Source organism: Ptychodera flava, chromosome 8 (genome assembly GCF_041260155.1).
Source record: "Ptychodera flava strain L36383 chromosome 8, AS_Pfla_20210202, whole genome shotgun sequence".
In the NCBI taxonomy this organism is placed as follows: domain Eukaryota; kingdom Metazoa; phylum Hemichordata; class Enteropneusta; family Ptychoderidae; genus Ptychodera; species Ptychodera flava.
Window position 1 is genome coordinate 41,299,735 of NC_091935.1, and position 143,997 is coordinate 41,443,731.

The 143,997-nt window shown below is 38.4% G+C and overlaps 3 protein-coding genes across 6 annotated transcripts; 2 read left to right on the forward strand and 1 right to left on the reverse strand.

Moving 5' to 3' along the window:
• Positions 1–16,288: 16,288 nt before the first annotated feature.
• Positions 16,289–65,309, forward strand: LOC139139363 (inhibitor of Bruton tyrosine kinase-like). 2 transcript variants are annotated; one of them, XM_070708259.1, is made up of 22 exons: positions 16,289–16,428; positions 20,534–21,283; positions 21,767–21,988; positions 22,870–23,066; positions 23,976–24,178; positions 29,174–29,345; positions 38,943–39,066; positions 43,076–43,265; positions 43,595–43,784; positions 43,959–44,064; positions 44,717–45,228; positions 46,633–46,837; positions 47,225–47,423; positions 48,294–48,411; positions 50,793–50,853; positions 51,849–52,142; positions 52,675–52,745; positions 53,507–53,740; positions 54,160–54,309; positions 55,127–55,222; positions 61,833–61,965; positions 62,400–65,309. In XM_070708259.1, the coding sequence occupies exons 2-22, from the start codon at positions 20,960–20,962 to the stop codon at positions 62,526–62,528; spliced, it is 3,930 nt and encodes a 1,309-aa protein (XP_070564360.1). In that variant the 5' UTR covers positions 16,289–16,428; positions 20,534–20,959; the 3' UTR covers positions 62,529–65,309. The 2 variants fall into 2 exon arrangements, with proteins under 2 accessions (XP_070564360.1, XP_070564361.1); XM_070708260.1 differs by lacking the exon at positions 16,289–16,428 and adding an exon at positions 16,539–16,679.
• Positions 65,310–66,765: 1,456 nt separating this feature from the next.
• On the reverse strand, positions 66,766–85,350 carry LOC139139365 (RAB7A-interacting MON1-CCZ1 complex subunit 1-like). Of its 3 annotated transcripts, XM_070708263.1 has the most exons (7): positions 85,226–85,331; positions 84,898–85,100; positions 74,818–74,866; positions 71,491–71,584; positions 69,245–69,432; positions 68,588–68,693; positions 66,766–68,320 (listed from the first exon to the last, which is right to left on the reverse strand). In XM_070708263.1, exons 2-7 carry the CDS (start codon positions 85,071–85,073, stop codon positions 68,079–68,081), a joined length of 855 nt encoding a protein of 284 aa, XP_070564364.1. In that variant the 5' UTR covers positions 85,074–85,100; positions 85,226–85,331; the 3' UTR covers positions 66,766–68,078. The 3 variants fall into 3 exon arrangements, with proteins under 3 accessions (XP_070564364.1, XP_070564362.1, XP_070564363.1); XM_070708261.1 differs by having other exon boundaries at positions 84,898–85,350; XM_070708262.1 differs by lacking the exon at positions 84,898–85,100.
• Positions 85,351–99,463: 14,113 nt separating this feature from the next.
• On the forward strand, positions 99,464–132,946 carry LOC139139366 (mediator of RNA polymerase II transcription subunit 26-like). The gene is made up of 3 exons (XM_070708265.1): positions 99,464–99,671; positions 126,665–126,739; positions 127,843–132,946. The coding sequence occupies exons 1-3, from the start codon at positions 99,609–99,611 to the stop codon at positions 128,881–128,883; spliced, it is 1,179 nt and encodes a 392-aa protein (XP_070564366.1). The 5' UTR covers positions 99,464–99,608; the 3' UTR covers positions 128,884–132,946.
• The last annotated feature ends 11,051 nt before the right edge of the window (positions 132,947–143,997 follow it).

Below are 143,997 nucleotides of genomic sequence, written 5' to 3' on the forward strand. Positions count from 1 at the left end.
TGTGATCAAAGACACAAGACTATGTGTATTTGGCGTTTTACCTCAATATTTGCAGTGACTTTGGTAGTCAAGTCAATCATTCAATTATTGCATTCAAATAATCTGTTCACTGGACATGCATATGCCGTCCGTCTGAAGTTTAATCGAAGACTACTTTTCACATTGTTAGTGCGGTTAGATCAGATCACTTAACATCAGCTGTAACTGTAGGAGATACACTGTAGGTTCAAATCGACAAATTTGCTTCAACTATGTAAAGGATATCTTAAACTCTGACAATTAAACTCTGACAATTTCATTCATATTAAGCTTATCCGTTTATATTTCGTCTGCTTGGTTCACAAATTGATGTAAACTTCATGAACACGTGTACTGTTCGCTTGTGAATGAACTCAGCATTTGACGTATGTTGGATAACGTTCAAGCTAAAAGTTCTTCACCGCACAGGAGATAACATTGACACGTCCAACAGAATGACGGTGCGGCTGCATTTGTACCTGTTGGTACACTCTCTCACGTGTAAGGAAATCTTGTAAACGCTGTATGAAGATGAATTTTAGCAAATGTTTCTTTGGTGAGAACATTCCAGACGCCTGTCGGTCGTGTCATCTCGTAAGATTATTTCTATAATTATGAAGAATACAGAGAATAATTTTATAATTTTACTGTAACTATTGTTCTTTGATGACATGACTGTTAGCACGCTGCCAACAGCATTCTTCAGCAAAGAATAGTCTTTAAGTTATTTTTCATGGTGACTCAACTCTGAAAAACGTAAGGGCGTCACGAGAGTTGAATTCATTTGTATGATAATTTCCTGACACACAATGAACAAGTACGTATAGAAAACCCATGCAACATAGATATACACGTATATCATAATGAAATTTCACTTATTAGAAGATAATTCGTAACATTAATGAATAAAAAATATCTCCTATATAGACGAACTGTTCCGCAACACGTTTATTAGAATACGTCAATTTTAAACAAAGTATTGTGCAAAGTACAAGCCTTTACCAGAAACATTGCTTCCCAAAATCTCAAAAACATCAATACATTTTATTATATCATAGACAATGGGAGCGAGACTCGCTTCTGCTGTCTGTGTTAGTCCATATATTTAAAGGGATATATGACAAAATTTAATTAGACTTGTCACTAGAGGGCTCCCTTTGCACGGACATATAGAGACAATTTACGAGACAGGAGATGTGAACAAGAATTCATTTCATCGTGTCTTTAGTTGCTTTAGCCTAACATTTTCATGTTCTACTCCCTAAAGGCTCCCTAAAAGCTGTACGGAAGCTTGCCATGGGTAGATCCAGTGAGCCGGAAATTGATACATCAAGCGGATTTCTATGGGTAGATCCAGTGAGCCGAAAATTGATACATCAAACAGATTTCTATGGGTAGATCCAGTGAGCCGAAAATTGATACATCAAGCAGATTTTACTGAAACTGTGGACAAAGAGACACACTAACTCAATCATTTATCGATATACTGTGATGCCATATGCGAGCCTTTAACTGTGATGAAGGGTAGGAAATTTTCAAGAAATATTGACAGACATGTTGAATTTCAAGCACCTTGCATATATACATAAAACTTCTTCGTGGATTTTCTGACTGAAGCCCTGCAGCTCTATTACGTAATTGTATCTGAGGTACGGCCACGCTGCTGCTATGTGTATTGTTGTTTTCCCTCTGAGTACTTGCCGATTCTAGAAAACAAGTTGAGAAGATTCACAACCACAGCGCCTGATACATACCACTGATATGATAATATATTATAAAAAGTCATAATCAAATTTCTGCTGACCATGGCTGTAGGCATGAATAAAGAGAAAAATCGCCCTCTTTTTGTCTGATTTTAATAAGATTGCTATCGGTCAAATGTCTTCAGTAAAGATTTAATTTGTTAAAGAAAAATATTTTGAACGCAACTGAATGTAGGAATACTTAAGAATATCTTTACCAAACATTCATGCGGTCACGGTTGAAGCAGCAGTTCTTGAGTTTTAGATAATTGATCACTTATTCCGTGTAACCTCCTTACGCTAAAAACTTATAAGATGATTCATAAAGTGGCCCTCAATTATTTCAAACGTTGACCACGCAACGGCTGATCCCAATAGCTCCCCGTCCGATACGTACGTACATAGCAAACTGTATAACCGATATTACCAGAATACTGTAAAACATATTGTCCTACTAAAAAAGCAACCTCAGCAGTAACTTATGATACATTTTCAATTATTTTTATTTTGTATGTGAAATACATATTTTGTCCTGCCTTCAAAATCATTTCAAAATGCGCAATGATCATCTTGTCAACATGCACCACCGTTGACAATGGTCAACGAGGAAGAAGACCACTGACAAATGATCAGTCACATCTTTCACACGCTGTATTTTCTTTCAGGTCTGAGAAAGCGCTAGTATTTTATGCAGTAAAAAGTTATGTATTACAGATCGTAAAGGTTGGAAAGTACCGTTTCTCTGTGAGAAAGTAATCGTGACACTTGCCCTCAATAACGCCCGATTCTACGGTACCATGGACCTAATCCGTGAAAGCAAGATTGCCGAATACGGAAAGTTTTCCCTGCATCATATCAGGTGAGAAATGGTGTTACATTCCAGGGAGAAGTCGTACAGAAAGGATATGACTTGGATGGTATCTTTGGAGCTCTCTTCCGTGCTGCACATCACTGTATTACAGAGGCAATTCACTTTAACGTCAAATCTGCATAAAGTGAATGATCAGGTTCAGAATTGTTAATATGTGCAATGGCGATACATACTGTGTGAAATCTAACAAGAACATAATTGTTCTGGTGGTTACTCTTGGCCGTTGATATAAGCCTTGGCGACAAATACGTCATTACTGTGGAGGGGCACTAATGATAAGTTTGCATTTCAACCGTACTGATTGTATATAGTAGGTGTCTTTACAAACACAAGCATTCAAGAGAAGGGACAACACCTGGAAGGATGTAACATCTCTGTACAAGAAATAAACGGTGTTAACTTTGAAGACTTTAAGCCTCTACAGTGTTTCTGTATCCCGAAGGGAGACGGTGAACTGTAATAACTGCTTAAACAAAGCAGTTTTAAACGCTCAACAAACAGACGATTACTGGAAGATGGAAAAGATTCAAGACAGTTCGTTTCCATTGGTGATGATTGTGTAAAACCTAAGCATTGCTGAGAAGAGACATTCCACCAAAGCCAATTAAGCCATAGAGGTTGTCTCTGGACATTTTGACTGGCAACCTTCAGTTTATCATGAACACTTCTACAAATGTACCAACGACACATTTTACTTTACTCTTCCCACCAGTCAGACGAGTGTCGAAGAACGAAGGTGGAGAGATATACATCTACTGACACACAATGGGGAATCGGAACCAATCGAATTTGTGATTTCGGGCCTCAGGGAAGACTATATCAATCTTTCCGCAACTCTCTTCTTTCATAAGCAAGATCAAGATTACTGATTGTGATGGCGCTAACGTCAGTGCAGATGCAGCGGTTGGACCAGTGAAACTCTGCCTCCAGTATTTAGCAAAGCGGACTTACACCTCAATGGAAAAAGTATGGGTTTCTTCGAAAGTTTGACGGAGATAAACCAATCCGAACGGGACAAAATTACCAAAACGGACCCAAAATATCCAATTAAAGTAAAAAATGAACCCAAATGTACCCATCTAGACTTTCTCGGCCAAAAGCCATACATTACAGAGTCAAATTGACTCCAGAAGCCGCGCGGAATGCGTTCGCTCAGAAAGCCGTCCTTATTTACGTCGGGGTGGGGGGGGGGGGGAAGGGTCCAGACAACTTGAGGAGGCAGAATATTTTAGTAGTGCCCTCCTCTGCCTCAGGTCTAAAATGTCAACGCATGTCAATGTATGTATGTTTGTATGTATGTATGTATGTATGTATGTATGTATGTATGTATGTATGTATGTATGTATGTATGTATGCTGCATGTATGTGTCATGTATGTATTTTTATTAATCAAAGGGCTAGACTTGACAGTTGGCGCAAATCAGTCTGGCGGTAAACGTAAGCCTGTTCAAATTTTAAACTAATATTTACATCAGATTTTTGTGGTATAATAAATTCACTAATTCAATATATATATATATATATATATATATATATATATATATATTATATATATATATATATATATATATATATATATAATATATATATATATATATATATATATATATACATATAGTCTCCTGGATCAACTGTTTTTAGGAGCTGTTGATCACTGTTGCTGATGACTTGGTCACAGTTTTTTTACAGGACATGCAGGAATTTGAAAAATGCACAGACCTGAAGATGTAATTGCTTAGAGGCCATGACAGATTATATTGTAACACACCTCATCCGCAGTCTGTGTTCTAATTCGCCAATTGACAGTCACGTGGGATGCGTTCTTTTTGTGCTGATCCACGTAAACGACGTCATCAGGCATCATTTGTCGGAACTGTTGCCTGCCAGGCATCAGTTCCGAAAAATGATGCCCGCTGACGTCAAAAAAACATTGGCGCATGCGCGAACTGGAATGTAAACAAAGATGCCGTCTGCGGACGAGCGAAACGATAGTCGAGAAATTTCTCGGTTTATCCTACTTTCTGAAGAAGAACTGAATGCTCTGGTTTCAAACAAGGACTCGAAAAGAACGAAGACGATAATCAAAGGTGCATTGAACGTTTTGCAGAAGTATTGCGACCCTGTCGGCAAAAACTTTTTCTTGCTGAACCACTCCAACATATCATATAGCTTACATGCGACAACTTTTGTGTATGGTACGTTCTTATGTATGACTACGGATGAGGTGTGTTACAAAACACATATTGACTGGCCATTAGGGCAACAGCATACGTCTTTAACCCCTCGGGCCTGTGAGTCACCCCCAAAAACAGACTGTTTCCCTCGGCCTACGGCCTCGGGAAACAGTCTGTTTTTGGGGGTGACTCACAGTCCCTCGGGGTACAGACGTATGCTGTTGCCCTCATGGCCAGTCAATATGTGTATACTGTGTCACAAGTTGACATAGTTACATACATCATACTACACTGATTATGTAGAAAGTTTTAAGGGGATCTGTCAATTCATATCCCAGTAATGGTTCCGATTGTCAGAAAAGTAATGACAAAATGGTTGCCTGGTGGAAGTGGTTGCCGTACTATCGCAGGAATATAATACTGTAAGTGATTGCAGTGTTGTGTTCAATAGGCGTAAATTGTTTCCGCAGTTAATAGTTTGGGTCTTCGCACAAACTTTGCTCTTGTTTTTATTAGCTCACATAGAGAGCTTATATGGTAAGTGGGGGAGTATGTATGTATGGATGGATGGATTGATGAATGGATGGATGGATAGATGGATAACCAGAAATCGCAGCACCTACCATATTTTTTTTTTATTTAAGTTGTTTTATTGGTAACATTTTCTTTAGTAACAGTAACTTAAATTAAAATGAAGTACAGTGCTTAGTTATCTACAATTTTGTGTAAAATTGAAATCCATTTGCTGCAATGTCTCTCTAATTTGTCTTTTTCCAGAGCTATTTCGTACTCTAGATGGTAGTTGAATTTCACTTGCAACATAAAAGCTGCAAAGTGTGGTTTACTCTGTTTCATTTTCATGGTATAGATGTGTAGCAAGTGATTGTGAATGTCAGAGTAACCGTCAACACCAAAGAGCACCTCATTTAAGTTATGTCTCGTGAATAAACTGAGAGATTCCTCGAAAAATGTGTGAAACTCGTTCCAGAAGGTCTCAGTGAATTTACAGGCTGTAGAAAAGATGATCTAGTGTCTCGTTGCTGTTTTGGCAGAATGAACAGAGCGGTGATTGGTCCATGCCTCTTCTGGATAGATCGTAGTTTGTGTACAGAATATGATGAAGAAGTTTGAACTGGAATTCACTTGTTTTTGTGTCTATGGCTACCTTAAATGGTAGGCTATATATGGGAGACCATGGTCCAGTACAGTCATATTCTCTTTCATAATAGCGTTCATTAATTTGACTAAATTCCTCTTTACTGTAAATGGCGTTTCTGATGCTCTCCCTGGTAACTTTGTGGGAGGGTCGAAAGTTACAATTAAAAAACATAATCGTATTCATCTTTAAACATCGGCTCAACCAGCAATGGTTTTGGCCACGTAACTCTGAGACATTTAATTGCTCCATAAAGAAGGAGAACTTCGTTCCCTTGGAGGTTTTTGTTGGCTAGCTTTTTCCATGACAGATACGTTAAGTAAATCAAATATCAATTCAAACCCTTTCTGTCTTAGCTTTTGATTATAGACAGAATTCCCTCCAATTAGAACATTTCTGTTGTTCCAAATTGTTTGACAAGTAATGTCAATCTCAGAGTCATTGACCGCGACATTGCAGGTCGACCAGGATTCAAGCATTTTTTGGTAGAATCTCGGTAGGGGCAGGCTGAGTGAGTTAATATCGAAATTACACTGTCTTGAATAGGTACTTTCCACCCACAGATTTTAGGCGATGGTCTAGAAAGAGTTTCCAGGGGTGCTCTATGTTTTCATCTATATACCTTTTAATAAGGTTTATACGCATAAGCTTGTGTGTAGTTTTCACATCGGGGGCTTTTAAGCCCCCCTCGGAAACCCCTCTGACCATTACCTTTCTGGTTATTCTATCCTTCCCATTCTAGAGGAAATTGAAAATAAGCTGTTCAAATATCTTAAGAATTTCAGGTGTCATTGTGGTCATTCTCATGACGTAATTAAGTTGTGACAGGGCGAAGGTTTTCAAAATCTGAACTTTGCCCATGAGTGTCAGGGATCTCTTTTTCCATGTTCCCAGAGTTCCTTCGATCTGCTTGAGTGGTGTTGCATAATTGAGAGTGGTGTGTAACTCTTGGTTATACGAAATGTAAATTCCTGCAATTTTGATCGGTGATGTCGGCCATTTGATGCCAAATGGTTTTATCTTACGTCTTTTCCTCTTACTAAGCCAAATAGCTTCCGTTTTGGTGGGGTTGACCATCAAGCCTGAAAGTGAGTGGAACTCGTGCAACATTTCAAATATTCTCTCACATGACTGTTCATCTGTTACAAAGGTCGTCAGGTCATCCGCAAATGCGGCATATTTGCATTCACCCACCTATTCCTGACCTGATACCCTTGATCATTCAAGTTAATTAAGAATATTTCTAGCGCTAGGATGAACAAATAGGGTGACAATGGATCTCCTTGTCTCACCCCCCTTTCAATGTTAAAATATCAGGTGCTGAAACCATTGTTCATAACGCAACTGCTCAAGTCTGTGTAAAATGTAGTGAACCATTGTTTAAAGAGTGAGGCAAACCCGTATGTATTTAAACATTCCATAATGTAATCCCATTCTAAACTGTCGAAGGGTTTCTCAAAGTCTATGGCAAGCAGTATTCCCGGGAGGTCGTTTTCGTCTGTATGCTAGAGAATTCCCTCTATCAGCCTGATGTAGTCACTTATATCTGTCTGCTGACAGTTAATGAGGCTAGGCAAAACATTTTTTAGACGATTGGCGAGACATTTTGCAGCTACTTTAGCGTCGGCGTTGATGAGAGAGATCGGGTCGCCAATTTTTGATGTATTTGGTGTCTCTCCCTTTCTTTTCTATTAGTGTGATCACACTTTGTCTCTGGGAGTTGGAAAGACTCCCGTTTTCAAACCCATAGTTGAGAGAATCATCTACTGTTGGCCCTATCGTCGGCCAAAATGTTGTGTAGAATTCTGCTGGCAATCCATCATTGCCAGGGGTCTTATTTCTTGGCATCATGGTGAGGGCACAGTAAATTTCATTGTGGGTTATTGGTGACTCACAATTTTTCATTAGCTGGTGCCCCAGTTTGGGGATGTTGTCATTTTTCAGGAAACGGTGGTCAGTAATATCCCTTTCTGGGTTGGTTGGGGAGTAGAGAGTACTATAAAAAGTCTTCAGCTCAGAAAGAATGTCTTTCTGCGATGTTTTCAGTTCATTGTTTGCGCCAATGATTCTTTTGATATGCCCTTTTCTCCCCCTCCTCTTCTCCAGCCCTAGAAAATACTTATTGTTTTTCTCCCCTTTTTCATGCCATCTGACTCTTGAACGAATAATTGAACCTTCAGTTAGGTAGTCATATTCCTTCTCGAGCTGTGCTTTTGCATTTTGGAGTCTGAGGATGTCGTCCTCTGACGCATTTGGCCTGAGGGAGGTCTCTAGATCGGAAACTGCTCCCTCAAGTTCATTGATACGTTTCTTTTTGAGTTTCGCAATTTGTTTTGAGTATGAGATCGAAAAATTTTTAATCTCATATTTCAGGAGGTCCCATTTGAGGCCTTTGTCCTCTATTCCGTCGTAATCTTGGAGCCATAGGGTAAACTTTTGGGAAAGTTCGTCAATGTAAACACTGTCCCGTAATAAGCTGGTATTTAGTTTCCAATATGACGGACCAAATGGGGTGGTGACAGGGTCAAAGGTCAGAGTCACTGCTGAATGATCTGTGCTATTAAATAGAAGGGATAATCTCGGTGGAGCTGATATCTTGTTGCAGTGAATCGCTGATAAGGAAGTAGTCTAAACGACTTTGTGTAATGGAGGCCTGTGTCTACGCCAGTGAACTGAGTGGCCCCGGTATTACATACTCGCCATATATCAATCAAAGTGTGATGTTCTAACAGTTGCAATATGCTCTCCTTGGCTTTTTGCCAATTAGGACCACTGGAGCCCGATTTGTCAATTTCGTTATAAAATGTAAAATTAAAGAGCACCTACCATATTAATATTTGGTGTACAGGTGCAGCCAGGGGTGGAGATGTTCCTTTGTTCAAATGAACATGTCTGTGTCAAAAATATGCAAATTAGGCAAAAGAGGGAAAATCCTGCAAATTGCTAAAAATCTGTAACCACGGGGCCTGATTTTGTTGAAACTTGGTAGCCTATGCTGGTTCTTTATGGTGACTTTAGTAAGATTTGTTCAAATTGTGCTGAAATTTTTAAAGTTGTATTTTTGTGGCAAGTTTTCCCGATTTTGCTCAAAAAATCATCTTCTCTGAAAGCGCTTGTCCCATTGCCTTGAAACTCTCAGATTTGTTCAAATCATGATGAAATTTTCATATTTGTATTTTTGAGGCAATATTTCCTATTTTTGGTCAAGAAATAATTTTCTCCCAAAGTACTTTTTGAATTGCTTTGAAAGTTGAAAGGTTTTCCTCTATCGAATCTGTCAAAATTGTGGTGAAATTTATATATTTGTATTTTGGGGGGAACTTTTCGCATTTTTGGTCAAAAAATTATTCTCTCTTAATCTACTATTCTGATTGCTTTGAAACTTGGTATGTACGTACCCAGAGGCAATCTTAGTTGAGTGTCTTCAAATTATTGTGAAATTTTCATATTTGAAATTTGAGGGCAATTTTTCCCATTTTGGTTAAGAAATATTTTCTCTGAAATAGCCCGTCCAATTGCTTTGAAACTTGGTATGCATGTTCTCGGAGGTAAACTTAGTTAAGTATACTCACTGTGGCCTGACACATCGAACCAAATGTGAGCCCATTGTCATTGACACTCTGGTTGAGATTTCGGAACATGAGCGAAAGCCAAAAATCTCCGAAGGCAATACTTCCTTGAGAGACTAGGCTAATGATTTCTGAGAGTTGTCTTGTTCGGTGTCAGTTGCGGAATCATCTTCCCGCCTTGAGACTGGATGCCTGCTTTGATATAAACAACTACAGATTTAATTACATGTACATCCCTGCTACGTTAGCCTATATAAATGTAGTCAGCTGCTCATATCAATTATAATAAAACTACGTCTCAACCTACAGTGTTGTAGGAAGGTCGAATTTTAGAGTATGTTCTTTTAATAGCAAAAGAGCAATGTTGTCAGGCTATAAAGTTCTTAAATTTCGATTTTGCTTATACTGAATTTCATAACTTTATAGAATTTCAGTCGTACAACCCCTTCCGTTTCACAATGAGAATAGATAATGCTGAACAAAATTGTCTTTTATTACAACATACTCGTTCTAAATGAGATACGGAATTTCATGAAGTAGTCTCAAGATGTTGATGTGAATCATTTTAATCATTTAAAATCAAAATTGATGTTTTTTATTCCAAATATGCTGGCACAGGCAACAACACCATGGACTTCATAAAAAAGGTTAATTTCTTCACTCGAATACTTCAACGACGTTATAGAAAGACAGAAACCAATCAGTAGTGCTCATTTTCCTTTATATTTATACACAAGTGATTTTTTGAGTGATTTGGTCTCGTACATTCAATGACCATTGTCTGTTCACAAATGAATGCTTATTCATGTATATTATTATTTTCTTGTCCTTTCAGGAAAATGTAACCAGATTCAGAAAACAAGTTGTTATGATATGCTACAAGGAACGATTTTTGACTAATTGTTCAGTCTAAAAGTATTGAAGGTTATGATGAGTATTCTTGCATGAACATTATCAACTGCTTTCCTGTCAAAGGCTGAGACTTTGTAGTCTTAGAATATTCAGTGGCTAAAAGTATATTACCTTTGGCTTACAGAAAGTTTGTAAATGTAACAGCACCATTCTGTCATTGTATTTAAGTCTAGCAGAAAAAAAGCAAACTGATAAGCTCTGGTTATTGGCTTTGGTCCAACATCCATGCAGACTTCTGCTTTCAACTTTCAACCTATATGGAGACAATCACATCTCAAACTCAACTGAATGCATTCTCCTTCCTTAGCGCAGTAGGGAATCAGAACTTCGAAGCAGTTGTTGTTAAAGCCTCTTTGCTAATCAGTAAAAATAAAACTCAGTGCATACGTACAAATGAGACGTCGCTGTAGATATGAAGCGGGGACCAGCAAAGTGCCCTTTACAAATATATGTATTCAACGACCAACATATATATTGAAACTTGGAATACTCATAATTCTTGGACGGTTACTCAAACTTATTTATAATGAATTGTCTATCATGTTTGATGGACACTGCTACTTTTAACCACCCCTTCAAGAAGAATTTCTTCAACTTAAAACATTATGGTATGACATCACTTGAAGAAAAACAGTTTACCTGGCATGTAAAAGGGCAAGAGGCCAATCTTACACCATGGCATACAACACACACACACACACACACACACACACACACACACACACTCTCTCTCTCTCTCTCTCTCTCTCTCTCTCTCTCTCTCTCTCTCTCTCTACTTGTGCAAATGAAATTGTAAGTCTTGATGAAAGGAAAATCTAATTTACGTTTTGATTATGCCTTTGATGTTTCTCTAGAATTTTGTATGTAGACGGAGCACATTTGTATGTGAACAAAGAGGATGAGCTGGGCCAAGAAAACTCAAATTCAGAAAAGCTCTGTCAAATACTGTGAATTTATTGATGTATAGTGCATTGGAGAACGTCATAAATTAACAGAAATCGCAACTAACTATTTGACTTTTCAACCCTTGTCCCTCAACAAGACAGGAAAATAGGATCGATATTTTTGTGAAGAGACATCTTGAAACACAAACAAGTACACACCGTCATCCTCCATTGGAGTACGAGCTTTGGACCAGTTACCAATAACCAAACTACCGACCTAACAAGAGTATGAGCTTTGTACCAGTTAGCCAATACCAAACTGCGGACCTACCGAGAGTACGAGCTTTGGACCAGTTACCCATTACCAAACTGCGGACCTACCGAGAGTACGAGCTTTGTACCAGTTAGCCAATACCAAACTGCGGACCTACCGAGAGTACGAGCTTTGGACCAGTTACCCATTACCAAACTGCGGACCTACCGAGAGTACGAGCTTTGGACCAGTTACCCATTACCAAACTGCGGACCTACCGAGAGTACGAGCTTTGGACCAGTTACCCATTACCAAACTACCGACCTAACAAGAGTACGAGCTTTGGACCAGTTAGCCAATACCAAACTGCCGACCTGCCCCTACCGAGATTCTACCAAGAAATGCTTGAATCCTGATCGGCCTGCAATGTCGCGGTCAATGATTCTGAGATTGACATTACTTGTCAGACAATTTGGAACAACAGAAATGTTCTAATTGGAGGGAATTCTCTCTATAATCCAAAGCTGAGACAGAAAGAGTTTGAATTAATATTTGATTTGCTTACCGAGGAGGGGTATTGTCATGGGAAAAGTTAGCCAACAAAAACCTCCAAGGGAACGAAGTTCTCCTTCTTTACGGAGCAATTAAATGTCTCAGAGTTAAGTGGCCAAAACCATTGCTGGTTGAGCCGATGTTTAAAGATGAATACGAATATGTGTTTTCTAATTGTAACGTTCGACCCTCCCACAAAGTTACCAGGGAGAGCATCAGAAACGCCATTTACAGTAAAGATGAATTAAGTCCACTTAATGAACGCTATTACGAAAGAGAATATGACTTTACTGGACCATGGTCTCCCACATACCGGATAGCTTTATTTGATGCTGTTGATAATATTTGTAGAAACTTTGAAGATTACTCAGATGTTCAGAAATTCGATTTTTTAATTAATAACGCCAGTGGGCGTACAATCAAATTTATTTGTAAAGCTTACAAAAGACAACAATCGCTAACATATATAACGCGTTAATTTTCAGCCGTTGATCTTGGTTTTCAAATGACTTACCTGATTTGTACTGTGAAAATGTAACTGTTTGTATTTAGATTTTCTAGGAACAGCTTTCCTCACATATATTTAACTTTATTTTAAAGTGACTAATAAGCCCGTTGTGGCCTGGTGTTTATCACTAGTCACTATAATAAATTACTACTACTACTACTACTACTACTATAGCCCACCATTTAAGGTAGACGTAGACACAAAAACAAGTGAATTCCAGTTCAAACTGCTTCATACTATTCTGTACACAAACTACGAACTATCCAGAAGAGGCATGGACCAATCACCGCTCTGTTCATTCTGCCAAAACAGCAACGAGACACTAGATCATCTTTTCTACAGCCTGTAAATTCACTGAGACCTTCTGGAACGAGTTTCACACATTTTTCGAGGAATCTCTCAGTTTGTTCACGAGACATAACTTAAATGAAGTGCTCTTTGGTGTTGAAGGTTACTCTGACATTCATATTCACTTACTACTGTTAGCCAAAAGACACATCTATGCCGTGAAAATGAAAGAGTAAACCACACTTTATAGCTTTTATGTTGCAAGTGAAATTCAACTACCATCTAGAGTACGAAATAGCTCTGGAAAAAGAGACACTGCAGCAAATGGATTTCAATTTTACACACGATTGTAGATAACTAAGCACTGTACTTCATTTTAACTTAAGTTACTGTTACGAATTCCAAAGAAAATGTTATCAATAAAACTACTTAAATAAAGAAACCAAAAAAACTGCCGACCTACTCAGAGTAGGAGCTTTGGACCAGTTACCCAATACCAATACCATCAGGACACCTTCCAAGACATTTCTTGACAGAAACTTAACTGGATCCATACCAGACAGATACTACAAGGATCCCTTTCTGCAGTGTGTCCTCTAGTATATTTGTTGCGTGCTTATCGAGGATGGACTATGTACAATGTTGTCAAGCAGTTTACCTACAACATGAAATAGACTACTTTCTTGCTGATGATTGTATCAAGAAACAGGCAGGAGTTGATTTTGATGTCGGGTGTGATTTTGAATTATACTAACTGGTTTCAATTAGCAGTCAGGTTTCAGTGTTATTGTTAATCACCGTTGTGATTTGCAAATGATGGTCTCCTATTTTTTCATCGTCATAGCATAGATAAATCGGTTTACAATAAGTCTGATGTAATTATAAACAATTGTAGCACTATTGTCTTCAAAAAGTACATTATGACGGCTAAATCTCACAAGACAAAAGATACTTTTTCATTTCTTTGTTTTGTTATTGATTTTTCTGTTTGTTTGTTTGTTTGTTTGTTTGTTTGTTTGTTTGTTTGTTTGTTTGTTTGTTTGTTGATTTATTTGTTTTTGTTTTTTCTTTGTTTATCCTGATGTGGATAACTAACTATCTACACCTGTGAAAATGGTGTACAGCAACACTGTACTCAGTCAATCAAGACATGAACAAACACCATGGATTTCATACTTGATTATTTGACACACTACTGCAGTAAAACAAAGATACTTCATTGCTACATCAACATTATTTCACTATTTCCACAAGAATAGTATGGGACATGTCTGTTCTTACATGTACTTGGCAATTTCAAGTTTTAGAGCTCATGGTTATCAGAGATGTCTGTTTACATGTAACTATTCATAAACATAGCTTGCAGGAGAGTTTTGTCAAAAATAGGCCTGAAAAAATACTTGAATTTTTCCAGTAATAAAATGAGAACATAAAGATGGACTGATAACATGTAGAACAAGTTAAGAACAGCAAGCAAAGATGAGTGCTCCTGATTACACAATTCATATGTTTGTGCCCATTTAATTTACACTTTGCAAGAATTTGTTTTACATTGAAAATAGCAATTAATCACATTGTGCAAAATATTAAGAATAATAATATTATGGACATCACAGAAAACTTTAAGATTGTTCTAGTTGGAAACATGAAAACGTGTCGAATTTTCCTCTATTTGTGCATTGCGTGGATTTTTGCAAAGCTGTCTTTGACGCCGTTTAATAACCTTTTCTATTCAAATAAGATAAATATCATATTTATGCTAGCTGCGTTCTTTTTATGCCCGCGGTCAGGGTTCATTCAGTCATGGTCTAATATACACTTGAGCAAGCATATGACAAACAATAACTGTTTCTTTGTCATATGCTTGCCGAATATGCCCCATTTTACGTGACAATGCAAGCTGCCCACATTATAGAATTCTTGTTTATTATTTATAATGTCAAGGACTGATACTGACGTATCGTCTACCTGGGGGAATTTGTGCGATGAGGTACTGAACGATCAACAAAGCAGAGGCTCACAAGGAGTTAGACTGGTATGAAGAGGGTTTATTGGTTTGATTTCACCATACAATAACGTGCCCAGCAGGATCGTGTTCCGTTCTTTCTCTTAAAATTCTCACTTAAATGAGCGAAACTACAATCTAATCATACTGATTTACTAAAATGGTCGTCCATTGGGCACAGATTGAAATATATTTCCATACAATGTTAAGGTCTCAAATTTACATCGAGTGATTGGTTCGCACTTAATTAAAGCCGGTTTTGTAACAGTCCTTGATTGTTCCTTAAGATATACTTTCTATTTAAAGCAAGATGTCTCCAGCAAGATAAAAGTTTTGCTGAATCACTGATACTCCTTGAACTTTGTTCATTTTGAAGTCCGTTAAAGTGCAAGGTGATTGACCTATAACAATGACTAATACAATTCCGTAGTCATTCGATACATAAGAGTAAATAAATATGAATATATCGATACATAAGAGTAAATAAGTATGAATATATTAACTACATAATTCTTGCCTTGTAACAGGACTACAGTATACTTGTTAACAATCACAGATGTGATATGCTTATATTATCTCATGTTAACATCCTAAATTACTTCGTAATGTCGAACTTCAGTGGGAAGAAACAAACTGACAAACTGAACGAAAAGTTATGAAAGCAAAAAGTTACTACATTTACTGGTCACATTAGGCCTACACCCTTCGAATTCAGCTATAGAAGGACAGTGTACTCTGAATATTATCGCTCCCCCCAACCACCCATTTGGCCAAAGAACTATAGTATATGCTGATGACGCAGCCTAAAATTTGCGCCTGAAGGGCGCCCTGAAAATAAAAAATGTGTTCACAAAGTAACTTTTGGTGGATTTTTTTTTCTTTCTAAAGTGCGTCATCTTTTTTGTCAAGCCTTCTCTGGCTGATTTTTTCCCTTTGACATTGGCTGGGAATTTCGAAAACCTTCCAGACCCCCCCCCCAAAAAAAAGGATATCAAATGGTCCACCCCTAAAGCACACCATGCTCAAACCATGGTATGTGTTCAGCAGCCCTGCGTACCAGGCTAGGCTGTGCGTTCCTGGCGTTATACGACCTGTGGTGGGAAAACGCCGGGAACTCACAGCGCGGTACGCAGGGCTATGTAATATGTTCAAAATGCCCCCTTGCCCTCCTACATTTTACGATTAGCATTTCAGGTCGTGGGTGTGATCCCTTATTATTTGCTATCTTAAGAAATTGTCTTGATTATGAAATGAATACCTATTCGTGAGATTTTTTTGCTGATGAAGTCGCGATCGAACGAACTACAATCACGGGTGATAGAGGGCCTAGCCTCTGCAACATTTCCCCAACGTAGCCGCACGCGGCGTACCTTTAGCGCAGTAAATATGGCGTCTGCATTGAGCGTGTGTACTTTGAAGTCTTTATTTAATATCCGCAAGTTTAGTGCTGTTTTCCGTATTTCTTCCTTCTTCACCGTTTCCAACCACTAGACATGGTAAGCTTTTATAATACAGTAAGAATTAATTTCCTTCTGTCGGTGAATGTACACATTGCATCACTCACTATGCGCCGTTTCAGGCTCCCCAGCAGTTTGGGTCGAAGGTCATGTGTAGCTCGACTAGATTAAGATTGGACGTGGCATGGCATATACCGGTAGCATTTTTTGAGAATTCGCGAATGCTTGTGTCAAGAATAGCCATAATGTGCAGCTGTTGTTTGTCAATCACTGACACTCTTTAACGGAAGGTAGGACAGACCGTAAAACAGAGTTTATCAGTCGTTTTCATGATGTTGCGTAATCTATCGAAAATGACGAGCAACAAGCATATGGCTGGAAGAAATGTATATCCGTCGGCGTCAGTCTTGCTATATCATATCAGGGCTCGAAATTAACTTTTTCCCCTGGTAGTCCACATGGACTACCATTTTCTGAAGTTGGTAGTCCCGTGATAATAGCTGGTAGCCCATGCATATTTTAGTTCAGGGATATCTTTTTTCGTTAATCAGGCAAGAAAAGGCTATTTTTCAAAATTCTGCCCATGTGAATACTGCACACCTTTAATACCCAAGAAAACAGGTTTGGTGACCTATTTGACAACCCGATTTACTCCAAGAGTTGTATGCAAATTTTGATAGTTGTCATGACAACAACAAGACCTTCTCAGCACTGAGACATACTGTAGCAGGGATAAAAATTGACCATATTGCAATATTTCTGTGCAATATATCAACTACAGTTTTTTGCTGTTTCCTTACAGCATCCTCAAACACACGATCTTCAGTTTGTCAACAAAGCCTGCATATACAAATACGTATTAAGTGATAATTTAATTAGAGTCCAGACTGACAGGCAGTTGTCAGTGATACAAATGCATGCCTGGTCTACATACACAGGCAGTGATAGCAAGCTGAATACTGGACAGTTCAACATGCTGTAGGGAGTAGAACAAGAACACAGTTGTATAAACTGAACAAAAGTATTGTCAAAATTGTCAAAGTTAATACAGCTACTCCCTGCGGGCAGTGTCACTATCAGGTACCGTCCTGCCACTGCAGTGTCACTGTCACTGCATCCCTGAGCAGTGATAGAGCTAGCTCTGACTCTGCTCTGACTCTGATGTATATGGTAGTTGAAGAAGAGTTCGGGTCGAATGACGCTCATGACTGTAAAACATACTACTACACTAGAAAAGACCAGAGAGCAACACATGGAAGACTATAGGAGACTTTAAAAGTTATCGGGGATTTTTAAATTACGGCATATGAGAATAATCAAATATTAAAGAAAAAAGATAGGGTCACCATGCTTGATTTTCTAGATTTTCACATTCTCATCATAAAATCATACCAAAGCAAAACTTTGAACAGTGAAGAATAATTGAAAAAATAAGTGACTTAATGGAATTAGATATTTTTTAACCAAATTTAGCATTATTACAACCAAAATTTTAGAGATGAAAACGTTTATTTGATGGAATATTTTAACCTTCCAGTATAATCAATTTTGAGTAGCATCTCATTCATATATGTCTTATAGTTTTGAACCAAATTTTGGTTTGTCACTGTGCTCAGTGTTTTTACAATATGACAATTAGCCAGAATTCACGATTTGCCCACTCTCTCATGATCATCATTTTGTGTGCTCTTCGGCAGGAGCAATTGAGTTGGATTAACTCAAGTTGGCTTAGACTGATAAATCCAAAAAGTTCACTGATGCGCTTAAAAATGAATCAATTTAAGAACTTGCCGTAGGAATATGACATTACAAACAGCTAATAACAGGTAGTGTCAAACATCTGCCAGCGGAACGGCGCGATACGTGTTTATTTTTTTTCTGCGCGCACATTCTTTACTGATATACTGGCTTGTGATAGTTGGGGGAACTTGAAAAATGTTGATCATATAGAGGGGGATTTGAAATTTTGTTAGGGTATTGAGGGGGCGCGATCTGAAGAAAATACGATTTCAATCGCGAATCCTCCAACCCCCCTCCCCCAATTGTCATTTGTGAACGCAGCCTTAGCTTGTCAAAAAGTGACGGACACGACATGGTTTGCCAAATACTGACTGAATTTCAGGTTCCAAGCTTTGGTAGTCCGTGTGGGCTACCATTTCATGAATTTTGGTAGCCCAAGAGAAAAGTTTGTAGTCTGTGGACGCGGGACTACCGCTAATTTTGAGCCCTGCATATGTGTATTTTTTCGAACAAATTGTCAAGCAATGTCATGTGAAATATATAGGATGGCTAAGTGTGCGTTGCATTCTGTTCTAAGGTCAATGGACCAAGAAACTGCCAAAGTTAGGATTACTACCGCTGCACTATCGCTGACCTCAGTCCTACAACCGCAACCCAATTTACGAGGAACTCTAGCTCTGCATGCAGGGCAGTGTGATGTCAATTGCTCTGATTGAAGGCATCACCCTTTATACAAGTCACAGGCAGTGTACCCTCTAACAAATGTGTCTTTCTGAAAATTTTGTGTCAATTTAGCATATTGTTCAAAATTCTTTGGATCAGCCCTATATCTTTACATCCGGTATGTATACTTAAAAACTATCTACTGTTGATTGACCAATCAGAGTGCTCAATTCAGGGTGTTTTATTTACTCGTAAAGCCTTGGTCACCAAATTCCAGAAACGAATGACAGCGCAGTAGTAAAGTACTGTCCAATCAAAAGTGAACATGTCATATTCTGTAGACATCTGGTACGTTTTTTCCCTAATATTCAAATTTGGTAACACAGCGGAAACCAGCTGCAACACAAAATCTGCGGTGGTACAAACATAAACTAATGTGCCCTAGGGCATTTATAGGATGTTCCATTACATTGGAAGGCTATTTCTCAAATAAAAGTTTTAATTCATATCCTAAACATGTTACAAAGGGGACGGTTGACGTGAACACTTTGAAAACAAAAATATATCAGTTAGGGGCGATAGTTTTTAAGTCGGATAAAACCCTCGTACTCGGGCTCTTCTGGTACATGAAGTCCAACCCTACGATAAAATGTCTCGGCCTGCGGCCTCGACATTTTATCGTTGGGTTGGACTTTATATACCAGAAGAGCCCTCATACTCGGGCTTTATCCTATACTGAAAAGGCCCGTCGGACATAAACTGGGACTCCCAGTTTACCAAAAATGCACCCTGGGACCAGTCCCAGATTGTGTTTTTTGACAATCTGAGAGTGAGACTGGTGCCAGATAGCCAAAAAATCACAATCTGCAACTGGTCCTAGATTGTATTTTTTGGTAAACTAGGAGTCTCAGTTTGCAGTCCCACATTGCATTTTTGGAAACTGTACCTCTGTAAACTTAAAAATGTGCTTGTGTCACAGGCAGTATTTGTTTGCATCGTGGCACGTCATATTGGCTTACATTACAGGGCACACTTGTCACAGGCCTGTATGCAGAGCCTGCTACATAAATCCTGTAAGTTAGTGAATGATATGTGACAACTGAGATCTGATGATGGAGTCTGTTATTCATTCCAACAGCTATCTAACTGTGTTACCTAACAAAGTGAAATGCCTATCTACCAATATAGCCATGGTAATTTATGCTGACCAGCAGTTATGTGATGAGTTTAGCAGTAACAATGTCCAATTTTATCTGTTTGAATCAAATTCACTGTATTAGCTAGATCTCTTTTCTTTCGGCAACATTCAAGAAATGGTATAGGACAGCAACAAACGGAGGCCAATGGTTCTACCGTTTCCATTCATAAGCAATCACTCATGTTGGCGGCTATCAAGTTTTGGCCATGCCCCACTTATTGAATGGTGCCTTCCCTTCCCTACAGAAGTCATTTCAATAGGGGCCCAAAGCAATTCCAACCTTTAATTGGTGATTTGATGGATACGATTGTTGTTGTTATTACATCAATGATCCTTTGTTGGTCTGTTTTGCTAACTTCAACTATGAACAGTAACTGTTTTGTTTATCAACAATGAACAGTAACCATTTAGCACCTTGTCGCACATCAAATATGAACAGTCACTTGGTATGTTGTTGCACATCAACTTCACATCAACTGTGAAAAGTAACTGTTTAACATGTTGTGGCACAAAGTCAACTATGAATACCCTGTCTCTTTACAGGCGTTGTAATACTATTATGGAGACTGAGAGTTTGTTGTAGGGGCCTGGAGGAGACTGGCAAAGTCTAGCTCCTTCCTGGAAGAAACCCCCAAGGCAGAGGTTTTTACAGCCAGCAATGCCAAGAGCGAAATGGAGTTAGCTTCCAGAGTGTGAACTCACAAGTAAGAGTTTCTTTAGTGAGACTGATAGCAGACTGCCGTTTGGTCTGTGACAGTGACTTTCTGAAATACAGTTACAGATATAAATTTTGTATCAAATACCTATTTACAAATTACTCAAGAGAATTGTTTTCATAAGACATATCTTAGATGTAGCAATATGTAAGAAATAATGTGACCAAGGAAAGGGAAGAACAAGTTTTGGATGATCAAGGTGCTTATTTATGCAAAAGTACAATATTTAATTTGGTGAGAAGACCTATGCAAAATGGAGAATGTATTAGAGTGTGACTGTACACCATCGTGTACATCAAAGCAACATGCAGAGGATTTACTAGCAGTTGTCACTAGAGGGTGCCTGGCTGAAGTTCAGGCCTACTACAGACATTGTCATAACTCTGACAGCATCACAGATCAGTTTGGAAGGAATGTCCTTCATATTGCTGCTTCTTGCAAAAGATGGCAGATTGTAGCTTGGTTACTGACTGAAAGAAAAATTGATGTGAATGTGAGAGATTTAGAGTCTTACTGGACAGCCCTTCACAGAAGTGTTTTCTATGGACAGATCACTAGTGCTGTACATCTTATACATGTAAGTATGTGTTCTGTTTTTTTTATTTTAACAGATGGGATTTGTGTTTATTTACAGTAGTTTTTTCTCAGTGTACATCTCTAAATATTGTGTGAAGTGTAATTGTTGTAGCAAGTAAAATTTACTACTGCATACTGCCCAGTGGAGGCTGTCTTCATATATTATTATACACCTGCATCTGTAACCTATGGAGTTTTGCTGTACAGTAAGTTTCGGTATCAGAGGACGTGGAGTCCAATAACTTTCAGGAAACAGAAAAAGTTAATACATTTAAAATCTCTGATTCTGAAGAAAGTAAAAAAGGATTGCCCAGACATTTTTCTGTCCTAGATAATTAAAACAGAAAGTTTTCCAGAGAAATGCAAGTTGTTAGATTGATGACTTATCGTGTCGATACTCAGATTAAAATTAGTTTATAATGATAGCCTTATCTTGATATAACACATGCAATCTCATTTGAAGTCTGTACTTGTTTGTCTATAGCATGGTGCTAGTCTGACTGCTCAAGACAAGGAAGCACTGACACCATTGGATATCATCAGAAAGGACAGACCAGAATATGTGATCTTCTCCTCTGCTAATCCAACAGATGTCTATACTTGTGGAACAAATACCAATTTCACTTTGGCTCACAGCAGTCAACAAAGTAGAAAACACCCAGATCTTGTGGAGGAGTTTTCAAAGAAGAAAATTAGTGTTAAAGAGGTAAACTGTTTAATGAAAATGAATCAAAATTTTAGTTTCTTACATTGTGAGTGAATGCTGAATGTTTAATATTCGAAGCCATGAATAATCATAGTACAGGTATGATTAAAGAAAACTAAATTAGTGGAAGTGTTGCTCATTCTTTTTTGTTTTAAAGCTTAGATGAGTTAATCCTACCACCTAAGCACTTTTAAAGGAGTTTTAGAAACAGTTTCAAGATAAAATTTTAGTTTGCTGTAGATCATCAAATCATTACTTGTCATGTGCCATAGAGAAAAAGACATTTCAGGTACTTCATTAAGCTGTATTTGTAACAATGCATCTGATTGGACAAAGTACAAAGGTAGAATTCAAGAAAAGATCACCACTCATTGCAAAAAAAGCAAATCCAACAAGAAAATATTATGCAGCACACAGAGGAAAGGATGTCTAATTAGAAATGTTGTTGACAAATTAAGTCTTATGGAATGCCTGAAGAATTTTTAATTCGTCTTGAATTGTGGAAAGCCAGGCTGAACCCAGTAATGGACATTACCTTGATATCAATCAATCAATCAATCAATCAATCAATCAATCAATCAATCAATCAATCAAATTATTTATAAAGCACCAGTATCCTATGTATCCATAGTTCAGAGGCACTATACAGTTATGAAGCATACGCTTCAGTAAATAAGTAAGTTTAAGATTCCTTCTAAAGCTAGTGGCTAGGGCTTTTTTCTAAGTTCAAGAGGAAATTTATTCTGGGACACAATCCAGGCGCGGTGCATGAGAATCCTGGACCAGCGTATGATTGAAGATTGTAGTACTTATCTTAAAACCAAAACCATCATGGTCTTTAATTGTCTTTAGTATGTGAACTTTGACATTTTGACTTGCAGGTAGTTGTTTGCAAGTATCATTCTGTATTTCTGACGCACAATGGTCAAGTGTACACTTGTGGTCACGGTCAAGGTGGAAGATTAGGTCATGGAAATGAACAAACCTATCTGATACCTCATTTAGTAGAAGCACTTGTTGAAATCAAATGTACACAGATAGCAGCTGCCAGAGATCACACAGTCTTCCTAGCTGAAGGGTAAGTTGAAACATGCAAACATCTCTTTTAAAGTTATTGCCTTTATCAAACATTGTATTCCCTCATCAATACAATGCTATGCTAATCAACAAGCTTAGATATTGGGTAACTCTCATGCATGGGTCATATTACAGTGAAATCAAGGAAACTTCAACAATCAGGATTCATTGGGATATATTTGTATGACTATATCTGCTCACTAGCAATCTTTTCTGTGATGTCCATAATATTATTATTCTTAATATTTTGCACAATGTGATTAATTGCTATTTTCAATGTAAAACAAATTCTTGCAAAGTGTAAATTAAATGGGCACAAACATGAATTGTGTAATCAGGAGCACTCATCTTTGCTTGCTGTTCTTAACTTGTTCTATATGTTATCAGTCCATCTTATGTTCTCGTTTTATTACTGGAAAAATTCAAGTATTTTTTCAGGCCTATTTCTGACAAAACTCTCCTGCAAGCTATGTTTATGAATAGTTACATGTAAACAGACATCTCTGATAACCATGAGCTCTAAAACTTGAAATTGCCAAGTACATGTAAGAACAGACATGTCCCATACTATTCTTGTGGAAATAGTGAAATAATGTTGATGTAGCAATGAAGTATCTTTGTTTTACTGCAGTAGTGTGTCAAATAATCAAGTATGAAATCCATGGTGTTTGTTCATGTCTTGATTGACTGAGTACAGTGTTGCTGTACACCATTTTCACAGGTGTAGATAGTTAGTTATCTACATCATAGCACATACAGTGTTGCTGTACACCATTTTCACAGGTGTAGATAGTTAGTTATCCATATCATAGCACATACAGTGTTGCTGTACACCATTTTCACAGGTGTAGATAGTTAGTTATCCACATCATGGCACATACATTGTGATTGATATCAATCATTCCAACAGAGGAATGCTGTATTCATGTGGCTTCAATAGCTGTCATCAACTTGGACATTCTAATGTCGGATGCAAGTGTGTAACACCTAAACCAATTCTCGCCAAGATTCTCAAAGGCAAAGTCATTACTGGTGTCAAGGCTTGCAGATTTCACACTGTTCTGTACTGTGCAGACTCTGTGTTCACATTTGGACTTAATGCAGGACAATTAGGTAAGTGTACAGTTTAGACTATTGTGTTTCATAGTCTCAGAACATCAACATTCTCATTGCAGTGCTCTCATGGTGAAAGATGACAAATGTGTTCGGTAGCAATTAAGGTGGTTGGAAAGGCTAGAGCGTCAGTTATAAATTTCAACAAAACTATTAAAATATGAAAATAGTCAACATTCTCTGTGGAATAAAAAAAACTAGACATTTGGGCACAAAGGCATTGCAGAGTTATAGCCTGTTGAAACTTCTGAAAAACTGACCAAATAAGAAGAAGTTGGGGAGTCCTTAGTGTATTAACTATGGTAGAGGTCCCTTAGCTTTTAATAAAATGTTTGAAAAGGGAAAGTCATTATTTGCTGTTTTTCAGGAAAGTTTGACAAGGCGGTGCTGGCATTCAGAGTGAGTGACTGCTATTGTAAATGCAGTTTTAGATTCTTTGAGTGTCAAAGAGGTGTCAAAAGTGAGATTAACCAAAAAAAACTGCTCTATGACTTCAAAAGAGGGGTGCAAATATGGCTTGTTTTCAACATTTTTGACAGAATAACAGTTTTCCTACATAATTGTATACCAATTTAATCCAACTTTGAAATGAGATATGGACATGGAATTTTTACAGCCTATTAACAAGGTTACAGATAAGATTTGTATGGCACAATTTTCCTGTATTTGAAGTACTTTTTGAAAAATCACATTTTGAAATTTGAAAGAATTTTTAATAATTTTTTGATATATAAACCCATGTAAAATCATAAAAACAAATTTTATTTACAAATCCTGCCTTTCAAATCTTACAATAAATAGTGTCAACATATTTATAACTAATTTGGTAATATTAATACTGTCCAATTATTATTAAATTCAAATATGTAAAAAAAATATGAAAAATTAAATTTTAATATTTACTGGTGTCATATTTCGAAATCATGGCTGCAAATATACAATTTTTATATTTGTTGGAGAAAATATTAACTAAGGGAGTTATCCTGAAAATTTGAACTAAATATCTTTATTCTAACACTTGAAACTTGACATTAACTCTGAGAAAAGAATTGGTGCAAAAATAGCCTTTCCAACCACCTTAAAGCTGTTCCAGAATTCACAATAGTCATCAATGTAAGCAACTTACAGAATGTTCTCAGTGCTTGCATATTTGTGTATGTACAGTAAAACCTGTCTAAACCAAACCCTACAGGGACTGAGAAAATTGTTCGGTTATGAGAGGTGTTTGGTTTACAGAGGTCCTTTAGATATAGAGTTCTATTGGAATGGGACTGGGAAAAGGGTTCAGTTTAGACAGGTTCAGAAAGGGTTTGGTTTAGACAGGTTTCACTGTACTTACACTTCCTGTACAAGTGAAATGAACCACAGCACCAGAGATATCTGACAATTTATCAGTTCCCTGATTTGTGCTCTCAGAGTTTCTAGAATGAATGAGTCATGTCTCCCATGTGTAGAGAAATTCCTAAAACTTGTTAGATAAATTCCAAAACTGTACAAAAATTGCAATGTTTTTCCCATTTGTCATTTTGAAAAGCATGCTAAATTGAGAGAGAGAAGTGATAGTAATTTTGCTAAGTTTTCAAACTTTTTTGTAGCTAGCCATATAGAATAGTTTACAGTCAAGTAGGTCAATCATCAACATATGGTTTCGCAAATAAAAAAGTATTGATTTTCGTTGAAGGACATACAAAAGAAATTCAAATGTTAACAGCTCAATAGAGTATGATTATCTCCATCAGCCATCACTGGTCTTTCAAAATTATGGCATTTTTGATCCCTGCAAAACTGGATTTATATGGCAACTTGCAAATTTGATGCTTTTATTCAAATGTCTAAATATACTTACATTTAAGTTTGATAATATGAAATAATTACTTTACTGGTATGTTTCAACTTCACACCCAAATTAAAAACAAAAAAAATTTATCGCAAAGCTATGTCTACTTCATCCTTCACATTCAGGTAAAGTGGAGAATTCTACACATGACCAGAGATACACTTATAGCATGATAAGATATTATTCACTAATATTTTTCTTCGTTCAGTGAAGGAAAATATGAATCACATAATGACCATGTTACCACCATTCGACATGCACAAATCAAGACTTTGTTATTTTTTTGCATAATGCAAGAAGTTTTTCATACCCATTCTACGTTGAAACTTTTGAACTACTTTAGGAATAATATCAATACGCCATGGGTGAGATGTCAATCATTTCTACTCATCTGTTGCATCAGGGAGGAATATGGCGCTCATGTTAGTGTACAGAGTAAATGTCAGCCTACCTATCGGTCTACATGTGCCTTTCACAAATTTATACACAATTTCAAAGATAGCATAGGCCTTGAAATTTACCTCAGACAAACAGTGCAAAATATCGAAATGTGGCACCTGAACCTGGTAACATTGCCTGCAGAACCTACAGTAATGCAACTAGCTTCGTGTTCGTTGTTTTTGAAAATTATTAATGTGATTCCTTAGGAATATATAGGGTTACACTCTTGTCTTTTCATCTGTCTGATTATTATTGTCATAGTATATGAAAATATTGATTTCATTACATGACGTTTATGGTCTGACCCCCTTGTTGCAGTGGAAACTGTTTGTCTACTGCATGAAAATACTCTGTGTGTCGAAAGTCCAGGTTGCAGCGGGGATCCATACAAATAAGAATCCCCATATTGGCGACAAACTTAGACACGAAAACTCAAAATTTGCAAGTGGGTGTATTTTATCAGATTGTAATAATCGTGACTAATATTCACATAATTTTCATGTCAGACATACCTTGTGATTGTGGGAGAAATACTGGCCACCATGTTGTTTGTTTACATTGACAAGCACATTGAAGATCAATGCAAAAAAAAGGTCTTACTCACAAAAACTGATGACATAGACACAGGTTCACTACGGCCCAAAGGCGCCCCATTTTGTACGGTAATAGCGTCCCGAATTTTCGCCACATATATACGTGGAATGCGCGTTCAGAGAGTCAATTTCACCTCCCGCGTAATGTTGAAAATTTCGCCGTATTTCCTTGCTGCACAGCTAAATACTAATGAAAGAGTAACATGTCCTATTTCCCGTATATGCTGCCCTTACAATTATAATATTTTGGGAAGAATTTCACATGGGAATTCCAAAAATACGTAAGCGATAACAGCCATATGCAAAATTAAGTAAAAACACAGTCAACAGCAAAACGATCTTCAACTCGTCGTTTCATAAAAATAAGAGGGAAACTAAAAAAAATAAAACCATAGAGTTTTAGTTACCCTTCATGATAAATGTCATACCAAATATTATAAAAAATAACAGCGAAATGAAAAAGTTAAACCAACGGTTTTTTTCAGATGTATTTTTCATTTTACGATGTGTCTAATCAGCTCGATTTCCCATAGAAAACAATGGCGTTTAATGTACTGAACAGACCGTACAACTCTCGCTCGTTCAAATTTCTCAATTCTGAACCAATTATAGTGAAAAGTGGCACAGTGTTTCTTTGATTTACATACAAAATTCCTGTCGTTTTAGTTTTCTGAATTTCTCGTCGAAACTTGTTTTAGTTGCATTTTATTTTTCCGATCGCTGAATTTTTGCTCTTGCCCTCAATAAAATGGCAATATTACGGTGTTTGCATATGCAGAATGAGGGTCTAATATTGACGCATTTAAATCATTTAGCATCTCTTAAATTGTACAGACCAAATACCAGTCAGGTTGTTGTAATTTATACCAAATTTTGGCGAATATCAACTATGAAAATTCCAGTAAACTGCAAAAATAACAGAGAACAGAGGCGAACAGGCGTAGAGTCTCCACTGTAATCGTGCAGTGAACGTTATCGATCGATATTCTTTTGTCCGAAATTGATACATTGTTGTCTCGCTCACTCGCGTGTAGTTCCCCGTTCACAATGGCGCCAAACTACGCCAAAGTGCGCCAAAATGTGCTGAAACGTACGTAAAAGTATCACCAAAACGGAAAAAAGTGTCGTCGATTTACTTTCAGTACAGGAAACCAACAGATACCGTGATGTTAAAGTGTACAAGTCAAAATACGGGTTACTGTGGAAATGTTTATGACGTGACCTCAACACACGAGCGCCCGGCACGAGCGGCACCCAGGCAGATTTTCGATCGATAATCTATTGAAAAGAAATTGATACAATGTTCGCCGTTGTCAATAGCGACCGGCTGAAAGCGCTGTTCGATAGAAATTATGCTTCGCGGAATACCGTACACTGAGGCATACTTTTGGGCCGTAGTGGTTGTTGTGATATAGAATGACCAGAGTATAAATCCTGGTATTTTTAGAGACGATAGACTTGGCTTGTGCATGCTATAACTTTAATGATATCTTGAACTGCATCAGACTCGAAGTCTACAATTACCAGGAAATCATTCAATGTGATGTACTCTTAGAGTAGTTTTAACTTCTGACAATTTTTTTCACTACTTTTGTTTACAACCCTTTCCCTTCCAGACAGTATCACTTCCTCATCAGCCATTGAACTCTGTGAAAAGTGTTATTGAGCCAAGACCATACATATTTCCACAGCTGGTCTGTTCTAACAACTTTAATCCATAAAAATCATGTTTACAGTATCTGTAATTTCAGAAACCTCCAAATGTTCAATTTTTTGTTAAAATGCACCAAATTGGACATATTGTGCTTCACACATCAAAGTGTATTAGGATACACAGTACCTGTATTCAGCTTGTCAACTGAATTCTGGACAGAACTAGACTTCAAATGTAGACAGGGCATTTTACATGTATAGATGCTATGTTGACAAGCTAGATAGTTGGTGTTTCAACTTTGGTGAGTCAAACAAGAAACCATAGATGACATTAGAAACAAAAATAGCGAAAAAATCATCAAATATCATAGCTATTATTCCTGTAATGTGATATAAAAATTTTGATACTGACAAAGCAATTTGTAATATCAGTGTATTTTTTCCTTTCTGATCTGAATTATTTTCTATCAGGTTTTCCAGCTGGTGAGGAGTATGTGACATATCCAAAAAGAGTATCTGCATTAAATCACAAAGATATTATAATATGCTGTGTGGCAGCAAGTGCTGCAGCCACAGTGTGTGCTACAACCAAAGGTGATATTTATGTGCTTCATGAATATCAATGTAGGAAGATTGCATCCAAGTAAGTTACAAAACTATTAGTGTTTCTTAATTCGGAACAAGTAAAGCTTTATTGACACAAATCCAAAATATCTCCTAAAAATAGTCTGTCATCAGCCACTACTAGTTCTATCAGATTATATAGCCTTATTACATTTGTATGCCACATTTTGGAAAAACATAGAGATCATACATAACAATGTACAATTTGCATGTCCTTTTCTCATGAAAATGTATCCTTTGTATGGTTATAGGCATATAAATAGATCAGTGTTCTCACCAGGATTTTTTTACAAGAGGGCGAAGATGTGGTGCAAAGCACCACAAGCGACTATGCAAGAGGTCACTGGGGGACTGGGGAGGTCAGAAAGGGGTGTCCTCTCCTTCCCTTTTGAAAAATAGGGATTAAAATGGTGTTATTTGGTAGCACTTGGAGACTATTTTTTCAGATTTTTTTCGTGTAAAAAACTCAAAGGAAAGAAATCTGAGACATTCTCCCAAAATTTTATTCCAGTTCAATGATTTCAATGAACATTTTTTAAAAAACGAAAAATAGCGACAGACATATTCACCGATGTCAAAATTCATACCATCATAACACTCACTTGTTCTCAGCCTTAAACACGTCTGGACTGAGCCCAAATATAGGTTGTTTAGCTTTAGGAGGGAAAATACAAGCAAAATTCCAACCAAGAAAAAACTTAGTACTCTGCTGTCCTGGGTTACCCTCATGCCCCTTGGTATGTTTACCATTTGTTTAGTACTTTTCTTTGATCTCCTGTGCCATTCCAACATCCTTCCCCCTTCGGGTCTGCAGTTTGATCCACCCTGGCAGACTTTCTTTCTTTTCCTTGGGGACTAGGGCAAGTTATCTGCTGGTCTAAAACTATCCAGACCAAAGATAGGAAATTTGTAATACCCTTCCCATTCATGCGGTCTCACCCCCTTTGCCCTGTTACAGCTATCCTTTCTGCCTTTAATTGCTCCCCAGGTAAACCAGGTGATCCAGCCTTCCCTTTGCCGGACCACCCGTCCAAATTTCCAATGTCAGCTCCCTTCTTCTCAAAACGACTGTCTGCCCTTTTAACTTCTCTGGTTCCAGATGCAACATACTATTCTTCTCATAGCTTCTGCCATGCAGGGGCTTCTTGGGCTCTGCATTGTGGGCTTCCTCAGGAGCTTATTAAGCTCCTAGGTGACTGGAAAAGTGAGGCCTATCAACGTTATTTACACCCTACTCTACCCCTCCGGGTTGACTCCTCTCTGCGGTTTGCTACCAAACTCCCTGCTACTTAACTTGTTCCTACATCTATGGTGTTTGGGTCTTTGGGAACTTAGTCTAGTTTCAGTAGTTGTAGATTAATGAGAGTAGTTGTAGAATTAGTTAATTATTAGTAATGTATCAGTGCCCCTCCCCCCTCTGTCTTTATCATGGCATACAGTCAAGCAGCCCCCAGGATATTAATGAGAGTAGTTGTAGAATTAGTTTATTATTAGTAATGTATCAGTGCCCCTCCCCCTCTGTCTTTATCATGGCATACAGTCAACCAGCCCCCAGGATATTAATGAGAGTAGTTGTAGAATTAGTTAATTACTAGCAATGTATCAGTGGCCCTCCCCCTCTGTCTTTATCAAGGCATACAGTCAACCAGCCGCCAGGATATTAATGAGAGTAGTTGTAGAATTAGTTAATTATTAGTAATGTATCAGTGCCCCTCCCCCTCTGTCTTTATCATGGCATACAGTCAACCAGCCCCCAGGATATTAATGAGAGTAGTTGTAGAATTAGTTAATTATAGCAATGTATCAGTGCCCCTCCCCCTCTGTCTTTATCATGGCATACAGTCAACCAGCCGCCAGGATATTAATGAGAGTAGTTGTAAAATTAGTTAATTACTAGCAATGTATCAGTGGCCCTCCCCCTCTGTCTTTATCAAGGCATACAGTCAACCAGCCGCCAGGATATTAATGAGAGTAGTTGTAGAATTAGTTAATTATTAGTAATGTATCAGTGGCCCTCCCCCTCTGTCTTATCAAGGCATACAGTCAGCCAGCCGCCAGGATATTAATGAGAGTAGTTGTAGAATTAGTTAATTATTAGTAATGTATCAGTGCCCCTCCCCCTCTGTCTTTATCATGGCATACAGTCAACCAGCCGCCAGGATATTAATAAGAGTAGTTGTAGAATTAGTTATTATTAGTAATGTATCAGTGCCCCTCCCCCTCTGTCTTTATCATGGCATACAGTCAACCAGCCGCCAGGATATTAATGAGAGTAGTTGTAGAATTAGTTAATTATTAGTAATGTATCAGTGCCCCTCCCCCTCTGTCTTTATCATGGCATACAGTCAACCAGCCGCCAGGATATTAATGAGAGTAGTTGTAGAATTAGTTAATTATTAGTAATGTATCAGTGCCCCTCCCCCTCTGTCTTTATCATGGCATACAGTCAACCAGCCCCCAGGATATTAATGAGAGTAGTTGTAGAATTAGTTTATTATTAGTAATGTATCAGTGCCCCTCCCCTCTGTCTTTATCATGGCATACAGTCAACCAGCCGCCAGGATATTATTAATGAGAGTAGTTGTAGAATTAGATTGTTTTTAGTAATGTATCAGTGCCCCTCCCCCTCTGTCTTTATCATGGCATACAGTCAACCAGCCGCCAGGATATTAATGAGAGTAGTTGTAGAATTAGTTAATTATTAGTAATGTATCAGTGGCCCTCCCCCTCTGTCTTTATCAAGGCATACAGTCACCAGCCGCCAGGATATTAATGAGAGTAGTTGTAGAATAGTTAATTATAGTAATGTATCAGTGGCCCTCCCCCTCTGTCTTTATCAAGGCATACAGTCAGCCAGCCGCCAGGATATTAATGAGAGTAGTTGTAGAATTAGATTGATTATAGTAATGTATCAGTGGCCCTCCCCCTCTGTCTTTATCATGGCATACAGTCAACCAGCCGCCAGGATATAAATGAGAGTAGTTGTAGAATTAGTTATTATTAGTAATGTATCAGTGCCCCTCCCCCTCTGTCTTTATCAAGGCATACAGTCAGCCAGCCCCCAGGATATTAATGAGAGTAGTTGTAGAATTAGTAATTATTAGTAATGTATCAGTGGCCCTCCCCCTCTGTCTTTATCATGGCATACAGTCAACCAGCCGCCAGGATATTAATGAGAGTAGTTGTAGAATTAGTTAATTATTAGTAATGTATCAGTGGCCCTCCCCCTCTGTCTTTATCATGGCATACAGTCAGCCAGCCGCCAGGATATTAATGAGAGTAGTTGTAGAATTAGTTAATTATTAGTAATGTATCAGTGCCCCTCCCCCTCTGTCTTTATCATGGCATACAGTCAACCAGCCACCAGGATATTAATGAGAGTAGTTGTAGAATTAGATTGTTATTAGTAATGTATCAGTGGCCCTCCCCCTCTGTCTTTATCATGGCATACAGTCAACCAGCCGCCAGGATATTAATGAGAGTAGTTGTAGAATTAGTTAATTATTAGTAATGTATCAGTGGCCCTCCCCCTCTGTCTTTATCATGGCATACAGTCAACCAGCCGCCAGGATATAAATGAGAGTAGTTGTAGAATTAGTTAATTATTAGTAATGTATCAGTGCCCCTCCCCCTCTGTCTTTATCATGGCATACAGTCAACCAGCCAGCCAGGATATTAATGAGAGTAGTTGTAGAATTAGTTAATATTAGTAATGTATCAGTGCCCCTCCCCCTCTGTCTTTATCAAGGCATACAGTCAGCCAGCCCCCAGGATATTAATGAGAGTAGTTGTAGAATTAGTTAATTATTAGTAATGTATCAGTGGCCCTCCCCCTCTGTCTTTATCATGGCATACAGTCAACCAGCCGCCAGGATATTAATGAGAGTAGTTGTAGAATTAGTTATTATTAGTAATGTATCAGTGCCCTCCCCCTCTGTCTTTATCATGGCATACAGTCAACCAGCCGCCAGGATATTAATGAGAGTAGTTGTAGAATTAGTTAATTATTAGTAATGTATCAGTGCCCCTCCCCCTCTGTCTTTATCATGGCATACAGTCAGCCAGCCCCAGGATATTAATGAGAGTAGTTGTAGAATTAGTTATATTAGTAATGTATCAGTGCCCTCCCCCTCTGTCTTTATCATGGCATACAGTCAACCAGCCGCCAGGATATAATGAGAGTAGTTGTAGAATTAGTTAATTATTAGTAATGTATCAGTGGCCCTCCCCCTCTGTCTTTATCATGGCATACAGTCAGCCAGCCGCCAGGATATTAATGAGAGTAGTTGTAGAATTAGTTAATTATTAGTATGTATCAGTGGCCCTCCCCCTCTGTCTTTATCATGGCATACAGTCAACCAGCCGCCAGGATATTAATGAGAGTAGTTGTAGAATTAGTTAATTATAGTAATGTATCAGTGCCCCTCCCCCTCTGTCTTTATCATGGCATACAGTCACCAGCCACCAGGATATTAATGAGAGTAGTTGTAGAATTAGTTAATTATTAGTAATGTATCAGTGGCCCTCCCCCTCTGTCTTTATCATGGCATACAGTCAGCCAGCCACCAGGATATTAATGAGAGTAGTTGTAGAATTAGTTTATTATTAGAATGTATCAGTGGCCCTCCCCCTCTGTCTTTATCATGGCATACAGTCAACCAGCCGCCAGGATATTAATGAGAGTAGTTGTAGAATTAGTTAATTATTAGTAATGTATCAGTGGCCCTCCCCCTCTGTCTTTATCATGGCATACAGTCAACCAGCCGCCAGGATATAAATGAGAGTAGTTGTAGAATTAGTTAATTATTAGTAATTATCAGTGCCCCTCCCCCTCTGTCTTTATCATGGCATACAGTCAACCAGCCGCCAGGATATTAATGAGAGTAGTTGTAGAATTAGTTAATTATTAGTAATGTATCAGTGGCCCTCCCCCTCTGTCTTTATCATGGCATACAGTCAGCCAGCCGCCAGGATATTAATGAGAGTAGTTGTAGAATTAGTTAATTATTAGTAATGTATCAGTGGCCCTCCCCCTCTGTCTTTATCATGGCATACAGTCAACCAGCCGCCAGGATATTAATGAGAGTAGTTGTAGAATTAGTTAATTATTAGTAATGTATCAGTGCCCCTCCCCCTCTGTCTTTATCATGGCATACAGTCAACCAGCCGCCAGGATATTAATGAGAGTAGTTGTAGAATTAGTTAATTATTAGTAATGTATCAGTGCCCCTCCCCCTCTGTCTTTATCATGGCATACAGTCAACCAGCCGCCAGGATATTAATGAGAGTAGTTGTAGAATTAGTTAATTATTAGTAATGTATCAGTGCCCTCCCCCTCTGTCTTTATCATGGCATACAGTCAACCAGCCGCCAGGATATTAATGAGAGTAGTTGTAGAATTAGTTAATTATTAGTAATGTATCAGTGGCCCCCCCCCTCTGTCTTTATCATGGCATACAGTCAACCAGCCGCCAGGATATTAATGAGAGTAGTTGTAGAATTAGTTAATTATTAGTAATGTATCAGTGGCCCTCCCCCTCTGTCTTTATCATGGCATACAGTCAACCAGCCGCCAGGATATTAATGAGAGTAGTTGTAGAATTAGTTAATTATTAGTAATGTATCAGTGGCCCTCCCCCTCTGTCTTTATCATGGCATACAGTCAGCCAGCCCCAGGATATTAATGAGAGTAGTTGTAGAATTAGTTAATTATTAGTAATGTATCAGTGGCCCTCCCCCTCTGTCTTTATCATGGCATACAGTCAACCAGCCGCCAGGATATTAATGAGAGTAGTTGTAGAATTAGTTAATTATTAGTAATGTATCAGTGGCCCTCCCCCTCTGTCTTTATCAAGGCATACAGTCAACCAGCCGCCAGGATATTAATGAGAGTAGTTGTAGAATTAGTTAATTATTAGTAATGTATCAGTGCCCCTCCCCCTCTGTCTTTATCAAGGCATACAGTCAACCAGCCGCCAGGATATAAATGAGAGTAGTTGTAGAATTAGATTGTTATTAGTAATGTATCAGTGGCCCTCCCCCTCTGTCTTTATCATGGCATACAGTCACCAGCCGCCAGGATATAAATGAGAGTAGTTGTAGAATTAGTTAATTATTAGTAATGTATCAGTGGCCCTCCCCTCTGTCTTTATCATGGCATACAGTCAACCAGCCGCCAGGATATTAATGAGAGTAGTTGTAGAATTAGTTAATTATTAGTAATGTATCAGTGCCCCTCCCCCTCTGTCTTTATCATGGCATACAGTCAACCAGCCGCCAGGATATAATGAGAGTAGTTGTAGAATTAGTTAATTATTAGTAATGTATCAGTGCCCCTCCCCCTCTGTCTTTATCATGGCATACAGTCAACCAGCCGCCAGGATATTAATGAGAGTAGTTGTAGAATTAGTTAATTATTAGTAATGTATCAGTGGCCCTCCCCCTCTGTCTTTATCATGGCATACAGTCAACCAGCCGCCAGGATATTAATGAGAGTAGTTGTAGAATTAGTTAATTATTAGTAATGTATCAGTGGCCCTCCCCCTCTGTCTTTATCATGGCATACAGTCAACCAGCCGCCAGGATATTAATGAGAGTAGTTGTAGAATTAGTTAATTATTAGTAATGTATCAGTGGCCCTCCCCCTCTGTCTTTATCATGGCATACAGTCAGCCAGCCCCCAGGATAATAATGAGAGTAGTTGTAGAATTAGTTAATTACTAGCAATGTATCAGTGGCCCTCCCCCTCTGTCTTTATCATGGCATACAGTCAACCAGCCACCAGGATATTAATGAGAGTAGTTGTAGAATTAGATTGTTATTAGTAATGTATCAGTGGCCCTCCCCCTCTGTCTTTATCAAGGCATACAGTCAACCAGCCGCCAGGATATTAATGAGAGTAGTTGTAGAATTAGTTAATTATTAGTAATGTATCAGTGCCCCTCCCCCTCTGTCTTTATCAAGGCCTACAGTCAGCCAGCCGCCAGGATATAAATGAGAGTAGTTGTAGAATTAGATTGTTATTAGTAATGTATCAGTGGCCCTCCCCCTCTGTCTTTATCATGGCAAACAGTCAACCAGCCGCCAGGATATAAATGAGAGTAGTTGTAGAATTAGTTAATTATTAGTAATGTATCAGTGCCCCTCCCCCTCTGTCTTTATCATGGCATACAGTCAGCCAGCCCCCAGGATATTAATGAGAGTAGTTGTAGAATTAGTTAATTATTAGTAATGTATCAGTGGCCCTCCCCCTCTGTCTTTATCATGGCAAACAGTCAACCAGCCGCCAGGATATAAATGAGAGTAGTTGTAGAATTAGTTAATTACTAGCAATGTATCAGTGCCCCTCCCCCTCTGTCTTTATCATGGCATACAGTCAGCCAGCCACCAGGATATTAATGAGAGTAGTTGTAGAATTAGTTAATTATTAGTAATGTATCAGTGCCCCTCCCCCTCTGTCTTTATCATGGTATACAGTCAGCCAGCCACCAGGATATTAATGAGAGTAGTTGTAAAATTAGTTAATTACTAGCAATGTATCAGTGGCCCTCCCCCTCTGTCTTTATCATGGCATACAGTCAACCAGCCGCCAGGATATAAATGAGAGTAGTTGTAGCATTAGTTAATTATTAGTAATGTATCAGTGGCCCTCCCCCTCTGTCTTTATCATGGCATACAGTCAACCAGCCGCCAGGATATAAATGAGAGTAGTTGTAGCATTAGTTAATTATTAGTAATGTATCAGTGCCCCTCCCCCCTCTGTCTTTATCATGGCATACAGTCAACCAGCCGCCAGGATATTAATGAGAGTAGTTGTAGAATTAGTTAATTATTAGTAATGTATCAGTGCCCCTCCCCCTCTGTCTTTATCATGGCATACAGTCAACCAGCCGCCAGGATATTAATGAGAGTAGTTGTAGAATTAGTTAATTATTAGTAATGTATCAGTGGCCCTCCCCCTCTGTCTTTATCATGGCATACAGTCAGCCAGCCGCCAGGATATTAATTAGAGTAGTTGTAGAATTAGTTAATTATTAGTAATGTATCAGTGCCCCTCCCCCTCTGTCTTTATCATGGCATACAGTCAACCAGCCGCCAGGATATTAATGAGAGTAGTTGTAGAATTAGTTAATTATTAGTAATGTATCAGTGGCCCTCCCCCTCTGTCTTTATCATGGCATACAGTCAGCCAGCCGCCAGGATAATAATGAGAGTAGTTGTAGAATTAGTTAATTACTAGCAATGTATCAGTGGCCCTCCCCCTCTGTCTTTATCATGGCATACAGTCAACCAGCCGCCAGGATATTAATGAGAGTAGTTGTAGAATAAGTTAATTACTAGTAATGTATCAGTGGCCCTTCCCCTCTGTCTTTATCATGGCATACAGTCAAGCAGCCACCAGGATATTAATGAGAGTAGTTGTAGAATTAGATTGTTATTAGTAATGTATCAGTGGCCCTCCCCCTCTGTCTTTATCAAGGCATACAGTCAACCAGCCGCCAGGATATTAATGAGAGTAGTTGTAGAATTAGTTAATTATTAGTAATGTATCAGTGCCCCTCCCCCTCTGTCTTTATCAAGGCCTACAGTCAGCCAGCCGCCAGGATATAAATGAGAGTAGTTGTAGAATTAGTTAATAATTAGTAATGTATCAGTGCCCCTCCCCCTCTGTCTTTATCATGGCATACAGTCAACCAGCCGCCAGGATATAAATGAGAGTAGTTGTAGAATTAGTTAATTATTAGTAATGTATCAGTGCCCCTCCCCCTCTGTCTTTATCATGGCATACAGTCAGCCAGCTGCCAGGATATTAATGAGAGTAGTTGTAGAATTAGTTAATTACTAGCAATGTATCAGTGGCCCTCCCCCTCTGTCTTTATCAAGGCATACAGTCAACCAGCCGCCAGGATATTAATGAGAGTAGTTGTAGAATTAGTTAATTATTAGTAATGTATCAGTGCCCCTCCCCCCTCTGTCTTTATCAAGGCATACAGTCAACCAGCCGCCAGGATATTAATGAGAGTAGTTGTAGAATTAGTTAATTATTAGTAATGTATCAGTGCCCCTCCCCCCTCTGTCTTTATCATGGCATACAGTCAACGTACCAGCCGCCAGGGGAGGGTACTGACACACTTCAGTCTTTGTATTTGAAATAAACTACCCCCTACTTGACCCAAACACCAGTTCATCTCATGCCTTTATTTCTGTATCTGTGTATGGATATTTTCCCCCTTTGCCATTACACGCACACCTTTCAGCGTCCTATGATTTAATTGCAAGATCGATGAGAATTATGTTTGCAGCCTGCATGATCGACTCACATGCATTCTGCTTGTAAATCACTATAAACTTTTTTTTCATAAATTTTATTATTTGAAAAAAAAATCTCTGTCATTTTTGGCAAGGGGGCGCCACGCCCCTCTTACCTTATTCAGGGAGAACACTGTCCAGGATTGTTTGAAAAACTCCGGGTTTTGCCACCTTGTAAAATTCCCTTGTTAGCTTAATGTATCATAAAATCTGCAAAACAAACAAGTAAATCAAGAAATGCATTGTAACCATGGTACCGGTAGGTATTGTTTTACTGACAGAGTAAATGTGTTACTATCTTTGACAGACAGCTCAATATAACAAAACTTGAAGTTCACGGTGGTTGTTTAGATTGTGATGGTGACAAGGATGTGCTTCAAAGAGAAAGAAATGATGAATTAATAGTATTAGCTTTACATGCTTCTGGCAAGGTAAGATGCTCATGCAACAATGTCACAGCATTTCCAAAAATATGATTCTATGGCTGACTTTCATAAAAGAAGAACCTTTTGTAAATAGATAGCTGATATCATAATAGCTTATAAAGAGCACAGTCCCTTGATGGAGAGTCTGTCAGTAGAGAGACTATGGTCTTTGGTACTGTAGTGGTTTATCAATGAACAACCCTTGAAACCAGCTTAATTTAACAACATATCAACCATGATTGACCACAAAATACATGTGCAATGTATACACTAGCATCTTTCCTTTGCATACAAAACAAATAGGCAAAATGCAATGGAGACTTTTCTCAGGATCAGTTGTGCAAAGTAGGCTTACTGCAAGTAGCTTTGGCAGTGTTTGATTCTCTAGATCCAAAACTGTACTTCTAGCTAAAAATGACATTTTGGATTCTGCATGGTTAGTCTTTTCATAGAGTTATGAAAGTTGACGACAATGACTTACTCTACACTAGAGTTACCTACCATATCCTGTTTATTGCTCTGCAATCTCGCTACCTGTAGAAAGAATTATCCTATTTATTGTTCTGCACTATCGCTATCTGTAGCAGGAAATATTCTATATATTGTTCTTCACTATCGCTATCTGTAGCTAGAAATATCCTATTTATTGTTCTTCTCTATCACTATCTGTAGCAAGAAATATCCTATTTATTGTTCTTCACTATCACTATCTGTAGCAAGAAATATCCTATTTATTGTTCTTCACTATCACTATCTGTAGCAAGAAATATCCTATTTATTGTTCTGCACTATCACTATCTGTAGCAAGAAATATCCTATTTATTGTTCTGCACTATCACTATCTGTGGCAAGAAATATGCTATTTATTGTTCTTCACTATCACTATCTGTAGCAAGAAATATGCTATTTATTGTTCTGCACTATCACTATCTGTGGCAAGAAATATGCTATTTATTGTTCTTCACTATCACTATCTGTAGCAAGAAATATCCTATTTATTGTTCTTCACTATCACTATCTGTAGCAAGAAATATCCTATTTATTGTTCTTCACTATCACTATCTGTAGCTAGAAATATCCTATTTATTGTTCTTCACTATCACTATCTGTAGCTAGAAATATCCTATTTATTGTTCTGCACTATCACTATCTGTAGCTAGAAATATCCTATTAATAGTTCTGCACTATCACTATCTGTAGCAAGAAATATCCTATTTATTGTTATGCACTATCACTATCTGTAGCTAGAAATATCCTATTTATTGTTCTTCACTATCACTATCTGTAGCAAGAAATATCCTATTTATTGTTCTTCACTATCACTATCTGTAGCTAGAAATATCCTATTTATTGTTCTTCACTATCACTATCTGTAGCTAGAAATATCCTATTTATTGTTCTGCACTATCACTATCTGTAGCTAGAAATATCCTATTAATTGTTCTGCACTATCACTATCTGTAGCAAGAAATATCCTATTTATTGTTCTGCACTATCACTATCTGTAGCTAGAAATATCCTATTTATTGTTCTTCACTATCACTATCTGTAGCAAGAAATATCCTATTTATTGTTCTTCACTATCACTATCTGTAGCAAGAAATATCCTATTTATTGTTCTGCACTATCACTATCTGTAGCTAGAAATATCCTATTTATTGTTCTTCACTATCACTATCTGTAGCAAGAAATATCCTATTTATTGTTCTTCACTATCACTATCTGTAGCAAGAAATATCCTATTTATTGTTCTTCACTATCACTATCTGTAGCTAGAAATATCCTATTTATTGTTCTGCACTATCACTATCTGTAGCTAGAAATATCCTATTTATTGTTCTGCACTATCACTATCTGTAGCTAGAAATATCCTATTTATTGTTCTTCACTATCGCTATCTGTAGCAAGAAATATCCTTTTTATTGTTCTTCACTATCACTATCTGTAGCAAGAAATATCCTATTTATTGTTCTTCACTATCACTATCTGTAGCAAGAAATATCCTATTTATTGTTCTGCACTATCATTATCTGTAGCAAGAAATATCCTATTTATTGTTCTGCACTATCGCTATCTGTAGCAGGAAATATTCTATATATTGTTCTTCACTATCGCTATCTGTAGCTAGAAATATCCTATTTATTGTTCTTCTCTATCACTATCTGTAGCTAGAAATATCCTATTTATTGTTCTTCACTATCACTATCTGTAGCTAGAAATATCCTATTTATTGTTCTTCACTATCACTATCTGTAGCAAGAAATATCCTATTTATTGTTCTTCACTATCACTATCTGTAGCAAGAAATATCCTATTTATTGTTCTGCACTATCACTATCTGTAGCAAGAAATATCCTATTTATTGTTCTTCACTATCACTATCTGTAGCAAGAAATATCCTATTTATTGTTCTTCACTATCACTATCTGTAGCAAGAAATATCCTATTTATTGTTCTGCACTATCACTATCTGTAGCAAGAAATATCCTATTTATTGTTCTTCACTATCACTATCTGTAGCTAGAAATATCCTATTTATTGTTCTTCACTATCACTATCTGTAGCAAGAAATATCCTATTTATTGTTCTGCACTATCACTATCTGTAGCTAGAAATATCCTATTTATTGTTCTTCACTATCACTATCTGTAGCTAGAAATATCCTATTTATTGTTCTTCACTATCACTATCTGTAGCTAGAAATATCCTATTTATTGTTCTTCACTATCACTATCTGTAGCTAGAAATATCCTATTTATTGTTCTTCACTATCACTATCTGTAGCAAGAAATATCCTATTTATTGTTCTTCACTATCACTATCTGTAGCAAGAAATATCCTATTTATTGTACTTCACTATCACTATCTGTAGCTAGAAATATCCTATTTATTGTTCTGCACTATCACTATCTGTAGCTAGAAATATCCTATTTATTGTTCTTCACTATCACTATCTGTAGCAAGAAATATCCTATTTATTGTACTTCACTATCACTATCTGTAGCAAGAAATATCCTATTTATTGTTCTGCACTATCACTATCTGTAGCAAGAAATATCCTATTTATTGTTCTTCACTATCACTATCTGTAGCAAGAAATATCCTATTTATTGTTCTTCACTATCACTATCTGTAGCAAGAAATATCCTATTTATTGTTCTGCACTATCACTATCTGTAGCTAGAAATATCCTATTTATTTTTCTGCACTATCACTATCTGTAGCTAGAACTATCCTATTTATTGTTCTTCACTATCACTATCTATAGCAAGAACTTCAAAGTGTTGACCATCAGTTATGATCTTATTGTTGGTCACAACACTCTGCAAAATATTGTTAAAATTTTTAGAATTATAAATAAATTTTCCACACTGTCAACAAAAATTACTATTAAGAGTTATAAAATATTTGTGAAACTTAAATTTCACATGTAATTTTTATTTTCACACATTAATCCTAATAGTTATCAAGGGTAAACTAAATACATCAAAAACTATCAGCAGTTTCCAGGCAAAACTTAAATTGAATCAAATTTTGATAGCATGGGTCTTTTAGATCAGTCTCTTGAAATAGAGATTGATATCCCATAACCAAATTCTCATTTTTTCTGCAGAAGCTCTTGTTTGTACTGACCGAATTAATCTTTCACAGTTACGTCAACTTTCTGACTTAAACTAATTTTAATTACTTGATGCCAAAAATGTTTTTGCCCCAAACATTTAGATGTTGTGTAAAATGTTCATCTCATTGTAAAGTTACGATAGGAAGCTTTCTGAAAATGCATGATGTCAGGGGGTTGTCAGATAATTTTCAGTGAGATAATGATGCAGGCAGTGTGTTCTGCCATCTTGAGAGGATCTTCTACAGATGACAAAATGTGTAGTCTGTCAAAAAATGTCTGTCCTGTTGTGGCTGTGGAAATCAGTAACAAGTATTGATCAGAAATTGATGAGTTTCATTTTTGAAGTTGATTATGTGTATTCTGATCATAACTTTCTCTATGGTATTATCATAGGTGTACTGCTGGCAAGCATGGTATGGTGGAATAAGGAAATGTCGATGGAATGTTAACAGACAGATCTTCATGGCTGACATTTCCCTTAGTAAACATAATATGGTGTTTGTAACCAATGATGGTGAAGGTTTTATTGGTTATTTAAGTGGGAAAAATAGAAAGACTGACATTTCAAAGGTAGCTTCAAAAGGTATGTTGGATATACTTACATGTACCATGGTCTCACAATCTACATACATGTACTTAAAAACATTGTCTTCATAGAATTCATGCATAAGCAGAGACATTTCAGCTTGCTTTCCAAAAAGCCATGTTTTTAAGTTGTGTTGCAAGTGAGGGGTAATTTATGATTTTCTAAGGAAAGAATAACTGCTTGAATCACTGAGTACAGGCTTACTGTTGTCAGATAACCATTTCAGCCAATAAAGTATGCAATACCTCTGCATCTTTCATCAATGACCATCAACTTTTATGTCATATTAAATTTCAAAAGTCATTGGTTTATGTTTGCAATGACAGATACTGCCCGTATGACAAAGGTCCAATCTGTTGAGGCATTCACTCTATCAGCCGAGATGGAACAACAGGAGAAAGAAGAGATGCAGTATATCAATTTACATCGTTTATCCTACATCCACAGAGCTATGAAATGTGCCATAGATCCTGCTGGATTAAATTTTGCTATTCTGCAGTCTGATCCAAAGACAAGGTTTGCAATTTCTATTTCTCTGCCAAAATAAGTCTTTTCTTCATACCATAATTTGAATGTCTGGTACATTACATGTTAACTACCCTTCCTCTTGCTATGATACTATGATACTGTGACATGAGATGATATCAAGAATATGCCTCATTTTGTTTGTTCATTTTTTTCTGTCAACAGTTTAACAGATGTACCAAGTGTTTGTAACTCAGAGATGAATTCTCATTTCAAGACACTCTTTGAAGAAGCAGACCTCTTTGATAGTATCCATGATGTCATCTTGAAAGTAAGCACATTCAGTGAATTTTACTCTCCAAATTAATTCATGAAAAGCAAGACCAGATTTCTTTTACAATTTTAATCAGAAACTTTGACCTACATATGTAAAATATGATTCTTGATGTCTAGTCAGATATATAGTTGAATTATTTGTGGTGGCAGATGAGCTTCAGTGCTTGTCATGTGACACAGTATGTCAGAATATCTTGATTAGGGAATCATTTATTGTCCGAAGCCCTATAACATTTCCTGCCTTGTATTTAGTACTTCATTTGGAAGAACTTGGCTGATGTTGATGAAAGAAACACCAGTAGGTTGTAAGAGAGTCTATAGATGTGAAATTATAAATCTGTATAAAATTCCAATAGTGAGAGATTTTGAATGGCTTTCATATGTGGGATTAACAATGGAAACAAGGAAGTTTTCACTTACTTTGTTATTGTCCAAAGATTGTGATGAAAAGTGCATTGAACTTAAAGTAATAAACAGTTGTGGTTGTTTTTCGACTCGCAAGTCTATTAGTCTCTGATACTCCATGATTCACTATGAATCAATGAGTTTGACTCATTTGGCATTGTTTTCATAATTTCAGCATTTGAATTATTAAGATGTTGCATGTAAGTTTGGTAATCCTTTCCACACCAATGCTTAAATTATAGGTAAATGGTCAAGACATAGCAGCTCACAGGTATATCCTAGCCTCTCGTAGTGACTATTTTAGAAGACTGTTCTCTCAGCAAAAGATACAGGATGAAACTGGTGATATGAAGTTTGATTTTACATCTGGTAGAGGTGTCCAAGTGGTCGATATTGAGAAAATAGAATTTCATGTATTGACAATGTTGTTACAGTACATCTATACTGATGATTGTGATATGATAAGAGCAGGAGACAAGTATGTAACCATGACAACTGACAAAAAAGAGACAGAGTATAGGGACTTTGAAACTCAGCTGTCAAAAATGAACATCAAAGAGGTTGAACAAAAGAAGTCTGCTTACCAGGTATATTCAGAACAAAGGAAGAAACTGCAAAAGGAGAGTAAACAGAGTGGAAAGAAAGGAAAGAAATCTGCCAAGAGTGAGAAGAATGAAAATAGAGATAGAAGTTGTCCTCTCATTGTGTTGCAAGATGTAGCAAAGAAATATGGTGTCTTCCCCTTAGCCAAGAGGTAGAGTAAACTTCTATCATTACCAAGTTATGGCATCACTTCTAATATGCACATTGAACTTGGGGGAAGTTCATTTACTTGTTTCATTGGTGATGGGTTGATGTAATGAAAATGAACTCAAGTCAGCTGTCATGTTCATCAACAGTATCATACATAAATGGTATAGTGTTATTAGAGTACAGGATCAGAGGTTCTGTTAATGCAAAATCTTACCTTTTTGTTGAAAATTATTGTGAAATACACAAAAGAACCATGTCTGCATAATCCCATATGCATGAAAAAAATGCTGGCCCATTTAGCAAGGAAATACTCTGTGTGGTCTGAATGTACCGTTGTTCCAGACTATTGAAATAGAATACATACAGCTGCCTGAAAGTGAAATTTGGAAAATTGTAGATTTGAGCGTACGGCAACTTTCCATGCAATAACATTTGATCTCATCATCACACATACAGTAGGATCATGTCAGTTATTTATTAAGTTCCGTACAGCCAAGAGTTCTGGAAAGGAAAGAAATTTCACATGTGGATTTACTTTGTTAGTAATACAGTACAGTAACAGTTAACTGATGTGGTTACATGTGATTGGGATGCTATGATGCTTGTTTATGGGTGACCATTAAAAGTCCGTCAAATGGCATTCTTTTGAGGCCCCTATGGACTGTGACCCTCATCTGCTTTTTGTTTAGCATTTGAATACACTAACTCAGTAAGTTAAAGTGTCTTTCTATGAACATAAAGCCATCATGCTACGTAACAGCATGAACATGGCTGTGGCAGGTCAATATTTCAGTGACATTGATGCTGAAGACTCCCCAGGTTATTGGTTTTAGTCAACAGAGCATGCATGCTAAAGGAAAATTAAACCTCCAAGTCCCATATAAAAGACTACCCAACATGTTTCGTAATCAATGATTCTGAGGAACTTTATGATAACATACAATTTTTTTATATATTTTATGTAAATAAAATCCTGCTTGTGTACTGTCAAATGCAAGTTTTAAAATTGTAATGGAACCTTATTCATGTCCATTTAGGTGTCATAGCTTCAGACACAAAGTGTGTTGTCAACAAATAGCAACTATACAGCCACATTGGATTGTGTTGTGAAACAATTTAATATGCATGTGTACCCATTGCACGTTGTCCTTTTTTTTCATGTTTTGATTGAAATCACCTAAGACATTTCCCAGCAATGACTGTGGTTGGGTAAATGGGCACACATTTATCTACAGAGCCAAATCTACTAGGCCCTGAATACTTTATTCACAAAAGAGCCATGAAGATATTTGTAGTTGAAAGATTGATATTCACAAACTCCTACATGTATTCACAAGAGATATAAGGAAATTTATTCGATGCGCTTGATAAATCATGCAAAATTTGATTTGTTTTTACAATGCAGACTTGAAGGAGCCAGATTATCTGATGGTGAAATCACAAAAGTCAAGAAATCCAGTAAAATAATCCGATTTGACCGAAACAAGTATAAATCACTGTATGATGTTTCCATAGAGACAGCAGATGGTCTTGTCATTGATTGTCACAAATGTGTGTTGGTTGCTAGATTGGAGTATTTCCATAGTATGCTTGGCAGTGGATGGATTGAGGTAAGCAATAGCTAAACAGTGATGTAGGGTCATCACTATTCCCTTTAAATGACACACTTGAATATTCAATACATGTATGTGAGTTGTTTTTTTGACTGCTGTTGTGCAAAGATTTCATGAACTTTGCTCAGAGAAGAATTAAAAATTCAGTGTCATTTACCTTTTGTGTAACCATGACGGTAGATTTGATTCCCCATAAAATATTTCCAAAAAAATGCTACTATTATTCTGCCTCTACAATCTTAACACTGTTTAAGAGCATTTAATATGATTACAGATGTACATCATGATTACTGATTCCATAGATATTGTCATCAATCTCAAGAGTAAATAGCAGCATAAACAATTTGCAAGAATCCATTGCATTTCTGTTCTTTTTACCCACAGACTTCTACAAAGACTCCATTGAAGTTATCTTTTCCAAGTGATGTTCTAAATATAGTACTAGATTACTTGTACACTGATGAAGCTATTTCCATCAGGAGCTGCCACAATGTGGAGTTTGTTTGTAACGTACTTACAGTTTCAGATCAGCTTCTTATTACTGGACTCAAAGACATCTGTCAAGTGACGCTAGCTGAGCTCAGTAAGTTATTCCAGAGTCTTATTCCACAACTGAGTGTCACATGAAAATGTTTAACATTGCCTTCAATTTGTCACAGCCCCTCCACAGAGCACAAGTGTGATTTTGCTAGCTATTGTCTATAGCATGGTTAAAAACTACAGCAATTCAATGTTAATTTCACACATAAGGTAGTATGCGCCTTGAAAGTGAGAGACTTGAACTTTTGCTCAAAATTTCCGTATGAAGCTTTCAGTCATCAAATCAACAATAAAAATCAGGGATCACCATCCACGGTTTGGTTCTAGAGAAACAAATTACCTAATATTTACCAATAAATTCAAAATGGCCACCATCCCTGTGTTAACTTTATGGGGAAAAATAAAATGTTTGAATTTCACAAAACGAAGACTTTGAAAACTTTTCTTACTCCAGAGCTTTAAAATGAACCCCACAAGTGGTAGATCAGAAAAGCATTGTAAAACATTGAGAGTCCAAATATCTACCCCTAGGGTGCATTCCAGACGAGAACAGGAAGTTTTATCACACTATTGTAATTAGTTTGAGAAATTTCCAACTTTATCATATAAATGACACTATGTTGTTGTAACTATGATGGAAGTCTGAAAGATTGTACCGTGAATGATTACAAAACAAACACTGTGGAGTAAGTTTGTTTGGTAAAGTAACAGAAATTGAGTATCATGGAAGACTCTCTGCTTCACTTACTTGTCATGACACTGCAGCAATGCAATAGATTATTACTAAATAACATTGTGCTCCAACTAAACATATGTGGTTTTGAAAACAAATTATGTTTGTTCCAAATGATGCAACGAGATACCTTGAACATGGCTGTGAGAAGACAATTACAAAAATATTTTTTTCTTCCAGTAACCTTACGGAATGTAGCTGAATTGTTGGAGTTTTCATCTTTGTACAATGCTCTTCAGTTAAAAAGAACTTGTAATCAATTTATCAATCTAAACCTGGCAACACTTTTAGATATGAGGTGAGTACATATTCAAACTTTGATTACCAAAGATTGTATGAATCTCAATTATCAGGGAAATTAGATATGCTCTTTCAATATACTATTGTGTTTACCAAGGCCTATGTAACTTAAAGGGACGTATCGTCGGAACTCTACTCAAAGGTTGCCAGGGACCCCTATGACCGATGTTATCATGTTATGATGTTGTACCAATGCAAGACTACTGTGATAGTTGCCATTTGTACCAATGCAAGACTACTGTGATAGTTGCCATTTGTACCAATGCAAGACTACTGTCACAGCTAGTTGCCATTTGTAACAATGCAAGACTACTGTCACAGTTGCCATTTGTAACAATGCAAGACTACTGTCACAGTTGCCATTTGTACCGATGCAAGACTACTGTCACAGTTGCCATTTGTACCGATGCAAGACTACTGTCACAGTTGCCATTTGTACCAATGCAAGACTACTGTCACAGCTAGTTGCCATTTGTAACAATGCAAGACTACTGTGATAATTGCCATTTGTAACAATGCAAGACTACCGTCACAGTTGCCATTTGTACCGATGCAAGACTACTGTCATAGTTGCCATTTGTACCGATGCAAGACTACTGTCACAGTTGCCATTTGTACCGATGCAAGACTACTGTCATAGTTGCCATTTGTAACAATGCAAGACTACTGTCACAGTTGCCATTTGTACCAATGCAAGACTACTGTGATAGTTGCCATTTGTACCAATGCAAGACTACTGTGATAGTTGCCATTTGTACCAATGCAAGACTACTGTCACAGCTAGTTGCCATTTGTAACAATGCAAGACTACTGTGATAGTTGCCATTTGTAACAATGCAAGACTACTGTCACAGTTGCCATTTGTACCGATGCAAGACTACTGTCACAGTTGCCATTTGTAACAATGCAAGACTACTGTCACAGTTGCCATTTGTAACAATGCAAGACTACTGTGATAGTTGCCATTTGTAACAATGCAAGACTACTGTGATAGTTGCCATTTGTAACAATGCAAGACTACTGTCACAGTTGCCATTTGTACCAATGCAAGACTACTGTCATAGTTGCCATTTGTACCAATGCAAGACTACTGTCATAGTTGCCATTTGTACCAATGCAAGACTACTGTCACAGTTGCCATTTGTACCGATGCAAGACTACTGTCATAGTTGCCATTTGTACCGATGCAAGACTACTGTCATAGTTGCCATTTGTACCAATGCAAGACTACTGTCATAGTTGCCATTTGTACCGATGCAAGACTACTGTCATAGTTGCCATTTGTAACAATGCACGACTACTGTCACAGTTGCCATTTGTACCGATGCAAGACTACTGTCATAGTTGCCATTTGTACCGATGCAAGACTACTGTCATAGTTGCCATTTGTACCGATGCAAGACTACTGTCATAGTTGCCATTTGTAACAATGCAAGACTACTGTCACAGTTGCCATTTGTAACAATGCAAGACTACTGTCATAGTTGCCATTTGTAACGATGCAAGACTACTGTCATAGTTGCCATTTGTACCAATGCAAGACTACTGTCACAGTTGCCATTTGTAACGATGCAAGACTACTGTCACAGTTGCCATTTGTACCGATGCAAGACTACTGTCATAGTTGCCATTTGTACCGATGCAAGACTACTGTCATAGTTGCCATTTGTACCGATGCAAGACTACTGTCATAGTTGCCATTGTGTACCGATGCAAGACTACTGTCATAGTTGCCATTTGTAACAATGCAAGACTACTGTCACTAGTTGCCATTTGTACCGATGCAAGACTACTGTCATAGTTGCCATTTGTACCGATGCAAGACTACTGTCATAGTTGCCATTTGTACCGATGCAAGACTACTGTCATAGTTGCCATTTGTACCAATGCAAGACTACTGTCACAGTTGCCATTTGTAACAATGCACGACTACTGTCACAGTTGCCATTTGTACCGATGCAAGACTACTGTCATAGTTGCCATTTGTACCGATGCAAGACTACTGTCATAGTTGCCATTTGTAACGATGCAAGACTACTGTCATAGTTGCCATTTGTACCAATGCAAGACTACTGTCACAGTTGCCATTGGTACCAATGCAAGACTACTGTCATAGTTGCCATTTGTACCAATGCAAGACTACTGTCATAGTTGCCATTTGTACCAATGCAAGACTACTGTCACAGTTACCATTTGTACCAATGCAAGACTACTGTGATAGTTGCCATTTGTACCAATGCAAGACTACTGTCACAGTTGCCATTTGTACCGATGCAAGACTACTGTCATAGTTGCCATTTGTAACAATGCAAGACTACTGTCACAGTTGCCATTTGTACCGATGACAAGTAACTAAATGATTATGATTGTGACACACAGAACACTTGAAGTACTCAGTGAAGAACTCTTAGAAGATTTGTCTGCAGCATACAGAGAAATGGTAAGATTTTCCATTCTGTATTGCCGCCCATAGATACCAGTGTTTCTACATAGACACCTCAATGGGAAGTCTTAGGAGGGTTAATAGATTTGGTTCCATGTATCCATCCTCAGCCATTACACAGACATTCCTAGGCCAATTTAATAAATATTTGGTGCATGGACAATACACTATGAGGTTGATATGTATATGCCAATTTATTTGTGATAAATCCAATATGTCCATTAGACGTCCATTTTGTTACAATTTTTCACTTCCACAGCCATGACTCAGAGGAGCCTGATCCAATTCCATTCAAACTTTCTGTAAAGACATTGAAATATACTTTTAATATGCACATCAATTTTAAGTGATATAATTGAAAGTAACCATCAGGCAACCATTTTGTCATTACTTTTCTGACAATCGGAACCATTACTGGGATATGAATTGACAGATCCCCTTAAAACTTTCTACATAATCAGTGTAGTATGATGTATGTAACTATGTCAACTTGTGTTACAATATAATCTGTCATGGCCTCTAAGCAATTACATCTTCAGGTCTGTGCATTTTTCAAATTCCTGCATGTCCTGTAAAAAACCTGTGACCAAGTCATCAGCAACAGTGATCAACAGCTCCTAAAAACAGTTGATCCAGGAGAGACTTATGGCGTATGGATGATAATTTATAGAATGAAATAGTAATCTGTCTTGATTTGGTGTTACTGTGAGATCATTAATTTTCTCAAGGATAAAATGCTACTTTTTAATATTTAAGACAGTTTTGCTGGGATTTAAATCCACTGATTTGCCAGTGAAACAAACAAATTTACGACTCTAGACATTTTCACTGAGATCAGCAATTTTCATTTATCAAGAAATATAGCACCATGAAAACCCAGTCAATTATGCTTTAACAGTATATTTTCATATACAATACTTTGCAAGATTGTAATTGCCCTTCATCACTGCCATGAGTTGTATACTCTTATTAGCAACTTTATTTTCCCAAAGATTCCAGCAATGTCCAAACGAATAATAACGCCATACTCCCCAAGGTTTGAGGATAGTGACAGTATAACCTGGGAGGAGAGTGTTGCAGTTGCCATGACACAAGATGATATAGAGTATGAAGTAATGTCTCCAGAGCAATGGGTGAAGAAAGGCAAGGCTAAAAAAAGATCAAGAAGAAGAACCATCAGTTCCAGCAAAGAACAAACAATGTATGACTCTTCAGTTGTCATAGAAACAGAGAAGGATACAGAGGCTGATGAGCTGAGTACTTTCACAAGACAAGACAGTTTGGAGGTAGCTTTAAAGTCTCAATTCATTATGCATGTACAGGTGGTGTGTTGGAAAGGCTGTGACAAAAATAGATCCATGTCATGGCTTGGATTGTTTTATCATAATTAAAGATATGACACATCTAAAATGTAGTATATGAAATGTCTAAAAGTGTCTGAAATGCTCAATGTACATGTGCAGCTCATTTTTTGGTCTCTACCAAAGTCAAATTCTAAAATGTCAAAGATGCAGATCTAACATGTACTGTGCCTACCCAAACTTTACATTAATGTCTAACCTGCAGAGTACATGTATTACTCCATTAAGTCACACATACATGTATGAGTCACATATTTGCTTCCTTAAATGAAAAGCTATAGAGATGTCCATAGCATATTGGGCTCAATAATGCCAAGTTTGCATTTTGACCAACTATTGGCCGTAGCTATGAATGCTATGTTGTAAAGGAAGTGATAATTACGTAAATGTTCATTGACAAACAAGATTCACATAAAGACTGTCAGTATCTAACATCGAGTGAGATCTGTTTTGTCAGGGCAACGTGAAATCTTCACTCGTCAGTATGAAGACAGAAACATCACAAACATCTGTATGGGCTTTGCAAAGGTAAGAGTTAACTATGATATTTTTTATACGAAAGCTAATTGTAATTAATAGCTGGCAAAAGCGGCTCACTGATACCCATACATCAGTACAGTAATATAAGCTTGAAAACCTTGATGGCATGGTCGCTGCCATTGCAATCCCATGATTCTTGTATAGTGTCATCATACGTTATGGCCCAGCTTCAGTAGTTTTTATTTTGAGCAAGATAATATGTAATAAAGTTATAAAACTACTGATTCCCGTAAAAAATGAATAAAAATCTAAAGCACCCATATATTTTCATTTTGGATAAAACATTCACACCGTTCAATAGCATCAGCTGTGCGCGCTGCATGCTGGCAGCCATCTTGTGTCAAGGGTCACCGCCTCGGTCATCACTGCACCGTGGCATAAAGTGTGCTTCAGTGATGAGTTAGTCAGTCTCAGCTCCGTGAGCTTGCTGCTCGCTGGCTACGAGGCTATCAACACGTGATGAACAGGAGTATCTTAAAAATATCTTTCTCCAAACTTGTTAACAGTGAACTGTCACTTTGAAATTGCATAGCTGTGTTAGCTTATTGGCTCAGCCCTAGTGTGATATTATGACAGATGAGTCTCAGTGATTTAGTAGAGTCACTTGATAGCAAGAAAATCTATAAGTCAATTACTTTCTGATTTGAAGCCAATGTCTAGAAATAATTTACATGTAAATGAAATCATCAGATGATCTCCAAATTTCTTGTGCACAGCACATTTTAAAATTATTGTTCTTTTGTCAACAGTCCTTGTAATAAAAGTCTGCAGTCTTTGATGGATGAAGAAGTTCTTCAAGTAAAGGAGAAGACAGCTGTGAAAGCAAATGTTAATGTTACACCAACAAAGCTGTCACACAAACAGAGAAAGAAACTAGCTCGACAGCAACTTAAGCTGCATACAGAGACTGCCCAGTCTACAGATAAAATTGAACAGAAAAGTGAAGACAAAGATGCTATATGCAAGACAGTTTCCAGTCCATGGTTGGTTATCAAAACTTTTTGACAGCTTTGGCAAATATTCAAAGAAATGTTTGCTGTAAAATAAATACCAAAGTTCAAGTAGTGCAAAAATTGTCTTTCCAACAACATCCGAAAACACCTGAATTAATTATCAAAACTTTAGCAATTGGTAAACTTTAATTTCTGTTAAGTTTTGTGATGTTTTGATTTGCCTATAAAACATGAAGGTCTCACAACATGTCACATGATACCCTGCCTATGGAAAGTGAGATAAGAATTATGTTATATTGTTGTTTCTGTGCTGTAGTAACTTAAAGGTTATCACCATCTTAACTGAAACAACACAGATATTTTACGGTTCTACAGTATTCATTGGCGACGTTGACACAGATATTGTACTCTCATGTTATTTGGGTTAGCTTATTTTGATGTTGTTGCAGGGGTGTAGTGGTTCAACCATCATCGTCAACTTTGTCATTCAGAGAAGTAATGCAGGATGAAGAACAAAATGAAAAAAAGGTTGACAGAAGAAATTCTAAACCTACCGTCACGGCAACCGCTACATGGTCACCAGCAGAGAAAACACTGAGGTAGTACATACAATTGTTCAATCTGTCATGATTGATACCCCAGCCACACAACAAGTTCATGTCAGCTTATCAAACACATGAGGATTTTTCACAGAATCAAAAGTTTTATCTCATGTTATCTTAGTGTGTGTAATGCTACTGTGTACATATATCATTTAGAATGTGACTTTACATTCTTTTCCCCCAAAGAGCATCACACTAAATGGGAGAGACTCAAGAGAGCTATTGCAAAGGATTTTTTTAATTTACTGACTTTAACCAAGTCTAATTCTACATCTCCGTGTACAGTAAAGTTGCCTTACCTTACAGAATTTTCTCAAGCATATTGTCTTCTGTATCTTGTTTTATCAAATCCCAAACTCTTAATGTTTCCAGCACATACAAATCTAGGTTTCCGTAGCAAATTGAATTGCATGCTGTGTTATTTGCAAGCTTACCCACATAGGATATCATTAGTTTTAGTTGAATTCATGATTTCTGGTGAATTTGCCGGTGCCTGACCACACAGGTTGATATATGAAAGCAAACATAAATACACAAGGCACTATACAAGACATGAATCTTAGACTTGAACCAAGTCCTTTGCTACAGTCAAACAATATCATCTGTCAAGTAAAGGTACATGTAACGTAATGACTGAGGCAAAACAAGTGATAAATTTGTACACATGGAGTGTTATAGATGCTCTGTTTACATTGAATATGCATACTAGGATATTATAATAACACATAGTATAATGGTTAAAATGTTTACCATTTGCAATTTGAATAAATAATGTAACTTTTAAAGACTTGATAAATCGTTACTATCATTTCAGTTGGGGTTTGACAGTGAGAAGTAGAAAATTATCAGAGAGTGAGAGATCAGAAAGTTCAACACCACCATTGCAGAGTCCACTGTCAGAACCAATCAAGTAAGTAGTCCACTGTCAGAACCAATCAAGTAAGTAGTCCACTGTCAGAACCAATCAAGTAAGTAGTCCACTGTCAGAACCAATCAAGTAAGTAGTCCACTGTCCGAACCAATCAAGTAAGTAGTCCACTGTAAGAACCAATCAAGTAAGTAGTCCACTGTCAGAACCAATCAAGTAAGTAGTCCACTGTCAGAAACAATCAAGTAAGTAGTCCACTGTCAGAACCAATCAAGTAAGTAGTCCACTGTCAGAACCAATCAAGTAAGTAGTCCACTGTCAGAACCAATCAAGTAAGTAGTCAATGATGGGCTGTATTGATGGGCTGTATTGAACATTGCAGTCAATGACGGGCTGTATTGAACATTGCAGTCAGTGATGGGCTGTATTGAACATTGCAGTCAATGACGGACTGTATTGAACACTGCAGTCAGTGATGGGCTGTATTGAACATTGCAGTCAGTGACAGGCTGTATTGAACATTGCAGTCAATGACGGGCTGTATTGAACATTGCAGTCAATGACGGGCTGTATTGAACATTGCAGTCTATGACGGGCTGTATTGAACATTGCAGTCTCTATGAATGGCTGTATTGAACATTGCAGTCAATGACGGACTGTATTGAACATTGTAGTCAATGACGGGCTGTATTGAACATTGCAGTCAATGACGGGGTGTATTGAACATTGCAGTCAATGACGGGCTGTATTGAACATTGCAGTCAATGACGGGCTGTATTGAACATTGCAGTCAATGACGGGCTGTATTGAATTGCAGTCTATGACGGGCTGTATTGAACATTGCAGTCAATGACGGGCTGTATTGAACATTGCAGTCAATGACGGGCTGTATTGAACATTGCAGTCTATGACGGGCTGTATTGAACATTGCAGTCTATGACGGGCTGTATTGAACATTGCAGTCAATGACGGGCTGTATTGAACATTGCAGTCAATGACGGGCTGTATTGAACATTGCAGTCAATGACGGGCTGTATTGAACATTGCAGTCAATGACGGGCTGTATTGAACATTGCAGTCAGTGACGGGCTGTATTGAACATTGCAGTCAATGACGGGCTGTATTGAACATTGCAGTCAATGACGGGCTGTATTGAATATTGCAGTCAGTGACGGGCTGTATTGAACATTGCAGTCAATGACGGGCTGTATTGAACATTGCAGTCAATGACGGGCTGTATTGAACATGCAGTCAATGACGGGCTGTATTGAACATTGCAGTCTATGACGGGCTGTATTGAACATTGCAGTCAATGACGGGCTGTATTGAACATTGCAGTCAATGACGGGCTGTATTGAACATTGCAGTCAATGACGGGCTGTATTGAACATTGCAGTCAATGACGGGGTGTATTGAACATTGCAGTCAATGACGGGGCTGTATTGAACATTGCAGTCAATGACGGGCTGTATTGAACAATGCAGTCTATGACGGGCTGTATTGAACATTGCAGTCAATGACGGGCTGTATTGAACATTGCGGTCAATGACGGGCTGTATTGAACATTGCGGTCAATGACGGGCTGTATGGAACATTGCAGTCAATGACGGACTGTATTGAACATTTCAGTCAATGATGGGCTGTATTGAACATTGCAGTCAGTGACGGGCTGTATTGAACATTGCAGTCAGTGACGGGCTGTATTGAACATTGCAGTCAATGACGGGCTGTATTGAACATTGCAGTCTATGACGGGCTGTATTGAACATTGCAGTCAATGATTGGCTGTATTGAACATTGCAGTCAATGACGGGGTGTATTGAACATTGCAGTCAATGACGGGCTGTATGGAACATTGCAGTCAATGATGGGGTGTATTGAACATTGCAGTCAATGACGGGCTGTATGGAACATTGCAGTCAATGGCGGGCTGTATTGGACATTGCAGTCAATGATGGGCTGTATTGAACATTGAAGTCAGTGACGGGCTGTATTGAACATTGCAGTCAATGACGGGCTGTATTGAACATTGCAGTCAATGGCGGGCTGTATTGGACATTGCAGTCAATGATGGGCTGTATTGAACATTGCAGTCAATGATGGGCTGTATTGAACACTGCAATTGGCTGTATTGGTCGAGAAGGAAATATTTCATGGTCTCGTCATGCTAATTCCCAAAATCAACCTGACACGGGACACCACTGGTGGTAGTGAGTATTCTGAGTGTTCAATGGCTCCAAAATGGCTGTTTTCAGGGCCACACAGCATGCTTCCAAAAATAACTATCATGTATATTCAGACCTGTGGGTCAAACACATAATACACCCCCCTCGTACACAGGTACATATATATTCACAAACAAACAAGGAGAGGCAAAAAGGGGCATGTTGAAAATATGAAGCTGTCTGTGTCCAAATCAACTGAAACTCATGCACAGCAACTATTTAGTCATTGTATCTTGCCCAGTAGTAGGAATCGTTTATCCATTGTTTACAATGTAATCAATCCAATGTACACAGCAAACGTTTGATCGTTTTCACTTTTCTTCATGTCTTTGCAACTGACAGCTGTATGAATGATTCCTTTCTCAGATAGCACTGAAGCAGTTTTTTGCAACAAAAATCACCTTAAAATGGAAAATTTACGAAAATTTCACTAACTGTACAATGTCATAAGCATTCATGAAATGTAGTATGTTGGCACAATGCTTTAATTTGTGATTTGTAATTTGTAAATTGTGATTATTAATGAAAATCAAGATTTTCAGTAGCACTTGCTTACATTGTTTTCATGTGCCACTCACATTCAATAATGAATGTCCATGGAGTTAAGGGGTATTTCACTAACTGTACAATGTCATAAGCATTCATGAAATGTAGTATGTTGGCACAATGCTTTAATTTGTGATTTGTAATTTGTAAATTGTGATTATTAATGAAAATCAAGATTTTCAGTAGCACTTGCTTACATTGTTTTCATGTGCCACTCACACTCAATAATGAATGTCCATGGAGTTAAGGGGTATTCATAGCGTTCCAATTCCTTTAAGCCTAATGTGTATGTAAACAGCGTGACCAGCAGAGAGTCGTTTCTGTAAAATATTGTCTGTTCATACAGATTTTCAACTCCACATTTCACTATCTGGATTATTGTTGTCATAATCTATAGAATGTTAATTTAACAACACCTTTACAGAGTCAAAATACAGTGTCGGGTGTTGTATTTGTCGCTGCCAGTGTATATGTAGGCAGTATGGTCGAGGCATACAAACCTCAGTATGGGAGACAAAACAAAACACAAGGACTGATAATTTGTCTACTAGAATCTACGAGAATACATGCTGCAATATTGTTGATAAGCCCAGTGCATATCAATGAAAAAGTTCCTATACACAGTAAGACTGATGATGTAGTGTAATGTCTCGATATTGAATAACTAGAATGTAAATCCCTATTTTGGTGAGAGGACACACTTTGCATTTGATAACATAGTTTATCATCAAATCAAATTTTACTATGAGGACTTTCTTCAGGAAGAGGGCCAGGAAATTATTACGGAAATGAAGGAATTACATGTCATTTGTTAGTTTTCAATATCAACAGCTGTTAAATTATATCAACATGTTTCACAAATTAATTTGGAAAAGTGGTGCACACCCTTTCAAATTTTGTATTGTTCATGACAGTTAAGTGTCAGTTTTATATTGATAGTAGCTAGTCTTGAAATTGAAGTAAAAGTAGAATTAAAAAAAATGCACATGTTTTTGAACAACCCATACAATGGCCTAGCATGTATTTCAATATCAGTGGGGACATATAGTTTGTCGTATTGCAAGCCTACCGGTATACCATATATTTCCTTTTAGTTCTTTTTTCTACAGAAATACGATACACCATTGATGATTAAATACTCATAATCTGGTATCCACAGATTCATTAATAATGCTTTCCAGGTGTTAGACCATCATAAACATGAAACAAAATGCTCAGTCTGTATATCCTGCACAATGAGAGACTCATTTTCACCGGGTTTCATAACATGTCATATGGAGTTCTGCTGTCAGAGATTCACTATATAGATAGGTAGATTTAGCAACCTATCTATCATCACTCTGTCATCTCTAATCCTCTGTCAACTCTGCACTGACAACGCTGCTCAGAAAACTTTATTAGTCTCCACAGACACCGTCCAAGGGGACTTATAGGTTTGGTCATGTCCGTGCGTCCGTCCGTCTGTGCGTGCGTGCGTCCGTTCACACAGATATCTCAGACATGCCCTGGTCAATTTCTTTCAAACTTTGCACAAGGATAGTACCCTACCCCATACAGATGCACGTCGATTTGTTTCACAATGCCATCAAATTTGGCCGTGTTAGAGGACTATTTAGTTTACACCTCCATAGACTAGCTCCCATGTATAAGGCCAAGAAAAATAAAAATTTAGTTTCTCATCGTATTCATATTGCAAAAAGGATGCAGTGACAAAGTTTTTAGTCCCAACGGATGAAGTTCAGGGGGCTTATAGATTGGGTCATGTCCGTCCGTTCGTCCATCAGTTCAAGCAGATATCTCAGATATTTTGACAACATGTCACGTGACCTTTGTGACCTTTGACCTCAAATATACATATGTGTCCATAACTCAATAACCACAAGTGCTACACCCTTCATATATGGTGTGATGGGACACCTTATGACGCCACATATTGTACCTCATTAATAACGTGCATATCTAATTTTGAGCGAGCCAATAGAGCTAGAGGTCTGATTTTTGGTAGATAGGGATAAGTTAGCAATACAATATTTTGGACCAAATGTCACGTGACCTTGGTGACCTTTGACCTGAAATATACATATTTGTCCATAACTCAATAACCATAAGTGGTACACCCTTCATATTTGGTATGTTGGGAGACCTTATGACGCCACATACCTTACCTCATTAATTATACACATATCTAATTCTGAGCAATCCAATAGAGCTGGATGTCTGATTTTTGGTATATAGGGATAACTATAGGATAGAAGTTTTTTGACAAAATGTATGTGACCTCAATGACCTTTTACCTAGAATATACGTTTATGTCAATAAATAAGTAACCACGAGTGCTATGTCCTTTATATTTGGTAGGATGGGAGACCTTATGACAACACAGGCTTTACCTCATTAATTATGCACACATCTAATTCTGGGCAAGCGCATAGAGCTAGAGGTCTCATTTTTGCATATAGGGATTAATTAGCAATACAGTTTTTTTTTTTTCAAAATGTCACATGACCTCGATGACCTTTGACCTTGATTATACATATATATGCATAACTCAGTAACCACAAGTTCTATACCCTCCAATTTTGATAGGATATTAGACCTTAAGATGTCACATCTTGTACCTCATTTATTATGCACATATGTATTTCTTGGCTAGCCAATACAGCTAGAGGTCTGATCTTTTTTCCCGATTTAGAACCATAACTTAAACATGCCTCATGTGTTTCAAATTGGGAACAACGACATAGACCTATGTGCCCATAGATCTCAATATATACACTCCAGTGATACTTCTTAATGACCACATTTCCCTGCCCCATCAAGACTAATACTCCTATTACAAGTGGGGACTATGTCATTGTCAATGACTTGTTATTTGATGTTCAAGTCACTCAGAATGATAGAACTTGATTTTGTTCAAATGATGTTGAAATTTGCCAATTTAATTCCATGGCTACTTTTTTTTTCTCATTCTCATGTAACAAGCTTATCAATTATACTTCAATACATAGAAAACATTTCTCCATCTCCTTCCACTGTATTGGTATGAGGGCAAAGGTCAAATGGTAAAGTTTGCATTCAAATGAGGTATGTGTATGTAGAAGCAATGAACACTGTAAGAAATGACTTGGGTAACCCATTTCATTTCACATTTGTTGAGTAGAAAATTACTTTGAAGGTAAATATCAAGGTAAATATATAACTTATTATGGTTTTGCACCCTAATCAAGTGGTCCTGTAGTTATTGCCAGCACAATTTGATGCCCTATTATTCAGTGGGCCAATAGTTAAGAGGAAGTGCAAAAGAAATTGTTGGTTCTTGATCTGAGGACCAGTGCATTTGCCATGCCATGAAATGCAAAGCAGTGGATGGTAGGTATCAAGATTTATGCATCACTGAGATAAAAGCTGTAGTGATCTGCTGTATTGAAATGATGTTTCCAGGCTGATGGTTGATGTTTCCAGGCTGATGGTTGATGTTTCTAGGCTGATGGTTGATGTTTCTAGGCTGATGGTTGATGTTTCTAGGCTGATGGTTGGTGTTGCTAGGCTGATGGTTGGTGTTGCTAGGCTTGTAGTTTAGGTCTCTTGGCTGATGATTGGTGTTGCTAGGCTGATGGTTGGTGTTGCTAGGCTGGTGGTTGAGGTTTCTAGGCTGATGGTTGGACTGATGGGTTTTGTTGCTAGGCTGATGGTTGGTGTTTCTATAGGTTGATGGTTGGTGTTTCTTGGCTGATGGTTGGGGTTTCTAGGCAGATTGTTAGTATTTCTAGGCTGATGGTTTATAACACATTTACCTTTCAAGACTCACAGAAGTAGTTGCAAACAAGCTTCTTGCATGTGATACGTTTTGACATCAATTATTTTCGTTTGTCTGCTCATAGCCCATGGAAACAACCAATGAGTCCAAGCTCTCCTCCATCAACATCAGAGAGATTTGCCGATATTTTACAAGCAGAGGTGAGACAGAATGAAAGTCTTGTCCGAAGCATGAAGAAGCCATTCCATTTGATCCAAGTAAGTACAAAACCAATCTTTGACTGAGTCTCTTCTTACAAACATTGCAATAAACTTTGTTTTGTAGTCATGGTTTTACCATTGCCTTTCAAACTTCATCATTATTTCATACATTGTACATATAGACTTTAATCTATCTCATATACAAATTACATATACAAATTACATATACGATGAATACAAAAGAATGTAATGCACTTTTTCCTACTGCCTTCTTTCCCACCAGGGTTTCATTCCAGGGTAAAAATGTTTTTATCCCATAATATTTATCAGTCAATACTGGTATATTAGGCTTGATTTGTAACAATCACTAGCTAAGTTTATCATAAGATCTCAGCATGCTTTAATGAATATTTTCCCAATGATCTGTGAAAAAGCAACATTGTTAATATCTTCCCATGATCTCATGATGTCTTCTAACCTCTTTCATTCAGATTGAAGAGAGTGCTATTCAAGGCCTGTTAGCTCATTATGCAGCTATTGACAATCCAGAGGAATTCATTGAGATAGAACGTGTCAGTGGCATGGTAGCAACACCAATATGGAAAAAAGAAACATTATAAGAGTTTAAATATCACATCAAAATCTTGTTCATTGTGAGATAACTTTTAACCTTTCATGTATTGATAAGAAGCCATATCAAGTTTCTGTAATCAGGGCCTTTAAATCACCAACATCCTGTAACTCACAGTGGCTTGTAATCAGGGTATTACATCAAACAGAAGCCTGTAAGTTAAGTATTGTGTAGAAACCATGACCCTATTAAATGCTATCAAGGCATTATTCCAAGAGAATGCTGTGTGAGTAATTTATCATACAAACTGTTACTCATTCTACCATTCACAGGGAAATCACCCTTTACATTTATTAACATCTTTCTTCATTGTATGACACAGAGTTGCTCATTCAATATTTTGTTTTGTGAATCTTTCAAAACCTACAATGTATTGAACTTGTGAAATTTGTTTATGAGTGTACTGAAATTGGGCTTTATTTCCAGTTTCAAACAAAGTGCAGATATGTCATGTAAATTTATTAATTTGAACCTTCTTGTCAGGAGTTTTGAATAATTTTGTGTTGAAAGTGAATGCAATTTGTGATTGGAATGAAACTTGACTATGTTAAGGTGAGTGACTTTGAAAAAGTAGCAATATTGTCATGTGCTTTAAAATTGGATGTTGAAGGTAACACTAAGCAAGTAAATAAATATGATGAGAGAAATTGGTGTTCACATCTTGCCTTTTGAGATACATGGCATAGAAAGACTTTATACACCTTGATTTATGTAGCTAACATTGCTTTAAGACACATTTCACTTTTCAAAGCAGTCAAAAATATAGGCAAGTTGCATCATCATCTCTTTTCAGTGTACACTTACTAAAATGTTTCTTTGCAAAGGATTTTCAAGTATATAAAGAAACAATAGAATTACTTGCCAGACAGTGAGGATTCACAAATGATATGACCATCAAAAGCACTGAAAGCATTTATTGCATTATCTGTTGTAAAAAATGAATTAATCATGTTATTTATCTTGAACATGATGACTCCACTTTTTGAATGAATTTTTCAAAATGGCATCTTGTACATTGTCTTTTGAGAAAGTTTTAAGACAATGACAGTTGTTTGTTCTTGCATTTCTACATGCAAGTCAGTGCAATTGGCAAATACTTCACAACCATTTCTACATGCAAGTCAGTGCAATTGGCAAATACTTCACAACCATTTCTACATGCAAGTCAGTGGCATTGGCAAAACTTCACAACCATTTCTAGATGAAAGTCAGTGGCATTGGCAAATACTTCACAACCATTTCTACATGAAATTCAGTGGCATTGGCAAATACTTCACAACCATTTCTACATGCAAGTCAGTGGCATTGGCAAACACTTCACAACCATTTCTACATGAAAGTCAGTGGCATTGGCAAATACTTCACAACCATTTCTACATGCAAGTCAGTGGCATTGGCAAATACTTCACAACCATTTCTACGTGCAAGTCCGTGCAATTGGCAAATGATTCACAACCATTTCTACATGCAAGTCAGTGGCATTGGCAAAACTTCACAACCATTTCTAGATGAAAGTCAGTGGCATTGGCAAATACTTCACAACCATTCCTACATGAAATTCAGTGGCATTTGCAAATTCTTCACAACCATTTCTACATGCAAGTCAGTGGCATTGGCAAATACTTCACAACCATTACCGCTTCACAGTGGTAAGCCTATCCTTGCACTGTATCATAATACCATTAATATTGAATACTTGAAAACAGTAAGAGTTGTATCCAAAATGGAGATATATTTTAATAAATGCATTGTGTTTATGAACAATAATATGAGGCATTTAGCATTGCAATGTAAGTTAATTAGTTTTCTTTTATTTTGTATATACTGTGAAGCATCTGGTGAAATAAAGCATTCATTCATTTATTCATCATTCATAAAATGACATCTAATAAAGCATCCAATTGACACATCTTAGTCTGGTTGGCAGGGTGACAGCAAGGGACAAATCAGTCTCTAGGCAAAATGTCATTCAATGTTGTGTATTATAGTTAGAAGTCTGGTATGTGGCAGTTAGGTAATATTATTTCAAGTAGTTATTTCTAGTTTGATATCAACCATTTAGCCTTCTGTTTTTGTAATGATTGTGAACTTTTGAATGTTTTTATTTTGGGTTTATGACTATATAATTGTGAACCGTTTTGCTGTTTTTAAAGAGTTTGAAATGGGCATTGATGGTGTTTCCATCATTAAAATAATGCATTTGTTACTACTGATAGATGGCTGGGGTGCATAAACTTTACTTGAGTTTGTAACTATTGGCCAGCTTGGCAGAGACTGGCAGTTGCTATGAAAACTCCATTCAAGGCTCACATACTCTGTATATCAATTGTGATCCATATGTTTATGGAACTTTCAGAAAAGTCACTCCATCTGATATCTTTATTTTGATGTATGAGTGTGTACAATTGATGTAAAATGTAATGTAAGGTCTGCCTTTCAAGAAGTGTTTTTATATCAGCTGTTAGTCTCAAACAAGCCAATGGTTGCACATTCAAATAAACATATCTTATCAAGTAAATTTTCAAACATCCCAGTCATTTGAACGGCAAGCTCCAATAATTTATGTTGTAAATCATTTTCATTAGAGTTGAAACACTGAATTTTATCAAGAGTGACAAAGAACCATGCTGTGAACAATTCTCTTCATTGAAAGATTATGTATTTAAATTTATCAAGATCCAAGATCACAATGAAAACTTTTCCTGTGCATGAATCATCACTTGTCCTATATGTTTATTGATGTAAATAAAGCTGGACCATATTACACCTATGTGAATTGTTGTGTTGGAAAATTCCTGAACTAAGGTACCGTATGTAGAAATTATGAGAGATTGGCTGCTCAAAGGAAGCAGTTAGGCGATGCTGCAATGTGATTGACCTGCTACTAGGGGGAAGTCTACGGTAGTAACCCTTCATGTTGTACAAACTTAAGCAAAAAACACTTAAAGGGAAACTGTCATCAGAACTGCGCCTGTGTGAGTTTCTTCTTTATAAACAATATCTTTCGTGCATGATATCTAGATGCACCTCATCATCACAGCTGCAACATTTAATTATATGATATAGATTATGACGACATGTTTTAACTTTCATTAATCACCAATGTGCTTTGGATACAGTGTTTACATTGGTCGTATAGGTCCCATATGACCTTTGAGTGCAGTTCCAATCATTGTATCCTTTTATTATGGGTAGAATACACCTTTGGGATGGATATTCAGATTCTCAAATTTATACCGTTGTTTCCTGATCTACCAATTGTGGGGGCTCATTTTAAAGCTCTCAGGGTAACAAAAATTTTACCGTTGTAGTTTTTTCGAAATTTGAAATTTTATTTTGCCCCATGGAGTTAACACAGGGATGGTGGCCATATTGAATTTCAAATATTAATAAATGTTGGGTAATTTGTTTTCCTAATACCAAACTTTGCACAGTGACCCCGATTTTTATTTTTGAGAATTATTGAAAGTTTCATTGAGGAAAGTTTGAGCAAAAGTTTAAGTTTTTCTCTTTCAAGGTGATTATTACCTTAAGCAAAAAATCATAGATTTGTGTATACAGCAACAAAACACAGGTTCTGAACTAAAACCTGGTGCTCTCTTGAAACTGACCTCTGTTAGAGTAACTTCTTTTTGGGACCAATATGGCAATAACCTTTTCAACCCAGTTCTGTTGGGGTATATCAGAAGTGTCATTCATTTGACAGCAATACTACTTCTTCAGTTACCAAACCAATGACCTGAGCTGTTCCGTTGACTTTTGGCTCTGCTGTCAGTCTGATTTCTTTAAAAGTAGGTATGCAGGTTCCCTAGGTGACCTGAAGGTGGGTTTGTTCGAATTGTGGTGAAATTTGCATCTTTGTATTTTAGGGGCAATTTTTTCCATCTTTGGTCAAAAAATCATCTCAGAATCTGCATGTTTGATTGCTTTGAAATGTTGATATACCCCTGGGGCTGACTTAAGTGTTCAAATTGTAATGAAATTGACTTCAAAAATCTTGTAAAAACCAGCTCTTTAGAATGCTTTGAAATTTTATATGCAGGTCTCTCTATGGTTGATCTTGGTCAGATTTGTTCCAGTTGGGGCAAAATCTGCATTACTGTATTTTGGAGGCATTTTTTCCACATTTTTGCTAAAAAAATCATTCAATTTTGGTCACAATGCTATGTGATGGGCTCCAGTAATAAATGATTACTGTAAAACATACTGTGAACTATTATAGTATATATGATTTATCTGGTTAGCTTTATTCTTGCTTTGTGAAATATTACATAACAGGTACTCTGGCCTGAAGCAAGTCTGTCTCTTACAGTGGAAGTATGGCTTCACAATCTTTATCAACTAAGTACACCAGTCAATCATTTTAAAGCATGACTGCAAAGACGCCATGAACTACTGCGAAAAAGTAACCAGTACCTAGATATATATTTGAAAACTTTGAACAACCCATGTGGAAACTTCCCAGCAATCAAAAACGTGATTCCATGTCATTTTTGTTTTCACGAATGTCCATATATTGTGATTTTCACTGGACATATATTTTTGATTGAATTTTACCTCCAGTGACACATTTTGCCGCTGTTACTGCAAGAGTACATGTTGACAATCTTGTTTACAAGTTCAAGTTAAGCAGTTATCGGTGGATATCCCCAACAGAGAAGTTCAGAGCTGTTCAGAGTCAGATCTCAAGCCTTTCAAAGTGATATCTATCATCATTTAGTGAAGTCAAACAATCAAACACTGTGTAAATGAACAACAAAATTGCCAGACATATTCTATCTAACGTGATATGCTCAATTCAACTTGATGACACCCAGTTTGATCGACAAGGCCAGTTTAAAAACTTATGTTTAGCACTGTTCCATGTTAGTGTCCAAACCTCTATCAAAAGTGGATCAATGAATCAAAATTAGACAATTCACATGTTGAATGCATGTGAATCGTACCAGGGTCAGCAATATTTTTAAAAACTCACAAATTGTACAAACATTTACGTGCTACAAGATATTACCATGAGTTTTGGCAGGAATTTACAATTTACTAATCAGAAGCTAGTCAGCAAACAATTGCATTTGTTCAGCACTGCTGCACTGCAAACACAATCAATCTGTCAGTATTCCAACAAATGGGAAAAGAATTATAGTAAGATAAGAAATGTAGTAGTTACAATCCATGAAACTACAATGGATTTCAGAGAGGCTGCAAACCAGACCATGGACACATTGGGAGTGTAATATCATTGCTGATGACACTTCTGGAGGAAGCATACAGCAGTCCACAGACCATGTACTTTATTGTCACTGTTGTCAGTTGTACAGGAAGCAGACAAATAATGAAGGCTGTCCATACAACTGAGGTTCTGATGTAATACACAGAGTAATATGGAGGTGTTGGAGTTAGGGCTGACAGTAAGCAGGTCTTTGTATAACTTTGAAAGAAATGGCTCATTGAGGTGTCTCAGAAATAATAACATTAAACCACTATGGTGGAGAGTACATCATCATGCTATGGCCATGTTTATACAAATATACCAGGCAGCTTATGTCAAGTATTGGTTTGGTAATATTGACTGAAGTTCTTGCAAGAGTTGTTTTGCTGTGGTGTCTTGCCATCCAGTTCCCGTCATTGGTCCATTAACAATATCAATAAATTTTTGGAGAAACTGTTTTCCAGAGTCCACTAAGCTTATTGGCTGTTGTAAATCTTTAGATGCCATAGTATGCCAGTGACACATTTCACCAGCATACATCAAGGCTAACAGATGTGTGTCGCTGAAAATCCCTGAAAGGTAACAGTTATTTGAAAATTAGACTGCTATGGAAATAACGCAACATTCATGATGTAAATAGACAGACTCTTCTCCAAACACTCTTATCTTTTTACACTCTATATCAAGCACTTTCCTCTGACAAACACTTGTCATTTTGACGTGTTTAAACATTAGATTTATACTATTATGTGTAAAAAAATCAAATAAAGAATAATTGAATGAAAACTAAATACACAGAATATGTGTAGAGAGAGAAATGGTAATCCATGTATCTTTACCTTGTTGGATTAGCTGGAGTGTACTGTCATCACATTGCACACCATCAAAGTTGGTTGGTCGAGTTTTCAACATTTTACTTAAATGATTTACTCCTTCTGATAACATCTGGGAAGAATAGGCAAGTACTATTAGAAACATGTTACTTTTAACTATCAGGTATTTCAATATTACAGTTTTCAAATTGTTCAAAGAGAACTTTCTGTGTTTGTAATCAAGTTCTATAAAGATATAGACACTGTATGCTTGTTAAAATTTACAAATGATGAATCTCATAATGAGGATAACCATTCCTGTGTAACATCTTGCCAATGGAAAATGGTGTATAATGGGTATGCTATAAATGCGCATGAATTGGTATGATGTACATGTAATAAGTATGGTGTGTATCCATGAACTAAATGGGTATGATGTATATGTAATACATAAACTGAATGGGTTTGATATCCATGTAATAGGTATGGTACAGTATACATGTACTGGGTTTTAAAGTGTGCTGATCAGAAACAATGACGCAATGTTACTCATTTTACATGTATGTAGGATAACAAATTTGTGATTTCATTTGTGATTTTAGAAATAGGATAGGTTCATGTTCCAACAGAAACACATGTTGGGGACAAAACACCAATCTCTGAATTGATACAAGTTCTACATACCTTAATAAAATGATCTAAATTATGTTGCAGTCTATGTGAATCATCATGAAGGGTATGGCAATACATGTACATAAGAGCACCTCTTCTCCAATGAATACATTCTAATAATTCTACTCCAAGTATTTCAGTTATATCAGCATCATCTCCAAATATTTCTCGTACAAACAAGGTTGTGTCAGGAATTGTAACTAAAAATTAATCACAGACTAAAATGTTACGAATACAGTAATCGAACTGCAAGAGTTTTTAAAGAGATGCACGGTTCAGCTAATTATTTGAAAATTTATCAATAAAAGAGATTTTGCAAATAATTTGTTGAAAGTTTCATATGACCAATTGTTTAGACCACAGCATTATTGTAGTTGTCTTCAACAAATCTTCAACTGTCCACCTTGCACCTGTGGATGCAAGTCCCCAAAAATGATTTGATAAATTGTTCAAATCAAAAGTAGCCATAAATATCAACTTTGTTACACAGAACATTATATAAAGTTTACTTTGCACTACAGTTGTTCAAAATAAGCCAGTAAAGGTAAACAGGAAACTACCAATCTATTTGTGACTGAGACTGTGTATGATCTCATGTTATATATACTGATGAACATCATAAATTTTTATGGTATATAGAGTTGTCTTTAAAAACTGACTTCTCATCAACCTATACCTGTATTGTATCATAGACAGTAGAAGGTTCCCCCATCTAATGTCTATGATTGTACCAAAATCTTACATGTGATCACCCTAGATGATTGTTTGAACTTCCTAATAGGAAAATCAAATCCAATTCATATACTTCATTGTTCACATGTACATGTGGTATAGTTCCCACCTCAAAGTTGAATATAATGTGAGGGTTTATTTGAATATTTAACTCTTGAACAAGTGTTCAACAAGATTCAGCTAGGAAAGCGGAAACAACTTTTTATATCCACGTATGCTATGTGTGAGAATACAAATGAGCAATCAATATGTTCTCATACTCTGTATTATTGTGTGAGTAAAATATGTTTGTGTTTGGCACATGCTCATTGGCCATCTCCTTATCCTACATCAAAGGTGTACATATTATTTGGCAAATGGGAGGTTCCATACTGAAAGCTAGAACTACAGACTGATACACTTCAAAGTGAGCAGGTTATGTGCAACTACACTGGTGGCAAATACAGGAAAACAGATCAGACTAAAATGTGATTTGTTGACTAATACATCACAAAATAATTATTACCAATACTGAAATTAAAGAAGGAAACATATCAGTGTAACAGCATTTTGCAAAGCATTTGGAGTAAATAAATGTGGACTTCATTTCTCATAGAGGAATGAATAGATCATGGTATTTTTTGAAGTAAAAATGATAACCACAATTTTTGTGAGTACTTTCACAACCCAGTGGGCTGATATGGAGAGTCTCATATTCATTAGGGAATTTCTGTCCTGTCTTGTGTAGAATACAAAGTCCCCAACTCCTATTAGATAGATAGTCTATGTCAGCATATTAGGGTGTGGGAATCTGTCAGTCCATAGACCCAGAGCATAATTTATTACCATATTAATCTATTACAACTCCATCAATAGATGGTCAGATCTTTTTTGTCAGCTAAAAGTATTTCAAGTTGAGGGCATGAAAAGAATCAACATTGACCTGATTTATCAGTCTTATACTCACACTACATATCAGTATCTTGTAATTGAAGTTGAAATTAGTACATTATGGCATGAAAAGGTAAAAATAATGTCAAGGACAGTGTGCTCATATTTAGTTTGCATTGATCCATCAAGAAATATTTAAACTAGAAAAATAAGAATGACAAAAGTAAATATGGTCTGAAACTTTAGGTACTGGAGGTTAACTTTAGGAACAGGCATAGTAGAGTAATGTTTCAACACAGTCCCTCTTGGTTTCAGCAGGTCTGCCAATATGTATCAGTTCATGAACAATGACAGGAAATGACTCAAGGTCTACCTGTACACCAAATACTGAGATGGTAGGTGCGGCGGATTGGGAGCTTTTGCGTGTGACGGACATACATCCGTACATACATATATACATACATACATACATACACACAGACATACAGGCGCCACAGACGCACCATATAAGCTCTTTTTGGTATTTATATGCATACCTAATATGAGCTAAAAAAAAATGCGAATGCAACATTGTTCCTATGAAATCTATATTTTGTTCAAAGTTCACTGATATAAATGTCTTAATGTCTGAATTAGAAATACCATTGTGTTCTTACCTAAGATATTGTGTACCATGTCTTTAGCAATAGCTTCAGGAAAGTCTTTATCCACCAAGTCATTTTCATCAATATATGTGAAATCCAAGAGGGCCTGTAAAACAAAGTTGCTTCTGGAACTTAACAGGTCCATAGAACCTCAAATATATTAATATGGAAGTAACTGAAATTTGCAAAATACTTTTATTTTTTTCAGTGAAAAAGTCAAGATATATGAATTTCAATTATTTCAACATGTAATTTTTGAGTTGCCATAAGTATATCTCGACTTTTTTCTCTAAAAAAAATATTGGGCAAAATTCATCATCATTTGTACAAAACCAAAAACAGACACTCCTAGAAACCTGTAAATTAAATTTTAAAGCAGTTGTACGAGCGTTTTAAGAAAAATACGATGTTCTGAACAAAGAAATAGCACACTGCCCTTAACCCTTTGAGTGCTGTAATTTTCCCACCAAAATTTCAGTGCAAAATATTACCAATTTTAATGAAATTTTCTGTATTGTTTGGTATTATTGGACCAAATGGGTAGAATTTTTCATTGGGTGCAGTTTTTGACAAAATTTTTTTGAAAAATGTGAAAAAAATTGTCTTGGAACAAAATGTTGGCGTTATATTCTATAAAGGCAAGAAAAGGTGACTTGTGCACTCAAAGGGTCAACAGTTAGGTCATTATGCAAATTTTATGCAAATTTCATAATAATTTTCACCAGTCAAATTTATATCACCACTAGGAAACTATCAATACGTTTGAGAGCTATTATGCCAACAGTTCTGACAAAAATTTGACGAAAATGACAAAAATTAAGTTTCATGTTTGCCATTTGCATATCAAAATTTCACCATCATTTTGGGCATATGTTAACAAGATCATTCTGAAAAACACTAAAATCTAAACCGAGACCAAGTGGACAAGTTATTCCTGAAGAGAAAACTTTTGACAAAAATGACCACAAATATTGTCAACAAGTCATCGTTGATGACACAGCCCCCACTTGTTAATGGGTACTTTGATTACAAGTCCTCAGAGAGGATAGAGTCCTCTTCATTAATTAGGTCTGTGATAAAAATACTTTGATACAGATGGCACTCAATGGCCAAGAATGAGTTCCATGGTGATGAAAACATAAAACCAATGTAGGCTACCATCCTAAAGTTCATAAAATGAGTCAACTAGGAATTAATCAACAGGGTGTTGCAAAACATTTTTGCATACAATCCTACTACTTAATAGATTATCACTGGTACCATATTTCATGAAGTTTGATGCAGTATTTACAACAAACTATGAGATCAACATCTGTATCAAGTTTCATCAAATTTGACGTTGTATTAATTTGTGGCTATATCACTCTAATTAGGAAAGTTCATTACATATGCAATTACAAATTAATTAAAATGACACTGATAAATGTCTTTTTCAATGTTAAAGCAATGTGAGCTTAATATCTATGCACAGTTTCATGAAATTTGGTGCAGTATTTCTTGACATATCAGCCTACTTACAAAACTTCAATAATTGACATGTTACTGCTACATGACGTGAAACAAATTGACGGGCATATGTATGAAATAGGTCAATGTCCTTGTACCAACTTTGAATGATACTGGTGGAAATATGTCTGAGTTATGGCTCTGTACATTAGAAAATTGTAACAAAATCACCGCCATGCAGCGATATTTGATCTTACTGTTTAAAAAATCAACACGTACCGTATATGTATTACATAAGTCAATGTCCATGTACCAAAATTGAATAAGATCAGTTGAGACTTGCCAGAGTTATGGCTCTCGACATGAAACAACCATAACAAAATTGCCACCATGTGGCCATAATTGACCACCTTGTGAAACCAATCGACATACATATGTATAAATAAGTCAATGTCCTTGTACCAACTTTGAATAAGTTCGCTGGATACATGTCTGAGTTATGGTTCCGGACATGAAAAAATCGGAAAAAAAAAATGGCCACACGGCGGCCATATTGGATTGTATCACAAAACAAATCAATGTGCATATGTATGACATAGGTCAATGTCCTTGCACTAAGTTTGAATAAAATTGGTGAATAAAATCGTACGTGTCCAAAGGACGTGAACAAATTGTAACAAAATGGCTGCCATGCAGCCATATTGGATCATATCATGAAACAAATTGACGTACATATGTATGACATAGGTTAATGTCATTGTACAAACTTTGAATAAAATCGGTTGAGATATGCCTGAGTATTATGGCTCTGTACATGAAAAAATCATAACAAAATGGCCACACGGCAGCCATATTGGATCATATCACAAAACAAATTGACATGCATATCTATGACATTGGTCAATATCCTTGTACCAACTTTGAAAAAAATCGGTTGAAACATGTCTGACTTATGGCTCTGTACATGAAAAAATCGTAATAAAATGGCCGCCTGGCGGCCATATTGGATCGTATCACAAAACAAAGTGACGTGCATATCTATGACATAGGTCAATGTCCTTGTACCAACTTTGAATAAAATCAGTTGAGATATGTTTGAGTTATGGCTCTGTACATGAAAAAATTGTAACAAAATGGCCACACGGCAGCCATATTGGATCGTATCACAAAACAAATTGATGCGCATATCTATTACAGTGGTCAATATCCTTGTACCAACTTTGAAAAAAATCGGTTGAAACATGTCTGACTTATGGCTCTGTACATGAAAAAAATCGTAATAAAATGGCCGCCTGGCGGCCATATTGGATCGTATCACAAAACAAATCGACGTGCATCTGTATGACATATGAAGTAATCCTTGTACCAAGTTTGAATGAAATCGCTCCTTGCATCTCTGAGATATCTGCATGAACGGACGGACGGACGCACGCACGCACACACGCACGCACGCACGCACGGACATGACCAAACCTATAAGTCCCCCCGGACGGTGTCCGTGGGGACTAAAAATATAAATATGCTAATTTGTATATATATTGAATAGATTGTCCCTACTAAAATATATACCACTTATCATAATAATTACTCAGTTATTAATGAAATCATAATTAATATTTTTCTCATAATTCTACAAGCCATATCTATGAGATTCAAGTCCATTCTTGATAATCGTGTAAAAAGACCAAAGCTTAGTTACATTTGATACAATAATGCTTGAGTTATGAGCCCCACAAATTTGGTTGCAGATTGACAGACACAGACTACACTCACATAGACTGACAGTGATGACATTGGCTTCTCTGTGTGCCTTGGGAACAGGAGGACCAAAAAGCTAGAAAAAGTTTGTTGATGACACTTTATAGACTAAACATTAACTTTCTGAAACATTACCTGCATGTATTGTCGTGCAGAATCAATCATTATCTTTTTATTGCCAGAGCTGTGAAAGAAAAATGCACAAAACAAAGAAAAGCTGACACAATTGCTAATTTGCAAGTAATACACAGTGTTCTGTAATGTTAATTTGTAGAATGATGAGTAAATCTCAAAACTACAACTCAAGTGATGTAAGCTGTGAAATCCCTTTGGTAAACACATTGGGGTGGGGGCACGAAACCGATGCAGTGCCGTTTTATCCCTTGCCAATATTTTCCCAGACTCGAGTATGTTAAGGCACGGCCTCCGCAAGGGCGCCCTCTATCGACAAGTGCGTTTCGGTTTTACTGGCTAAATCGGCACATCCTTCCGTATTAGTCAAACTTTGTATATGTATTTTATAAAAAACGACTCTGAAAATAGTATTATGTTGATAAAATCCCCGAAATAATAATTAATTTCACTAAATAACGGTATTTTTGGTTCCAAAATGGTATTGTCTGTTTGAGCACAGAATCAAGCCAGTAGACTCCCCCATATCCTGAAAATAACCACACTGTCCGCGTTGACCCCACTTTCCATCACTAGTGCGACCTATACTGTAAGAAATTTCGCCCTTGTATTAATGACTCGCCACAAAATATCAGCTGACCCTTGACGGACGACCTCCAGTACGAGCGTAATTGGGGTCAAACTGTGCGTGCACTTGCTTTCTGGGATAAAGGATCGCTAGCATGATATTGACAAACATGTCAATATAATATTCAAATCAGAGATTTAAAAAAATAACAAGCTTAACGGCTGGATTTTGGCATCTTTCTTGTCGTAATTTGGGACTCTAGCCGGCCCGGGGAATCCCTATGCAGGCCCCTGGGGAAGCCCATCCAGGGACCACATACAATGCTTTATGGGTAGAGACAGCTGACTGTATCCTAGTAACGAGGCGGTCGTGTCCATTTCAGCACGCATTCAGCGATCGCGTCGGTGCGAGAGCAGTTCTGGAGATCGATAAAATACTCAACCTCGCTTTTGTTTCTGACGTTTTTTTTGTACATGTCGTGAGTAGTGACAACCAGTTGTTGCAAAACACCCCTGTCTGTCCTTGATGAATGATGGCGAAAACAAGTGGTGGGCCACATCAGGGATCAACATGTGCTGATATCAGTGATATGGCGGCAACCCCGGGCGGCAACCATGATGGCGTAGCCACAATATCCTTCGTCAAACTGCGTTCATTTCGATATGTATAAGTCTTCGTTGGCTCTTGATATGCTAAAGACCGAAACGGTGAAGTTGGCTGACATAAATAGCCGTTCCAAATCTCCCGTTTGGGTCTTTTGCCCACATGAGCTGAAGCCTCGAAGGCTACACTCGCGAGTACTTGCACACCATACAAGTCAAGCTGAGCGCGGGCGCTCAGGGAAACATGAATATTTATTAGCGCAAATTTGCATATTCATAAGAAATTTCTCGAGCCTCGCCTTAACGTACTTGAGCACACATGTCAGGGCTCGAAATAAACTTTTTTACCTGGTAGTCCACTTGGGCTCCATTATCTGAAGTTGGCAGCCCAGTGACAATGGCTGATAGCCCATGCACGTTTTAGTTTTGGGGATATTGTTTTTCATTAACTTGACAAGAAAAAGCAATTTTTCAAGATTCTGCCCATGAAGTGAATTTTCTAGTCATTTGATGTGAACACTTGCACTCCTAATACCCAAAGGAAACAGGTAAAAGCCCCCCCCCCCCCCCCACCCCAATGTTCTGGTCTTTGACATTCAGCAAAAGTGATGCAGCGAAGCAGTTTTCTTTCCCCCCCCCCCCCCTTTTTATTCTTAACGATGCCGGTTTGACACTATTGATGCAACAGTTATTGTCTTTTATCACTGGCTGCATAATACTTCCTTTTTTTCTTTTTAGCAGTTTTGGACATGCAAACAGGGATATCAAGGATAGCTGTACAGATTAGTATGTAACCCCAAAAAATGCCATGACACGCAGGTTCTAAATGGTGCACACCGTGACCAGAAATGATTTATTTTTGGCCTAATGGACAACAGTGATACTCAAAAGTTTGGTGACCTATTGAAAACTCGTTTCATTCTCAGACTTCCATGTAAATCTTAATAGTCGTCATGACAATAACCATGACCTTCCCAGCATGTTGAGACTAGACATATTGTAGCAGTGCTAAAAATAGACCATGGGCTTTCTGTAGGGAGGAGGCATATTGTCCGTGATTGATACATAATGATCTGAATGCAATGAAAATGTGTTTTCAATGGCCATAACTTCCTGTGCCTGTCATCCCCCCCCAAGTACATAAGTTGAGATACTGAAACTTTGTTGCAAAGTTCTACGGCACAGTCGTCTTTATAATTTGCATAACAAAGTCATAGTCTGGCCTTACTGTGTCAAACTGGATTTGACTGCAATTTAGCTCGTCCAAAAGTGATGATCGGACATGGCACGCCAAGTACTGACTGAATTTTATGTCCCGGTCTTTGGTAGTCCGTGTGGGCTACCATTTCACGGATTTTGATAGCCCTAGGGTAAAGTTGGTAGTCTGTGGATGCAGGACTACCCCTAATTTTGAACTCCGCATGTGGATGATCCAACTTGGTTTCTACTCAATAAAACATCTCAGGTATATATATACTACAAGAACCTGGAGCCACTTTCTGCATTTATTTTCCTGTACGGTATATGTTTTTCTGTTGCATCTCATTATAACTTGGGGTGTCTTATAGGTTGTACATATATTTAACTCTTTCATACTTGATGTAAAAAAATATCAAATTTAATGGTACTTGGAATGTGCAGCTTTGGAAAGTTAGGCATTTTATAATATCTGTTATATTGATGGCTTTAGAAGTAAGTTTCTGTCATGTTTGAACTTGCAGGCATTAAAAACATTGTGCATTTTTTTGTATCTTGTTACCCCCCCCCCCAACATATGTCTGGTCCCCATCAAAGGGTATTTTTCAAATACTATTTCCCTAGGGAAATAGTTTTTGCCCATATTTGGAAAAGTACTCTGTCACGTGACCGTAAACCCCGGGGGGGGGGGGTAACTCCCATAGATGGCTATACGGGGAGGGTCCGCGCGAAAGGGGTCGTTTTTTTGTGCTGTTTGGTATCAGAAAGGGTATACTTTTCACGAGGTGTTGGTATGAGAAAGGGTCCGGTTTTAAACACAAACTGACATTTGTTAAAACATAGGGCCAAAGTCCCTGAAGCTACTATAGACATGGATACAAAATTAAGTATTTCCTGACTGTATGAAATTATCTCACTAAGGTCATCCTTGGGACCTGTAAACCAAATATTAAAGCTGTCTGACCAGCGGTTTTGAAAAAAGAAGCGACTCAACAGTTGACAGAGCTCTGCTGCGTTATGTAGAGAATAACCTTTTGTGACACATGTATTGATGAAGAAGGTCACTGGATATCTTTGATAGCTCATTTCAGGATGGCCTCACCAAAAATGGAAAAAAAAATTCCGTAAAAATGCAGATTTGCATATTTCATCACAATTTGAACAAATCTAAGTTGGGTTATCGCTAGGGACCTGTATACCAAATAACAAAGCTGTCTGACCAGTGGTTATGAAGAAGGAGATTTTTTACCAAAATCGCCTTTTTTTGGTGCTAATTTGAATATTTTCAACAATATCAAAAAATTAATAAAAATAGTTTCTTAAAATCATATATTTTATCCACACAGTAAGTACTGCAGTTGTCAAGATATTTGAGTGGACGGACGCCTAACAAATGGACATACATACATACATACATATATACATACATACATACAGACTGACGGTGCACGCCGGACGGATACCCATTGCAATAGCTTTTATAGACTATATTAGTCTATATTTGCAACCAAACAAGATTAATTACATTCTAATTAAAGTAAACAAGACTTGCTTAAATCAAGATTTACATCATAAAAAACAGCATATATGTATCTGTCAGGTTATAAAGAATCTTGAGCTGGTTATCTTTATCAGTATTTCCATTCTATTAACCAAGCACATTTTGACTTTCAAATTAACATTGTAAGTAAGTTCTGTTGAATAAGTTGAGACTGTGCGTACTCAGAGAAAGCACACTGAAGAGACAAATGTTTGAAACTTAAGAAGTTCAAGGTCATCAAAAGCATTAATAAGGAATCATGTTACACTTTCATTGCACTGTTTACACAGATTGCATAATTGCTATAAATAGCACATGAGGAATCTTACAGCCCAGCTTTACCATAAAAACCCTATCACTTTGACCACTCTTTTAATTGACCACTCTATTTTTTTCCTCAAAGAGTAATTTTATTTTATCCTTACCAAATCAACCGTAAATGGAAATTAGAACTTTCTCTATCTCTATTTATTTGACCACCCTATCATGACAAACTATTATGAGCAATTTCTTTTATAACATACAAGGCACAATAAATGACGGTTCAGAATATGTCATAATCCTCCAAGATGGTAAGCATTTCACTATGAACTGTCAAAGAAAGTTGAACTTTCTGATAATACTACACTAAATTATTTTGGCTTTGATGATTTCCAATCTAATTCAATTATTTAAAATCATATTAATTATTTTTTTCTGGGTGAATTGATAGGGTTTATACAGTACAAGAATTACATACAATGTAAGTCAAATTTTGACCAAAAATGACAAAAAAATTCCTTAAAAATACACCTTTGCATATTTCATCACAATTTTAACAAATCTAAGTTGGGTTATCCCGCGGGACCCGTATACCAAATAACAAAGCTGTCTGACCAGCGGTTATGAAGAAGAAGATTTTTTACCAAAAACGCCTTTTTTGGCATTAATTTGCCTATTTTCAACAATATCAAAAAATTAAAAAAAACAGTTTCTCAAAATCATATTTTTCATCTACACAACAAATATCAAATCAGTAAGTACTGCGGTTCTCAAGATATTTGAGTGGACGGACGCCTCACAAACGGACATACATACATACATACATACATACATACAGACTGACGCCGGACGCCGGACGGATACCCATCCCAATAGCTGCTATAGACTATAGTCTATAGTAGCTAAAAATCATGCTGTCAACACTGGAAACCCATGTATCTACATCCCAGATCTACCATCAATATTTCCGATCTGTCGGTTTGACTGTTGGTACCCCTGGTACGCAAGGCGAGTGAGTCGTATCTGTATACATATGGTATTGTATGGTATCAGATAGGGCGCCGTAAAATAAATTCTTTGTTTGCCGTCCGCGTGCGGGTAGGTTTTTGGACGAAATATGAAAAACAAACACAGATCGTATGCTCGAAAATACGACGCGTTGTGTCCTTCCTTTGTTGGCAATGACGCAGCAACTTACTCAAATGTCTCAAAAACGCAAATGTCGTACGATCGTTTCGATACAAATCAGATTACCTATCACAAAGGGGTACATCAACCGCTGTACGTAAAGTGTACATGTGCACCTCCGGTTGTAGTGGACTGCAGTATACCGTAAGTGAAGATCGATCGACCGTTTCACAAGTTATTTCTCCTCAAAGTTTCCAAATCGGCGGAAGTGCGCTGTATTGGCTTGGTCTCCATACAAGACGGATCGAAAACAATTCTTGACTGGTTTAGCTTCGAATAAGGAATGGAACTGAATTTCCATCAGCTTCTGCGCGATCCGCGATTGATCACGAGGGGGCAAGCAGCCCGGTGGTGGGGCAAGCAGTTACCGCCGGTGAAATGTTCGTTGTTGAATGCTTCAAATAGTTCGTACGCAGTATAAGTTGCTTTCACTTTGAACACTGTTTTTGTGCTAAAAACGATGTGGTCATTTTATAAGTCCGGATTAGAATTCAGTTTTCAAAAATAGTAATGGCCATTCAGCATTGCTGTCTTGACAAACAGAATATTCAGCATTTTAGTATGCAATAGCGCTGATCACTTAACGTCATTTTTCTTTCATTAATGTGCAAAAATTTGTCTGCATTTTCGGCAAGAACGATGAAATCAAAACCTGCTAGCGTCATAATGCATACAGAAAATCACACTAATTCATATGAATTTATGGCTCAGACTATAAGTTGCAACAACGACCTTGACCGCCCATGCAGTAACACAATTTGTCCGATTTTCAGGCAGCGGTGTTCGAAGTCGCGCGCGCAGCTATATATAGTAACAAACCTGACACCGAGATCAGCACTATTAGAATTCGGGTAAAAGACTAGTTGATACACAAAATTCAGATTAAATAGCCTTTAAAGTTACAGCTAATGGAGCATTTAACTCAACAGAAACAGTGCTCAGGACTTGTATTTATTTGACACTTAAAAAGGAGGATTTGTACTCGAGGCTGTTATGATTTGCTCAGCTACCCACTCTTCTTACTGCAAATTTTCTAATTGTATGCACAGTCCCTCTATCCACTATGGATAGAGGGACTGTGTTGTATGGAAGAGACAGTAGTTTCACCTTTTACCGAGATGTTTAGCATTTGTTTTCTGAGTGACATCTATACTTTGTTATACTCAGTAACTTTTGCAGTTTAATATGTGGAATGTTCACGTTTTGCAAGAACACCTTTTTGTTGTAAGCTTACCCCAACATTTCGAAATAGTGTTTCGTTGGTACTATATAGACTTTACTTCTCGGTAGACAAGCTTGACAGGTGCCGTCCAAGCTACGCTTCTCCAATTGTCTAAATGCCCTGGACTACTCTTTGGTCGTTGTGTCCTCCTGCCCTGTCTGTTGTATTTTTCTCTCTTGTCCTTTCCCGTATTATTTTAGAATGGGATTTTAAACTAAGTTTAAAGCTTGGTTTTGATCATTGTAGATATAAATTAAAGATAAAAATATACGTCCAATCGTAAACATCAATACAGGTCTCAATCTTAAATTTACGTGTTATAATTAATATACAAATGTCACTTAGAAACGTTGCAAAATTGAAATCATTACGTGAAATTCTTAGGTTCCTTCATTAGGTGTTAATTCAAATATATTTTGTTTTCTTCAAAACTTTGTAAACATCCTCGTATACGTAAGTTGCATTGTCGCAAATATGCTTTTTATTCATATTTGAGATCTTGTTATTTTAATTAATAGTTTTACTGGCACCTATGACCACCCAGACTGAGTGCATAAATCTCCGTCAGAGACAATCTGTAGATCTTCGTAACACAACCAGTTGATTACTATCACACTGTACATGTTGTACATTATGTTCTGGTATAGTGTTTATTGCCATTGTTTATTATGGAATTTTTGTTCAGACTCAGAGTCACCTAACTCTAAGTATGCTTGTTGTATTTACACAAGTATAACCTTTGTTTCCACGCATTGTTTTCAGCGTGCTAATGAAGAGCATAAGAAACACTGCATTGTAAATGTAACAGATGATTTTTTCATACTTGTGACCCATAAACCGATGGAAAAGTTAGAGTTTATGCGATTGATCTGTGTTGTGTTTTTTTTTCTGTGTTTGTTTTTTTTGCTGGCTGGCTGGTAGGTTTTTCAAAAATCCAAGGACGGCAAACAAAGAATTTTATTAACACGGCCTAGCTGTGGAAACGCAGCTATTGTTGGCGGGGTAGCGTGAGTTGCTATGCGGGTCAAAGGTCAACCCCGCCACTCACATAGCAACTCACGCTACCCAGCCAAGAGATAGCTGCATTTCCACAACTAGGTATCAGAAAGGGTAGGTTTTTTTGCTCAAAACTGGTATCACAACAGTTTGGGTTTCCATGTTCGTGCAGAGCCCCCCCGTACTATTAGCCATGGAGTTACCCCCCCCGGGCCGTAAACATAGTGTCATCTGCAGCTTTGAAACAATGGTGGGTTGACTAGTAATCACCTTTTACCTGGTCATGAGGGCTGTAGCACCTGTTTATTAACCTGAGGGACCTTGCGTTACCAGAAACACATTGCTATTCCCCAGGGCCGTAGGCTGAGGGGTATAGTGATGTGTTTCTGGTAACGCACAGCCACATGGGGTAATAAATGGGTGCTATAGCCTGAATGAAGAGCAGGTTATAGGTGCCACACGCTAACGTTGTACCGTATTATGTTACGGTTTTTAAAGGTATACAGTCACCTGTAATCTAAGTATGCCCATATATGGTCAAAGGGGTGTTCCTTGGTATTCAAAATGCCCATGTGAGGGTGCTGTTTTTAAAAAGCTATCGCCAACTTAAAATATGTGATTTGTTAGATTTTCTATATCCATGGTAATTGTGGTAAAATTGGAACGGGTGACAGTATACCTTTCATGTGTTTTGATATAATACACCGCAACAATCCATCGTGACAAGTTTACTTGGCGATTTCTGAACAGCAGTAACAGTAATACCACTTTCTTCCGAAAAATATTCTAAGCATTTTTAGCAACATCCTTGGTTGCACTTGAATCTTTTTTGTCGATGAGCTGTTCAAGTTCCTACGCTGTTGGAACAGAAAATCTTGCAACTAAGGAAGTTGCTAGGTATGCTGCGGATATTTTTGTGAAAAATTGGTACTACTGTTACCGCTGTTGAGATATCGCCAAGTAAGGCTGCGTTCACAAATAACGATTAGGGGGGGGGGGGGGCTGGAGGAATCTCGATTGAAATCTTATTTTTTTTCAGATCCCCCCCCAAGTACCCTAAAAAATTTTCAAATGCCCCCCCTCTATATGGTCAAAATTTTTCAAGTCCCCCCCCCCCCCAACTATCACAGGCCCGCATATTTGTAAAGGATGTGAGCGCAGAACAAATAAACATGTATTGCGCCGTTCTGCTCAAAGGTGTTCAACACTACCTGTATTAGCACTTTGTATAGTCATATTCCCAAGGCAAGTTCTTTAAATGCATCAGTGAATTTTTTAGATTTATTGGTCTAAAAGCCAACTTGAGTTAACCCAACTCTGGCCAGGTCAATTGCTCCTGTTGAAGAGCACACAAAATGCAATCATGAGAGAGTAGGAAAATTGTGAATTCTGGCTAATTGCCATATTGCACAGTGACCTACCAAAAATTCAAAAATTTCTATGTTTTCTTCCATGTGTTGCTCTCTGGCCTGATCTTGTGTACAAGTGAGTTTCACTGTCATGAGTATCATTTGACCAAAACTCTTCTTCAACTACCATGTACACCAGAGTCAGAGCTGTCTCTGTCACTGTTCAGGTATGCAGTGACAGTGACACTACCCGTAGGCAGTAGCTGTATTAACTTTGATAATTTTGGCAATATTTTTATTCAGTTTTACAACTGCGTTCTTGTTCTACTCACTACAGCATGTTGAATTGTCCAGTATTCAGCTTACTATCACAGTGTATGTGTACCATGCATTTGTATCACTGACAACTGACTGTCAGTCTGGACTCCAATTAAATTATCACCAAATGCATATTTATATTTATATATACAGGCTTTGTCGACAAACTAAATATGGTGTGTTTGAGCATGCTGTAGGGAGATAGCAAGAAACTCTAGTTGTCATATTGCATAGAAATATTGCAGAAATCATTAATTAAGTTGCAGCTTCTGCCCTTTTACGGGGCTCAAGTTTGTTTTTTTACGACAAATCACACGTTTAGATTTTTCGAGATAAAAGTCATGAAATGTGACAGAATGGTTCTAGATTTTGTTAAATTATTACTAACATTACAACATTTTGATGACATAAATGGTATTCATTTTTCATTGAATTACCTACAAAAACTTGGAATTGGAAAATGTAAAACTCAAAAGGGACCCAAAAATTTTCAAGTCCCCCCCCTACAGGTAGAGCAAAATTTCAAGTCCCCCCCCCTCCACTACCCCAAAATTTTCGAATCCCCCCCTGAATTCCTCCAGCCCCCCCTAACCGTTTTTTTGTGAACGCAGCCTAAACTTGTCACAATGGATAGTTGCAAAGCATATTATAATAAACAATAACATAAAACAACACGAGCATGTAGTGTGTTATAAAACACCTGTAATCTGGTCTCTTTCGGGCTATAGCACCCGTTTATTACCGCCCCTCGTCGGGCCGGGTAATAGACGGGCGCTATAGCCCTCGTGATCTGTTAATAGGTGTTTACTCTTGAAGCTGATGCTGCGCTCAGTATATGTTACCTTTCCAATAAACAGGCAGCCGTCCTACACTTTTCTTCACACCTGTGTAAGAAGGTAACATTGGCCCCGGTGATGCTCTTTTGTTTGCACATGGTGAGTAAATTGCTTATCTTCGATGAGAGAAACGTCTGTCTTATGCCAGTGTCTTCGTTTATAGCAGCCCCCGTAGCAGCCATTTCATACCACCTTCGTATAAGTGCCTGCTGTATCAATCAAAAATTGATATATGCCTTCACTTAAAGACGCCCCTCGAGTACGTACATGTAAAGCGGATTACTAAGTCTTTATCAGTGACCCGCGATAGCTGTAAATGTCTCTATGAACGTACCCTTTCATGCCCTTTGCTTCGACAGTATTGGCATGAGCTAAAAAAGGAGCTCCATGAGTATATAGTGACTGTCGTCCAAATAGTACAGTACTGAACTACCCGTACCAGTACATGACCCCGGAAGTGTGTGCTGATTGGCTTAGAATGTGTCCCGTTAACAGTTAGTTACACAGGCTGCGACCACAGTCACTCGTGAGCTATTCAGCTCTGGGACTATTCGCCCCATAGACGTGTGTACATAAGCAGCATATGTACACACGTCTATGGGGCGCATAGTCCAAGAGCGGAATAGATCACAGGGGACAGTGCTGCGACCGACCAGAGGCATGGCACTGCTGCTGTCACAGGTGTGATGTTTACTGGGTAGTTTGTATAAGTGTAGTTTATGCTACGTTCCGACGTTCTCTTCTGTAGCCTAACGTCGGAACGTAGCATAAACTACATCACGCCCAGCGCCTGTGACTGCTGTAGTTTAGGCCTATAGCGTTTCACTACGGCGGTGCCTGTGGCTGCGACACGGTGGAGTGAACGTGGCTGCTATAACGAACGCTACACAGTAACCTACATCATGAAGTGACCCTCGACGTGTATTGTTATATGTTATAATGAATACAATAGCTATTGGTCTGCGAAACGATCATAAATGTCATTTGATCTGACCGCAGCGCGGAGATATGTCGAGCATTCCTAAGGGAGTGTTCAAAATTTACTCCCAGGGGGTCCCAAGGATTGGGGGGACCACCCATTTCCCCCTAAGAAAAATTAGGGGGGTTACCACAACAAATTTCCCTCAAAGGTGGGGGACTACACGATAATTATTGCCAATTTGACCCTTTCAAATAAAACAATAGGAATGGTAGATAAACATCTTTATTTTTTATTTTAAAACCGAGGTCATTCATTTTTCTTCTAAATTTACAGGTGTAGGTCCGGTTCCTCGTTGTGATATTAGAATAGGTGATGTCAGTGTTCACCCATCTGACACTGTTCGCAATCTTGGTGTCACGATGGACTCTAGTGGCAGTATGTCAGCACATGTTGTCAATGCCACGGTGTGTAAATCGGCCTCTCATGCTCTTCGGAAGATTGGTAAAATCCGTAATATACTTGATCAGCCTTCAACTGAGAAACTCATTCATGCTTTTATCACAACTCGCCTGGATTATTGCAACAGTTTACTTTTCGGCCTCCCTTCATTTGAAATACGCAAACTGCAAACAATTCAAAATTCGGCAGCTCGACTTGTTACCAAGAAGAGAAAATGTGATCACATTACTCCCATTCTTCGTGACCTTCACTGGCTCCCTGTTGAACAACGTATCCAATTTAAAATTTTTTGTATTACTTTCAAAGTTCTCTGTAGTCATGTACCATCTTACCTTCATGAGCTTTTGATTAGACGTACATTGCGTTCATTTTCAAATGGGGAAATTAAGTTACACCAACCCATCGTCCGCACAGCTTACTATGGTGATAGGGCGTTTTCAATATGTGCGCCTCGTCTGTTGAATTCTTTGCCGTCGCACCTTCGTGCATCTCAGTCACTCGATAATTTTAAAGTCGGGTTAAAAACTTACCTTTTTAAGTCATTTTATACCTGAGTTTTATTTGTTGATCTATTTTAACCATTTCTTTAGTTTTACCAGCTGTTACTTTTATTGAACATTTAAAATTTACTGTTTTTATTTGTCACTTATTCCTTTGTTTTTAATGTAAAGCGCATTGAGATATTTAAATATGTAATGCGCTATATAAGAAATAAAGACTATGATTATGATTGATTATTTCATTACACTTCTACAATTTACAACCTGGTTTGTTCATTTAGCCCTCCCAAAAGTGTGCCACTTGCAGTCCCTGCAAAACATGCTCATGGCCACTTAATTGAAACTCTGAAACAAATTTTGTATCACTAATTAATTGACCACTGAATTGTTCCCATAAAGTGTGATAAACTTGTCAGACTGTGTGTAAGTGTGTATTATCATATACCTACATTCACGTGCCTGTGTAAAGCTATGGGAGAAAGCGCCCTCAGATCCGTGCAATTTTTTACGTATCACGCCCCGGCCCGGTGCCCAAATATGGGCAATCGCGTGCATCTCTAAACTACCTCGATTCTGGTTACTACGCTCGTTGCTATCCGCAAACGTTCCATTCGTACACAAAGCCAGCGCGAGATCAGGAAAACGTCTGCTCTCTCAGATCGTGTAGCAGCGCAGGTGACATCGGCTTTTATTTCTAAATTCTTGTGAAATCCTGTGTGTATTACGTGCGTGCCCGTTCAGTATAAATTACAAAAAATTGACATCACGCTTTTGTCCATCTTCGCTTGCCAAGGTCTCCGCTACGGGCAGCTGGATGCTTCCCGAAATCAGACCTTGGCTGATAGACCCCCTAGATCGTGTTTTTTAAAGCGCCACCACACGACTGTATGTGACCAGTAAATAGCCAATCAGATATCGGTTACTACGAATGTTTTAGTATAGGTCTTTTCCCACTTTTTTTTTTTGGTGTTACATGTACAAGTATTCGTGGTCACTGTTTACATTTCATGCTACTGAAATCTACTGCTGAAATAACTGATGTATTCAAAACGTCAAAACAAAGGCCCAGCCGCCAGCTCGTCTTACTGCAAGATATTCCCAGCTGTCGCTCATCAACCCGCCACACTCAAAAGATCGTGGCGCGAAATAGAAATGTTCTGCCCACCGAAGCAAATCTGTTAAACCACTCCTCCAATTTTGACCTCAAAAATTCACGATAAACCCATTACTCAGACGTTGTTCAGACATTTTGGTCCTGTCAACTGGCGCGACCTGCAGTTATTCTGTTGTTCATATTTTGGGAAAATTGTAAAAATTGTGAGACGATGAACAGGATTTACCAGAACAGAACATCGACACGCCGCGGGAGAAAAAACTAGAAGCATAGCTCGAAAACATTGACTAGGACTTTGTGAAATATGCAAGAACTGGAAATCAAAGAACCGGATTTTGTTTTGGTGTTGTTCAGAAAAAAATCACTTATTCATCACAGTAAGGGGTGGACCATTTGATATCCTGGGGGGGGGGAGCTTGGAAGATTTGTGGAGAGCCATTATTTTTTTTTCCACGTGCTTCACCATGAATTATTTTTTTTCTACAGGGCATATGCTGGCAACTTTTTTTTTCACTTTCCTTCTTCGAGATATTTTTTTTTTTTACCAAATTTCGGTGCAATGTTTGTTTACTTGGTTTTTCACACACAGTAACAAGATGCTGTTCTATCGCACACGGACTATATTCAAGAAACTAAATAAAGATATATAAATACATGTACATTTTTGATTCACTTTACAAATTTCACTTTACAAAAACATATTTGTAAAATCATGTACATTTATGGCATTTACTTGTCAGTGTTGTCCTTACATTGAAAGTAGCTGGGTAATTCAAGAAAGTAGACGGGTGGGACTGCGAGGGAGCGAAGCGACTGAGCGGCGAGTGAGCGTAGCGAACGAGGGGGGAGAGTGCGAGAGGGGGGTGTCCCCCCTCTCGCAAGGCGAAAAATGAAATTTTGGAGTGGAAATGGTTTTCTCTGGTGGCATCTGAGGTGACATTTACAGACTGAAACAGTACTTTTGTTGTGTGTCTTAGACGTTGCTCACATACAACAAAACAAACAAACATGATTTTGTTTTGTTTGTATTATTTATGACACACTTATGGTTTTATTTGGGTCTAACCATAAATTACGGAGGTGTTCCGAACTTTTCATAACGTGTAATAACACAAAAATCGTTGCGAGGGATGTCGTCAATTACTTGGGAGCTGATTTAGATCAAACATTATCAGGTGAGAGTATGGCCTGGCAAGTGATTCACACGGCAAATTCCAGATTGAAATTTCTCTACCGTAAACGTCATTGTTTGGAAACTAATTTAAGAAAACTCTTGTCAAATGCCTTGATAAATTGTTTGTTTGATTATGCCAGTGCCTATTGGTACCTTGGGCTGAAAACATACACGAAACATCGGTTACAAACAACACAAAATAAAATTATTCGATTTGTCCTGGGGTTGCATCCGCGAAAACATATTGATGCTTCTCACTACAAAAAATTGGGGTGGCTCCCTGTGGACAAAAGAATTGATTATTTAAAGTCAAATCTGATGCATAAAATTATTCATGGGAAAGGCCCTTCTTATCTCTCATCCATTGTGGTGATGAAAAGCAACGTTCACAATTATAACATTCGCCATGGTGACCTCTCTATTTATATTCCATTCGGTGCGAAATTCGCTCAAACTGGTTTTCACTATTCTGCCTCGAATTTATGGAATCAATTACCATGTAATATACGGCTGACTTCATCAAACAATGTTTTTAAACGCTTGTTGAAGAGAAATTTTTATAGTGTCCTTGACCTTTAGATTGATTTTGTATATCCATTTTTACCTTGTATGTTTACAATTGGATGTTTGTCATTACCGATCTTTTGTCGTTGTTGTTTGTGTGTCAGCAGGATTATCTTTTTATTCGACTGTTTTCCGCATATTGTCTTGTCACTTAATTTTGAATTCTTTGTCATCTTTTATATTTATATTTCTTGTGTAGTCTTCTTTTCATGGACCACAGTGGAAATAAGTCTTCGGACTTTTCTGTGCTATCCATGCACAAATAACTGCGTTGTCTCCTTTGGTGTTGTAAATTGTTATATTCTGTACTATTTTCTTATTAATTTGGTTATTTGTGCTAAATAAATAAATAAAAAATAAATAAAATAAAAAAAATTTGCAGTGAAGATGTAACATTTTATCTTAAATCACCTGCTGTCTGCTCATTTCATTGCCCATTTCCCATTCTTCATTACCACATAGTAGTTTCCCCAAAACCATCAAACTCATTCAATTCTAATCAAAACACATTTGTTTTTGTTAAGGAAAACATTGGTAAGATAATTCACTATAACAGTGTTCGCATTTACGAATAAAACATGCGTATATAGAAAACTCATAACAATGAAAATATGTGTAGAGAGTCGATCCAATGCGTAATAATATTACGCATTGGATTGAGTCTCTACGCATTTTTTCATTGTTGTGAGTTTTCTATACGCAAACGATAATAGTAAAATGTTTGCAGGCTGTCTCTCTTCTTGTGGTATTCTGACAAAATCAATACATTCAGATTTACACATTTCTGGAAAACACTGGTGAGCAATTTCAATTTCAGCATACTTCCTCTAATCAGAAGGTCATGTATACTGTACAATTGTTCATATTCAGTTATTGTTCCTCAACCTTGAAATGGTTTATGCTTTATAAAACTCCAGAGCTACTGCTTGATTTTTATCGATGCTGCAGTGTGCATCGAACAATTGCCAAGATTTTTTTTCCCAGTCACAATGGTCCATAATTGTTTTTCCATCAGCCACTTAAAGCCAGATTTTTTTTTTCGAGCAACTTCACCTGGCATCTTTTTTTTCCCCCAAATCTTCCAAGCCCCCCCAGGATATCAAATGGTCCACCCCTAAGCAATATAGGCCTACTCATCGGTGACTTTCATAGACTACAAGCGTCAGTTTTTTCAAAGTCATCTTCTGCACTATCGCCATATTCGTCGATTTTTTTTCTTTGAGAGATATCTAACGCTTCACACGATACAAAGCGTTGCCATACATTTCGTAACCCACGATCACTGAAACGAAACTTTTCGCCACCTCTCTGAATGGGTGGCGCCTATCGACACGATCATCGTGTGAATAGACCAAAAAAAAATGCTTACCGACACGATGATCGTGTGGATAACGTGGTTTTTCTTACCTATCCACACGATGGTCGTGTCAATAAGCGTGTCTTTTTTACTTATTCACACGATGATCGTGTCTATAAGACGCATTTTCCGCTTATTTGCACGATGATCGTGCAAATAAACAGTTTTCTTACTTATTTGCACGATGATCGTGTCTATAAGACGCATTTTCCGCTTATTTGCACAATGATCGTGCAAATACGCAGTTTTTCTTACTTATTTGCACGATGATCGTGTCTATAAGACGCATTTTCCGCTTATTTACACGATGATCGTGCAAATAAGCGGGAAATGCTTCTTAAAGACACGATCATCGTTTTGATAAAGAACAACACATACTGACACGATCATCGTGTAGATAAGAAAAACAAACGGATAATCCACACGATGATCGTGTCTATAAGAAACATTTTCCGCTTATTTGCACGATCATCGTGCAAATAAGCGGTTTTTCTTACTTATTTGCACGATCATCGTGCAAATAAGCGGTTTTTCTTACTTATTTGCACGATTATCGTGTCTATAAGAAGTATTTTCTGCTTATTTGCACGATGATCGTGTATATAAGAAGCATTTTCTGCTTATTTGCACGATGATCGTGTCTATAACAAGCATTTTCCGCTTATTTGCACGATCATCGTGTCTATAAGAAGCATTTTCTGCTTATTTGCACGATGATCGTGTCTATAACAAGCATTTTCCGCTTATTTGCACGATGATCGTGTATATAAGAAGCATTTTCTGCTTATCTGCACGATCATCGTGTCTATAACAAGCATTTTCCGCTTATTTGCACGATCATCGTGTCTATAAGAAGCATTTTCTGCTTATTTGCACGATGATCGTGTATATAAGAAGCATTTTCTGCTTATCTGCACGATGATCGTGTCTATAACACGCATTTTCCGCTTAATTGCACGATCATCAAAACATCAAACCAAACACAGCAAATAACCGTAATGTTAATGCCTCATCGGGCAAGCAAATGTATTTTGACAATCTGTATCGGCGGAAATGTCGTCCTTATAGCCAAAGGCACGGTGCTTTGTAATTTTAAAGTTGTGAATCTCCATCAAAGGCCATCATGGGTTTCCTTTCTTACTAATATAGGTATGAAGATTGAGTTTATGAAATGTCATGGGTTTGCGTCATTAAAATGAAATAAATATGCTGCCCTATTAATGTATTCCGCATGGCTGTTGATATATGATTGAAGTTGCGACTATAAGTCTTTGCCAAACAATCAACGGTTGTAACAAAAATTTATAAATAAATAGTTATCATTTTATTTACACACTATCTAAGAAGGGTAATTTCATTAACAAACTAATTTTAATCAGAGTCCTAAAAGTATGCATCATCAATAGCAAATCGTCTGAGCAAAATGTCCAGTACATACAAGAAGAAGGCAAAAAACATAGAGAACATATATATGTTTCTTAAAAACATATGGAAGTTTGCGGTCTGGTCATGGAGTTCAGAAGGTTTACTAGGGTGACGATGTCCGCGACTCAATGGCGACTCTATCCCTACAGCCTGCAACCCCCTAAAATACACATAAATAATCTAAAATGCAAAACAAAATACGCATGACATTTCAAACTTGACGGCCACCTTTTGTCTTGGAAATGTCGCAAACGAGTAATGGTGAGTTCCATATATCGGCTGTGTCGTGGCTGTGTGTACCAGTATGGCGCTTTGCTTGCGGGGTTTGTTAGTTTAACTCAAATTACTGGCAGTGGATCGGCGGAGATTGTCAAATGCGATGAATTTAGCGAGAAAAGGAGAAAAAATGGGAAAGGATTTTAAGAGAGAGGAGAAGAAAATTACAAAGTAACTGACAGAAAATAAAAAGGGAGAATAATCTAGAAGTAGCGCCCGAGATTCGAACATATGTCGACTGGAGCGAGGCTTCCCTCATATTCTATAAGAGCTCGGCGTTCACCATGCGCCACCGAGCGACCGATATTCATAAGGTGGAATTAAGCAATATAAATAAAAGAAATATTGTTGTCTCTTTCAAGCTGCTATTTTGTTTGTTATGTTCTATAATTCAATTTTTGGCAGTTTGAGCCTCGAAAACGTGACATATTGAGATTGCGAACACCAGGATTTCATTGGTGGTTTACAGGCGATTGGATTTCAGCAAGCGATGCATGACAGTCAATGGTTCTACTCCGGAATAAAAAAGACGCGATGTGTTCTACAGACTCAGTACGCCCAAATAATCACGTGATGCCGGTACAAACAAGCCCACATGTGTACTAACGCGTATGGAAATACACGTACGTCTATGCGCGTTTGTATGGAAGACCGGTCACGACATGCGACATGCGACCTGCGACTTCAAAACTGCGGCCTGCGTCCTGCGAGTTTGAAACATACGACCTGCGACTTCGGCATTTAGACCAAGGTGTAGGCCTAACCTGCGACTTCACAACAGCGACCTGCGTCCTGCGTGTTTGTCAAACTGCGATATCAGTCTTGATTTGTTCGCACCATTGCTCTGAACACGAGCCTGAAAAACACGAGGGACACCATTGCACTATATTAAAACAGCCGGTTTACCGCATTCTCGCGACCAGAGCATTATTTTCGCACCGCTGGCCTACGCAAAAATCGGCCAGCGAAAGAATTCAACCAGCGATAGAAGTGCATGAAGCTGTGACGGTAGAGAATTCCACAAACGAAGAGCACAAATTATTTTCCTTCTTACGAAAGGCAACCGATCTGAAATAATGCAATAGCAATAGGGTTTTAAACGTCTACATCAGTGTTTAATAGTTTCTGGAACTTTCTGCCTACATGATCTAAAATATTATATACACAAAAAAAATAATATGTACATATTATAGTATGTACATATTAGGCTTAAAGACTGAAATAGGATTGTAGGAGGGTTTAATTATGTCCTGTTTACAGTTTTAACTCGCGTTATCTATAAAGAACTTGAGTCGGTCTCTGGCTATTCATGGTTAGCAAATATGTTTGCACTTCTGTCAATATCAGTATTATTTTAACTGCTTTACTTTGCATATGTTATTTGTGTAGACAAATGTAGTCCGAAGTTAACCAGTAAGAATATTTTTATTTTTCCAACTGAACAAAAGTTGGATCAATTCGATTTTTTGACGAAAAGTAAAAATGAAATTAGACGAAAAGATGGCAACATCCGATGATCAATCACTAGAGAATAGGAACAAAACTGGAAATGTTAGAAAATGAACGACAATAACTGAAAATTCGAATGTTTGCAATGACACTGACGCAGTTATGATACAGGGGGGACAACTGATGAATTAAACAGACAGCTAGATGGTTATACCACAGTGAAATGAGGATAAATACCAGAGATTTCTAAAAATCAAAAAGTTTGTCGATAACATAAGGAAAGAAGCGAGGTAAGGCAGACGAAGAATATCTAAAATAATTTGAAATTATAATATAAACATATAAATGCCTATCACGTAGCATATTATTTTCCATGCATTAACACGGACTGTCAACATTTCCGTCATAAAATATCTCTCCAGATGAAAATGAGTGAACTGGTGTGTACATGAATTGAGTTTTGCCAGACTTGGTGAACGATTTACCAAAGCGAAAGCAATGGCTTATTAATTGATCGATGTTGAACGTTAAATCTCCTTTCCACGTTTTACCCTTTGAGCGCTGTAATTTTCTCCCACCAAATTTTAGTGCAAAATTTTACCAATTGTATGATTTTTTCTGTAATTTTTGATAATTTGGACCAAATCGACATCACATTTCATTGGCTACAGGTTTTTCCCAATTTTTTTGCAAAAATTGGAGAAAAATTGACAGGGGTTTATTAGGGACCGTTCAGTTTTTACGGCCGGGGGGGGGCCGGCAAAATCCAGGGGGGTCATCATAATTTTGGAATCCAAGAAGGGGGGGTCATCACTTTTTCACTGGTAGGAAAGGGGGGGTCACCACATTTTCAAAAACATAATACCTACAATAAAGTCCACTTTATGCCATGGCCATGATTGACCCTCTTTACCGGCGGGCCGCCTTCGGCGGCCCAATACAATAAATATACTTTATGTATTACCCATGACCCTCTTAGCGGGCAGACGCCTTTGGCGGCCCACTCCAATTAGGTTTACTTCATGCAATGGCCATGATCGACCCTCTTTACTGGCGGGCCGCCTGCGGCGGCCCACTACAATAAATTGACTTTATTGTAATACCGCATGACCATCTTAACAGCCGGACGCCTTCAGCGGCCCTGTTCAGTAAAGTTTACTTCATGCAATGGCCATGATCGACCCTCTTTTACCAGTGGGCCACCTTTGGTTGCCCACTAGAATAAGGTTGACTTTACGTAATGGCCCATGACCCTCTTAACCGGAGGGCTGCCTTTGGCGAACCACTCCAATGAAGTTTACTTTATACAATGTCCATGGACATAAGTTGTCTATGGAAATGAAGTTAAAAATTGCCTTACAGTCGTCCTAATTAACAGACGTTGCATGGATGTGGCTGAGAAGTTTGTACACTGGCATCTCTGCTACACGAATAAAGTGCGCCGCGTACCGGAGTTCAAATCCAAACCGTGCGGGTAAATTTGACATATGGGTTTTGGCTATTTTTCAGTGGGGGGGGGGGGGGTCATCAAATTTTTTCGTCTGACAAAGGGGGGGGGGTCATCGTTTTTTCGCGAAAAATGCAGGGGGGGGGTCATCATTTTTTTGAACACCGGCGACAAGATTTTGCCGCCCCCCCCCGGCCGTAAAAACTGAACGGTCCCTTATATAAAGGGGACAAAAATAGACTTTGGCGCTCAAAGGATTAAAGTTCACGCAAGACGCCTCCAATCTAATACTGAGGAAAACACCATGAAACGTTACGTGTTGTTGTCGCATGTCGCAGTTGTGAAGTCGCAGGTCGCAGTTTGACAAACACTATAGGGAAAAAGTGCGTGACTAGAGCGAGAAACTGACGCTTTCTCGCAATCGGTGAGAATCTGTTCTCATTCTCATTGCTGTCGGTGAGAAAATTTTAATCTCCACTGGAGATTGGTGAGAAATGGACTCCTTGGCGAGAATCAAGTGTGAGAACATATTCTCACTGGTGATTATGCAAATTCTCACTAAGTACAGCGAGAATTGAAATTCACTGGCGAGAATCATGAAGACTCGCCGTTCGGAGTCTTTATGATTCTCGCCAATGAAGGATGAGTCTTGATGATTCTCGCCAGTGAATGTCAAGTCTCGCTGTACTTAGTGAGAATTTCCATTCTCACCGGTGAGAATTTGTTCTCACACTTGATTCTTGCCAAGGAGTCCATTTCTCACCAATCTCCAGTGGAGATTAAAATTTTCTCACCGACAGTGGTGAGAATAAGAACAGATTCTCACCAATTGCGAGAAAGCGTCAGTTTCTCGCTGTAGTCACGCATTTTTTCCCTATAGTGAAACACGCAGGTCGCTGTTGTGAAGTCGCAGGTTACACCTAGGTCTAAATGCCGAAGTCGCAGGTCGCATGTTTCAAACTCGCGGGACGCAGGTCGCAGTTTTGAAGTCGCGGGTCGCATGTCGCATGTCGTGACCGGTCTTCCATACGTTTGCGCACATGGCTTTGTTTGTACCGTCGTCGATTCGAATTCCGGGTTTGGCCTATTGAACATGTGGTCCGCCTATGGAGAACACACTTTTTGTCACACGAGGAATAAACTTTATTTCAACTCGAAAGCCGTACATTTGAGACCACTTCATAAAGCAAAATGTTGACATAAGTGTACAATTTACATTTTAATCGCAAGTTTTCATGATAAAACGAGTATGATGGTGAGTTCCATACATCTGCTGAGTGCTGCGTAGTATGGTGCGCCTGGCTTGCGGGGGTGTTAGCAGTGGATCGGCGGAGATTGTCAAATGCAATGAATTTAGCGAGAAAAAGAGAAAAAATGGGAAAAGAGAGTAAAAGAGAGATAAGGGGAAAATGACAAAGAAACTGACAGGAAATAAAAAGGGGGGAAAAAAACTAGGGGTATAGCACCCGGGATTCGAACGCACAATGTCTGGAGCGAGGGTATCTCGGCCAGTGAGGATATTCGATATTCAGCATGTGCCACTGGGTTATCGATATCGAGGGCGGAGAAAATAAACATCATATTAATAAATAAAAGAAATATTGTTGTGTCTTTCAAGCTGCGATTTTGTTTGTCATGCTCTCTAATTCAATTTTTTGGCAGTTTGAGCCTCAAAAACGTGAAATATTGAGATCGCGAACAAGATTTTATGGGTGGTTTATTATAAAACGGGCGAGTGGATTTTAGCAAGCAATGTCAGCAATATTGTCAATTGAACACGTGGGCCTAAGGCTAAATTATGGAGAACACACTTTTTGTCACACGAGGAAACTTTATTTTAACTCGAAAGCCGTACATTTGAGACCACTTGATAAAGCAAAATGGTGACATAAGTGTACAATTTGCATTTGATCGCAAGTTATCATGATCGTGTCGCTAAGTTGCTTTTTATTCTTGCTTACCGACACGATCATCGTGTCGATAGCCACAACGAAACAAATGACATCATTATGCATATCAATCCACGACGGGATCCGGGAAGCGGCCATCGCATTTATGAAAAATACCGCAATTATACGGTGTCGCTCAAATTTGATCAGAATTGGTATATACCAGTATGGGTTACCAATGATCAACAATAAATGTTGTTTCTATCTGTTCAGTGGATACGTTGATGTTTATGACAATGATTTCTGCACAGTACAACCAGAAAAACAACAAGAAGTAGGCCTATTTTAACCAGAAAAACAAGAATGACAAAAGTAATTAAGGTCTGAAACTTTAGGTACTGGAGGTCAACTTTAGCAACATGCATAGCAGAAACAAGCCCCTCTTAGTTTGAGTATAGACGGTCTTCCCCCCTCTACTGTCTATGGTTTCAGCAGGTCTGTTAATATGTAGGCCTAACAGTTCATAAACAAAGACAGGAAATGACTCAAGATCAGTGGAGTTGGCCTGTTTCTTACTGGCATGCCATCACTCCTGCACATTTGCAGGATTTCACTTTTTCTTACCTCATTTGTACATTTTTGACACTGATGTGTTCATTTGAACAAATTCACATCTCAACCCCTACATCTACCTGTAGGCAACACCAAATACTGAGATGGTAGCTCTGGCGGTATGGGATCCGGAGCCTTTGTGTGTGACGGACATACATCCGCACATACCCACAAATATACAGACATACAGACGCCACCGACTAATCATATAAGCTCTTTTTGGTATCTATATACAATACCAAATATGAGCTAAAAATTGACACAAATGGCAAAGAATTTTTGATATCGCGCGCATTTTTATCGCCAAAACAATGTTGAATAATATGGAAACTACATATTTATCATTCCATAAGGTATATGATAAAACCTTTACGGCCCTGATACGGCTTTTGCAGCCCTTGGTCGTATGGGCCCTCGCAAGCTCGGGCCCTTTCGCCGTACGACCTCAGGCCGCAAAGCCGTATCAGGGCTGTAGGCCTAAAGATTAAGCACGCACGGGAAAAAATACAGGATGTATGAGGGGACCAAAGCTTTCCTCCATGATTTACTAGGGGTGACAGTGGAAAAAAATCCCCAAACACGATTGGAATTGGTTTAGGATAATCGGATTTTCATATTTTGCAAACACGATTTCTCACAAGTGTCAGGTGCCATATAGTTGAATGTTGCAATATGTTATAAATTACTCATAAAAACAAGTGTGTAATATGCAAAGAAAGTCAGATGAGATAACATTTGTAGCTTAAAGCGACACTGCTTCACAATCCAATTACCCATAATTAGTTCCAATCGTTTTACCAGGAAAATAGAAATCCTCCGGCCCCCTTGGAAGTAAATTCTGAATACTCCCTAATCGTTTATATTATGCGCATTTCCGCGACGCTTTAGCAACGGGAAATGTGTTCATTTATACCATTCCCATATGATCCCTGGTTCAAACAAAGGCTTTCATATAGTGACACACCATAAAAGTTTATAGTAGAATCGCCACCTCCGTGAACAGATCGGGAGTATCACGGTGTACATGTGTGCCGTATGCCGGTGTCTCGGATCGGTCAGAACGCCTGCGCGCGACGCACGGTGATCCACACACCCCATCAATGGTCTCGGAAGGAACATTCCAAACGCTACAACATACCGTCCATTACAGGACAGTCTGTTAAATGTGTAAGTTCCTTTCTGAATGTTAGTACTTCTTTCGAAATTTGTACTTTATTATATCATTGTGAAAAGGTCAAGTTTGTAGCTATTTATTACATTAAAATTCAAATGATGATTGTAATAAGGACCAAAATTCGATCAAAATTCGATCCTTCAACCCCTTGAATAAGAATATTGGTATATTCCAAAATTTCTGATGATGTCATCTTCGGTAATTTTCGGTAGTTTGACGTCATCTTCGGGCGCTATACCATCCCATAATATGTGCTTGAGTCGAAACTTACTGGGAAGTGCCGTGATGCCTGACAGTGAGAGAGGTAGCACGTCTACTGCACATTGGCGCAAATTGACCGACGAATTACGGTCAAATGCCACCAACTGTACAACAGATCAAGGAGCAGCTGCTGAAAGCAATAGATGAGGATGCAAATGTAAGAAAACAAATCTCTCTAATGACTTGTAGGAGCAAGTATTCGCAAAAATTATTTCCAACTCAATTTTCAAGATTGTTCGCGACGCATTTCCATATGACTGAATAAGAGTTCGCAGAGAAGTCTTCGTTGCTCGACAAGGATAGGGCCATGTTCATCGATTTTAGAGTTGAAATGTTCTTTAGATATTCCTACACGTGTTTGACTACATCTTAAATGGAATCTGTGTTATTCAGTGGCATTGTGAGGGTGGGAAACGGAGAGCGGATGGAGGCCTTGTGATGGGCAGCCATCTTGGATTTGCACGGGCAGTATAAATGGTGCGTGGTATGGTATCTATGCATGTAGCCAATTGTCAATCATGAGTAGGGGCAAAATTAACGGATGGCAATAGCTCGCAGCACGGAATGACGGTCAAATCACGGAATTTTACTATTTATAAGTGACTACAGTAATGATGAGTAAGAAAGTTTAGAAATGACAAAGTTCTCAGTACACATTCGATGGAATATTATTGATTTCAATGTGTAAACTGTTCTTATCCCTTCTAGTAGCTGTATGTCCGTAGCTGTGGTGTTTTCAGACGGGATTCCTGCCTTGAACGGGTTGATTTTTACCTTTACAACTTTTAACGCCTCCACCACAGATATTGGAACTTCCATAGACAAACGTCCAAATCTGCCTGCAAACACCCTGTGAGCAAGTTTGTACGACGATATTTCGAAAAGTTTACTTCAAAATTACAAATTGCCAACATTCATCGACAGCTTGATTTTTAGGGACTCACCACAACCAGAAATCCACCTTTATAACATTCACCAAAATATCACCTTTTTTTCTGGCTTTACCCGACATAACTACCTGGAGACCGTCATTTTTCCAGCGTAAAACGTGACGACGCTAGAAAAATGGGGATCTCCGGGTAGTCATGTCAGGTAAAGCTAGAAAAAAGGTGATATTTTGGTGAATTGTGAGTCGAATTTCTAGTCATGGTGAGTCCCTAATAACCAAGCTGATGATGAGTGTTGACAATTTGTAATTTGGATTTAAACTTTTAGAAAAATCGTCAAACAAACTTGCGCACAGGGTGCTTGCAGGCAGATTTGGACATTTGTCTATGAAAGTTCCCATAGCTGTGCAGTGGAGGGTAAACAGTTGTAAACCACAGCTATGGACCCATAGCTTCCCTTCTAGCAACCTCAGTGAACTAAACTTTACGGTCAAATGCCACCAACTAAACTTCTAAACATCGCAGTCAGAAAAATTGTAACAACAGAGCTCTGTTATTGAACATTAGGCCGAGCGGTTTTGACTGTGGCTACTCTGCTATGTGACTGGATACCATACGTTGTGAGTTCAAACCCGATTGAAACCACCGTATTTTCTACCCTGGGTTGATAGCTCTGCTGGTGGACAGAATTGTCCCCGGGGCTGTCTTTCGCCCAGTTTAAGGGTTGTATTCGTTGCTTCGCTTCGGTAAAGTTTGGTTGTGATGTATGATAGTGAGCATACAAGCGCGAGTGCTTCACAAACTCTACAGCCAGTCGAAGTCAGAAAAATTGTAACAAGTACAGTGTTCTCCCCAGGGAAAAGGTGAAGAGTAGCGGCTAATTTGCAAAAAATTTGCATATCCAATTTGCATAATATTGCAATGAATTTGAATATATCATCCCATATATCATCTATCATCCCTCACCACTATGAAGTTTGGATTACCATAGCACTGTACCAGCATCCAATGTTTTTTCAAATGACCTAGGTGGTCTTGTTACTGCTCATGCGCAGACTCACTAGAGTTTAAACCAAGAACTTAGGGGTTGACTAATCGGCCATAGTTTTCAAAGTTGAATCTCGATGTCAAATTCACTTCAATTGCTTCTTGATAGTCATTGTGGAATGGGAAAATTCACAAACAGAGAGGCTTGTTGCCACGGACAAGTAACTTTTGGCTTATTGACCTGAAAAATGAGTGAGTGTCCATAGATAATTCAAAGACCGGATTCGTTGACACCAAACTTGCTCGTGACTTTCATGCATGCCGTCTTTCCACATGCACAATGCCACTCATTGAGTCTGAACTGAACATTGAAGAGTACGATGCAGTGTACGTTTTAGTAGAAGTCCTGTTTTTTGTGTTGATTTCGCTACCGTACTTCATTTTTATGGTGTTATAAACCTTGATACAAAGCAAAAAAACTTCAGTTTTTCTCCTTCTTTCGATCGTACAGAGATGCTGTGTGACAGGAAAACCGTACGTGTCTAGTTCATTAGGGCAATGATCTTGTGAACATACGTTCAACAACTGAACAGCTTTTCGTATGCAAAATCAGCGTACAGTAATTAACCAGTGGTATTGTTAGTCCCCACGGACACCGTCCGGGGGGACTTATAGGTTTGGTCATGTCCGTGCGTGCGTGCGTGCGTCCGTCCGTTCACGCAGATATCTCAGAGATGCCTGGAGCGATTACATTCAAACTTGGTACAAGGACTACTTCATATGTCATACAGATGCACGTCAATTTGTTTTTTGATACGATCCAATATGGCCGCCAGGTGGCCATTTTATTACGATTTTTTCATGTACAGAGCCATAACTCAGACATGTTTCAACCGATTGTATTCAAAGCTGGTACAAGGACATTGACCAATGTCATAGATATGCACATTAATTTGTTTTGTAATACGATCCAATATGGCCACCAGGCGGCCATTTTGTTACGATTTTTTCATGTACAGAGCCATAATTCAGGCATATCTCAACTGACTTTATTCAAACTTTGTACAAGGACATTGACCTATGTCATACATATACACGTCGATTTATTTTGTGATACGATTCACTATGGCCGCCAGGCGGCCATTTTATTACGATTTTTTCATGTACAGAGCCATTACTCAGGCATGTTTCAACTGATTTTATTCAAAGTTGGTACAAGGACATTGACCAATGTCATAGATATGCACGTCAATTTGTTTTGTGATACGATTCAAAATGGCCGCCAGACGGCTATTTTACTACGATTTTTTCATGTACAGAGCCATTACTCAGGCATGTTTCAACTGATTTTATTCAAAGTTGGTACAAGGACATTGACCAATGTCATAGATATGCACGTCAATTTTTCATGTGATACGATCTAATATGGCTGCCGTGCGGCCATTTTGTTACGATTTTTTCATGTACAGAGCCATAACTCAGGCATATCACAACGGATTTTATTCAAACTTGGTACAAGGACATTGACCTATGTCATACATATGCACATTGATTTGTTTTGTGATACGATCCAATATGGCCGACATGTGGCCATTTTATTACGATTTTTTCATGTTCTGAACTACAGCTCAGACATGTATCAAGCGAATTTATTCAAAAGTATTTTTATCACAGACCTAATGAAGAGGACTCTATCCTCTCTGAGGACCTGTAAGCAAAGTACCCTTTAACAAGTGGGGACTGTGTCATCAACGATGACTTGTTTAAATAGCATTTTATTGAAAGGCATTCTATAGTACCATTGTTTTCATCAACTCTTTATGCAATTTTATGAACTGCTTGACCTCAAAAATGTCATAGACATTCATGTTGATTGTTCAAAGCATTGAACTGCAAGTGCCGGTCGGTCACTTGTCAATGCTGGTCGGAAATTCTAAGTGCCGGACGGGTCGACCAGCGCCGACCGGGGAGAACCCTGCACTGCGTGTTGACAAACTGTGAATGAAGCTAGTCAAAACAAGGGTAGCGGAAACTGTCAAAAGCGTAGCGGAACAATGGGAAGCATAGCGGGGCAAAGTGTAAGCGTAGCGGGGCCGCTACACTAAAACTGCCTAGGGAGAACACTGAAGTAGCTCGGTTATTGAACCAATCTTTTTGAGATTGGGGATTTGGCGGTGCAGTTCTGTCTGGGGCTTCTCCGCTAGGTGACTGGATATCATACGTTGTGAGTTCGAACCCGATTGAAACCACCATATTTCAACAAGCATAATTTGGTCGATGATGGCTGTCTTCAATCAAAGCAAATCTCCAGTGATATAGGGTATTTTTATTTGTGATTTTCAGACTTAGCATGGGCAAGAACATAAACAAAGCTGTGAGTTGCTATACAATATGAATCATACAGATATTTGTCAGAGTTGGAACAAAATAGATCAGAAAAAAGTGGCTTTTCTATTATGCAGTAAATTCTAGTAATGCAATTTACAGTTCTTGGTCCAGCTTCTATACGTCTTCAGTTTCCCTACATGTTTACATTTTAATCCTTTTTGGGGCATTGTTGCCAATTGAATAGTTGGCAAATTGCTGAAACTTTACTGGTTGTACAATGTTTGTAAGTAGTAGCTTTGTATCCTATGCATAGAATGTTTCAAAATTTTGCAGTAGTGTTTGCTCGGAAGAATCTGGTATACTTTTGGACCAATCATAGAAGCTTAGGGCATGCACAAAAATACAAATTCAGTTTTTCCGCTGCCCGCTCGCCAAATCGCAAATGCGAGAAAAAAGTAGCGTTTGGCGAGAAGATTTCGGCAAAAATTAGCCAAACTTGTGAATCAAAAATTGCACCATGACGTCATCACTTTGTCTGTCCGCGCGCTGTCCTGCTTTCAACTTGAGATGTAATGCTTTATCTCTGTGCATCCCTGACCTTATGCGTCAGGAGATCGTATTTGTAACACATACAGTAATGAATAAAATTGTAACAAAATAGCTCACAAACCAAAAGTGCCCATATGTTTACCATAACTATTTGACTAAAATGTTGCTAAGTTTTGGGTTGGACTACGCGCAATGTACCTACAGATTACTCCGTGCACTGTGCAGTACAGTGACGGTACGTCGTCAACACAACTTTCCTTTTTTAGCTCACATTTGGTTATACCAATGTGAGTTTATCGTATAGGCTGAAGTAGATGGTGTATGTATGTATGTATGTATGTATGTACAGTATGTCCGTCAACATCAAAAACATGCAAACCGCTGCACGTTTCAGCTTGATATTTGGTGTGTGGATGCATCCTGGGCTATAGATGGGATTTTGTCCAAATGAAGTCTGCATTACCAAAATTATGCAAATGAGCTTACAAAATGTGAAAATGGTTAAGAATAAATAACTCAAGAACTGCTTTTTTGATTGCTTTGAAAATTTGTGTGCAAGTACCCTAGGTGAACCTTATACAGTTTTATGAATATTGTGAAGATATCCTTAATTTTGTATTTTTGCTGAATTTTTTTGTGATTTTTCTCATTTTCAGTAAAAATTCTTCTTCTCTGAAACCGCCAACCCAATCGCTCTGAAATTTGGGTTGTCTCTTTACAAGGGTGTTACTCTTCTAATTTGTTGAAGTTATGACAAAATTGGGAAAATTACTATTTTTAAGCAATTTTGTCATTTTTGGTCAAAAATCTTAAACAGTATTTCCTTTTTAAAACCCCTGGACAGACAGCTTTCATATTTGGTACGCAGACGTACAGAGATGACAATAGTTAGATATGTTGAAATTGTCCTGAAATATAAAAATTTGTATTTTTAAGACAATATTGTCATTTTTGGTCAAGAAAACTTTATCTCAAAATTACTTGTTTGATAGCTTTGTAATTTGGTATAAAGTCCCTTGTTTGATAGCTTTGTAATTTGGTATAAAGTCCCGAAAGATTTTATTAGGTAAATTTTCTGCTCAAAGTGTTGGGAAACCCCAAAATTTGTTTATTTTAGGTAATTTTCTCAGTTTTTGACCTTAAATGACCTACACCAACCCAGGATATGTTGTGAGACAATTTTGGAGGCTGTGAACATAATGTTGTCATATTTGGTATCAATTTGTAGGAAAATTGATCCAGAAAACAAAGCTGAGATTGTTTTTTCATTTTGGACTAATTTTTGCAACTTTTCTTTGTAAGACATACAAGAACTGATGAGAAATTTGGATCCAGGATAATTCCAGATGTTGTGATCACCGCCAACAGTGGAAGGCATTTCACTATCTTTAACTACCTTAAATGCTGTTTTCATTAGAATGATAACACTCATGGCATTAATTAAAAAATCTCCAAGGTTGTAAATATACTTCCTGTCATTTGGTCTTATGTAATACCAAGGGGTGGAACATTTGATATTCAGGAGGGGTAGGGTCTAGAAGATTGATGATGTAGCATTACTTTTTTACCAGATCCCTTGTGCATTTTTTGCCCACTCCCACCTTTTCTTTTTATCAAGCCTTCTCTGATTTTTGTTGTTGACATTTGCTCCCATTGCTATAGAAGTTGATATGCATGTTCCTAAAGATGACCTCCAGTACCTAAGTTGGAGACTTATTTGCTTTTGTCGTTCTTGTTTTTCCTGGTTTAAATATTTCTCGAATGGACCAATTCAAACCGAATGTGAGCACATAGTGTCCTTGACGGTATTTTTTAGTTTGGCAGCTGCACCAATATGGGGGAGAAACCACCCCTAACGCAGGTTCTAAGCGCAAGTACAGCTATGAAATGGAAAGAAAGATTATGATCAGAGTAGGAAAGTCGACCATGAATTTGAAAAGTTAGGTAACAGCATGGTCAAAAGCATACGCATGGCTTTTTTTACAACGTAGAGCGAGTAAGGCACTCCTGAACAGCGAAAATGTTCTTGATGTATTGCTGCCAACAAGAAAATATCTTTACTGACATTAGAAACTTGTGTGAATTGGCTTCCTTAAAGATAAATTCGCAAGAATTTTAAGTGTATTGTGACTTGATATCGTAAACAGATTTTCAGAGAAGACACTCGCTCGTCCGCCGAGTCGACGTACTTCCGCATTCATCTCGTGCAAAAGCGCAAGTCTTGTCGCGATATTTGAGCATTTAACTTGATCATCAGAGAAACAAAAAGATGTTTCTCCATATCAAAACATATGTTTTATATTTTAGGGTTCTGTTTACGTAATAGACATGAACATTTGCATTTATGATCCGTGATTTCCGCAATCTGTGGCATGGTTCAAGCTGGCCGTGAATACGCACTGATGTTTTTGGTGATGACCCCTGACCCAAGCGTCATCGATACACTGTGCGCTGTCCGAGCATCAAACGCTCAAAGCCCACACATCGACCGCCATCTTGGAAGTCGCCTGACCTGCTTACGTCACATGGCACTGTAGACATCATTTCGCGACCAAAAAGTTAATCCACACTCATATTTTTAAAAACTTTGCGCAAAATAAAAAAAGGTGACAAGAATGCAAAAGAAAGTTTGCACGATTAGCCAAAAAACTTGTAAAATGACAGTGACCCCAACATCAAGAAACTAGGTCAAGTCAGCGTAGTGTAATATGACACACATGTAATGTGTGCAGCCCACGAACTCTACCATTCTCCTGCTCTGATACTTTCACCGTTTGTCTCAACAACAAGAACAGAAAAATAATTAAATACAAATGCACATTCGTAATACTGCCATGGAGATTGTAGACTAACCGTCATCAGGTATAGAACGCTCTGAGGACATGTCCCTCTTAAGAATCAACTGAATAGCTTATTGATTTTATGTGGGGTTTGTATAAGACTATCACATCGACAGGTTAAAAATGGTCTTTACAAGCAATCCTGGTGAGAACTATAGCCGGTCGCCTTCAGAGACATGTCCACTCTCCGAAGGTCTAACTAAAAGTGCTAAAAGCACCCTTGGAATGGGTACATGTGCGCATTGCGTAATACAAAAGATCAACATGAAGTAGTGGATGTGAAGTGATGACTCATTTCACATGACTTTGAATTCGAACTATGGCCAAATAAAGGGATATTGATTTCCTAGATGGAATCTGACTACCTATGGTCGCCGCTCCTTCTCTGTAGCAGCTTCTGTCCTTTGGAACTCTTTGCCCCTGGACATAAAAACCTCTCCTAATGTCAACATTTTCAAAAGACGCTTAAACACTTACATCTTCCACAGAGCATTTTCATTGTAACTCTAAGCGCCACTGAGCATTGTTTAACTTTGGATATCAGGCGCTATACAAATTTTTTTACATAGATACATAGATAGACGCCTTATAAACCTTTTTTGAGGATCGCAATTTTGACCGATAGCTTTGACCACCAGCATTTTCATGGCGTCGACGTCACTGTAATCCCCCCCCCCACGTAACTTGATAAACGGCCATTGAAACGGCGCTCGATCAACATGTCAAAGTCGCGGCCACACCGATGTGCCGCTCGGCGGGTGTTTTTCAACACCTATGTACGTGTCAATTGATTAACCCTTTAAACCCAGCTCGGACATAAATGTCTGATGACATCATAGAGTACTAGGGGGTCAGGGTGCAAAGGGTTAATGTAAACTCGTCAATCGACATGAAAAAGTCTTTTCAGGATTAAAAACGATGTTGATAAGGCTAGTTTTGGCAGATGTCCCATGCCAATGAATACACTGAGCTGTCAAGTGAGGCTGTCAATCAAGCGTGTCGGGAAAAATTTGAAACGTCACGGCACGTTTTGATGGTTGAAGGGCCTTGGGAGAACACTGGACCTTTTGTAATTAGTATAGCGGCTTACAGTGGTTTTATGTCTTCACCACCATGGAACTCATTTTTGGTCATTAAGCCCCACCTGTATCACAGTATTTTTAATCACAGACCTAATTAATGAAGAGGACTCTTTCCTCTCAGAGGACTTGTAATTAAAGGACCAATTAACAAGTGGGGACTGTTTCATTGTCAATGACATGTTTATCAAAATTTAGGCAAAAATCTGAAAAAAATTGACTGGGGTATATTTTTTAAAGGTGACAAAAATTGATTTTGGCGCTCAAAGGGTTAAGGAGCATTCCACAAATTCATTTCAAAATCATACTTTTGCCTGTACACAAAACTTTCTAGACATCGGCCTGAAACAGTTCTGGTTGAGATTATGTGTAAACTGGACCTCTTAGATGTAAATAAGTGTCACTGCACATGTGTATACCCTTGTCCAAGATGTACGCAGCATATTATTAATATCGTAGAAATATTATCCCTGTAGATGTTGGAATATAATGGTCAAAACCTATATATACTTGCATGTATTAACATTGAGTTCAAAGATCACTATTAACACAGGAACACTATGACTAAACAAACTTATCATGCCTATCAACAAAAAGGATTAATCTGCTTCGATTCTGTTGTAACTCCTTCTTTTTGTACCTCAATGGTTGAAATGATGCGACATACATGATGTCAGCGAACTTTCCTCTATATTTCAGTGTTCTCCCCAGAAATTTTGCTGGAGTGGTGGCTAATTAGCATAATAATTTGCATATTAATTTACATAATTTAATCTATGACCTGCAGTAGGTTCAAATATAACTGTCAATACCTTAAAAAAATGCAGTATGTGTTATCAGCTTTCCACATATCCATAGACTAAAGACCAGTTCTATTGAATCTTGTTTATAAAGTAGTTGCTTCTCTGTCAGAAAAATCAGAAAAAAGAGACCCACCGCCAGAACCAATGTTGGTAAGATTAATCAGGGATTGTTATCAGGATGAATGAGGAATGTTAACTACTTTAAAACAATCATCTTTATTTTTTCTCAAAGTATTCTCCAACTATTGAACAAAGACACAAGTAATATCTCTCTCTCAACTTGCTGACCTTCCGTTTCAATTAATTATAGTTTTAACAAATAAGACTTTGAAACATTAAAGGAAATGAGTCTTCCGCTTGACTGTTTATGATCAAAGGCGAATGAACCTTCTGATCTCCAAAGTTTTAGAGTGGACGTACGGTAGACCATGGACGTCCACGGGTAGACAAACGCATGTATCCCAGGCATGTATCCCATCATCGGCCAATTTGCAAACAGTTGGAAAGAGTAATGGAAAGGGCTAAATGTAAGGCTAATACTATTTTTATCAGCTCCGCTGTCAGCAATGCAGAGCTGATCAAAAAGGCCGATTTTCAATTGTCGTCCATCGCCCGTCATCTGTCAACAATTGCCTTCTCCTCTGAAACCGCAAGTCCAATTGCTTTGAAATTTCATGCAGTTCACTTGAGGTGACATCACTAAAGTTTGCTCAGATCGTGGTGAAATTTGCATATTTGTATTTTTGGGGCATTTTTTGCTGTTTTTGGTAAAAAAATCTCTGAAACTGCTTGTCCAATTGCTTTGAAATTTGATATGCAGTTCAGTTAGAGTGACTTCAGTTAGAATTGTTCAAATCGTGGTGAAATTTGCATATTTGTATTTTTAAGGCAATTCTTGTCGTTTTTGGTCAAAAAATCTTAAAAAAATTTTTTTTTCAAAACTACAATTCAGATAGCTTTGATATTTGGTACATAGGTTTTTAGGGCAATTTTTCTCATTTTCGGTCAAAAATCATTTTCTCTGAATTGACTATTCTGATTGCTTTGAAACTTGGTATGTATAGAGGAAACCTTAGATGAGCGTTTTCAAATTGTGGTGAAATTTTCTTATTTTTTTGGGGGGGGGGCAATTTTTCACATTTTGGGTCAATAAATCATTTTCTCTGAAATCGCTCGTCCAATTCCTTTGAAACTTGGTATGCATGTTCCACGGGGTAAACTTAGTTAAGTATACTCAATCTGGCCTGCCACATCAAACCAAATGTGAGCCAAGTGTCATTGATTATGTTTTATTTCTTTCTTTGAACTGAAACCTTTGAGTCCCATACACAAATGTGCAGCATTCTTGAAAATCTCTGAAAGGGGGATGGGTCTTATATACACAAGCTTGATTATACTCAGACAAGTATGCTAGGACAAGTGTCTGTATGTCTTATACATGAGTACTTCCATGTGCAAATCATTGTGTAGGTTTTTTGCAAATTAGCCACACATTTATTTTGATCCTGGGGAGATTACCCTAGATTGTGCCATTTTATTGAAAAATAGATTGTTTACTGGGTTGAAGTAAGAACTGGTTACCCTCACTTCTACCTCAATGGCATGTACTGTATTACAGCTGTAAGATGTGACCTTTGAGATCTTACAAGTGTAAAACAATATACAAGAGTAAAACAATATGCAAGAAAGTCTGCATGTGGTTTTCAAACTTGTTCCATAGAGAAAGGTTGAAAAAAATAATCTAATGAAAGCAGTGGTTTCAATTGGAAATTTTAGAGTAATGACTTCTGTCATAACAATGTATAAACTTTTTCACATAAGCAGATGATATTTTTTAGTTTCTATATTTGGTGCAGTAGCAGTGTTCTCCCCAGGCCGTTTAACAGGATCGGCCCCGATCCTTTATTTTTTTCGCCTGATCCTTTATTTTTTCACCCAATCCTTTATTTTTCATGCCGATCCTGTTTCATGTCGGCTGATACTCTTTTTAAATGTGGCTGAAGTCTTTGTTTCTCGGCGGCGATTTTCTCGGCGGCGATTTTGTCACTTGTATTTCAGCGAGCATATCAAGTGTGAAACGGTTCTTATGTGGCTATAACATGACGTACCAGATGATTAACCCTTAAAACGCCATGCCCGTATATATCCGTACACGCCCAACTCACGCTGAGCGCCACGCACGGATATATCCGTACACGGCCTGAGGTTTGCTCAGGCAAAGTTTGGAACTTGTTTTCCCGCGTTTAACAGGTCACCTGACAAATAAATCCATTCCTTACCCTTTGAACCCACTTCAGGTCCATATAAGGACTAAAATAATGACATCATCTGTTGTAGCTACGGCAATTTCCAGTAATTTGAGCAACCTTTCGAGGAAATCGGGTGAACTATTTTTACCATGAATATCTAATCGGATCTGGTCGCTGACTTCGCCGAAGTGAGAGACATTCCGAACGCTTTTTCCTGCTGTACATCCTAAAGACGAGCGTTTTGTGACAAGTTATTGGCCATTTCTTTATAGAGATGACATATTTTGGTATTTTTTTGAGAATAATCTCTGAGAAAATGAAGACTTTTTTTGATCGGCCGAACGTGATTTTGAAGTTGAACAGCGGCTTGAATGGCGTCACCACGGAGTATCGCATTGACCAGCCTCTCTGAAAGCTCAAGTTTGAGTATGTCAGTTGGGTTTTCTAGGCCGAAAACACAAAAGATGAAGAAATTTGAAAGGATTTTCACTAAATCTTAATTTAATATGTGATTTTGGAGCAATCAGGTCTGTTTATGTCAAGTAAACTTTGGTATCGCGGCATTCTTCACCGTGTATCGAGACGGCCAAGATGGCCGCCGATCACGGGTTTGTGTGTACAAAACGTACAACATGGCACGTTCCGAACTGTTGATCTCGCGTCATATTCCTACAGTACACAACGAAACTTGCGTTCAGGCTCGGCGGGTTTTTGATGGCGATTAGACGCGTTCAAGACGCGTGCGAGACGCGTCTAAGACGCGTCTAAAACACGACCCTTCCAGCTCATTATCTCACAATGGAAAGAAGGTCATGAGTGGCCTTTGTTATGTAAATACAATACTCCACTACGTCGCGTTTTTGTCACGTTCTAGACGCTCCAATTCCTTTCGTCTACTATGATATAATGTTGTCTAATCTAGCAACTTTTTGCCTAGTCGATGTTTTATAGTGCAAACATTTGGAGAAAAGACCGATTGATTATATGTTGTTGCTCCAAAACCACCCAACTAAACTCATTGCATTACCGATATCAAGTTGACCATGCGTTGTTCACTATGCATGTCCATGAGAAAGTCATTATCGAATGGCCTGGACCGATGCCATGAAGTAATTGCTAGTACATGAAATCAAAATCTTTCCTTCTGAAATATTTTGAATATCGAAATACCGAAAGTACTAGTAGTAAATGTATGTACAGTCGTGGTATGTTGACAAAATGAACAGAAACACTGTTCATTCATGTGTCTGCGAGCTTTTTTATTACACTGTATGCATATATATTATTGCCTGATTACTGTATTACTGTTTAACCCTTGCGTCCATTTTACACAGGCATAGGATTAAAAAACACCAAGAAACGACAGCCCGCATAGGAAATAAAATTTATAACGAAAACCCAGATCTTGTATTTTTCGTCTTTTCCTTTTTTTAATAATCGTTGCGAAGTTGCGTTACGCGTTAGATGAAAGCCACACAATAAAACAGAGTGATTAGTTGATGAGTACGTTGTTACGAAAAATCATGTCTACGCAGTTGTAATTTGTTACTCGTTCGCGGCATAATTGTCGAGCAGGTGATAGTCAAGGGGCTGAGTCGATACTAAATACGGTCTCACATTTATTCCGCACCGTTTGGAGAGGTAGCACGTATCAGTTATTGTTAAAAAGTAACGATTTAATTCCCATTTGAGTAAAATAACTCGACAGTTGTAAATGGAATTAATGTTCGAACCCAATCGAAATTTACCTCTGCTCTGGCGGAAATCAACCATAGGCAGGCTTTACGCAGCTTTCCCGCAATTTCGATGATCATATTATGTCTGCAAACGACATTTTACGTCTTCATTGTCATTATTTGCAATACCAGAGAAATGAAGACCATCGGAAATACAGAATACCAAATAAACATTTAAAGTTTTAAAAAGGAACTTCCAAATATAGAGGGAATGGCTCGGCAATTTCAGGGTTGCGTTGTACTAAATTCTGAATGAAGTTACAAATGCGAGTTCGGAGTCTGGCAACAAACTTTTATTAAATACATTATTATTCGATCACTGTGTTATTGTTTAAACCACTTGCGCCCTTTTTACACAGGCATAGGATGAAAAGACCAAGAAATGACAGCTATCATGGGAATAAAATTAATTACGAAAACCAGCTTGTATTTTTTGTCTTTCCTTTCTTCATAATCTTTCCGAAGTTGCGTTGTGCGTTAGATGAACGCTACGCAATAAAAAGAGTGATTAGTTGATGAGTACGTTTTTACATTACATTACACTTTCTGCCTCCATGGTTTTTACGAAAAAATCATGTCTACGCAGTTGTAATTTGTTACTCGTTTGTGGCATAATATTGTCGAGCAGATCATGGTCAAGGGGCTGAATCGATACTAAATACGGTCTCGCAGTCACATTTCACCATGTGGAGAGAGCACGTAGCAGCTACGGTATTGTTAAAAACCCAACGATTTCATTCTCATTGGAGTATAATAACGCGACAGTTGTAAATGCAGTTCATGTTATATTGTTATGTCGAAAACACTGGCGCAAACGGTTAGATAAATAACCCACGAAATTATCGAGAAAGTGAAGATCGCATCGTCATTGCAAAAGCATGGCCGCCATGCACGACATGTACGATGACCTTTGGACTCTGCATGACCTAACACATGACATTGTCATCAAGGTGGCAATATTGTCGATTAAAGTAATTTCGAAAACAACTGCAGTGATAAATATTTCTTCTAAAATGAATCTGCTAAAAATGACACGGCAAACGAGGTTTAAATCTTCTTTCTTTTCCATTAAGATCATGACAGAAGCATTTCATTTTAATGTGAACGTAAACGAAATTTACCTTTGGCGGAAATCAACCACAGGCAGGCTTTACGCCGCTTTGCTCTTCCATTTTAACCCAGGCAATTTCGATGGATATGTAATCTCGTATTGGCGGTCAACAACGCTTTCAGTTGTGACGCAACATACTCTGAATTTACAGGAAGAATGTATTCTTAAAAGGTTACCTTGTCAGTTGCTTGACATGTATCATGTCATTGTCACTTTACAGCGACAATGACATGATGCTCTGACACTCGGAGAGTGATAACTTATCCTTGTCACTGTCGGCAAACGTAACCCAAGTGCAGCAAAGACAATGTCGTAATTCTGCTGGTAATGTGCAGTATTGTACATGCTGTTACGCAACTGGATTGATTGGGAGAACAAATGTTCATGTACTTTTATAAGTGCACATTCATGAGCTGCCATGGACATTCATTGATAAATACGAATATTTCTTGAACTCTCTTTTATTTGTCGACGCGTACGTCATATCTCTGTCTTGTTTTCAATTCCCGAAACGAATACACAACTTGTATACTCCTACTACCTCCATGTATATACAATGTAACAATGCACACGACGCAATCGTACATTCTTCAGGGGCGCAGATATATAGTCTTAGATTTATTTCTGGAGTTTCATTGCACATCGTATCGACATGACTTTCTCACACCGTGGAATTTCTTTACTTGAGTTTGAACTAATATCGACAACCGGTCCCTTCAAGAACTCATGGAAAGAGACGCGACGGTGCTTCGTAATGTAATAGAGGTGTACCTCGATTATAATATTAAAACTTCTGTCGTATCTCGTCATCTTTCCCCGGTCGGATACAAAGCCATCTTACGGCAGCACGATCATAATCATACACCGAAGCCTAGAATTGTATTTTACACAGCGGCGTCTTGCGTAGTGGCACAGAAATACCGGTAGACATAAGCTATACTTCTACTTGTAAAAGCGTGGCAGCCATGTTTGCTTTGAAATGCCTGATCTGCCAAGTTGCGCAGTTGATGACGGTATCGATACTTCCGCGATTTATTGTTCATTTTCGGAATTGGATTTTCAACTTAATGACATGTCAGATATGAAATTTAATTATTTAGCTTTTTGTTCCACACAGAGAATGAATTTCCAGCGTTTTAGTGACCAGTTCAGTCCCACTGTGTACTACTTCGCTGAACACAGTGCATGCGTGAGCGCTCAGATAATTTTGAAAACGGACACTGGACAGACAAACTTGGCCTTCGAGCCTCGGTAAGATAGTGGGCCAATTCGGCTACCTCGGAAACATAAGTCAGATCTTTTCTCACTGACAAATAAAACGGAATTAAGCAAAATCAGTTAGCCAATGAAATCACTTGCATTTTTCTACAACATTATTACTGTTGACTTACGGTACAGACCCATATAACCACAAACTAGCGTACCATCACGTTAAACTATTTAGCCTACATAGGAGCAAAGTCGTACGTGAAAAAAGTAAAGGACAAAATACAATTTGCAGGTTTTCAAAACAAATTTTATTGAGATGTAAGTTCTCATTTCCTTGTCGCTAGCGCTCCCGTTCAAGACCTGTGTAGAAAGGACACGTGGTTTAAAATGTAATAAATTGACGGGGCAACATTCATTTGGATTTATTGGGTGCTCACTGTTCTTGTTTTGTTTTTATACCAAAATTCGTAATTTTTCAAACAGAACATAAAACCCATGGAGAGCACTGTCTGTCACTGGTACTTTTCTTTTATTTGTTTTTGTAATTTTATTACATTGGACCTGCGAGGTATAATTATCTCAGAACGGGTTAGTTTTACCCGGGAACACAACTTTTTAAAGTTACCTGCCCTGGTAGTTGGTTGCAATGTCCACGAATTTCGAACACTGGCTTTTGTAAATTTTCAAAGCTAGTAAAATATCCGTGACAGACTCGATGAGGGTGTCTCCATGTGAACGTCCTTGAACCCATGACCGCGACCGTCGATTTTTATGCGTTCACTATAATCGTACGTATTTGCGTGTAGCGTTGGATGGGCGATACCATTTTCACGAAGTGGTAAAAAGCAGGAGTATGCAAAATGTCGTTGCCCAGTCACAAAGAAATTCAACCACAAATCGCAGTGAAATTGCAATTCATAGGATTTTGATCAGTTATAAACTAAAACTTGGAAAGACCAGACCTTGTCCATATTATGTCATTCTTTAATTATTATTGTAAGATAAAGTGAACGTCCCTCCTGAAAGATAGTCAAGGCCGGATGTTTCGCAACAAGTCTGTGAACGTGAATTGTTCACTTGTAACATGTCAGCGGTGAGGACTCGGCGACCCGGCCGTACCAGGCTCTGAAACAATTCTGAAAAGACTACGCAAGACAGAGACTGTAGAATTTTGTCTTTTGTCCGTTCATATTCCTTGTTCACTGGCATTTGGCAAAACGAATGTCCCACGTATATTTCTAAGTGACCACACGATGTTTTTATAAACGTGCTATAGGCTATAGCTTCATGTGTACTTCGTCAAATCGCAATATCCCCATTCTTGCGAGCCAGAGCAGATCTCCGCTCCGCTGACCTACGCAAAAACAGGTAGCGCTAAGCTATCGCCATAAAGAGGCACGTAGATTACGACGATGAATATCCCCAGCTATTTATCGAAACAGTTGTAGAAATGCTACGTTAGACAAGACAGGGAGGTGTAAAAGTCATGTCTTTATTGATCTCTGTACATGTACCTATCCCGTTCCTCTGTAACTGCTGCTGTACGAGTGGAAATTACGTTGGCTGGGGCGATGACATTGCATGTGTTTGAGGATACAGAGTATATCCCATGATGTGTTTCAAATTCTGGCATAGCAAAATGCTTACCACTTCCGTGAAATGCCCATCTAATTTCCTGGCAGCACAAAAAAATAACCCATTGTTTTCTGATGTCCATAGGGACTTTGGCATGTGAATTAGCAAAGTGTTGACTACAAATTTCAGCAACGTCTATACGAGGGACACTGTGTCCCCAAGGCAACGCAACTCTACGTTGGCCGTAAAACTTGATAGGGTTTTGGGCAAAGGGTCAATCCAAATTGAGACAATTTTGAGATACCAAATGAAATTGACAAGTTGATGAATATTTTCTTGACTGCGTCAAAAAAACGGTAACTCTCACTTGAAAAAATTCTGGTGCAACCTACTGGCATGCTTTAGACAAGTTAGCGGTGCGTTTTTTTGCATGACCTCTGGTGCATACAATTTACATATATGAATAACAGTCGCGTTTTGGACGCGTCCTAGACTCGTCTGAGACGTGTCTGAAACGCGTCTCAGACTGAGTATTGTCGTGAAAAAGTCACGCCGGAAACGCGTCTTTCTGAACGGAAGTTTCGCTGCGTACTGTACGTCTATAACATATTCTTTTGTCGAAATATACCTGATATGTAATTATTAGTCCTTTGTGCCCTGTGGGCACAAAGTACTAATGTGATGACGCGGCCTCTGTTGTCGCATACAGTGGGCCGTATGCTGTGGACGCAGGTATCTCAAAAACGCTTCAGTAACTTTTTCTGAAATTTGGTCTAGTGGTCACTTAGGCATGTATCTCAAACGGTCTTTTTTCTTTTTTTGATTGAATCATTTTAAAGTCACATTTTTAGCTTTTTTGTGAAAACCACTATTTTCAATTCTTCCTCAAAACCACTGATGTGATTATTGTGATATTTGGCATGGGTGTTCGTATAGTTGAAATGCCGTCAGAAATGTTCATAATTCGGTGATACATGCCTTGCATTATTTTTAAACAATATTTTTATCCATTTTTATTTTATATTTACTTGATTTTGACTCACTTTCGCTAAAGCTACCTTCTGCGCATGCGCACAACTGTACTAGGACAAAATCTGAGTTGAAGAACCGGTGGACGCCATCTTGTTTCTCGGTCGGGGCACATTTTTTACGTAATAAACGTTTCACTGTGTATTTCAATATGTTTTATAGTTATGAAGTTGACAGTGATGCACTTTTGCGGCTGTCGTGTATTTTTTGGTACGAAAGGCGCCTTTGATCGACTGAAGAATGATGGCCTCCGTAGGCGATAAACACCGGTACCGGCAGGCATATCAGTTCTACTGAGGAAGCAATCCACTGGCCCGTATAGGTCAGGGGCTCACTTAGGGGAGAACCACTTGATTTCTGGGGGGGGGTATGGAGGATTTTGAGGAAAAAAAGTGTCACCAGGTGAAATAAAAGAAAAAAACTAAGCCTGCAATGGCTTGAGAAAAAAAAATTCTCATAACAGACAGAAATAAAAAAGGAATTGTCACAATGCAGTTGAAATGAGCAAAATTTTGGAAATTTCATCCTCATGTATTCTTTGCTGGCATGCTGCCATAGGCAGCGCAAATGTTTCTACCACAAGCAATTCTATGTGTTTTTTTTTCCAGCGCTTACGATATAAGCATTTACTACTTTACACCTCAGTGCACTCGATGTTTTCCTTCCCTTTTCTGACCCAAGAAATCATATTTCAGGATTTCTGTTGCAATATCTCAATGGTATAGGCAATATCTAGATGGGACTATTTGACTCCTGTAAATTGTGAAAATTTAAAACACAAGACAGGAGTCAATAAACTAGTGTTAAAACCAATACATTATTCTCTCAATATAAATATGTTAGAAAGATTACAAGTTGACAATGAAAAATTGAGGAACAACAAATATAATGAAATACAATGTGTGAGCCTTGTTTCTCTGACCACAAAAGATAACATCCCCCCTGAGAACTTAAAAGGAATTGACTGTTTTAAAGAAAAGCAGGTATAGTACTGATCACAGTTGATTTGCCAAAAAAGTGTTCTACAATTTAAAGTTGTATATATACTAGACTTTCCATTTTGTTTTCATTTGTTGGAATGTAAAATGAATACATAAAACCATCCTGTGATATGTGAAACACTGGCTTAAATTTGAAAATTCACTGCTACTCCATTTGAAAAAAAAAATTGATGCAGGTCTGACAGTAGAAATAAAAAAATGCTGTCTCTCTGACAAAAAACTTTCCTATACCCACTTCCTGCATACCCCCCGAAATCAAATGGGTCTCCCCTTAATATGCGCATGCGCATATATCAAGTTAACGTTGTTTTGCAAGGACTATGAAAAATCAAACCGACGCCATCTTGTTGGTGCGAATTTTAACGTTTTGGGGTTTTTAGCATGTATTTGATGATGTTTTGTAAATATGAAGTTCACAGTGATGGTACTTTTGTTGCTGTCATGTATTTTTTGGCACGAAACGCTCCTTCGATAGACTGAAGAATGATGGCCTCCGTACTCGGTACTCCCCAGTACCGGCGAATCCATTGCTTTAGCAAGGCAATCCCACCGGCGGCCCGTACTAATAGCTGGGTGAGAGCGAGGGAACGCTCTGTCCTTCTACCTCCATGTCATAACAAACTAGCGTCGTTTTATGTTGATGTACTGTCCTTTCGACACAGCGATAACTTTTAGATTTCTGTTGCTTATTTTGGGTAATTTCGACAGTTGTGCATTGATTTTGACATCATTGTTGACTTCGATCGCTAAAGACAGTGTGTGCATACTTATGTTGACCGATTTACTAAGGAAGTACGCGCACTTCAGAATCACGGCATAATCCGACATGGTATAAATTTGGCATGATCATCAGATCATACATGATCCGAGATTGCACTTTAGCAAGGTCACGATAACTAATGTTGTTTGTTTCACTGTCGTTTAATACCTATATCTGAATACAGCAGCTATGTACGTACAGTTAGGGTATACAGAATAGGTTCAAAGGTCGCGTGTGTTCAAGTGTGCTCCAAACAATATGCATGGCGGCCCACGCCGCGCTGTTGTCCAAGTTTGATTTTGATTGATTATTCTAGAGAGATCTGGAAGACTTTGAATGAAAACATGGATGTAATATATGAAGTGCTTAAAGTGCATAAAAGATTTTACTCTATCCTTTTATTCACAGATTTTTTGCTCACGTGTTTACGCACGTGAGCATATGTCGCAGCGATGTCTGTCTGTCTGTCTGTCTGTCTGTCTGTCTGTCTGTCTGTGTGCTCAATATCTCAAAAACGGCTCATCAGATCAGAATTAAATCTGGTACATAGATATAGTTTGCAAATGGCAAGAACTGATTAGTTTTTGGTGGGTGTGGCTTGCTTCCTTTTTGCTCATTTGCATAATTAATGATTTTAGAAAAACCGACTATACATTGAGAACGACTGTACACAATTTGATGAGATTTGCTACAAATGTTAATCACATCAAGATATATTAGCTGTTTAAGTTTTTAAGGGGTGACGTGAAAGATAATGACTAATTTGCATATTTAATGAAATCTACTAATTAGGCATATATATCTGAATTTACTCGATCAAAATTGACGAAACTTGGTATGCATATTGAGGATACTATGATTTAACATTACTAAAAGTCAATAAGCACTTTTACTTCATCCAAATCCTGATTTGCATATTTAATGACCTTTTGAAATTAAGGATATATATTTGAATTTACATGACCAAAATTGATGAGACTTGCTATGTACATTTAACCCTTTTCCTGCCGAGCGCCCCTGTCCGTTATCCTGCCAAGTCGGTCAAAACCGGCCCCCTTTTCCGTGTCTACAGAAGATCGGCTCTCCTGCACGCTTTCCTGCCAGGCATTTGGCGGGAAAATACCGCATTTTCGGGGTACGATTACCGACCATATACGTGTTAGACTTCAAAAATTTTTGCATGCCCGTATAGAGGGGCAACCGCTGATGAGGTTGTGTCGAGAAAATAACGAGGTCTTGGGCGTTGTTTGCCCCGGGGGACGTGCACTTTTATGCCCTTTTCTAGCTTACTTTTGCGGAAGTAAAGCTCGTTCGCCGTCACGCACGTCCACACCGGGGAAACATCACCTCGCTCGTGAGTTAGTAGAAGACCCAGGGGTTAGTGCTATGGGTGCGGCAGCACCCTCAAACCTGTCCTGTTTCCCCTGGGTTGTGTCACTTGGCCACGTACTTTGAACGATTTGGAAGAGTCGCACAGTGCAGTCTGCTTTGACGTAGTGTCAACGACATAGCTTCGCCATTGAAGGAAAGCGTGTACGTAGTTTGGCCAGTTCAGTGCACACTTAGCTCGTTAGTGTTACCGTTTCCTAACAGGTTAGTTGTGCAGTTGTTACTAAGGTGCAGTTTTGTACCACCTTAGCTCTGGACAGTGCAACTGCTCTATGCACTAACCCAAACGACAGATGGTTGGTACAACGTCTACGTCGCACGAGCACAGCCTCCGTTGGGCTGTGCCCCTCCCACGTGATACAACGCACGTTCATCCATTACGATAGCGTCCTTACGGATCTGCCAAAAACGAAAGTGGGGGTAAAAACAAAACAAACGAAAATATGCGATCAAAGATAGTATTTTATTCAGGAATAATTTACATTATGCCGAACAATAAATCTCGGAGTCTGTCTCGACGTCCGAGTGCATGGTCCGTGTTTCAAAAATTACAATCGGGGTGGCAGATCCGTGTTACAAAAATTACAATCGGGGGAATTGTACAAAATAATCCGTGTAAACAAAACAAACGAAAATATGCGATCATAGATAGTATTTTATTCGGGAATAATTTACATTATGCCGAACAATAAATCTCAGAGTCTCTCTCGACGTCCGAGTGCATGGTCCGTGTTACAAAGATTACAATCGGGGGGATTGTACAAAATAATCCGTGTTTCAATTTACAATCAGCGGAATCGTAAAGCACAAACAAATGGCACAACCGTGCTCAAAATGTGATCATGGTTCCGTGTTAAGAATACAGTCAAGCCCCTGTGAGGCGAAGCTATCCCCTGTCCGTTATTTACGTCGGGTTCTCTTGCTGATGGGTGTCGTCGGGGCTGTGTGAGTAGAGGTCTGCACCCCAACGCTCCTCTTACCTCGTAGCATCATGCGATGATGAAAAGCCGCAAAACACTCGCCCTCGTGAAGATGAACCCCGCACAGACTACATCCTTTGGACGTCTCAGACAGTCGTCCGCTGGCAGTGGTCTTACCCTCTCTGCTGCATACTTTACAGCATTTCTGCCGCCCCTCCAAACGGCTGACAACGTGCATCGGCTGATTTTGTGAATTTATGTAGGAGGCAAGAGAAACGGTGGCCTCGACCTCTCTCACACTGGGCTGCGATCGCCCACAATAACCGCCAATGAGCTGTTTCCCGACACGCAGATGAAACATCTTATGGGTCAGCTTACTATCAGGGTGTACATGCTTGAAGCATATATATGCATTTACCAGGGCAACATCAATCAGGTAACATGCCAGATATGTCCACCATCTGTGACTCTTGCGCCCAGTGTGAAAGTACTTGCGCTTCTGGTTGGCTCGGTCGACACCTCCCATGTACCGGCGATAATTATACAGCGACAGAGGCACTTGTCGCTGCTCGTCTCCCTCCCCCACTGGCACGCACTCCAAGGGTGGATAGACCGTATTCAAGATCAGCACCTGAGCGTTACTATCCTGATAAGCAGTGATGTTAAGACGAGAGTCCGTTCTGGTCGTGGCTTTCATATCCCCAACAGACAGAGGAAGGCGCTTCCTCTTACATGGCGGAATTAATTGAGGGGACATGGTGCGACGATTACGGCGGTTAAAGCTCCCGACCATGTACCTGTACCGGTCTCCATCAGCTCTCTAGCAGTAACGACCGTGCTAAACAGGCTATCACAAAATAGGCTGTGATTATATCCACAAAATGGCTGGACCAGCTCCATCGTAATTCTTTTCACCACACCTCGCTCCTGCCGTCTCCCATCAGTCCGATCCCGAAATTTAACACCTAGGTACGGTGCAAAGTTAGCGATGTATGCAGTGCTAGAGTCGCACAGCTGCCATATCTTAAAACCGTCTCGGTCAGGCTTATGCGGTAATCTCTGCTTAAATTTAGAACGGCCCTTAAATCGCACCATGCCCTCGTCGATGGAGATCTCTCTACCCATCTTATAATTATTTACGCACCTGTCAACTATGGGCTCCATCCATGGATTGATTTTATAAAGGGGATCCTCCTGACACCGACGTCGGCGGCGTGCCTCATCGGGATCACGACGTGGATCGTTCTCTGGGTCTGCCAGATGAAAATATCGCATAAGCTGCTGAAAGCGACTGCGGGTAATCACAGTAGAAATACCCTGGTTTCTCAGAAATGGATCCCTAGACCAATAATCCTCCACTGATGATTTACGGTCGATACCCATACAGACTAAGACGCCAATGAACGCCTGCACTTTCGGTAGTCAGCGTTACGCCAGTATTTATCGATCTTTCTAGCGATATATCGCTGGTGGAATTTGGCGTATTTATTAGTCTCGTCCTTTGCCAATCCGATCAGTGTAGCTGGAATAAACTTAAAAAAGTAATCGATCTCACAAGAGTGGCTGGGCAAGGTGAAGGTCGGTCCTCTTTCATGGTCAAAATCGGTCTCCTCAAATATATTAGCATCGGTAGTTTCTGACATACGCCAGACAGGAGGGGTGTCGTCCTCCACCAACACAGCAGCAACGTCATCATCGTCGTCAGAGCTTGCCTCACCTACATACTGTCTGTCATAAAAGTCATCGTCCTCTGCCGCATCCTCGTCAACCTCCGAGTCGGACTCAGCGGTGATATCACCGTCGTCTGGGCGTCTGGGTCTGAACTCGCCCGTAGCGGCATCAAGGATCATATCTGGCTCAAAATCAGGTGGGCTGTCCTGATAACGAACCCTCCGCACTATCTTTTTTGGCGGGGACATCGCAGCACACGAAACCATGGCAGGAGCGGGCTAGGCAGCCTCTGCTGATGACGAGGACTCAACCTCTTTCGCACTGGGCACAGGAACCTCTCCTGACGCAGGATGAGGGCTCATGGTGAACGCAACAGGTGGTGTCTCTCCCGGAGCAGCCGGGGGAGAACCAATGGCATCAGCCGTCTCGTTACTAACTGTCTCACTAGCAGCAGCAGACGTAGTCTCTGCAGATGTAGTCTCTCCCACCAGAGCAGATGTAGTCTCTAGATCTCTGCAGGTGAAGTAGTCTCTCCCGGAGCAGCCGGGTGAGAACCACTGGCAACCGGTGACCCATCATCATCCTCATCAGCAGAACGATCAGTCTTACGTTTACGCTTACCACTGGGTTTTTCAGCCTGAGATAGCTTCGCCTTACGGGAGCGTTTCTTGCCCGACTTCTTAGAACGTTTACTAGGGACATCACAACGATCGCTACCACTACCGCCCGGAGACACTGCATCTTTGAGCTTCAGTCGTCTGCTCGCCTTCAGAAAACTTTTGCGGTCCGTCAAGCTCATGTCTGGAACAGGGAAACAAAGCCACAGGGAAACAAAGCCCTGGACATGATTGGACACAGGGGTGTTTATATATGCAGCCACCTGTTATTATAATGGACCTACGGCAATCAGTCCACCAACCGGCGCTGACATTCCTACCCGTCATGTAAATTGCCTGTCCGTACCATTTGATATGCTAATAATACTCATTTGCAATGCAAATCCCTCGAGCACTTAGCATAACATAGTCAATGTCATTAGCATCTCAACTTGACATTCCGTCCAGCTGGGTACGTGGCATGCGCACCTGCCACCCAAGGACGTTGGCCCAAGCCCATGTTTAGTACGGGTGGGAAACCTGTATCTTTAACCTCATGTCCCTTCTAAGTACGCCTGCGCAGGGCGTATTGTCATCCAAGTCGGTGACAAGCCAACCCGACAGATCGCCCATTAAGTAGTAATGGACTGGCCGTCTCGTTCTTGTACGGCAACGAACAGTGCTTCAGCGGCTTGTTTAGGTCATAACCGTCGCCTGCCGAGCGGCTTACCCAACTAAGGCGGTCAAAGATGAAGGATGCCAAAATTGTCAACAGCTGTCTAGGCCTCGTCCGTTGGGCAAACATGGCTCCTTCAAATAATGTGGCCAGCACGTTTACGTCATCAGCGGTGATGACGACCCGTCATTGACGCCCGAGTGCATAAAACTGGGAATATACTGACAGGTACCTCTACCTGAGTCGGTCATACTACGGTATAAACCAAACACAGGTCTGCCAACTCCCGTTAGACTCGGCCGTTAGCCGAACTTCACAGGGACAACATAGGCGTAACAAGTCGGTGAACAACGGTTCACGCACCTAACCGCAGCCGCCAAGTCGGTGAACAATGGTATCAAATTTTGAGGCCATGTTCGTGAATGGCAAGGCTGAGGCGGTGTGTTTCGTTGCACGGCTTGAACGTCTAGAGCCAAGTGCAGCCGACAACGTCCGACATCTGAGTGGGTAGTCTTTTGGAGAAGGTAATAAGTCGGTTAAAAGCGGTGGTTACCCTTCACAAATGTCGCTCAAGTCCGTTCGGATCAGTTCCATGTCAGGGACTAATCAAGCCGAGTCCGTCAAATCCGTCCGCACTTCCCGTCAATCGGGACTAAGTCCGTGATTTTCGTCTTGCACCATTGGCAAAAATTGCACCGCCAGCTGAGGCGGTCTTAGGCGGTTGCCTTACAGATTAGCGTTGCCGAGACGGTCAATTTCGGCCGCAATCTATGTAGTGCCACAGAGCCAAGTTAGCCCAAACTCCGCTAGGATACGTCACCGTGCTAACCTGCCAAGTACGCTACTCGTCCCCCCCCAAAAAATCAGTCCCCCAACAGGGTAGGGGACTGGCTGGGTAGCTTCTGCACCTTTCCCTGTCGTTGGACTCCCTGTGAACCCATTTTGAGAGCAAACGCCGTTCCTCGCCCAAAACCTGTCCTCGAACGACCCCTAGCGTGAGCAAGGGTTTGCTACACGTAGTTCCGTCGACTAGGCAGGAAAGGGGGTACCAAAAAGTAGCCCGATTTCCACCGCCTTGGCAGGATAACGGCCGTGGCTGCTCAGATTCTAGCTACACCGAATTTCAAGCGGATTTTCACCGACTTGGCAGGAAAAGGGTTAAGATACTATGATAGAACATTATTAAATGTCAGTAAGCATTTTTACTTCAGCCAATTCCCAATTTGCATATTTAATGAATTTTTGAAATTAGGGATATATATTTGAATTTATATGACCAAAAGTGATGAAATTTGCTAATGGTCAAAGAAATTAACTATTTCTATTTCAGTTAATTGCGTATTTGAATACTTAATGACCTATAAAGTTAATCTGTGGTGAATATTGTTCATTATGTTGATCATAATACTTTCAATGAAGTTGCAAACATGTGGCAAAGGTTCAAATTTACACATAACGTCAATATATAATGAAACGTGAGCATTTACAGTTCATATCTGGTTTCTGATGCTATGGAGTGATGTGTGTATTGCATAATTAACGTAAAATTTACATAGTTATTGTTATGCAAATTAGCTTATCATGTTTCAGAAATTTCTGGGGAGAACACTGAGTAGTGAAAGCAATTAAATGGTTGACTAACAATATTGTACAATCTTTGATGATTTTCATTGCAGAGCATGTGAATAATCATTATTTATATCGTTGGTAATTAGAATAATGATATTTACAAATTATTTTATGAATCAATTTCAGGTGCTTGACTTGGCAGGGGTGGTTGAAGTAATCACCACCTTAGAAAAATATCCAGTAACCAAGGAGGCCTTAGAGGTAAGATGTTATCTGATTTATGTTCTGGTTCCATTCTTATTTTGTGTTGTTTGATGGAACAAATCAGGCAGTAATAAATAGACAAAATTGTTTGATTGATATTCACATCTGTAGTTTTGACATTGTCATTTCTAAACTATCAATCTCCTGAGAAAATTTAGTAGGGCTGATATCATTTAATATTTACCCACGACCAATCCCTGATATGCTATCCAAACCCTATACTTAGCTATTCTTTGCTTTAGTTTTCTCACCTGCACATTGATTTACTTAAGCCCGTTCACACATGAAAGTCTTGTCGTGAGGCAGTGTTAAAGGTATGAAAATCGATCCCAGGGCCTAGGAGTGGCACATGTAAAACAGTGTGTATCTTTGCGTCAGAGGCGGAATAAATCTATTTATCCAGGAAATCTTAATCCCGACTGCTATGTTTGTACGCACACTAAGAGCCAGTCGACGTTAGGGACACAAAAAACAACACGAGGAACAAACAGGCAGTGGTTTTGAACAAAATCAATGTACCCGGTACTTCACCGATGTCTGTAACTCAGTACATGAAAATATTTGTAGCTTGACACACTTTGAACATAGCTCGTAACAAGTGACAGCGGAAAGCCCACAGAACTACGTGTACAACTATAACAGCCACTCATGTAGTTGGCGCTCAGTGAAGATTTTCGATCAACAACTTTGACGGATGATGGACTGACCTTTTCTACCGCAATTGTTATCTCCCTCGATTCAGCACAAAATTTTCGTATGGACTATTGATGCTGTGTTTACAGTTGTTACGTAGTGGTAAATCCTAGTCGTATTTACGACTGCTGCGTAAACAGTCACTGAATAAATTTTGCACGCATTTACGAGCACTGGATATTACTACCGTTTTTAATCGAAAACTGTCCGTATACGCACATGACAGTGGTCTTACGTCATGTTTTGGCTCAATACCGCTTTTTACTGACTTGGCTGATGGGGAAGTGATACAGTTATTACTGTCTGGCAGGAAAAGGGTTAATCCCGATCCCTTTCAAGCGGGGGTTTAAGTGTGTTGCTTTTTGTTTCATACTGATCCTAAGATGATGATTATGTTTATTTTGCAGGAAACTAGATTAGGAAAATTGGTCAATGAAATACGAAGAAAGACAAACAATGATGATTTGTCCAAGAGATGCCGAAAACTTGTTAAACTTTGGCAAAACTTATGCATTCCACAGGCACCCAACCAAAACAGACTACCACGTAGTGGAAGTTCCACTCCTCTGAATGGCAGTAATGTCAGCTCATCTTCACAAAAGACTTCTCAATCTAAAGGCAATAAGACTCCAGATGTGAGACCGCAAACTACCCAAGCTTTAGGCAAGACATACACAGCTGATAGGAAGAAGCGGCGAGCTGCTGAACACAGTACAAATTCTCCAGATTGGGCTCCTGCAGAGAAAAAAATTGCATCATCATATTCACCACATTTTCCTGGATCTCACAGTGACAGTGATCTTGTGAATGGACTTCCAAGTTGTAGTGATAAGCATGATGCAAAAACATTTGCTGGGAGTTCCAGTACAACTGGTATTCAAATCAAAAGTAGAACTCCAAATCTACCCAGCACAAGCCAGTTCTCATCACAAAGCAGTCTGTCACCAAGATCTGTTTCACACAGCAGTAAACATTCTTCAAAAATACACAAAAGTGATTCTGCTCCAGAATTAAAATCCAAAGCACATACCAGTACCTCTTCAAAAGAAGAACATCTTAAAAGCAGTTTTAGTGACACGTTGGATTGTGAAGCCAGTCAAAGTAATGTTCAGTCAACTGATGAATCTCTTTACCAGTTCAAAAATGATTCAATTCATATACACTCTGAATCTTACTCAGAGAAAAAATCTGAGAAATCAGAATGTGTAACTGATGTTGAAAAGATTGAAAGTACCAGTGAGGGAGTAGAAGGCTTGTCAGTAGCTGAAGCAGTTAGCAGAGAACCTGTAACTAGTGAAGATGTTGATAGATTACACAGGGAACAATGGGAAGGTGTCAGTGGTTGTTTCGACAGCAAAGGTGAATGGCATGAATGGAATGAATGTCTTGAAGTCAACACAGATGATGATAATGTTCTACATATACTGCCTTATGTTGTATTGAACTGAACTCTACTGCCTGTCCTGCTGTAGGACCAAACATCAACTTTGCAAATAACACACACACACACACACACCCACAACATACACATTAGTTGTCATACAGACTGCCACACAGCATTACCCCCTACCAAATTGTCTAATACTTCTGCACAGTAAGTCTTGTAAACTTTGTCTTAGTAGTGTTTTTAATGACATTTCTGATGATAGTCAACATGTTTGTAAAGATATATATATATTTTTTTCAGCAGGTCAATAGTAAAATACTGAAATTCGTCCAAGAATGAGCCTTTAAAATGACCTATAATGACAACAGCAAACTTTTAAGGAGCTATTGTAACAATTGGACGAGGGAGTTGCCATGTATCTGCAATGTGTGTAGTATTAGTTATGCTCGCTTATGAAAGCAAACATACATCTGTACACTTTGTAGCTTTTTCCCAAAATGTTCTCTTAAAGAGCCTATAATACCATAATATGTGTCATTTGATGTGTGACAAGTGTTTTTCATAGTGTTTGCAAATACTCCTTACATTTCTTAAGCTATTCCCAGAATCTAATATTTTACCACCCAATGAGCATGTCATAAATCATAAAAACTTACTGTCACATTGTATCTCTCAACAGTAATCTTTCCCAGGAGCCTTTGTTATGATATGTGCAGTTTAAAAAATCAAGCTGGTTAGGATTTTGGTAAAAAATTGATCAACAAGTTTGTCATTGTAACTTTCATTAGTTCATTCAGTGCCAGTCATGACAAACAAAGTTAGCTGCCACAGTCTTGCATACATTGCAATAGAAGCTTATTTGCATGGCAGTGTACATTAGGTATTTCTATACACGAGGAAACCTGTGGCTGTATTTTCACAATTCCTGTTACAAACAAAAATTTGTATCAAGAAGCCTTGTTTGGTATGAGATTGCAATAATTGATTGAAGCTAAATTGTACCTCAATATCACTTGACTTCTACCCAATTCTTTTTACAGAAGGTGCATAAATCATTTATTTCATGATGTTTAATAAAACACTAAACCTGCCTTTACATGGTGTAGATTAATACTTCAAAGATTACCACATAAAATGATAAAGATATGCTCTTAACTATTAGCTGCCAGAGGTAACCTAGGAACGTCCTCTTTACAGCCAACGCTATCAGCATTATAACCTGACCAACATGAAAAATACTGATGAATTTAGAGCGGATCCCAGTTACTACAAATGACAGTTGTTAGAATAAGAAAATCCATTAGCTTTGTAGTCCGTAGAATCACATGTTCCAAAGTACAATGTCATCACAAGTTACTGTAGATGTCCCATGATCCATTTTGATTTGTACTATTGCTTTGAACCTCAGTGTAGTTTGAATGTTTGCAGTATACAGTATACAATGTATACAAGGCCGTTGACTAGTTAATTTCATTTTGAAAATTTAGTTTTAAACACACCATTCTACTCAAATTCTATTTTGAATGATATGAAAAATATGTTTAATTTGGAGAGATGACATTTTTTCAGCATTTGTGCCCTAAGCCATACAGAACACTATAAAGGAAAGAAGGGAGACTAGCTGCACCAGTTTTAACAAACTGATATTGAGATAATTGTTCTATGGATATAAAAAGATATTCACATGTTAAAGGGTCAAACGAGCTATCTTTCCAAATTATTTTGGTTGGTTTTTTAGAGAATCAATTTATGATATTCTGCTTGCAGTAACAGGCAAAGTTGTAATTTGCCATCTCTCTACTCACTGCTTTTAGATGTAACAGTAATTTAATTTATAATGCGTACCAGAAATTGTCAGAAGCCAATCATGTTATGTGTATACACAAGGTGTGAGTAGATCTGTGATGATTGAAAATTCATGTTGTTGCAGTAAGTAGAGCAACATAAGGTCTCACATGAAACAAGAATGGCCGAAATAATTCGAAAAAAGATAGCGACTGTCCTTTAACGACCCTTGGAAAATGACTCTTCAATTGCTCAAGACTTGCTTCACAAATATGTGGCATTTTTGATATCATCAGAATACTCTTATGGTCATCCATACCACCTAAATTAAATTAAATAATCATGTACATCTTCATATTATTTTGAATAATAATAAGAGAGGAAAATTAAGAAAGAATTACATAATTTTTGGAATTTTAAAAGAAATTGTCACTGAACAGGTAAGCTTCAATGGTACAAATCAAAGGGAACTGTGGGTAATTTGTAGTTTGATGCAGCAGATGTGTAATACTACTGTCAGTTATGCCATCAATGGTTAGAAGTCATTATGAATGCATGTTGGAATATATGTATACAACACTAGGAAAATGGTAACAAATTAAGCACTTTCACAATTCTCATACAAGGTTCTGGTCACTTTGGTTCTCAAAGCTCTATGTATTATAGAAAAATATTTCAGTGCATTGAATGACCAGTGTGAACAAAATTGCATTTTATGCTTTTAGTGAAGCAGTTAAAATTCAGTCCATGCTTAATGCCAGTATGAAATTCCAGTGACACGAAAACATTCATAATGCAAGAGTACACGAATTTTACACCTGCAAATTTGTTTATATTATATTAAAATACTCAAATATTATATTAAATACTCAAAATTCAACTGATTAGATTAGTGATTAGGTTTGCTAAATTTGTTGTAATTCACAGATATTCCATTTTGAGATGTTTTGAAAATCAACATCTACCAACATCACAAAGTTTAGGTGAAAAAAAGGGAAATCATGCATCCAAAACTTCAGAGTACTCATTTTACTCACAATTTTTTGCCAATATGACATTGCTTGTCCAAAACAACAACTTTGTTTGAATTTTCTGTTCATACCTAGGTATTTTGTGGTTTTGAATTGAAATAATCAAAATCTCAAAGTTCAAAGTTTTCATTGTTTGTGTGAGTGTATTAGAATTATCTCAACCTGTCACATATTTTCTTGATTTAATTTGTGGATTTAGAATTTTAACAATCAACAAATTTATGGACACTGAATATTCTGTGCTTTACATTACAAAGTTGCAGAAAACTGAAAGTTAGAGTAATGGTTGAATTCCATTATTAGTTCACTGAAAAGAAATTAATGAATCAGGTCTGTGTGTTGATTATACCTACCTAAACTTGAATGAGGGTAATTGTATGAGACTGAAATTTGGATTGAAATTTACAATTGCAGAGTCAGTTTTCCATCACAGCACACCTTGGTTTTCTCTGTTTTAAAACTGCTTACTGCCCAAGTTCACAAGTCAGACTTGTCTTTAGGAATGCATACAACAGAGCTATCCTTGTGAGCAAAACTTAGTGAAAATTACAGCGGAATATGTATAGTTCTTATGATCTCCACCAGATGCAGGATGATAGAGTTTCTCTCCTCTAATTGGAAGTTTAGGTACAGATTCTCATGAGGTGTATATATTATAGGCTCTAATCAGTTGTAATTACGGTAGTCTCTCTGAAGCTAGTTCCTATAATATATTGTACTGGCTTCTATACCATTGTAATCTACTTACATTAATCAGTACAATTCTATCTTTGTAAACTACATTTGTCTTGCTCATATTATAATTTTGACCAATCAGCATTCTTCTTAAGTTGTACTAGTTTGATGTGTGTCTGTCTGAGGACATAGTCTCAGGATCCTTCAAGTTAAAAAGTTGATGTTACTGGCATGTGCATGTCAGAAAGACATCAATTTCACAGCTGCAACTTAGGCTTGCTGTATAATCCAAGGCAGAAAGATAATACTATGTTTTGATACCATTGTGCCAAAATCTGTAAATACTCCACTGCTTTGTGCTTCAAGTGGAAAAAAATAATCCATACAATATCAATATTGAGGGGTAAAAAAATGAGGGAAAAAAACTGTATTCTACTGTGTGGCAGGTCTGTGGAACAACTCACCAATTGTATTTATTGCTCCTTACAATGTGTTTTTTTTTTGTACAGAAGCTGCAGTGTGCTTTGCAGGCAGCAGCTGAATAGCAATGTATCTTGATGTTTCATATCAAAACCTGTACATAATTTTGAAACCTTAAAAGGATTAAACCATCGACTGATGATAGTAAAACAATATTGAATCTTGTGTATTTCATGAAGCGGAACACAAAGGGACAGGCATCTTTTGACTTTATTTGATTTTATTCAACATTGAAAAATTTCCTTTAGGCTTTGTAGACTAAATGCAGGTTTGTTCATTGATGTCATGTTCCATTCTATACATATCAAAGGAATGCTTAAAGTAACCTACTATTTCTGCCAAATTTGAAAGATTGTTACTACACAGATTTTTTGTTCACATTTTACAACTTTTTCGGTACAGCATCCCATGCCTTCTCACATAATGACATTCACATTTGAACATGGCGTAGCCCTTGATTGGAAAATAACTCTAGTTACATGCACTGGTTTGCAAATTACAACTATGCTATTACTCCTGCAAAAGTGAGCGTGCGGATAATGGGTCATGGCAGAACCAAGGCTGACAGCACACTGATGTTTGAATCCAGTTGTTCGACCCATATGTCTTTAATTACCTCACTCAACACAGTGCTCTCATGGTAACCCAGGCCACAGTCCCTCCACACTGTGCCCAGACACAGGGATGAGTATTGTTTAAGGTGCAATTTGTATTGCACCAGGTCATAATTTGTAAACATCTTTCTATGATTGATATCAAAATATACTGTGGCTTCCTGATTTATTATCATATTCATTGTTTTCATTCCAAAGAGCTTTTTTGGTGATTTGAGTGAACAATTCATTTTGCAAATTCAGTGACAGTGTCTTCATCTCTGAAAGTTCTCGTCTGATAACTTTCATATGTGGCATGTTAAAGGTACTTATATTCTTATCAACTAGGAACAAATTGTCATTGAGGCTACAATACTCAATGCAACAAATTTTACTTCCAACAAAACATTGTATGCAAACTTTCCCTGGGTGGGGAATGTTTTGCTCATGAAGACCCAAGGTATATATATATCAAGATGTTCAATTTTCCCAGACAGATCCTTTTGTTTACAAATTTGTGAAGAGCAGCTATAGCTATTATCATAACCTTAGACAATATTAATTACCTTGTTCATCGTTTTGGCAATATACGTTTATTAAGTGTTTTAGCCCATTACCAAAATTTGTCAGAACACTGAAAGATCAAAAAGTGCAGGGTAATGGTTGCTTCAAGGAGTTATATTATCCATGAAAACATTGGATTTTTGGGATTTTATTTTCTAAATTAAATTCACAATAACGGAACTGCTTGAAAAGCTGAACATGTGGAATGTTTACCTGTAAGCTTATTAGTAGTCGTATCTGTGTCAAATCTTTTTATATGGGTTTCATTGAAGTATTGATGTGACATTCTTGCCATGATCATGTGGAAAAATGACTTTCAAAAGTTTCGATAACTATTGCATATGAATTACTCGCCAACAAAATAGGATTACGAAAAGAACGGAAAGTGAAAAATTTCATATTTCATTTGACGAACAAGTTTTACCAGCGCCCCAACCACTGCGCAGGCGCAGTAACGCAAAGGAAGCGCAATTATGAAGCGCCACCAGGAGTCCGAATGATATCAGGTGAAATACCCTTGTCTTTCTGTGCTGCGCTGCCACTCGTGTAATCAATGGTAATTTCAATTTCGAGCTTGTAAAAGTTGCATGCGTGAGAGGAACTCAACCCTGGGGTATCTGTTTTAAAAGATGGCTGGGGTGTTCGGCAGCACGTGATAACTCTTGTCATTTCGGTACCCCATATTAAACCCACTATGATCTTTGAGATTTCGCGAAGCATTATGTGGCGAAAACTAAGCCAACGCACACCCTGGAAAACAAGCAAAGCCCAAGCATAACCTACCGCAAAATCCGTTGTCACCAATCAAGTCACAGATTGTTGAATATTTGTCGAAAAAAATAATTTTAGTGGAAGAACATGCAGAACTTCAACTCAATTTGGCTGCGGTTTAGTTTGGTTTGGTTTAAACCCTAGGCGCCTAGTGTAATACACTGAAATTTTGACCATGTCGTTGAAAAACTCACCCCAAAGGCAGGCTTGTATTGGCATCACCCCAAAGGCAGGATTGTATTGGCATAGACAGTGGACACGAACGAGATCTCGCCAACCCGAAACTAACATTCTTTGCTGGACGTGTATCGATTCTCCACACAATTTCCTGCCATATTAGTCTTGTTTTATGGGTTTTGTAGCCCCTAAATCAAATAAGTCATAGAGTCGAAAAGACTCTCCGACTCTGGTACACTCACCTTACGCATGTGGTGTTTGCTTCCAAAATTTACGCAACAGATATAGACAGCCGTTTCTGACGGCATCGTCTGTAGGTTCTCACAAAACCGTTACACGATCGCATTGTACTAAAAATACGCCAAACTGTGCAGTATTTTTTCGATTCCTATTTATTCAAAATACATGCAAATCAAATTCATTTACGTTCGTTTGTCATTTTCAATACTGATTTTATTTGCCTGAGTTTCCATGACATCCTTCATAAATAAAAAATCAGACAAAAGACAATCTAGCTTTCTTAGATAGGTCCTACATCGAGTAAAATGGTATCGAGTATTCAAATGGTATAATTTTGAACAAGGGCTAGTTAAAAAATGACCCGCTCCATGGCTTTTGCTCTATCGCACATTAAATTAAAGGGAAATCGATCCACGAGCGACCTGAACAGCATTTGAAAGCATGTTTCAAACACATTTGGAAAATATTATATATCATGATAACAGTTGTTCATTGCATTTTAAAGCCGCCAGCCCCATTCCAAGGGGTTACACTTCAGAATAACGTCTCATAATACAACAAGTTGTAAAGTTGGTAAAGTATACAAGCGACCTAGCGGCCGATATAGCTCCGCTGTGTTTTATAGAGAATAACTATTTTTGACACATGTTGATGAAGGAGGCGGAAATATTTGATAGCTTAATGCAGTGGCCAGAAAAAAGTGGCTAAAATAGCTGCAAAAATACACAATTGAAGATTTCATCATACAAGTACTTTGAATATATCAGAGCGGATCACCCCAAAGAACATGTCAACCAAAGCTATCTGATGAGTAGTTTTTTGAGAACAAAATTTTCTGACTAAAAATGGCAACAATTGCCCCAAAAATAAAATTGCAGATTTCATCATAATTTCAAAAGATCAAATTTAGTTCATCTATAGAAACCTGTATACCAAATTTCAGAGCTGTTAGACCCTAAGTTGTTTTATTGGTAACATTTTCTTTAGTAACAGTAACTTAAATTAAAATGAAGTATAGTGCTTATTTATCTACAATTTTGTGTAAAATTGAAATCCATTTGCTGCAATGTCTCTCTAATTTGTCTTTTCCCAGAGCTATTTCATACTCTAGATGGTAGTTGAATTTCACTTGCAACATAAATGCTGCAAAGTGTGGTTTACTCTGTTTCATTTTCATGGCATGGATGTGTCTTTTGGCTAACAGTAGCAAGTGATTATGAATGTCAGAGCATGGCAACCGTCAACACCAAAGAGCACTTCATTTAAGTTATGTCTCGTGAACAAACTGAGAGATTCCTCGAAAAATGTGTGAAACTCGTTCAAGAAGGTCTCAGTGAATTTACAGGTGTAGAAAAGATGATCTAGTGTCTCGTTGCTGTTTTGGCAGAATGAACAGAGCGGTGATTGGTCCATGCCTCTTCTAGATAGATCGTAGTTTGTGTACAGAATATGATAAAGAAGTTTGAACTGGAATTCACGTGTTTTTGTGTCTATGGCTACCTTAAATGGTAGGCTATATGAAGGAGACCATGGTCCAGTAAAGTCATATTCTCTTTCATAATAGCGTTCATTAATTGGACTTAATTCCTCTTTACTGTAAATGGCGTTTCTGATGCTCTCGGATCCCTTGTAACTTTGTGGGAGGGTCGAAAGTTACGATTAAAAAACACATATTCGTATTCATCTTTAAACATCGGCTCAAACAGCAATGGTTTTGGCCACTTAACTCTGGGACATATGATTTCTCCATAAAGAAGGAAAACTTCGTTCCCTTGGAGGTTTTTGTTGGCTAACTTATCCCATGATAGATACCCCTCCTCGGTAAGTAAATCAAATATTAATTCAAACCCTCTCTGTCTTAGCTTTGGATTATAGACAGAATGCCCTCCAATTCGAACGTTTCTGTTGTTCCAAATTGTCTGACAAGTAATGTCAATCTCAGAGTCATTCACCGCGACATTGCAGGCCGACCGGGATTCAAGCATTTCTTGGTAGAATCTCGGTAGGGGCAGGCTGAGTGAGTTAATATCGAAGTTACACTTGAATAGGTACTTTCCAACCACAGATTTTAGGCGATGGTCTAGAAAGAGTTTCCAGGGGTGCTCTATGTTTTCATCTAGATTCCTTTTTATAAGGTTTATACGCATAAGCTTGTGTTTAGTTTTCACATCGGGGGCCTTTAAGCCCCCCTCGGAAACCCCTCTGACCATTACCTTTCTGGTTATTCTATCTTTCCCATTCCAGAGGAAATTTAAAATAAGCTGTTCAAATCTCTTAAGAATTTCAGGTGTTATTGTGGTCATTCTCATGACGTAATTAATTTGTGATAGGGCGAAGGTTTTCAAAATCTGAACTTTGCCCATGAGTGTCAGAGATCTCTTTTTCCATGTTCCCAGAGTTCCTTCGATCTGCTTGAGTGGTGTTGCATAATTGAGAGTGGTGTTTAACTCTTGGTTATACGAAATGTAAATTCCTGCAATTTTGATCGGTGATGTTGGCCATTTGATGCCAAATGGGTTTTTTTTACGTCTTTTCCACTTGCCAAGCCAAATAGCTTCTGTTTTGGTGGGGTTGACCACAGGTGTCCGGAGTTGCCGGTGTACATGCATAGAGAGAATGGGAAGGTTTGACACGATTTTGCCCTCCGGAATCCTGTAGACGATAAAAATCAACGTATATTAACGCATGCAGTCAAAAAAGTACCGTCCTTCGATAAATAAATACCTTTGATGTTTAATGTCCAACTCTGAGACTCGTTCATCGTTATTAAGTCCCACTTTTGGCCCCAAACTGCTGGTCAAGTACATTATCAGGGTCTTACGTACGTCAGACATTTTGAGTTGGGCAAATTACCCATAGTTCAGTGTGGATTAATTGGTGTTATATTTGAACTCGTGACCTTGCTAAAATATTTTCTAAAATACTTACAAGCTAATGATAGTAAAGGATCCACGACTTGGGTTTGTTCAAAACGCAAAGCTAGACGTTGTAAATCAGTATCTGTAGCCCGTTTGATGGCGGATTTAAATTTAGCGGTTGTGGGTCACGGGTTCATCTGGAATGCTAATGAGAACCGCGGTGCTGCTGTACGTAACAGCCTGATGACCGGGATAACCAGAGAGTTTTGGGCCGATATTGAGACTAAAGGCTGGTTTGCCCACTTGAAACTTGAGCGTTAAAGGCAAGAGGTATTTCGCTATCGGCGTAGACCTTTATTTGACTCTAAACTCCTTATTTGTTTGGATTCACGGTCCGGCGGGCAAAATCGTGTCAAACCTTCCCATTCTCTATGCATGTACACCGGCAACTCCGGACACCTGTGGGGTTGACCATCAAGCCTGAAAGTGAGTGGAACTCGTGCAACATTTCAAATATTCTCTGACATTACTGTTCGTCTGTTACAAAGGTCGTCAGGTCATCCGCAATTATAATATGCTCGGCTGGAATCCGGCAATCTGATTGGCTGGAGCCGGGTTTTATATTCTCTACAAGAAGACCTGCGCGCCGCGTAACATGTTTGAGCACAGGGACTCATAAGTGCCTATTTAAGTCAATATTACAGCGTTTTTCTTTCTTTTTCAATGTTACATATAAAGCTGAAGAGCACAACATTTGTGTAGCTGTCTTTTGTGTAGCTTGTATTGGCATGTATAGTGCGCCCTCAATGGGGAATGTGATCATATGTAAATACGACCTTTAGTTCCGTGACCTCTAGCCAATTCCTCTGGCCCATGCCTTCTGGCCACGTGTACAGACGTCGCTGTGTTTACTGTCATAAGTGCCTATTTAAGTCAATATTACAGCGTTTTTCTTTCTTTTTCAATGTTACATATAAAGCTGAAGAGCACAACATTTGTGTAGCTGTCTTTTGTGTAGCTTGTATTGGCATGTATAGTGCGCCCTCAATGGGGAATGTGATCATATGTAAATACGACCTTTAGTTCCGTGACCTCTAGCCAATTCCTCTGGCCATGCCTTCTGGCCACGTGTACAGACGTCGCTGTGTTTACTGTATATATCGAGGGCAGGGCAGGAAGTAGGCATGGCTAGAGCCGGGCCTAGTGGTCACGGAACTAAGGTCACATTTACGAGGACGCACTATACATGCCAATACACGCTACACAAAAGACAGCTACACAAGTGTTGTGCTCTTCAGCTGGATTATTTGTAACATTGAAAAAGAAAGAAAAACGCTGTAATATTGACTTAGGCTGCGTTCACAAAAAACGGTTAGGGGGGGGCTGGAAGAATTCAGGGGGGATTCGAAAATTTGGGGGTAGTGGAGGGGGGGGGGGACTTGAAAATTTTGCTCTACCTGTAGGGGGGACTTGAAAATTTTTGGGTCCCTTTTGAGTTTTACATTTTCCAATTCCAAGTTTTTGTAGGTAATTCAATGAAAAATGAATACCATTTATGTCATCAAAATGTTGTAATGTTAGTAATAATTTAACAAAATCTAGAACCATTCTGTCACATTTCATGACTTTTATCTCGAAAAAATCTAAACGTGTGATTTGTCGTAAAAAAACAAACTTGAGCCCCGTAAAAGGGCAGAAGCTGCAACTGTTAATGATTTCTGCAATATTTCTATGCAATATGACAACTAGAGTTTCTTGCTATCTCCCTACAGCATGCTCAAACACACCATATTTAGTTTGTCGACAAAGCCTGTATATATAAATATAAATATGCATTTGGTGATAATTTAATTGGAGTCCAGACTGACAGTCAGTTGTCAGTGATACAAATGCATGGTACACATACACTGTGATAGCAAGCTGAATACTGGACAATTCAACATGCTGTAGTGAGTAGAACAAGAACGCAGTTGTAAAACTGAATAAAAATATTGCCAAAATTATCAAAGTTAATACAGCTACTGCCTACGGGTAGTGTCACTGTCACTGCATACCTGAACAGTGACAGAGACAGCTCTGACTCTGGTGTACATGGTAGTTGAAGAAGAGTTTTGGTCAAATGATACTCATGACAGTGAAACTCACTTGTACACAAGATCAGGCCAGAGAGCAACACATGGAAGAAAACATAGAAATTTTTGAATTTTTGGTAGGTCACTGTGCAATACGGCAATTAGCCAGAATTCACAATTTTCCTACTCTCTCATGATTGCATTTTGTGTGCTCTTCAACAGGAGCAATTGACCTGGCCAGAGTTGGGTTAACTCAAGTTGGCGTTTAGACCAATAAATCTAAAAAATTCACTGATGCATTTAAAGAACTTGCCTTGGGAATATGACTATACAAAGTGCTAATACAGGTAGTGTTGAACACCTGTGAGCAGAACGGCGCAATACATGTTTATTTGTTCTGCGCTCACATCCTTTACAAATATGCGGGCCTGTGATAGTTAGGGGGGGACTTGAAAAATTTTGACCATATAGAGGGGGGGCATTTGAAAATTTTTTAGGGTACTTGGGGGGGGATCTGAAAAAAAATAAGATTTCAATCGAGATTCCTCCAGCCCCCCCCCCTAAATCGTTATTTGTGAACGCAGCCTTAAATAGGCACTTATGAGGCCCTGTGGTTTGAGCTCGCGCAAATTTCGAACGCCAACTTGAGAGTTCAACGCGCCGTAATGTCGAACAAGTCTATGGCTTCAGATTGTTTTTGATCGTTAAATTTTAGGCTAGTGCAGCTTGACGAACCAAAATATGAAGAGTTTCTGTAAGCAGCGGAGTCTGTGTAACAACACCACAATTTTTTAAAGTTTTATGAGCGTTTTTTTTTAAAGAAAAAATTCTTCAAGTTTGATGTCTAATCGCGATATCGATGCGTTGCGTAACCGTAGTTTATGACTGCAACTGTGCACGCGCGTTCTGAAACGTTCTTTTTTAGAGTTTGTATGACGCTTGGCGCTCCTGAACTGTTGTGCCAACTTCGGCCCTAAAAATAACGAAATTGTCCACTTGTTTTTAACTTAAACATATTATAATGAGGTTATAAACGGTGCGCTCGGGTATTTGGTTGCGGATATAAGACCTCTGGGGTGAAAATTAGCATATTTGGGTGAAATAATCACCTCGCTTCACTCGGTGATTATTTCCCGCCAAATATGCTAATTTTCAGCCCAGAGGTCTTATATCCGCAACCAAATACCCTCGCTTGCCGTTTATAACCTCTAAATGTAGCCCTGCGTACGATGCTGTGTGTTCCGCAACAGCTAATCGCCCCGCTCACCACAGCCCTGCAAAGACCCGTACGTAGGGTCGGTGACTTCAAATCCATTTTGGGACTTGACGTAAAAAGCCAAATTACTGCCGAAATTCAGCGTTCTTGGGCCCAAGTCGTATTCCTGCCTACCTCAGCTACTCGATCGCTTCCAAAAATGCCAGTCTTTTATTCACTTCTCGTAAATAACCGTCGATGTCGGCAACTCTCTCGCTAGCCCTGCGTACGATGCTGTGTGGTAGCGGTCCAACACTACCACACAGCATCGTACGCAGGGCTTGCGAGAGAGTTGCCGACATTGACGGTTATTTACGAGAAGTGAATAAAAGACTGGCATTTTTGGAAGCGATCGAGTAGCTGAGGGAGGCAGGGATACGACTTGGGCCCAAGAACGCTGAATTTCGGCAGTAATTTGGCTTTTTACGTCAAGTCCCAAAATGGAATTGAAGTCACCGACCCTACGTACGGGTCTTTGCAGGGCTGTGGTGAGCGGGGCGATTAGCTGTAGCGGAACCACAGTCGCTCGAGAGTTATTCAGCTCTGGGACTAGTCGCCCCATAGACGAGTATACAGAAGCGAGAAATACCTCAAGTCTGGAAACAGAACGGCTATAAAAACCACGCCATGTCACATTCCGTGTCCGATTTCACTGTGAAAATTAGCAAGTTCAACTATCATGCAACCGTCGATCGTTCCCTACCATTCTAAAAATTCATACCTGATACTTTATCTGATTCAAAAACGCTCGTTTCGTGTGATTTTCGGCCGAATTCGACGGACAACTCGCCAAACCTGGGGTGAGCAACATTCCGGTCACCTCTTGGGTACCTCCACTTTACTGACGTTGGCGCAGCCTACCCATGAGGGTTGACTGGAATGTTGCTCACGCTTATGTTTTGGCCAGGTGTCTCTTGAACTCGGCCGAAAATCACAGGAAATGAGCATTTTGTAAGCAGATGAAGTATCAGGTATGAATTTTCGTGTGATTTTCGGCCGAGTTCAGAAGACACGTCGCCAAAACATAAGGCATGAACAACCTTCCAGTCACCCCTCATGGGTACGCGGCGCCAACGTCAGTAAAGTGGAGGTGCCCAACGTCCACTGTGAGGTGCCCGGAATGTTGCTCACGCTTATGTTTTAGCGACGTGTCCGTCGAATTCGGCCGAAAATCACACGAAACGAGCGTTTGTGAAGCAAATCAAGTACCAGGTATGAATTTTGAGAATGATAGGGAACGGTCGACGGTTACATGATAGATGAACTTGCTACTTTTCACGGTAAAATCGAACATCGAAGTTGACATGGTGGCAAAATCCCTATACGAAATAGCCATTCTGTTTCCAGACTTGAGGTATTTCTCGCTTCTGTATACTCGTCTATGGGGCGACTAGTCCCAGAGCTGAATAACTCTCGAGCGACTGTGAGCGGAACACACAGCATCGTACGCAGGGCTACCGCAAATGTGGCATATTTGCATTCACCTATTCCTGTGCTGATACCCCTGACATTGGCATCATCATTCAAGTTAATTAAGAATATTTCTAGCGCTAGGATGAACAAACAGGGTGACAATGGATCTCCTTGTCTCACCCCCCTTTCAATGTTAAAATATCCGGTGCTGAAACCATTGTTCATAACGCAACTGCTCAAGTCTGTGTAAAATGTAATGAACCATTGTTTAACGAGTGGTCCAAACCCATTATGTATTTAAACATTCCATAATGTAATCCCATTCTAAACTGTCGAAAGCTTTCTCGAAGTCTATGGCAAGCAGTCTTCCCGGAGGTCGTTTTCGTCTGTATGCCAGAGAATTTCCTCTATCAGCCTGATGTAGTCGCTTACATCTCTGTCTTTGACAAAGGCACTCTGCTGACAGTCAATGAGGCTAGGCAAAATATTTTTTAGACGATTGGCGAGACATTTTGCAGCTACTTTAGCGTTGGCGTTGATGAGAGAGATCGGTCGCCAATTTTTGATGTATTTGGTGTCTCTCCCTTACTTTTCTATTAGTGTGATCACACTTTGTCTCTGGGAGTTGGAAATAGACCAGTACTTTTTGAGAAACACAATTTTTTGACCAAAATGGAAAAAATTGCCCCAAAAATTCAAAATTCCATATTTCATCATCATATTTCAATAAATATCATTTAGTTCATCTAGAGAAACCTGTATACCAAATTGCAAAGCTATCAGATGAGTAGTTTTGGAAATACACATTTTTTGACCAAAAATGCCTAAAATTGCCCTAAAAATAAAAAACTACAGATGTCATGAGAAATTAAATATATATTACTTAGCTCATCTGTAAAAACCAGTATACCAAATTGCAAAGCTATTAGATGAGTAGTTTTGGAAATACACATTTTTTGACCAAAAATGGCAAAATTGCCCCAAAAATACAAAATTGCAGTGATTTCAATAAGTATCATTTAGTTCATGTGTAGCCAAATTTAAAAGCTATCAGATAAGTACTTTTGGAAATACACATTTTTTGACCAAAAATGGCAAAATTTGCCCCCAAAATACAAAATTACAGATATCATCAGAAACTCAATATATATTACTTAGTGCATCTATAGAAACCTGTACACCAAATTTCAAAACTATCAGACCAGTACTTTTTGAGAAATACATTTTTTGACTAAAAATGGCAAAAATTGCCTTAAAAGTG

Excerpts from the sequence above, each read along its gene's own strand:
- LOC139139363 (XM_070708259.1), top strand. The coding sequence starts at position 20,960 with ATGGAGAATGTATTAGAGTGTGACTGTACACCATCGTGTACATCAAAG. Across the intron at positions 29,346-38,942 it reads TGTAGGAAGATTGCATCCAA|ACAGCTCAATATAACAAAAC; the intron begins GTAAGTTACAAA and ends TATCTTTGACAG. Across the intron at positions 52,143-52,674 it reads CAAGACAAGACAGTTTGGAG|GGCAACGTGAAATCTTCACT; the intron begins GTAGCTTTAAAG and ends CTGTTTTGTCAG.
- LOC139139365 (XM_070708261.1), bottom strand. The coding sequence starts at position 85,073 with ATGGCTGCTACGGGGGCTGCTATAAACGAAGACACTGGCATAAGACAG. Across the intron at positions 71,585-74,817 it reads CTGCACGACAATACATGCAG|GCCCTCTTGGATTTCACATA; the intron begins GTAATGTTTCAG and ends TTTGTTTTACAG. Across the intron at positions 68,321-68,587 it reads ACTCCAGCTAATCCAACAAG|GGATTTTCAGCGACACACAT; the intron begins GTAAAGATACAT and ends GTTACCTTTCAG.
- LOC139139366 (XM_070708265.1), top strand. The coding sequence starts at position 99,609 with ATGCCACCAACTGTACAACAGATCAAGGAGCAGCTGCTGAAAGCAATA. Across the intron at positions 99,672-126,664 it reads CAATAGATGAGGATGCAAAT|GTGCTTGACTTGGCAGGGGT; the intron begins GTAAGAAAACAA and ends AATCAATTTCAG. Across the intron at positions 126,740-127,842 it reads TAACCAAGGAGGCCTTAGAG|GAAACTAGATTAGGAAAATT; the intron begins GTAAGATGTTAT and ends TTTATTTTGCAG.